This window comes from Pseudorasbora parva, chromosome 1, assembly GCF_024679245.1.
Source record: "Pseudorasbora parva isolate DD20220531a chromosome 1, ASM2467924v1, whole genome shotgun sequence".
Classification (NCBI taxonomy): domain Eukaryota; kingdom Metazoa; phylum Chordata; class Actinopteri; order Cypriniformes; family Gobionidae; genus Pseudorasbora; species Pseudorasbora parva.
Window position 1 is genome coordinate 26,029,065 of NC_090172.1, and position 144,179 is coordinate 26,173,243.

At 37.9% G+C, this 144,179-nt stretch overlaps 11 protein-coding genes across 15 annotated transcripts in view; 4 read left to right on the top strand and 7 right to left on the bottom strand.

Moving 5' to 3' along the window:
* Window positions 1-1,185: 1,185 nt before the first annotated feature.
* Window positions 1,186-9,736, bottom strand: rps4x (ribosomal protein S4 X-linked). The gene is made up of 7 exons (XM_067437381.1): window positions 9,686-9,736; window positions 9,141-9,218; window positions 8,666-8,846; window positions 2,356-2,453; window positions 2,078-2,249; window positions 1,828-1,985; window positions 1,186-1,339 (listed from the first exon to the last, which is right to left on the bottom strand). Exons 1-7 carry the CDS (start codon window positions 9,686-9,688, stop codon window positions 1,238-1,240), a joined length of 792 nt encoding a protein of 263 aa, XP_067293482.1. The 5' UTR covers window positions 9,689-9,736; the 3' UTR covers window positions 1,186-1,237.
* A 1,604-nt stretch (window positions 9,737-11,340) lies between these two features.
* On the bottom strand, window positions 11,341-12,908 carry cited1 (Cbp/p300-interacting transactivator, with Glu/Asp-rich carboxy-terminal domain, 1). Its single transcript, XM_067437385.1, has one exon. It carries the CDS (start codon window positions 12,906-12,908, stop codon window positions 12,477-12,479), a length of 432 nt encoding a protein of 143 aa, XP_067293486.1. The 3' UTR covers window positions 11,341-12,476.
* hdac8 (histone deacetylase 8) lies at window positions 12,810-59,419 on the bottom strand. Of its 2 annotated transcripts, none has more exons than XM_067437382.1 (11): window positions 59,217-59,419; window positions 58,837-58,889; window positions 58,606-58,736; window positions 53,677-53,818; window positions 53,331-53,443; window positions 52,519-52,596; window positions 50,887-50,995; window positions 50,596-50,768; window positions 49,024-49,118; window positions 27,653-27,758; window positions 12,810-12,948 (listed from the first exon to the last, which is right to left on the bottom strand). In XM_067437382.1, the coding sequence occupies exons 1-11, from the start codon at window positions 59,328-59,330 to the stop codon at window positions 12,905-12,907; spliced, it is 1,158 nt and encodes a 385-aa protein (XP_067293483.1). In that variant the 5' UTR covers window positions 59,331-59,419; the 3' UTR covers window positions 12,810-12,904. The 2 variants fall into 2 exon arrangements, with proteins under 2 accessions (XP_067293483.1, XP_067293484.1); XM_067437383.1 differs by lacking the exon at window positions 12,810-12,948 and adding an exon at window positions 16,932-17,708.
* A 151-nt stretch (window positions 59,420-59,570) lies between these two features.
* phka1a (phosphorylase kinase, alpha 1a (muscle)) lies at window positions 59,571-79,120 on the bottom strand. 3 transcript variants are annotated; one of them, XM_067437386.1, is made up of 34 exons: window positions 78,993-79,120; window positions 78,733-78,866; window positions 77,656-77,814; window positions 77,132-77,179; window positions 76,046-76,214; window positions 75,042-75,124; window positions 74,861-74,941; window positions 74,103-74,201; window positions 73,851-73,997; window positions 73,697-73,750; window positions 71,632-71,754; window positions 70,972-71,067; window positions 70,721-70,828; window positions 69,698-69,776; window positions 69,461-69,595; window positions 69,198-69,307; window positions 68,828-68,972; window positions 68,359-68,437; window positions 68,102-68,265; window positions 66,899-67,069; window positions 66,153-66,241; window positions 65,917-66,062; window positions 65,661-65,814; window positions 65,447-65,526; window positions 65,276-65,354; window positions 64,819-64,948; window positions 64,629-64,730; window positions 63,382-63,497; window positions 63,182-63,220; window positions 62,797-62,841; window positions 61,162-61,323; window positions 60,725-60,778; window positions 60,438-60,638; window positions 59,571-60,334 (listed from the first exon to the last, which is right to left on the bottom strand). In XM_067437386.1, the coding sequence occupies exons 2-34, from the start codon at window positions 78,808-78,810 to the stop codon at window positions 60,161-60,163; spliced, it is 3,699 nt and encodes a 1,232-aa protein (XP_067293487.1). In that variant the 5' UTR covers window positions 78,811-78,866; window positions 78,993-79,120; the 3' UTR covers window positions 59,571-60,160. The 3 variants fall into 3 exon arrangements, with proteins under 3 accessions (XP_067293487.1, XP_067293488.1, XP_067293489.1); XM_067437387.1 differs by having other exon boundaries at window positions 79,005-79,067; XM_067437388.1 differs by lacking the exon at window positions 63,182-63,220.
* A 1,344-nt stretch (window positions 79,121-80,464) lies between these two features.
* Window positions 80,465-83,087, bottom strand: leap2 (liver-expressed antimicrobial peptide 2). 2 transcript variants are annotated; one of them, XM_067449636.1, is made up of 3 exons: window positions 82,908-83,087; window positions 82,152-82,257; window positions 80,465-81,471 (listed from the first exon to the last, which is right to left on the bottom strand). In XM_067449636.1, exons 1-3 carry the CDS (start codon window positions 82,971-82,973, stop codon window positions 81,377-81,379), a joined length of 267 nt encoding a protein of 88 aa, XP_067305737.1. In that variant the 5' UTR covers window positions 82,974-83,087; the 3' UTR covers window positions 80,465-81,376. The 2 variants fall into 2 exon arrangements, with proteins under 2 accessions (XP_067305737.1, XP_067305733.1); XM_067449632.1 differs by having other exon boundaries at window positions 82,091-82,257.
* A 10,827-nt stretch (window positions 83,088-93,914) lies between these two features.
* bmp15 (bone morphogenetic protein 15) lies at window positions 93,915-96,858 on the bottom strand. Its single transcript, XM_067449646.1, has 2 exons — window positions 96,402-96,858; window positions 93,915-95,507 (listed from the first exon to the last, which is right to left on the bottom strand). Exons 1-2 carry the CDS (start codon window positions 96,745-96,747, stop codon window positions 94,699-94,701), a joined length of 1,155 nt encoding a protein of 384 aa, XP_067305747.1. The 5' UTR covers window positions 96,748-96,858; the 3' UTR covers window positions 93,915-94,698.
* Window positions 96,859-107,191: 10,333 nt separating this feature from the next.
* got2b (glutamic-oxaloacetic transaminase 2b, mitochondrial) lies at window positions 107,192-117,337 on the top strand. Its single transcript, XM_067437389.1, has 10 exons — window positions 107,192-107,362; window positions 109,195-109,351; window positions 110,059-110,187; window positions 110,307-110,366; window positions 110,566-110,727; window positions 111,652-111,756; window positions 113,468-113,618; window positions 116,354-116,519; window positions 116,620-116,770; window positions 116,896-117,337. Exons 1-10 carry the CDS (start codon window positions 107,274-107,276, stop codon window positions 117,016-117,018), a joined length of 1,293 nt encoding a protein of 430 aa, XP_067293490.1. The 5' UTR covers window positions 107,192-107,273; the 3' UTR covers window positions 117,019-117,337.
* An 887-nt stretch (window positions 117,338-118,224) lies between these two features.
* On the top strand, window positions 118,225-127,767 carry slc38a7 (solute carrier family 38 member 7). Its single transcript, XM_067437390.1, has 12 exons — window positions 118,225-118,373; window positions 120,456-120,886; window positions 121,610-121,663; window positions 122,369-122,513; window positions 122,596-122,743; window positions 122,917-123,015; window positions 123,095-123,152; window positions 124,538-124,652; window positions 124,758-124,905; window positions 124,993-125,192; window positions 125,282-125,333; window positions 126,697-127,767. The coding sequence occupies exons 2-12, from the start codon at window positions 120,623-120,625 to the stop codon at window positions 126,803-126,805; spliced, it is 1,392 nt and encodes a 463-aa protein (XP_067293491.1). The 5' UTR covers window positions 118,225-118,373; window positions 120,456-120,622; the 3' UTR covers window positions 126,806-127,767.
* Window positions 127,768-130,000: 2,233 nt separating this feature from the next.
* Window positions 130,001-138,207, top strand: si:ch211-122f10.4 (cathepsin A-like). The gene is made up of 11 exons (XM_067437392.1): window positions 130,001-130,337; window positions 130,431-130,542; window positions 130,796-130,933; window positions 131,010-131,171; window positions 131,334-131,425; window positions 131,543-131,627; window positions 131,938-132,078; window positions 132,178-132,314; window positions 132,405-132,567; window positions 132,640-132,729; window positions 133,292-138,207. Exons 1-11 carry the CDS (start codon window positions 130,147-130,149, stop codon window positions 133,373-133,375), a joined length of 1,395 nt encoding a protein of 464 aa, XP_067293493.1. The 5' UTR covers window positions 130,001-130,146; the 3' UTR covers window positions 133,376-138,207.
* LOC137069023 (cytochrome P450 2B4-like) lies at window positions 138,065-142,899 on the bottom strand. Its single transcript, XM_067437391.1, has 9 exons — window positions 142,659-142,899; window positions 142,406-142,568; window positions 142,135-142,287; window positions 141,816-141,976; window positions 141,264-141,437; window positions 141,023-141,161; window positions 139,965-140,152; window positions 139,602-139,743; window positions 138,065-138,916 (listed from the first exon to the last, which is right to left on the bottom strand). The coding sequence occupies exons 1-9, from the start codon at window positions 142,818-142,820 to the stop codon at window positions 138,708-138,710; spliced, it is 1,491 nt and encodes a 496-aa protein (XP_067293492.1). The 5' UTR covers window positions 142,821-142,899; the 3' UTR covers window positions 138,065-138,707.
* Window positions 142,900-144,098: 1,199 nt separating this feature from the next.
* tmem208 (transmembrane protein 208) overlaps window positions 144,099-144,179 on the top strand; it is a 2,567-nt gene continuing 2,486 nt past the window's right edge. Inside the window, exon 1 of the mRNA XM_067437400.1 lies at window positions 144,099-144,179. This exon is cut by the window's right edge and continues 120 nt beyond it. The gene's annotated coding sequence lies outside the window, so the exon portion shown is untranslated.

Consider the following 144,179-nt stretch of genomic DNA (forward strand, 5'->3'; position numbering starts at 1 on the left):
AGGCACATGCAAGTGCACATAATGAATGGAATGGCCTTGACACTAATGTGGATTTGTGTGCACCAAGCTTTGACATTCATCAGACTGGAGACTACCTCGCACACTTCCTGTTGTGTGAAGAAGCTCCACAACTGTGAATATTGGGACATGCCCCTAAGCATCAACACCTAATTATATTCTATAACCAAACTTTACAAAAAATAAATCTGTTAAAAGCAGAGGTGGGCAAAGTACATAACTATTACTTGAGTAAAAGTACTACTGGTCAAATATTACTCCGTTACAAGTGAAAGTTGAATAATTTTATTATTGTTGTATAAATGCACATGCCATCATGGTTTAAGCCAGTCAGTGATGCTCTATCTGACATACGACTAACTTAAACTAATTTAAAGCTCTTTACAAAGCTGCTGTCACTTTAAGGCCGAATGCACGGATCCAATACACTGATACACTTCTGATATTCTCCAAACTTTACCATTCTCTTTCTCCAAGACGTTTATATTTTTAATATTTTATAAGACATGCACCAAGTCTATGCCAACTAAACTAATCTTGATTTTTTTTTTTAAACTGAAACATACTTTCAAAGTAAGACTATGGGTGCACACACTTGTGCCTAAGAACCGTCTTCTTCCATTTTGCTATGAACTGATCAGAGTTCAAAAAAGTTAGGGAAATGTATATGACTATAAGAGTGATTCCTGATAGACTGTCTGAAACAACAACAGCAAAAAAGCTTTTAAAGAAAAAAATCATCCACCGACTTTAAGAGCTGCTACAGAATCGACTTTCGACCTAGATAGAAATGTAGTGGAGTAAAAAGTACGATATTTGTCTTTCAAATGTGGTGAAGTAAGTCTCCAGAAAACCGTCAGTTTCCAGAAAAAAATACTCCAGTAAAGTACATACTCAAAAAGTGTACTTAAGTAAAGTACTCAAGTAGATGTACTTAGTTACTGTCCACCTCTGGTTCAAAGAAGTTTCCACAGTACTGAAATGTCAGAGTATGTTAATGTTAACAGACAAAAAGTCTGGGAAAACTGGCAAAGGTTCCACAATTTTTTTTAACCAATGATATAAAACATTACATTTTGATTTTGAAATTTAAGACCCCACGGGGTACCTGATTAAAGAATATTCAATATGCACCTTATTTTTCAAAAACAACACAACACAAATCACTGTAGTTAATAACTTTTTATTTGAAACAAAGGTGTGTGCTAGTCCTGTTGACTTAGCTGCTGCTCTGTTTGGCAGCCAGTCTCTTGTCTCTCTCCTCAGCAATGGTCAGGCGGATACCCTTTCCACGAGGCAGGGAAATCCATGGCTTGTTGCCCTGATGACAGACTCAGTATTAGTACAAAGACAAACCTAATACTGCAAGATCAGTTTAAATCTGTAAAACTGGATTTAAAAAAAACAAACTCTTGGCCGAAAAAAAAAACTGGGGCTTATTAATTTCACATTTGGCATAAAACAGTATTTACATTTGCCAAAAATAGAAATGTGTATTAAAAACAAACAATCAAAGTCAAGCCGAGCAAGAAAATCCAGTACTTTCCATAAACAGTAACCATGCAATGCAATAAATTACTTTTAATGGATTAACGTAATCTTGTAACACTACTTTCTCTTCAAGTTTCAAGAAAAGTCTCTTCAAGTTTCAAGGACTCAAACTGTCCTTAACTTCATGACAAAACATCTTATGTAGATGTGCACAGAAACCTCCCAAAATCCCAAGTATTCCTTTTAAGCACATACAAAGCCTAATCAACAGCTGTTTAACAACTTAATCATTCAAAACTTTCTGAATCTTGTGCTTACCTTGCCGACTACAAAAATGTTGGAGAGCCTGGTGGCAAAGCTGTTCCCAGTGCTGTCTTTAACATGCACAACATCAAAAGAGCCAGGATGCTTCTCTCTGTTGGTGATCACACCAATACGCCCCAAGTTAGCACCTCCAGTCACCATGCACATGTTGCCTATTTACACAGGGGAAAAAGGAAAGTGATGGGTAACTCAAATACCAAAACACAGGGAGAAAGACATAATTTAACAAAGTCTTATCACCAACCTGTCTCAAACTTGATGAAATCTGTAATTTTGCCTGTGTCCAGGTCAATACGGACGGTGTCGTTGACCTTGATAAGAGGATCAGGGTAACGGATGGTGCGGGCATCATGGGTCACCAGGTGTGGGATTCCCTTTGTGCCAATGAGGATTTTCTTCACCTTGCACAATTTGTACTGTAACAAGAACAAGACAAACAGTATAGCTCAAAAGATCTGCAGTCTCAAATCAAATTGATGTGATCTTGACACATTTTTTCAATAAATTAAACATTAAGCTCACCTTGGCCTCCTCATTTGTGATGCGGTGAACTGTAAAGCGTCCCTTGACATCATAGATTAGCCTGAAGTTCTCGCCGGTCTTCTCAATGCTAACCACATCTGAAAACACGACAGCACAACACTAATCAGGCATGTGATTGGCTAAGGACAAAAAAGCAGGAAAATATACCATATTTTATAATATAGACCAACCCCACCCCCGCCGCGCCGAACAAACTGGTGGCGGATCAATACGGACAGTAAAGCAGGACCCATAACAACTTATTTGAACAAAAAAATACATTTTATTGTAATAACTTTTTTGTACAGTATGAAAAATAACTAATTATTTGGTGGATGCATTTTTACCCAATTTTAATAGCTAAATGTGCAACATGCACATTTTCATGTCAAAAGAAGGCCTCAATTTTTCTATGACTCTTTAGCCTTTGTAGAAATCTTTTTTAGAGCCTCTACACATTTCTTTTGGAATTTGCGCCTGGCATGATAAATTAATCTATAATGACGAAATGGGGGGTGCAATTCACATTTATTCCACAAGGTGGCGATGTCTGATACACAATGATGATGTGGCGTTTCACTCATAGTTACCTCTGACAGAAAACGAAACAATAATAATTATAATCTGCAAAACTTGAAATGACTCAGTGATTTACTGCAGAGAGCAAGTACTAAACACAATCATATGTTAGTGTCACTGTCTCTTGATGATGGATGTGGTCAAGAAGCTGTAAGTGAGCAAAATATTGATTTTGAAGACGTTGAAAATGAGTTGGAGAATATGCGTGAGATCGCGAATATGAGGCAGATGCTGGTAAACGAGCTCTGACGAGGAAATATGATGATGGTATTAAACATCTGCTCAAACTGAACCCTTCCAAGCTCCAAAAGGTAACGAAATACGTTTTATTTTATTCTTCTGTAGCTGTTACTCTAACATCAGGAGTTGTATATATTATCGCGACAGGTAGAGGTCTAACGTTATCCATGTTAAATATAGAACCGGGTCCCCAATATGTAAGAATGTTTGGCGAAACAGTCATGCATTTAAGGGTTAAGCTATGGAATGGCTTCAGATGACTTTGTCACCCAAACTGACGTGAAAAAAGCGGGGGGCGCCGAAAAGCGCGCTGTTTGCATATATAGCTAGTGCTAGCAAATACAAGTAGGCCTAATGTTAGCTGTCAAGTTAATGTTAAATGCAGCTTAAACATCCTGCCATAGTGGAAAATCAATCAAAATCGATCATCTAATCAATCGACAACAAAGTCAAATTAGTAACTTATAGGTTATATATAGACACAAGCAATAGTATACCCAGATCATCCGATCCGGTGATGTTCTTGTCACGATACAGTCCTTGTTGCCCATCCCGCGATCGTGGTTTCGACCCGGGTTACCATGGTGACGGCTGTGAGATGACGGTCAACCCACCAATCCCCCCCCACCCCCCCCCCCCCCCCCCCGCCATTTTTTTTTTTTACAGATCTGCATGATTTACGTAGGTCACATTTTCAGGTCGGAAAATCCGGAATTCCGGATTAATCCGGAAAAATCACATCCCTGACTAATATATGACCATCAGATTGTCACCTCAGCTTACGTTTTACAACATCTTGATAAACAACCTGCCGCATAACCTGAGCTGGAAAATCAGTCACAGCAGATTAATATCCTGTTGGCACTTACTAGGCAGTATGGGGACACAGTGGAAACGCTACGTGAAGGAGTGTGATATAACACTGAGGGATTAGTCACTCGATGTGACGTTCGTGGTTCAACCATCTGGTAAGCTTCAGCTCACATGCTCAATTGTGAGTGCCAGTAATGTGACTATTGTCTTGTTGTATAATTGAATGGAATAAAACTAGCAGCCACCTATAGGACTGATATATAATACCTAAAAAAAAAAAAATTGTTGTGTGACCCAATGAATCACATCACGTACACAATAACAACTGTGGCTGCATGATAAACCAGACATTTCCACATCATAAGGGAAAAAAAAATTAGATTGGGGTTCACAACGCTGGCCCTAAAGGGACATTTTCCAGTAGTTCACTTCCTACACTGATTAAACTCAACTACCTGCAACTTTCTAGTAATCAGCTTGTTCAGGGGTTTGAGATTAGGGATGGAGCTAAACTCTACAGGAAAGTAAGCCTCAAACCCCTGACTAATATATTTGGTTACACATCCTAAACACTGACTAACTTCAGTCCATCAGCAAAATACTGAGAACCACTAGAGCATGGGATCCTAGATGAAATTACGCAATCAGCAGCTTTTTGAAAGTTCAAAACAAACACTCAAGAGGTTCATGTAGAATCAGTATTAAGCTGCTTGGACAGTTGAGGGCTGGGAATATTAAGCATTACCAATTAAAGATCAGAATACAGAGTTTCATCATGCAAAATGTTATTTTTTATTTTTAGGTAATAAAAAGGTTTGCTGTTGAAAAAAAAAAAAAGATTTTAAACTATTTGAAGCAGTAAAATTCCATGGGAAAACTGCAGACTTGGCAACACTAGAATATATGCACCAGTTACACTTTGCATTCCAAATAACTGCAGCATTTCACCGGATTGGTACGGAAACATTCATAAAAACGTGTTGACTGAACCTAAAAGAGGGGGAAACAGCCAATTTGATGTTAATATTGAGTACCAGTGGATTCTTCATATCTCAAAAGTCTTTCGTTTTATTAGATTTATAAAAGGCAGATGCACAGACGCTCCTGTAAACTGAACGAAGCAGGTTATTGATCGGCTTGCTCTCACACACGCTCTTACTGGAAAAGTGCCCATAAAAGGAATTCCACCCATAGAAATAGTTACTTTTTACAATAGTAATGTTTCAGTTTAACAGGTTTTGCTTTCAATCAGTAGCAGGGTTTCTGCAGGTTCTGCATGATACATTTAACACTCTTTGGCTGTCAATCGTTCTCTGTTCAACATTTAAACAGCACAATTAACATTTTAAAATTTCACATTTAAAGAAATCTAGTATTTGACCATGTCTAAACATGTATTAATGTGAAACCTACAAATAAGTAAGCAGCTATGATCTACAACACTGAGCAAAAAGACTTATTTATTAAAGAGACAAAGACACCAGTGGGTAATGGCATTACAAACAAAATTATTTTTCCAGCCACAAAATGACTAATGTGCCTCTTTGCATTGGAATTATCAGTTTTACCTTAATTACTACACTAATTTTAATATAAATAATAAAAAATATTAATAGAAAAATTATTGCACAAATAGTATTTAGTGCCAAAAGAACCTCAAAATATTCAATAAATATTACTAAACTAAAATATAGAACACTTTATTGAAAAATAATTAAGGCGTAGTCACATTTGACCTTGATACCTCAGGGCTAAATACAAGAGTATAACAATGTTAACATGTTGCATCTCCGTTGATCTTCATAAAATGATACTGTAAATATGGTTGATGTAATCAATGCACACTATGCTGTACCGTTTACCAAAAATTGCTGCAAATACCTGTATAGTGAAGCTGTGGTCTGTTCAAATGTATTGACAGTGCTGGTTTGTTTAGAACAATTGAGAGCACCGTGATCACGTGCCACACTAAGTGCATCAAATGCTATTTTTTGTTTGAATTTTGTATTAAAACTTTTTTTTAAAGGAGACAAGTGAGACAACAGATGTGAGAGTTGGCAACCCTGACTTACGGTCGAATGCAACACACCGCATGTGTGCAAGAAATGGAAGGAGATCAGGGAAAGGAAATTCAGCTGAGCGAATACATTGCGTGTATTTTAAATAGTGTAAAAAAAAAAAAAAAATACGCAATATTGTGGTGGCTGGTGTTGATTCTGCGGCGCAGCACCACAGATTAGCCTGTGTGGGAAACACTGTAATGATACATTGCAGTGTGCATTGTTTTGATTTCAATGACTCAATCACTTCTGTAGCATATCAAAATGTTGTGAGAACTGACTGCTGCTGAAACGGTGTTTCACAAACCTGTAATATCACATGTCTCTTAGAAATGCCCTTTTGACAGTAGCTTGAGTTAGTTGCAGATGTTTTTTTTGTTGCTAAACTTAAATATACCTTTGTAAAGATTGTAACATCCTCTTATGAAAAAATGTAAAATATTTTAACTGTTTGAGCTTTATTAAAATTAGCCATTGGCCTTCCATAGTAGCATATATTTATATATGTAGACTGAAAAGCCGATCTGTCGTATCCATCATATTCGGTCGCCTATTAAAAAAAGTTGCATAATAGGACATTTAAAATAAGCATCTTTTCATTTTATATTTGTGCGCATCTACAATTCTTTACATGCATATATAAATAAAATAAGTTGTGTAATGATAAATAGATACATAATACAAATTATAAAAATTACTCTGCACTAAATATTCTCTCAATAATTACTTTTTGCTGCAGAATTATATAATTTAGTTTATTTTTTGTCATAGCTTATGGTTATATCTCTCTCTCTCGTGTGTATTTTGTGAATTTCAGTTAACAAATAAAAGTGACCATTAGTTCATACTGTATACGAATGAGATTATGGCGGCCTTTTTTGTGATTGGCCAGTCTGACCAGTGATTATTTCAGTTATTTACAGAGTTATAATAAATCAATATTTAAAGATCTTAACTAAGCTTATGGCAAAAAATATAACTTAAGGATTAACTTAATCAATTATTAAGAACTAAATTAATCATCATGCTCAAAGCCATTAAAACTAGCAATTGATTGGCATAACTGCCATTATTTTTTAGACAATGAATCGTCACCCTAATTTTATAATCGTGACAGCCCATCGTTTAACCAATTAAACGTTCTGTTTAGCGGTCACCCTACCCTAAGTGACTTACAAAAAACTGCCAACAGGCTCAGAAAAAAAACCCAGTTTAATTCAAAAGGAAAATTCATAACTAACTTTTAATTTAAGACTTAAATTTTACTTCTGCATCCCAAGTAATGTATATAGATTTATACATTATACTAGCCTAGAAATCTAGACGCACCCTAGCGGCAGCAAATCTAATCTGCCCGCGAGTGTCGTCTATTAACTCTCAATGCCCTGAGCTGTATTCCCCTAACTCTTGCCGGGCCAATCACATCGTGTATAGCATCGGTGGGCGGGGCCATAACGACAACGGCCGAGTTGCGTTTCCGTGCTTCTAGTAAACACAGAAACTGGGGAAGATGTGTTCAGAGTTTTGCTGACCGGATACGGCGAATTTTTAATCTATCAACAAGCTCTGTTTCACCTTCGTTGCTCTGGTTGGATATAGCGCTATCCTATCGCGTGCAGAGGGAGTCTGAAAGACAACCGTTTATCCCGCCCCTCGGATTGAGCCCTGTCTATGATGAGTTTCCAGACCAAACATCTTGATGTGGGTCTGGCTTGTCAGGCTAACAATATACTATTAAATAGGACAAATACTAAAGCCCGATTCAGAGGGAATAGATTAACATGGGGACGTCAGGGTAAAGTAATTTTACCTCAGGACGTCTGTAATATTAATGGCCAATTCACACGGGATAAGACATCTCAGTAAAACTAGCAGAAGTGGGAGGAGTAACTCGCTTTACGCACCTCCTTGACGTCATGTGCGTATGACGTTACCGTTATCACGTTAGCAAACACACAACCTGAGCGCCAGTCTGAACTCCGTCTCCAATATATATGTGTGTTTTAATAAACAGTTAGGTCCAGTCTAACGATTCTGATTGGATTATGTTGGTAATAGACACTTTCCTAGAGCTAAAATCTGCTGTGCCTCTAATAAGTGCTTTTAATCTTCTTTTTGCTTTAAATGATATGCGGAAAATACTGGACTTACTGGAATACTGGACAAAATACGCTTTTTTTTAACTTTTAAACAGGAAATGACGGAATTTTGCCATACATTTTTACAGCAGGTCTATTCGAATGGGATTAGTATTACCCGAGGTCATTTTTTCAGACCTTTTTAAAGAAGGTAAGTCTCGATAATCTTTACTGACATTGTCCGTAATCACATTTGGACGGGACTAAAAAAAATCACAGAGAACCTCTGGTAATAATTATTTTACCCCCATGTCCCCATGTTAAACTAATCCAGTCCGAATAGGGCTTAAGATAGATGTTCTCTTGCAAAGCAATGCAACATTCAATGACTTTGCGCTCAGATATAAGACCTTAAGATCTTAATGTATACGGGTGAATTAAAGACCTGACCTTTTTAAGACCTGAAGAAACCATGAGCAGGTTTATAGATGACCAATAAATTAACAGTTCAGTTAAGTAACCCGACAGTGCAGAACTCACCCATGAAGCCAGTGGGGTAGGTAACATCAGTGCGGACCTTGCCATCGATCTTGATGAACCTCTGCATGCAGATCTTCTTGACCTCATCTCCAGTCAGAGCGTACTTGAGACGGTTCCTCAGGAAGATGATGAGGGGCAGGCACTCCCTCAGTTTGTGAGGACCGGTGGAGGGACGAGGAGCCTATAGAAACCATACAAAATCATTCCACATCCATCTGATGATTTTGCAATATGTACAGTTTAACATTCCTTGTTTAGCACCATATGATTGACTATTGTGACCAGTAGCTAAAAACTTTGCATTAAACTTGTCATTCAAGACCCACGTGAATTCTTCTAAAAGACCCTAGTCTTCATCTGATTTTAAACAGTTGCTCTCAAAAGCGCTTCACATTTATCTATTATGTAAAATATAACAAACGCCAAACTACAAAGTAATAGTTACATCTTTATGAACGCAACTTAAATCACTTACAAATACTCCAGTGAGTTTGTCCAGCATCCAGTGTTTAGGAGCTGCGACACGCTTCAGATGCTTCTTCGGTCCTCGGGCCTGAAAAAGAACAGGAACAAATCAATCAGCAAACCAGTAACGTTACAAGTAAAGATGCATAGCACGGTCTCACTATGGACACCAACTCGGCCAGGCGAGGCCTTTAGATTGCTTCCTGCTACTCAACTACGTAAAGACTGTCATTAAAAAGGTGTAAGTTTAACTAAAATGTCCACTTCCAATTATTGAAGTAGTATTACAAAAAATGAGCCCGTTTAAAAACTCACATTTCACCCATAACGTGACATCGAATCCCCTCTACCGCTAAAGAGACCGCGGTTGAGCCAAGCATTTTCCGTTAACATTTTAAACATTACATTTGCTCTTTATCATGACAATGTATGTATTGTTCATCGGATACGGAGTAAAAGAGCACTATTTGGAACACAAATGGAAACCTTTGCCCTTTTAAAACGTGGATGATTGTGGATTATTTTGGAAGGGTCTCGTGAATGAAATGCACTCACCATGTTGGAGTCTGGGGAAAAGGACTAGCCACTTCCTGTCAGCGGAACATAAGCTGAACTACCGATGCCGAAGAAGGACAATCGAAGCTTCTTCTAGCTGTACGAGCGTGTGCCATCAAGCGGGGAAGTCTGGAATCACACACTAAACCCATCATTGGTAGGCTCATAGGGGTAGGCTACTGAGACGTGCATTCGTCTTTTTTGTTCTAATAATACTAAATATATTTAGCCTTCTTCGAAATTTGTATCGATGTATATTTATGTTTCTTCAAGCACGGGGCCTACTATTTTATTACTGTAATACGCACATGGGTAGCCTATGTATGTCTGTCAACATTTCTATATCCTATAGAATAGATATTGGATTTGAACAAATATGCTCAATTGGTAAATATGTTCCGTTCATAGTTACTATTCTAGAATCACAATATCACACGTGTAGCCTACATCTAGGTGAATTGTAACTAGTTTGACTACTTTGATCGCTGGTGATATGCATGACTTTCCTGTAAAAAAATAATAATAAAAAAAAACTATAGATAGATAGATAGATAGATAGATAGATAGATAGATAGATAGATAGATAGATAGATAGATAGATAGATAGATAGATAGATAGATAGATAGATAGATTATAAACACATAGGCTAGTGCTATGCATGACAAATTGGAAATTGCTTAGGAAACTACAGCTGTTTATTTATATTTATGTTTCGTAATATCCCTTCTTTGACTAACAAAAGTCCCCAAAATGATAACGCATCTGGAGTTAATAAACACTCAATTCATACTTGTATAATTATTATTAAAATTAATATTATACATCTAAAAAATAATTTTAGTTACATTATTATATACTTTGTTCTACTCATTAATCATAATCAAATAATCCTTTTTAATCATATTTTTTTATATCTAATGTATTTGACTAAATCATTTAATTATGATTCTGATTATTATTTTATTTTTTATTTTTAACAGTTTATTCATATTTCTTGATCTGAAACATTCTGTCTAGGGGGAGTAGGCAGAGTAAAGATTTATATCTTAATTCAATTAGATCAAGTTAATAAACAACTACTTGGAAATTCCAGGATGTGAATCAGAACCGCGGTGTTATTAGACGCAGATAAAGAGGCATCCACTGATCACTAAACAATGGCTTGAATACTTTAACCATTCTGTGGCCTCATTGATGTTTATATTTTACTTGCTATTGTACTTTTGCTTCATTAAGACTGCTCGTTAAATTACAATAATTCCTTGATTTAATGCATTTCTTAACTAGTGCTCCAGACACAAGTTAAAGATTATTAAATTCATCATGAAATGATCTGAAGATGTTTCTACATTTAGCTAAGGGTTGGTGTATTTATCGCGCTGGCCACTAGATGCCAGTACTAACCAGTTAGTCATCCTCACTGCCTAGCTCGGGAACTATAGCTCAGAGTCAGACCGGCTGCTCGGTTTTAAAAGAGTGATAATGTTTGTAGAGTTTAGCTTTGTTAAACAAGTTTTTCCACCTCAGTTGATATCGAGTTGCATTTAAATATCATATGTAATACTTAGCACTTCCTAAATCACTAAGCAGTGCAAGTTTTTTTGCTTGTTAAATGTGGAATTAAGTTTTTGTTGGAAAGAAAAAAAGACACGTGTTGTGCTTTGTTACTTTATTTTCTCACATTCAGGAAAAACAAAACAAAAACAGTAAATACACTTTTAAATAATAGGTAATAACTCTTATGTAGAAAAATAAATGGATGAAAGAAAAGTGCTAAACAAAAAATCTTTGATTAAGTTTCAGTAAGTCACAAATTTCAAAACCAGTAAAGTAAAATGACAAAAAATATCTGACAAAGCTATCTTCCAATGGGTAATCAAATGCATTTTAAGCATGCAAAATGTCTTAACATATTTGTGGATTTTGGAAATGGCCTGCATAGATCTACATTACAATTAACTTATTTTATTCATTCAGCCTACAATACAATACAAACAAAGAACAGAGCTGAATTTAGAGAGAAAAAAGTAGGCAATACTTTTTTTGGGATGAACATTGAGAAGTGCATGAACCAATCATCTCTAGACAAAAATATAAAAATAAGGCTATCAGACCATGCAGGCTGACTTGGTGGGGTAAACAGACACGTCTCATTAATATATTTAACCATGGAAAACCTTCGGCCAGGTCGAGTTCCTCTGTGACCAGCGAGGCTTACAATGACATGGCTTCTCTCGAGGGAATCTCGCAAACGAGGCAGGGGCTCAGCTGAGCGCACCAGTTTCACGTTCACCTTCCATTACACACATGTAATACCATGCCACGGTTTGTCTGGATAGGGTCGGACCAAGTTAGAACAATAGGCAGCAGGCAAAGTTAGCCTTTGTTCTCTACAAACCATATTCGCTGTATCTTTTCCTCCTCCAACCTCACACTGAGGTGACTTTTCAAATCCATTCCACATATCATGATGTGGGTTTTATAAGGGTGTGAATGAGCTTTGGAAATATAGACGTCCCTAAGGTAGCGTAAAACATCTTAAGTATGGCCGTTTTGGTATGCGTGCTTAGTCATCTGACTTTTGAACTCATCTGAGATTCTTCCTCCACAGAAGAGTCTCACAAAAGTCTAGAGAAAACCAACATCAGTCTGTCCTACAAAACCGTAAATAACAGCTCTCGACTTGTCTTGATTGTTCAAATCTGACCGTTTTTATAAGCGAATGTAATTGCCATTCATTTGATGCTTTGATTTTAAAGACCACAGGAGATTTGGAAGCACCCAAGAGGGTCAGCAGCCAGCCGGCACATCCGCGATGAAGTCAAACTCATTCTGACCTAGCCATAGCTCTGGAAGCTCATTGGCACGGTCCAAACCCAGCTCCACTACAAGCGACATCAGAACTTCCTCATCGACTGGATCAGAATCAATGATCCCAGGTGCCTGCGCCGCCCCAGGGGTGGCAATCTGTCCTGTGCCCAGCACGGTGGCTCCGTACCCTCGGCCAGGTCCGGTTGTAGCCACAGAGGACAGATTCTGATAGTGGCTGTTGAGTTTCTGGAGCTGCATGGAGGCTATGAGATGCTGGCCGGACTGCAGGCAGAAAGGCTGGGGCTTTCCCAACGCAGGGGAGCTGGGATGGAGAGCCGCGGAAGTGAACTGAGGGCTCGTCTTGCCTGAACCAGAGTAGTGCAGGAGGGAGAGAGAGTCACGGTCCTTCATGGTGGCACTAGAACACAGCAGGATCTTGAAAAGGAAACACCTAAAAGAAAAGATGACAACAACATGAAAGTCTCTTCACAGAATATCTTCTGTGTTCCACAGTAGAAAGAAAGTTATGCAGGTTTGGAATGAATGCTGGAATATATACAGATATCATACGCAAATGGTTCCAGAGAAAAACTGAATATCATACACTACACCAACGTTTCCCAAACGCGGATTCATTGGTTGATGAAACGCTAATAAAAGGTACTTAAAGTACAAAATTTATATCTAGGGTTCAGCTGACATACAAAATAAAAGTTTGGGAACCCCTGCACTGACTACGGGTCACAACCCAGACTTTCAAGTAATTCTGAATACAAACTCCAAATAATTTAAGTAATTCTCCATAAACGTGCACCTCGTCACCATGATAGATGACAATATGGGATCTAAAATCAACTCAATATTACACGTCTAACACTCAACTGGACAAATTCATAATCTGAAGATAAACAAAATCCAGCCTTATAATGATGATTTTTGGGTGAATTATGCCATTAACGGGAGATCGCAAGGCAAGAGTTTATCAATGGCTCAGAAGGGCAGTAAGTCATATGACTTTCCAAGACCATTTGTAGAGATGAGCCATTCATAATCTGCTCAGATGTGGGGTTAATTATGGAGTACGTGACAGAACCCTGTGACTCCATATCCTCATGCGTCTCACATGTGCTCTCGCACACACGGAGGACAAGTAATGAGGCACTTAATCATATGTGCTGCTCCACTCTCCTCAATCCCCACTTAAAGCCATTCTTTTGAGGGAAGGCATAATTGCTGAAAGCTGGCATGCAGCTGCAATGGACCTCCAGCAAGGAGCAACACACAGGCTCATCTCAGCACCCCTCTCAGACATTGACAGCTGTAGGGCATTCATCTCCAGATCTTTGTGTTTAGCTCATTGTATTCATTATTCATGTCCTGGAAGCAGTCACATACATCACGATGAAGCCTACAACTTAATTAGACCAAGACAAATGTAAAACCGAGCTTTGCGGTTATCTGAAAATTCTAACTTTAATATTTGACTGGTGAATTAGTCAGTACATCCTGTGAGAAAACATCAAAAGAGTTGATCTAATTACATTTACTAATACATCATTTTTTTAAGTGGTCATACAAATATAGCATAACCATTTTCCACAGCATCAATCATGTCACAATCTAGTGAACTACAGATAATTGCTCTTTTATCACTAGCCAATGGGATGTTGTGGGTTAGTGGTGTCAGTTAAACAGTCAATTATGACACAAACAAGATTAGAACTCTAGTTGGTTAAATTCACTCAAGTGATTTAAACAGACTGGATTACAAAACGCTGGATTATAGTGTTGTATCATAAAGATCAACATTAATGGATTTGGGAAATGATGGCTAGATAATATTATAAACAAAAATGATAAAAGCTAATTTTGTGCCAATGTGTCATTTAAACAACACTAAACATGGGATATAATCTAAAAGTTATTCAACATTGGCTGGAATGTGTGCAATTTGTAGAATTCAAATATACAAATAAATAACTACATTTCCTAATTTGCTGGTTTTAAAATAATAACTTACCTTTATAAAAGTAATTGTCAACCTGGGTTCTTGTTGCGAATCCAGTATTACGAAAGAAAAACTTTTATAATTTGAATAACGACTATACACGTAAAAAAATGGCGCTACAAAAAAATAAAGCTGTTGAAATAAATTACTGCTGTATTTGGCAAGACCAGCTGCGAAGTCGACTCTGGACGTGGAGTTAGAGAAATGTTTCCAGTCCTGCTGCAGGAGAGCACCCTCAATGAACTGTTACTGAATCAAAGGCATTAGCCTAAATACACACACTCGACGCTCTCAAGAGGGGTCTGAGTCCGCTCACAAACATGGGGTGGAGTTCCTGCGGAACCGGACTGAGAAAAAAACGACGAAGGCTCCAAATATAAACCGATTATTTACTATTACAGAATTTGAAGGATTCTATCATTATTTACTCACCCTCGTGTTGTTAGAAAGCGGTATTTTTCTTCTTTATGTCACTGTACCTGCACTATAAAAGTAGCCTATAAATAAAAGTAGCCTAATCCTTCTGAAGTCTTCTGCAGCAACATGTTAGAAGAAAATAGTGATTTAAAAAACAAAAACAAATTCAAATGTCAAAATATGCTTTAGGGGTTTCATGGAAAGATGATAATGTGTTTTATGTCACCCAAGTCCTCGAATTTATCGTTTAACGATACAAATTAATATGGGCGCCGGCTCCGTGTGCAAGAGTGGAATTTAATTATGTCCGTGTTTTCTATTCACCCCGCTAAAGTGCGCGGACAGGGCATGATGCTCACTCACTATCACACACACTGTTGCCATAATAGCTCACTTAATAATGATCATACACACATACCACAGGCAGTAATAATACATCATCGCTGAGGCAATTAACCCCGAGTCGTTCAGGTATTATAAACAAAACATAGAAATCTTTTCCTAAGTTGATAGACCTATGTCGATATTCTTTTGATAATTTCCCCAAACAAAAAACTGCTGGAACATCTAGGACTATAAATGAACGGGGAAAATGAGAACTTTCATTCTTTCTTTACACAAACTCAACAATATAAACCTGGTCCTACCACAAACGTAAAGCCTACGTCTAAAACTTGAGCTGACGAGAGGCAGCCAACGGCTGCTTTCTTTTCCGTTTTAACGGGTTTAAAGACCGCATCTGTCGTCATTCATGAAGACACTTCACATGTAGATTAGGAGGGAAGTGACGGGTAAAGGAGCAGGGATTTGCTCTATTCCTGTGGGAAACGTTATGCAAATGAATACAAACGGTTTTGACATGCCCTTTGTTTGGCACAACTCAAGAACTAATGTCATAAAAGGCCAATTTTGTAGAGTAATGGGTCACACTCCTCGAATACTTCATTTAGGTCCGGTAGGCCTACTGACACACACACACACACACACACACACACACACACACACACACACACACACACACACACACACAAAAACCCTGTACAAATCTGTTTGTGATTAATGGAGTGAATAGAAGAAAGGTTGAGCACGTCGACAGATGAACACTTTGCATAAAATTCGTTGGGATGTCAAACATACGGTAGATGAGCAGGTGGAACGTCAACCAGTCTAGGCACGCGACGATTAACAACAACCTGATAACCTTATTTCGGGCAGTTTATGGGTCAATGACTAAAAAGGTGCCAAAGATGTAAATATTGAGTGCATGAGACATTTTTCAAGGTTAGGTTATTGTTATAGTTTTTTGGATACTAATATTTTAAAAGAAATACATTTCCAATTTTAAGAACACATTTTATTAATTTTACTACAGAAATTGAATACATTCATACAAAATGTAATCCGGCCATTTTGTGTATGTATTGCATTTTAATGCATTTGAATAATCTAAAAATAAATGGATGAAATTAATATCATGCCATTGACAAAAATAGGCTACAGAACAAAACACAGCTGCATAGTATACAATATGCATATTTTAAACTATTAAAAATAATATGGCAGGGTATTAGGGTGTCACTTTTCACTACAAAAAAAGAAATATATTAAATTATTTGTGTAGGCTTTCAAAAGCAGTCTGCTTCAGAAAGTGCAGAGGAAAAATGAAAAGCGGGATCATGAAGTATTGAGTTGGCTGTTTGGTTCTACACACATTATGGTTTTAATAGGGTGAGCCATTGAAAATCAGTCCCATCTCTCCACTTAATTCTGTGAGTTTTACAGCACTCTTTTGGTAGCATGGATCCGTTTATTGGACTAAAATGCAATAAGCCCCATCTCTCAAAGCTAATAAAGGACTTAATGAATCACACTTGGTGTGCCATTCAGAGAAAACTAAACAATAAATCCATAAAGATCATACTGAAAAGAGCAGGACTTCCACATGTGGCAGCCCACACTGAAACACAAGGACAACTCACCGGAAGAAAAACATGAAGAAAAAAACCCCCACACAATTAATTTTTGGATTTTAATATACAACTGAAAAGCATTTATACAAAAATCAAAAGTTGACAGAAAACATTTTACATTTTGACTTGCTCATCAAACAAACAAAAAAAAATAAACATGGTAAAAAAAAGAAAAGCATGCCATAGGCAACATAAAACAATGAACCCAACATGACTTGGAATTTGGTCAGTCTGCCCATTAAATTCCACTTATCCAATCCATAACCGAACAAGATATTGCAATTACAATAAATCACAGGATGGGTTAGAATTGGGGGGTTGGGGGAGTAAAGATCTGAGTGACTTGAGTGAGAGTGATCCGAGTGAGAGAATGTGTCCATGCTGTCTGAACCAAAGTCAGACATTTTTTTGGGAAGACACCGTCATCAGAAATAAAATCATTTTAAAATGATCCCACATGGATAAAACAGGGGAATATGTATTTTTTTGGACATATTTGACATTTATTGTCATCCCACACTCACATCATGTTGCATTCACGCTTTGTTTTCGTCTGAAAATGGCTTTGGATTTTTGTTAAAAAAAATACACCCTTAAAACATTTGCCCCATATCCAACATTGACTAGAACCGTTCAAATGTGGCAACACTGGCCCATCGCTGCAATCAAAAAAAATGTTCCCTGGAAACATTCAAGTAATGTTTTCCAAGCTCCCTTCTGGCGATGGCTCCGACATACTGTCTTCATTAGAGGAGCAGGGCCTGATTTGGAAACATGAGCTGGGAGCCCACTCCTAAACTACATTCTTCAGATTCCCTGTAAACAAGCAGGGGAGGAGATAGAGACAAATAAAAAAAATGGGTCAAAATGAATTTCAGTGAACCTATTGAGAACTATTAATACAGTGATGAAGACATGTTGTGTAATGAAATCAAAAGATTTACAGATGAAATCAGTGTCAAGCCTAAATATCTAGATACTATACAAGAACCTAAAGGCCAAATGACACGAACCATAACAAAGAAAAGGTTGCCAATCAGGAAAAAAAGGATTTCCTATGACGTCCTATGAGGAAGCACAAGTTATTCAAATATTTCTAAACCTATATCAATTTACATGGATTTACAAACCACAATTTGCATTGGAATTGTGCCTTCCATTCACACAAAACACTATACAGTTGAGCTGAAACAGGATGTCCCTTTTTGTTCTCACCAGCTGGTGTTTTGATAACATTATGGCTGGCTAATAAATTTGAATTTAGGGCACTAAAGGAAATCCTGTTTAAAAAAAGAAATCAATTGGAATCCATACTTTACAAGACGAGACAAAATTTTTATTTAAAATCAAAAGTTAATAAAATCACATCCTTTATTTGAGCTGCATTAACGGCTATAGCAAAGAACAATTCAAGTAATGCTAATGGTCCATTCACACCAAGGACGATAATTATACAAATAAACTATAGCTCTAAAAATCATTCTCAATGTTATAGCAGAGTTCACAACATTAACGATAACGGCACAGAGAAACGAGATCATTGGAATCACTTTCTGAATGATTTTATCCAGCTGACAGATGATAAAATAATTGACAGTATAGGGCTGCAACAACTAGTCGGAAAAAAAAGATGATAATTGATAATAAAAATCATTGACAACGATTCTCATTATCGATTAGTCAGGTCTGCCCTCTGTGCACGGAACACTTCCACCAGTCGTGCCATCTAAAAATAGTGCAGTGGACATAGAGTGAGCTGCTGCGGGACCCAAGCTGCCCAAAACATGAGAATTCTTTATTTTAAGCTTCAAGCTAATGAATTAGTGGCTAACATCTCCAGTCACACACATGAAATATCTGCTGTTTGATGCTAAATTTAGGTTTAAAATTCAACATATAATTCACATAATTTATGATCGTAGTAAAGGGATAAAAGTGTGTAATTGAATGCAGGACGTTTCTTGCGTTCTTGCATTCATTCTTGCGTTTAGCCTATTTATAGGATAAAGAAATGACAACAGGTTATTTTGTCCATAATCAATGTGTGTGTTCCTGCAGAACATTCCTCTAATCTGGTAACAGTGAATTTGTGTTTTCTTTAATAGCATTTTATGTATGGATTTAAACTGTCCTTTTGTGTAGTAATGGTTTTGCACATAATGTATAGCACAGCACCACCCTTACGAAAATTAACCATTGTGTGTAATATAGTAAAAAAAAAAAAAAAAAAAAATAGTATTACCATTTGTATAACCACTCAAATATCATGGATTGAAGCAAAACTATGTTAATTTGTGGTTACCATGGAATAATAACCCTGTTTTATTTATGTATTATTATTAAAAAATATATTTGTTGCAAAACTAATATGGCTACATTTTGCAAGGGTAGATATATTCACTATGCATACACGTCTCAGGGCTCAGCCAGCTCCATAGTTCAGTAGTCAGGACACTGATTAGTGAGTCGGCCGTTTTAAGAGCTGTCTCCTTCCAGTGCACTGAAATATACGCTCCCTAAAAAGTCCCACAATGTACCACAAAACCCAGCATGCATCGATGGTCACTATGCTCCCTTAACGGAAGTTCTGAAATGTGAAACTCAAATCAAGTAAATCAACTCCGATAACGACGCGCGATATGTTTTTAAAAACAGAAACCAATATTTTATTATATTTTAGCATAAACATACAACGTTAGACAGGTAATGAACACAATCTAGCTAACATTTATAATTTATTTACAGCCGAAATGTAAAATATTTATTATAATGTACTGTCAGAAAAATATAAGTTCTGCTGTTTATAAATACCAGTAATGATGTTGTGCAATGAGGACGTCGTCACTTCACCGGAAATAGAGTCATCAATGTCTCAATGTGTAGTGAGCCAGCGTCTTTTAGTAACCTTACCAGTGGCCGAACTAGTGTACACGATATACTGATTCACGAGCTCGGGAACTGAATGAGACATACCCTATGTATGTTTTCATAGCACTCAGCTGACATGTTTGTTTGAAGGACATCATTGGGCAGGATGTGGAATAGTGTGTTTTGTCGGCAAAAAAGGGCTTTTTTTAAACCAGATTAATAGAAAAAAATAATCAATTATCAAAATAAGAGTTCCCTAATTGACAGACAATCCGAATCCAATCTGATGTAACAAGCTTGAGCATTTAAAGTGACAGACTACGCCTAGAAAAAACAGAACGATACTGGCGACTTGTTTGGATGCTTGTTATTGTCATAGCTATCGTTCTTGGTGTGAACAGGCAGTTTGTCATTAAATGTGGCTCAAAAGTGTTTCTTTATTTTGAAAGATTTGGAAGCCATATTTACAGACTTTTAAACACTTTTTAAGCACAACATGTTCCTTAGACTTTGAATGTTGTGGTTCCGAGGGAACTAATTATCCTCTGTTCTGATTTGAAATGAGCAAGCTTTTCCTATCCTAAATTTCAAGTGGTTTCACATTAAGGAAACCGTAAACGTTTATGAATCAATGTACATTCAGCATTTAGCAGCTGTCCGATGACTGCCTGTCTACATCTTTCTAGCCTACACGTGCATATCCTTTTCAAATATGGATTGCTTTCAGGGATGGAATCAACAAAAATGTCCAGTTTGTTTGTTGTTGGCTACAACGTGCACAAACAATGCAGTCTCTATTAACACCCAGTTTAAAATGATAAGGCCTTTAACCTGAGATGGATAAACTCTGCAGTATTTGTTCAGCAGAACCACTGAAAACATCCATGTATGGCATTTACTCATTTTTGCCCCTTTTTCTCTGAGCGTTTTATAACACAAGGCTGAGTGTCGTAAATGTTACCCAGATGTGCTTGGAAACTTCGGTAATGTGTAACAACTGCAAGCCTCTCTATTTATTACCTGCATTAATCAATCGCAGTTCTTCACAGAGAAAGGCTTGCGCATAATATCAGAACAGCGCATGTTTGGGAAGGTCAGACTTCAGGTAGCTCTCATCACACAGGTTGGCACTCGCTTACTTCTCATCTGTGCAATTTCCTGTCCCTCATATATACAATGCTTAGGTGACCTAAGACCGGAAAACAACCAGCGAGCACAACAGAAAATGCCTAATTAAACAGTTTAACTGATGTGAGCTCCTCATTTGAAAGCTGGGGAATATGGGGGTGTGCGAGCTTATTGAAAAACAATAGGGGAGTCTTTAGAAAACCCTGCACTTGCGGTGTAATTTAGTGCCTAATAAAATCTCATCACAAACAAGTACTTCCTCCAAATATAAACCCAACTGTTTTACTTCAATTGACCAATGTGCTCCACTGACCTGATTATCTACTTAACTGTTACCACAAAATAACTGGCATGCAAACAATGCCAACCTACTCCCATCCACTGGCCAAGTAGAACACCACATTTACCCGGCACATAGAAGCATCACTGAATTTTATTATATTTTAAAATGTAACTTATTAAGCTGAATTGTCAGCATCATTACCCAGTCTTCCGTGTCGCATAAAGCATAAATGTATGTGCTGCTTAAAAGTTTGGTGGAAACGTACACATTCTTTCAGGATTCTTTCTTGAATAGAAAGTTCAAGAAAGAACTTTCTATTCAAGCATTTAAAAAAAGAACAGCATTTAAAAAAAAATTGAACAACGTGAAGATATTTGTCGCTTTTAATTAATTTAATGCATCCTAGCTGAATTAAAGAATTAATTTCCTTCTAAAAAAAATCTGCGAACATTTGAACTCTTGCTGCGTAGATGCATCTCTTTGAGCTCATTTAATTGCAGGAATCTACTCTGGGTACCTTACATAAGATTTTCCACATGCAAGTAAAATAACAGACAGATAATTGCTCCTTCAAAATGCATTTTAAACTAAAAACACCCAAAAACAATTATATCCGAGTCTGAGACATAGTTAGAGGTTTTGCATAGCGTATTTCACATACCCCATGTAAATCCTGTTTCAACATGGCAGAAGAGTTGCCACTGAAAAGTCAAATATGTCTATATAAACACATTGGTTAACCTAAAGAAGCCATATAGAATCTAAGTAGAGGAGTTTGTCAGTTCTCATAAAACTGAGGATGTGATGTGTTGCGTGCAGCACAGGACACTTACGTAGCTCCATTAAGGTCATCTCAAAAGCTGACCTCAGTACAATATTTCGCTCTCGAATGACCCTCTGTAAGCAGATGATCTTAAAAGAAACTGATCTGGAATCTGTGCTCATGTGTGAGAGCTTGGCATAAGAGCGGTCTTAAGAGATGGGTGGAAACCCTAAAATGGAAGTTGAGCAGTCTGCGCCTTAAGCCCTTTTTAATTAGAGCTGCGGGACAGAGCAAACACATAGCACATGCTACACATACCGCATGGGCGCAGAAAATAAGCATGTTTGTCCCATACTGTTTAAGAAATAGACAGAACACCAATATTGCAAATATAAATAAACAATGCTAAAGTAAAGAAAGTACAAGTGATGCTTGCTTATGAATAAATATTTTAAAGGACTGAAATATGAATTACATTCTCCTGTGCCATAGCTATTAAAGGGTTAAAAAAGAACAGTATTTATATATTTTTTTACCCCTAATAGCAACTATGTCTAACAGCCTTCACCAAGCTATCACTTCCGATAAGTGAGGTCAATGTACACAATTTGATCAGGTGTAGAGATACACGCGAGAGATCACTTATGCCAGATCGTGTACATTGTACGTTGAGTACACTCAACAGAAGTGATCGCGTGGTGAAGGCTTTTGGACATAGTGGTGTATTAGAGGTAAAAAAAAAAAACAATAAAAAAGTTTGGTTTCTCTCAAACCGATCATTTTATGTCTTAAGACATCGATGTGTCATCACCAGCCGCAGTGTTTAAAATGGATTTGTATTAGCATTTTTTTTACTCTCATAGTTCTCATGCTCTCATGTGTTACCATTCACATGTATTATAAGACTGACAGACTGCAACGGTTAGAGTTAAAAATCATAATGTGTGTTCTACTGAAGAAACAAAGTCACCTGGATGCCCATATCACATTTTCATTTTTGGGTGAACTATTCCTTTAAATGCCTTTCATAATGTTTGGTCACATTAGTGACATTGTGGTGAAATTTCTGTTAGTCAACGCTGCAAATTCTGAAGACCAACTTTTATATCTGAAAAATCTGCAAGGGGATCTTTTTAGCCCTCATTGGAAACTCCCAATCACACACATTCCTAAATGTCTGGATATTGCCTATGAGCTTATAAAAGTGCATATAACCACACGAAAGGCCCAGGACAGGTATAGTTTATTGTCCGTGTTCTTATCCGAGTCATGCACAGTGGAGCATGTTGTAAGAAAGGGTTCCTGAAACTGTCCTGGAGGTCCACTGTCCTGCAGAGTTTAGCTCCAACCCTGATCAAACACACCTGAGCAAGTGAATTGAGGTATAGAGTGGTGCAGGTAGGACATTACTTTGTAGGCTAAAACACAGAAACGAGTTAGCATTTTAGTTCTTTCGGTTCCCTCGTCCCAAAGTCAATTTGTTTTTAATGTCATTTTGTTTAAATGTCTAAAATTAGGTCTGTGGCGAACATAAGCTCAAGACTTTCACATTCTATCTATGAAACGAAATACATCAGATTTACCCCACATGTGATTTTTTTAAGCTGTTACATGTCTTGGAAAAAGCAGTTGCTAACAAGTGGCTAAATGGGACTATAGAGGCGAACAAGAAAACTAAGTCCACGTTCACAGCACCATTATGCAGTCCATTTATAGCCTATTGAGTATTAGACCTCAACATTTATAAAAGCTGTGATAATTATCGTGATGGACAAAACATGTAAGTATCATAAACTTTTGTTGATCACAGAGCTTGTTTTTTGCAATAATCCAAAAGCCTAAGGGAAAACCTTATTGGGTTTTTCTCAAAGGAACCAGTGCTATGTCAAAGACAAAGTGACGTCATTCCTGCACCACTCTATTCAGGATCATTAGAAAATCATAGGCAGGTGAGTTAAACTCTACAGGACAGTGGCCCTCAAGGACAGAGATTTAGGAACCTTGTCTTAGGATAATCACACAGAATGCAGATGTGCTCTTCAAAAATGCATATTGTAGTGCAGTTATAGGCTATAGTATGTAAAAAAAATAAAAAAATAACTGCAGATCCGCAGTGCTGATGAATGGAAAATAAGACAGGGTCTTGAGCGCGAGAGAAGCAGTGCAATGGTCAGAAGTTCGTTCAGCGCATGTTTACACAAAAAATAATTAAAAGCAGCGGAGCTTACTGTAAACAGCTTCAAGAGAGCTTTACGTCTTAGCAGACCTCTTACATCAGTGCGTTCTGACCTTGTACAAGTAATCCTGTTTTTTGTCATACCAATAATGTAACTTTTCATACCGGAAAATGGACAGAACTGATTAGCTGGTATTTTTGAAAATGTCCCGTTCACACACAATCTCTAAATGGTAATTTACCAGTAAATACTGTATTTGTGAAAGGGTACTAAAGTGTAAAGCAACAAATGTCATTCTAACCATGCATAATTCTAATTAAGCTGAACTGAAGGTGTCGGAAATGAGGCTGTCAGTGTCAGACTGTACTGCTTCCACACACAATTAAGTGGTGACCTCTGAGGGACCTTTAGGTCAGCAGCAAAGATCTGACACCTTTTATCAAGAAGAGAAAAGTGGAGAAGACATTAACCAGAGCAGGGGCCGGAATGATAAGATCAATAAGATCAATAAGAAATGTTTAGTCATAGTTGAAGTTTAGGTGGAGCAGATGTGTCTAGGAGTACTGACACATGCTGTCTGTTTCTGCAACTTGCCTATGAGCAATAAAACCCATGGGTTGAACACAAGTAAAGGAAGGTTAAACAGGTCAACTTCATGCCATAAGGAGTGAGGTGATAAGAACACAAACCGTCACCCGTGTCTCTCATAAACACGCAAGGGACACTTCTTTAAAAGGATAGTTAGACCAAAAGGAACACTATCATTGTTTACCCATGAACACAAAAGACGATTGTCCACACTGTGAAAAACAGTGGGTCAAATGCAGTTTTGGACCTCTTTGGCTTTCACTGTATGGCCAAAAAAAGTTCTTCAAAATATCTTCTTTTTTCTTTTTGGGTGAACTGTTAACTTAACATATCACACACCACATCAGTGTTATTGTAAACAAAAACTATTCTCATTAATTGAAATATAGCTGAAATATAATGAAGTGATGTAGCATCATTAAAAACAAACAATAATCATTCACCTAACAATTAACAAAAGGTATGTTTATAAATGTATATTATAAGCGGTACAAAAAGTTTACCCCAAATTTAATTTATGTACTGCAGAAGAATAAACGACCTGAGGAGTTTTAGGGAATGATCCCTTTAAAATGTTAATATTTACATATCCTAACACAGACTTCAGCAATCCACCACTAGGCTGCCATAGATACAATCAGCTCTAACAGTTTTAATAAAAGTGACTGTAATATTTAAGTTGAGTTTGGATTAGTTTACAAATTTATTTAACAGGGACCATGCACAACACAAATGTTGTGTCAGAGTTAGCTAGCTAATTTGCATCTGGGGAGGATATCGTTATATAAAACTACAGCACTTCATCACGATCCAAAAAAAGACTCATAATTAAAAAAAAAGATTTATAATAATAATCATTTATAATAATCACATCAAAATATACATATATATAAAAAACTAAATTAGCCATATTTTGAGAGCAGTTTTAAAAATACTAAATTATGCACTCTCTAAGATGAACAGGCGCTGAATTCCTTCTTTCTGCAGCTCTAAATGTAAAAGCTGATTGTTTAAAGGCAGTTTTCTTAAATTTAGCTGAACAGTTGCCTATAACGAATGCCCTGGTTTCCCTAGAATTGTCCTCACAGAAAGCCACACACTGTTTAAGAGGTGGTGGTGCAAGATTATGAATTAATTTATACAAACACATATCTGCAAAAAAAACTGTTAAATGTAAATAGTTTATTTTTAATTATGGCACAATGATGATAACTGCTTAATTTCTTTTTTCTTAAACTTCCACAGCTTGTTTATAAAGAGTCTATAACGGTTTTAATGTTTGAGAACAGTTTGAGATCTGGTTGATGCTTATTAGTTCTTTTAATAGAAAAAAAAACGTTCCCACAGATTTATTCACATTAAGAGTAAGACAAGAGTGAGTTAACCAATCTGAGACTGTTCAGTTCAGCAGTAAGTCTTCAGCTTACTCAGCTTATATCAGCTTGTTCTTTTGTCTTAGCATATATAACTGTATTATCTGTGTACATCTGAAACTGGACCTCTGGACATTAATATATAGACTAAATAAAATCGCAGTCAAGAAAGAATGGGCATATTTTATTAATTATTGTACATTGTTTCCTTATTTAAATATGATTCCATCCATGTTGATTTGTGTATAACTTGTAATAGTAATATTGTATTACAAGTATATAGTAATATTGTACTATAAATAATTTTGATAAAAGTACATTATGATTAACAGTATTAAAAGCCTTAAGACCACTGAAAGCATACAAATAGTTCTATAATTGGTTACATCAGTAGGATCACCAGTAATAAAATGTAGAAGCTAATATTACTGCTGACTTCAAAGAATTTAGAAAATAACATTGTTTTATTGACAAATTAATCAGATGAGATTTTATTTGAAAGTTAAAGGAGCCGATTAGAAATTGAATCAACATCCATTAATCTATCTTTACTTTTGATTGGGTGACTGGATACTTTTTACAACCCTGCATAAATAATATGGAAATAACTCATCACACTTTGAGTAAAGTGAAGGACTGTGTGAGAAATAGGTTGGCTTCTCTAAATAACATTTCTTCTTATTCATAAACAATGCCAATGTGTTAAAACTCTGAACACTGCTTTTCCTTTTTCACTGCCAGATTTCTGCCCATTCACACAGATGTTTGAATGAGCTCAAGAGGAAAAAACTTTTTTTTGTTTTATTACATCCAAGGGGCATTTGAAATGTTTTCAACATAGCTTTGAAACATGTTTCGATTCTTAAGACTTTTGTCCCTGAAGGTGAAAAGGCAAGAGTTTACCGAAACCTCAAATAAACAAGTACACACACAGACACACAGACACACACACAGACAGACACACACACACACACACACACAAAAATACACTAAGTGATAACTTATATGAAGGACACAAAAACAAAACTTTGTGTGACCGAAGGGATTAACCAGACACTTAGTCAAGGACCATCTCATAAAAGTTTGGATAAGTGCATGTCTGGGGGCCCTGCACGTACATATGTGCAAATGTTTCTAGTTTAGCCTGTTCTCATTCTCATCCCAGCCTCTCTCTTGAGACTTCAGCTTCAAGTTCCAAAGAATGCTTTGCTTATTTGTTTACTGATGACTGGGAACATCAAACAGACATGTTTCTCTTTTCTACAGCTGAGGAGAGCCAGTCACAGGGGACAACTGTGGTTCGTTTAAAGGTCTCACTGGTCAGCTGGAGGGGGGTGGGACGCAAAGTTCTTGAGGAGGCTAGAGAGACAGCTGGATGAATGAACGAATGAATGAATGACACGCCATCATCAACAGTTTTCCAAATAAACAGACCATTACTTTGGATATTTAAAACAGCTTTGAAATGGACAAAAGTAATTCCATCTGTGGAAATGGTATTCGATTAAGTGTAGAGAAAGGGTGATATTCAGGTCCGGTGTTGCGTATGGTGTGGTTCTGGTTGTTGTCATGGCAATTACCTTTGATAGTGCTGATGACCCGCTCCAGATGCTGGCTCTCGTTGCGGTCGGGTCGGCAGCTCGGGCTGATCTCCAAGGAATAATCTGGGCCATATTCAGTGAAGTACTAGATTAGGGATGATTAAAAAAAAGTACTTAAAGCCAGCATGAAATCAAAACGAATGGAACATTGCAGTGTGTTATAAACATTTTAGCCAAGCAAATTGTTTTTTTTTAATTCATCTGTTTTTAAAGTCTTGAAAAAAGTCTTGCTGCGCCATGGATTTATTTAAAGGGATAGTTCTCCCAACAATGAAGATTCGCAAGGCACTCCAAACATAGACTGTAAAAAAAGCCTGAAGCCAACCGCTGCCATCTTGGCAGTGTCACAGCTCATCACTCCCAGATAACTGAAAATAGGCAAAGAGGCAGGATGTGGATGAAGCTGAGGTGCCTGGTTGCTGAAACAACGCCCGCCTAGCTCGACGACCGTTGTGGCAATCCACCTGTCACTCAAGGTCCATGCTCTTAATTATGCAGACCTTAAAGGCTTAATATAATTTAAACAGATGTATAGACAACACCATTATTTGTATCAGGCTGTAAACTGCTGTAAATGTGGGCATTTTAACAAGAGGGAGATACATATTCTAGCAGCCAGTCGATTCATTGCAGTTTAAGTCACTTCCGTTTCTGTGTTTCGGTTCCAAACCAATAAAACACAAAATAAGATATTTTGAATCCATACAATAAAAGTTGTTAGGGTCCAACGTTGTTTAGGACCACACTGACTTTCTTATCAACAAAAAAGTTGAAACATTTTTCAAAATGTCTTCTTTTTTGGGCAAACTATCCCCCTTTAATAAATTAACTATTAATTACAGAAATTCTGCCATCAATCAAAATGGCATTATGTGTACACTGCAAGCCAACATTTCTGAAGCTAGGAGAGAGATTTGTTAATCAGTTTCACTTGAACCATGACCGTTTAATGTGATCAAGGTTTGCTTCAACAAAACAAGTCCTGTTTTTGTGAGATTTTTCTCAGCTAGGAAGCAGCACATACTTGAGTAAATTTGGGAAGGTTTAGTCATAAATCCACTTTCTTCCAAACACACACACACACACACACACACACACACACACACACACACACACACACACACACAAACTCATTTCAGTCTATCAACAGTGTTCTAATGCTTTAGATCGAAAAGGCAAAAGCCAAAAGCAGTTAAAAGTTTCCCCTATCATGAATTGCATCTGAACTACAATTAGTGATGCATTATGATTTTGAAATGGAAACACTAGGGACTGGCCAAAAAGACAGTCAGGCATGTTGCCTTGCTCATTCGAAAAACACGGTCTGCATTGTGTTGGTGGTGTGTCTGGTGTTTAAACTGGATAGAGATCAGATTTGGTTGTATGTCTGTTACATGCATTAGCGCAACTCTGCTTTCAATTACTTCTCTTTTGTTTATCCGGCTTACCTCCGCTCCCAACTTGGTAGGGATTATACAACATATGCATATGTGAATGTGTTTTTTTACACATTTTTACACACACACTCAAGAAATGTGTAAATAGGATGTACAATACTTCGTGAATGTGCACACATAATTAGTCAAGAGAAGAAAAAAACAGAGTGCCAAAAAAGGGCTTTAGGCACATACGTCCAAAAATTGCTAAAAACCTCAAGCGAGCAGAATGTAAAAAAATATATACGGATAAGATGTTTTTCTTTCCAGAGTTGCATAACAAATAATTCATATAAGATTAAACAATTTGTTACATGCACTTCTACTAATGTAATCCTTTCGTTGTCTTGTCCTGTGAAAAAGAATATGTGGGCATTGGGCAAGACAAAAAGACAAATTAGGACATGCATTATTGAACACAAGTGCAATCCAAAGAAAAGACCAGAAATATCCCACCAAGTCTCTGAATTCAACTTTGTAGTTAAAGAGAAAATAACTGACGCGTAGAAGTGGGAATATGGAACGGAGACTTCTACAAAGAGAATGTTGATGAATTTTTGACCTTCAATGTTTATTTTCTCTAGGCATGAATAATTTATTCTTAATAGTTTTTTGTGGATGCTTATTTATTGACATTCACATGCATTTTTAACAATGTCTATTTATCAACACACACACACACACACACACACACATATATACATACTATATATATATATATATATATATATATATATATATATATATATATATATATATATATATATATATATATATACATTTATTTTTGTATGGCACTGTTTAATGGTATTGGAAATTTATATTGTAATAAAACACTTATATCGAGATTACAAGATCAATAAATGTACGAGAATTTTTACGGTTATGCTTTTGGATTTTTTATGTTTTGAATGTAGTATGCGTGTATTTTTGTGCAGTTGTAAAGTTTACGTATAATTGAATATTTCTATTAGAGGCCCAGTCAGTCATTGATGTATTATAATGTTTATGGTAATAAGCTTGTAAATGAACGCAGGTGGATGCTTAGAAGCACATACAGTAGAGATCAAAATTAGAGAACACACAATTTCCTAAATTTCAAGGTCACTGCTTAGTCCTTTTTGAAATTATCCTAACAGGAGCAGAAGGGCAGTTTTAAGCATATTACACAAGTTAAATATATTCTGAAGTACAGTATATACAACTTAAATAAGACAATTTAAAAACAACGCTGGTCAAAATTAGAGAACACTTTCAGATACCTTCAAGCTTTGGGTGTTAATCTGGCACTTGGTGCTAATTTCCGTAATAATTTGGCAAACCCTTTTTAACTTGAAGCAAACTTTCCAATTTTCACTGACTTTGCAAGATGGCAAGCCACTCTAAGGTGACTGAAACCCTACGACACCACGTTGTCCAGATAAAGGCCAAAGGGATGACCCTTTTAGCTATTGCAAAAGAAAGTTGGTAATTCCAAATCTGTAATTTCTAGAATATTGAAGCTTTACAAAGATGCTAATTCATTCAAGTACCCAAAAAAGTAGGCAAGACCAATTCAAGAGAGGACAGGACAATGCGGACACTTTCAATGGGGAATCGGTTCAACACTGCAGCTGGAATTACTCGCCAGTTCAGAGCTGAACACAGTAAGGATCTGTTTGCCATACAGTGTCTTGTTCAAACTGAATGCTCACTCTGCAGTGACCAAGCCTATCATCAGCAGAAAGAATCAAAAGGCTAGACTAACCTTTGCTGAGGAGCATGTTGTGTGAACAGAGGAGAACTGGTCCAAAGTTCATTTTAGTGATGAATGCAAGTTTAATTTATTTGTGTCTGATGGGAAACATTATGTTCGATTGGAAAGATTGAACTCAAAGTGCCCAAAGAAGTCACAGAAAGATGGAGGAGGAAGTGGCGTGGTTTTGGGGATGTTTCTGCAGCAGGACTTGGGCCTGTTATACAGCTAAATGGCAGAACTTCAGAACCTGTTTATCAGAACCTTCGTCGGCAACATGCGGTTCCTTCACTGCGAGCATCTCCCAATCAGCCCGCAATTTTTAAGCAAGTCAATGCCCCCGATCACACTGCAAAACGGGTAAAGCAGTTCCTTGAACGTGAGAACATTAAAATAATGAAATGGCCAGCCCAGAGTCTGATCTAAACCCCATTGAAAATCTATGTAAAATCATTGGCAACAAAGTTATGGCTAAGAAACCCTCTACAGTTACCCAACTGTGAAAGAGACTGGAAGAAGAGTGGACCAAGATCACACCGGAGCAGTGTGAGTATCTAGTGATGTCCTGTGGCCACAGATGTGCTGAGCTCCTTCTACAAATTTTTGACTCCTGTAAGCATCACATTTTAGTTGTAATGTTTTTTTTGTGCTGCATTGGTTATTGTTCTCTTGATCACAGTGTTTTTGACAAAATAAAGGTTTTTGTTGAAGTACCTTAGTATTTTATAAAACATGCTAGCAGAACAATGGTATACCTACAGTTAATCATCCTTCAAACTTCAAGCAATGAATATTAACAATATTTCTGGAAAAAAATCTAAGTTTCTAAATTCTTTTCTAATTTTGATCTCCACTGTAGCTCTAATGATGGGTTCAACCCAACTGCACATTGCAGTTCTTGCTCTTTTCCACTTTAGTCTATTTGTGGCCTCTGTATAATAAATTGATGTGAGCTTTTTGGCTTATATTATGATGTGTGTGGATCTTCATGCATAATTAGTTACAGTACTTTTTTTTAAGCATTCCCACACACAGGACACCACAGCATGCCACTTGTTTTCCCATGAACTCAACCTAATCTAAAACAGCAGTGTCCACATCTCTATTGCATTATTTGGTTTGGACACCACATTAAGATCACATTGGAACTCTTATTTAAAGGGTTAGCTCGCCCAAAATTGTGTCATCAATAATTCACCTTCATTTTGTTCCAAAGATAAGTCATAAGACTTTAGTTCATCTTTGAAAAACAAATGAAGATATTTATAATGAAACCTGTGAGATTTCTGTCCCTCCATTGAAATTCAATTCCACTCTGATGCTTCATCAAATGGTTTAATCCAAGGAAGCTAAAACATGCTTGACATTCAAGAACCAATAAGGTCTGTTCTCATGTTTCAAGCAAGTACATGTTGAGCTTCCGTTCACCATATTTGATGTGCTCTATGTATAAGCGTTGAGCAATGTCTATATGTGAATAAAAACCTAAGCGTCTCTTCCAAAGACGGTTAATTCATGGATTAGGTTTACAATGTCCATAAAATGTGCATTCAATGGAGGCACAGAAATTTCATCATCTGTGTTGTAAATCTGTGTTTTAAAGCTACAAAAAAGTCTTAAAGGCGCAGTGTGTAGTATTTATTAGGATCTATTGACAGAAATGCAATATAATATACATAACTATGTTTTCAGTGGTGTATAAAGACCTTACACAATGAACCGTTGTTTTTATTACCTTAGAATGAGCCATTTCTATCTCCATAAACCACAGGTCACATTACATTGAAAGCACCATTATAGCCGCGTTTCCACCGCAGGAACTTTACCCAGGAACCAGAAATTGAGGTGGTAGGCTACTCGGTGTGTTTTGACCGCAGGAACCTGGGTCTAAATGAAGTTCCGGGTAAATATTTCCCCCTCCAAACGGCCCTGCTCGTGAGGTAGTACCTTTTCAAAGTTCAGGAACTTTCGAGGGCGGGACTTGGGCGCTGAACATGCTGATTGGTTTAGCATTTTATTTCAACCGGCATTTTTAAAAGTCTTTTGCGAGGTTCATTCTGCATTCAGTAAATATCCGTCTTGCTCTCTGTCTGATGGCATGTGTTTGTCTCAGCCATCTCACGTTCAATGTCCATAGCTGATAATAATAGACATTGTCATTTTAAATCTAGCTTTACTTGTAAGCTTTCTGAATATGCTAGTGCTCTTTTCTGTCGTTGTTAATTACCGCTTTAGTAAACCTATACATAACCAGCAAAAGCAGCACAGCTTGAATCTCTTCCATACTCGTTATTCATTTTTTTACAGTCTTTTCTTCACCATGTAAACGACCTGACCGATTACTTTTAAGTGTGCGTCCTTACATGACATGACAGCGCGCGCCGCGCTCATGTTGATAAGAGAGGAAAGTTCATTTTTCTGAGAGGTAAACTTTTTATTTTGTAAGTTATGAAGATAATGTTGGAATAATGGCACAGCGTATATTGCCCCAGGCAGTTTTTACTGCGCCTGACAGAAGAATTATTTTTTTTCTGAGATGATTACACTTTACAACAAATAAATAGCTTATATAATACACTATTAGTCCTGGTGGCCGTTAAGAGTTGCTATGGCTACAGTTAACACATTCCAGCTGGTGGAGAAAACAGCGTTGACATTTTTGATGCGGCAGACAAACTGCATGTCACAAAACGATTGCTATTGAAAGTCATCACATGTAAACACCAGATCGGTTTAGATAACGTCTCATGTAAACAGTCCACTAAATCTTTCAATCTGAATGACAAAAAAAGTGTGCTTGTAAACGTGGATAGTATCGCGCAAACCTGATTACTGTCCGTCACTGACTTGGAGGAGCAGTTGCGCGCAGTCCGACATCCCCGGACTAATTTGCCTAATCTTCACAGAACTTTAGATCGCGGTGGAAACGCAGACAGTTGCAGGTCTGGGGGGAGAAAAGTTGCTGTAAAAAAAGTTCCTGGTAAAAATTGTTCCGGGTAATTTTGGTGGAAATGGGGCTTATGTTTCTACAGTAGCCCTAATACCCATTTTCCACCAAGGCAGTGCTGGTGCCAATTTGGAGCCAGAGACTAGTTACAAATCGGTTCTGTGTGTTTCCACACCAAAAGCACCAGCTCCGAGCCAGGAAAAGTGGTTCTTAAGTAGCACTAAAACATTGCTGGGCTAGAAGTGAGAACCGATTACGTCAGGCGCTGGGGGTGGGGTCAACAAGATGAACACAAACTTGAGATCCGCCATTTTTTAAATACAAATTACAGCGAACTGCATGAATGCGTTGTATTCGCTGTGTTTTCGCTGTGATTTGATGCCGATGATTTACGATGTCGTAAAGCCATGTGAATCAATAGTAATGCAACATTCGCCATTGTTGATGGACGGCTTGTTCGAGATGCATCGGCGCTGTACAGACCAACTGCCGTATGAAAACGAGTGCAGCAAGAGCATATGACTCCTTATGCTTTTGATTCACTCATGCGTTTATTTTCTATCATACGCAGGTCGGTCTACGCAGTGTTGATGCAATATAACATTCCTGGTTTGTGTGTGTGTTTGTTTCCTGCTCCCTCGCTAGCGTTGCTGAGAAAGATGAAACGTATACAGCATGGGCGTAGATTACGCGGGGGACGGGGGGGACGTGTCCCCCTCACTTTTAATAAAATGTATTTTCGTCCCCCGCACTTTTACTGGGTCTCACCGATCCTAGTCGACCCGCTCCGAGCGGGATTCGAACCGATGTTACTCTGTGTGGGGGCGGACAAGTTAACAGAGACGCTAACGACAGCCTTCTCTAAACTCGGTTGATAGCGCGCTTCTTGAGGTCAGGGGCAAGTGTATTTACATAGAAACCAATGTGAATACATCAAGATTTAAATTCAGAGACAAAAAATTATCTATGCATGACCTGTAATTTTTTCCGAATCTTAATATGAGGAGTGCGCTCTCACAGAAAGTCCAAAAGTGGGTTCGTAATACCCTGTCAAGCTGGAGCTGCAGCTGAAGGAGAACAATCGTTATGAGTGATGAAACGTGACGACGACAATCAGACGAGTGCGACAATATATGCTTTATGTGTGTTTTTTAAGTCATCTCAATGTAGCCTATTTATTGACAATAAAGTATCATGAATAATGCAGCTTTTTTTAATGTTTAGTATTCTGCTCACCACGGCTGCATTTATGTAATCGAAAATAGTTAAAACAGTAATATTTTGAACATTATTACAAATTAAAACCGCTTTTTTTCCCTATGTGAATATATAGTAATTTATTCCTGTGATCAAAGCTGAATTTATCATCATTACTCCAGTCTTCAGTGTCACATGATCCGTCACTAATCATTCTCAGATGAGGATTTCATAATCAAGAAACATTTATGATTATTATCTGTGTTGAAAACAGTTCCCAAAATGTTGTGGAAACCATGATAGCCTACATGTTATTTTTCAGGATTCTTTAATGAATAGAAAGTTCAATGGACAGCATTTATTTGCATTTATTAAATAAATTATCTAATTTGTAATATTAAAAATATCACTTGTGATCAATTTAATGCATGTCTGATCAATAAAAGTATTAATTTCTCTCTTTTAATTTTACCACAAATGTTTAGAAAATTAAGCATCACCATGGGCAGCACAACTGATAATAATCCTAAATGTGTGTTGATCATCAGATCCTCATATGGGAATGATTAGTGAAGGATCACTGAAGACTGGAGTAATGATGATAAATTCAGCTTTGATCACAGGAATAAATTACATTTTACTATATATTCACATAGAGAACAGATGAGTTACATCAGAATATATATATATATTTTTACATTGCATAAAATCTATGGAGTCTTAATGCAGAAGTGTTTGTAGTATATAAACCAATCATAAAATTGGCACACAAAAAAAGGAGAATAGGAGAATAATATTATAGATATTAATTATTGGTTATTGTTCAGCAGTGTATTTGATATCTTGCCCAATTAAAAGCAAGAGATGCGATAAATTATATTGGTCCAAAAAAAAAAAAAAAAAATGGTATTACGACATTTCTGTCCCCCTCACTTCTGAAAAGATGGCTACGCCCCTGGTATACAGTGACGCAAGACCTGGCTCTGTTGTGGCTCTCAGCATGTGGAAACGCAAACGGTTCTCAGATGGCTCCTCAGTCGAACCAACTACGAACTGGCACTAGCACTGGCTCTGAACTAGCACCCGGTTCATTCTGGTGGAAAACGGGTGTGTGTGTGTGGACAAACTGCTCTACAGAGCGCTAGCTACTAGGGATGTGCATTTCAAGCAAAAATAATATTCGATGATCGCTGGGAATTATTCGAATATTATTCGAAAATCGCACCCCTCCCCCGCATGCACGCAAACTGGCATAGGTATATCCTTAAATAAAAGCCTTTGGTCAATTAAACGCCGGATAGTGGCGTGGTCAGCACAAACAAATAAAGGCCGGGGGAAAATGTGTGTATAATCTCCTAAATGCTTTTCATTTAATGGGCACTCAAGTTCATCGTGTAGGCTACAGTATGGTTGTGCCGTGAAGGCTGACCAACATCACGCAATCATCCTGATGCCACGCCCGTTCTAGGGACCTCTGTGATTTAGAAATTACTCCCCCACATCTGAGTTTTGCGTGGCGCGCATTCGCACGGGATAAGCCTGTGATTTTACCATAGACTGTAAAAAAATATGGACGTAGCGTCCGTGACGTCACCCATAGGATTCCGATAAGCCATTCTGAAGCTTAAAGTAGAGACGAGCTGGGCATCGCCATCTTGCGAGCGAGTCATCGCGTGTCACTCCCGGATAACAGAAAATGGGCAAAAAGGCGGGATGTGCGCGCAGCTGAGGTGACGCAATGACTATAGACGGCAGATAAATGGCTATCCACCTGTAACCACGCCCTTGATTATGCAGAACTTTAAGGCTTTATATAACGTAAACGAATGAGTTATAAAAAAATTCACCCCCCTCACAGTTGTCATGAAGATCAAAATTAGACGTATAGGCAAAAAACACAATTTGTACCAGGCTGTAAACATGTTTTTTTCTGCTTTAAAATTGAGAATTTTAACATGGGGCTCAATGAGATTCTGCTCCCTTCTGGAGCCTGTCCCTAGAGGCCAGTTAAGAAATTGCAGTTTACATTACTTCCGTATTGGCTTCAAGAGAGATCGCGGGAGGTTGCCGCTTGGATTTTACTCGAATTTACTGACTTATCTCCCGGATATGATGTCAAGACTTCGTTATAGATATAGCTGTATGAAATCATTAAACAGGCATCGATTTCGTTTTGATTATTTTATAGTAATAAATAAACATAATTTCGTTTTTTATTTATTACGCAAAACTCAGATGTGGGGAATTAGCCTAATTTCAGAGGTCCCTAGATAATACTAATCCCGTGCGAATAGTGCTATAGCCTCTGCATTTAACTTAAAAAATATTTTATTTTGTACACAGAACAAACAAAATAGAATAGGCTTCAAAATAAACTATGTTGATGAAATATTGTAAATTGGTCATGAACTATAGGCTACACGAACGACCGTTAATAAAAATAGGCAAAATCAAAAATGAATAGGCCCTATCTCCGAGAAAAGTGCAACCTATTGGAAGCACGGGTGAGTAATTAGTTTGGTCAGAAAAATAACTAAATTATAGTTAAAAAAAACTTAGTTAAAAAAATTATGTAAAGCGACATATAAAGTGCATAAACTCTTCTTACGTGGAAGGAAGCTTTTTTCCCTCACGTGATAGCCTTTAGAAAGCGCGGAGTCATTAATTGGGTTAAAAAAATAACGAAATTATATATATTTTTTAATAGAAAATAATATTTATGTAAAGAGATATATTAAATTAAAAAGTGCTTAAAAGTACACTACTCTTAATGGAAGGAAGCTTTTTCTCTCACGTGCAACCTAAAGCACTGAGTAGGCTAATTAGTTGGGTTAGTAAAATAACGAAATTACAGTTTAAGGATAAAAAATATTTATGTAAAGAGATATAGTAAAATAAAAAGTGTTTAAAAGTGCACAACTATTCTCAAGTGGAAGGAACCTTTTTCCCTCATGCGCAAAATAGAAAGCGCAGATGCATCATTAGTTGGGTTGGAAAAATAACGAGATCAGTTTTTTTAAAGTAGACAATAATATTTATGTAAAGAGATGGCCTATATTAAAATAAAAAGTGCTTAAAAATAGGCTATACAACTCTTAAGTGGAAGAAGGCTTTTTTCCCCTCACGTGCAACCAGGCTGTAGAAAGCTGAGTCTGGTTCGGCTAAAATAACCTCACGTGCAACCTATATAAAAAATTAAGCGAGGAATAAGCATTTTACATTTTTCTCAATGCTTGTTACCGATTAGGCTACAGTAATTCTGACCGAAATTGCTTTGTCGACTTTCTAGCTTGGGTGATATGTTTGCATGTTTCGGAAAAAAAGAAAGAAAAAAAAAAATCAATGATAGATATCTGTCCACTGGAACGTTATCGCTTTTATTCGCTATTAATTTAAAACGGTTTAAAGGCTACATATATGAAGAAAGAGAGGGAGAGAGACCAATGGTGACTGTTTAATTCATTATATAGTTAACAATTAATTCACTGTAATGTGGATAAACGCGCGCTGTCCATGAATCTGTCGTCAGTGCCATTTTTTCACCTATCCCTAACTGACTGTGCAGCTCCCTTACGGTCATCAAAAAGTTTCTCCAGTCTGACAGTGATCGTCTTTCTAGACGGGACAGTAAACTCGGGTTCTACAAACTCCATCAGACTTCTAAAACCCTCTCCTTCTACAAAGCTGATCGGAAGCATATCTTTAACGATCATCTTCGTGATGAGGGCCGTTGTTTGCTCTGCCCATCTAGCATCCGACTTGGTTGATCGGATCATAAAACTAGCCACTGATTCCTGCTGACCTGTGGATGGACCGGATTTTGCTCTCAGATGACTGTGCATTGTAGTGGTTGACCTATGATAAGCAAGCATCGCATTGCAGAGTTTGCACTGCACTTCTTTTTCATTAATTTTATTATAAGAACTCCACACAGAACTCTTATTCGACATCGTGACTCTACGTAGTGTGCATGATGATGTATTATTTTTTTGTTGTGTGAAAATTGATTGACAGCTTTTACGTGCGGTTTTGACAGCGCGCGCCACCCGCTGGTTACATTAACACGTCACCACCGCATCAGCGGCAAACCTGGATTTTTTTTTAGACGACAATCGCACAGCCTATTCGATATTCTATAGTTAAATCAACTAATCGAATATTCGAAAATCGTGACTCATCCCTACTAGCTACTCTCTGCAGTCTCAGACGAGGACATCTTTGTCCTGTGTCGGCCACCGTAGCTTCTCTATGTGCTTCGAAAGGCAGGGGTGAACGGTGGGTGGTTGCAATTCACAACCTCGCCAATAGATGTCGCAAAGATTTTCACAGTGCACCTTTAAAGGGTTACTTCAGCGATAAGCATATGGCTTTGTATCAGTAGAAACCCTGGAGTATATTCAAATGATTGTGCTTCCCCCCCCTCATATCCTCCTGAGACAAGAGATTTATGCATTTTATTTCTGGAAAAATTCCTCCCATGGCGCAAATATCATCAATTTGCGCCATCAGAGAAATTGTTGGCCAGAGGCTAAAGACTACAGCCAGCAGAGGGATGCCATTTCCGCATGTTTTCAACTCGCGCGTGGGGGATGAGCGATCACACTAACAGCACTCATGTTTAAACAGTGCGCCAGCAGAGCAAAGTAAGTCTTTCAACTTCTTAAACTAATTCCTATAAAAGTTAAGCTTTCAAAGGCATGAACTGAAAATGCAGCAGACTGAACACACGCTGTGAATCTATGCCGCGATGTGGCAGAAATCGTGAACGTGTAAGCAGTAAAAAAAAACCGCATGAATTCCGATATCCTTAGATCAGATTCAGGCCTCACTCACATGTGGTAATAAATCCGATATGATTCGGATGCGTGCATTAGCGTCTGCCATGTAAGCGGTCAAATCGGATATTCCCCAGTAAATGCGAGCCGTACGTCATTGAAAAAAGGATGGAGGCGAATGACGTCAACTCAGGTGGACACAAAGGCTGCATTTACACTGTAGGTCTTGATGCACAATTTGGTGACTTTATCCGATTTTTTTGACGACTCGCTTACATCATCTTTTCAAAAGTGACCCGTATCCGATATTTGCATTTACACTGTACACTGGCAAAACAGCCCAAGACGTTCTTAACCGGAGAAAGGAAGTAAAACAGCGCGATATGCAATGGACGCAGACAAAATGATTGCACAATGTTTTGCTGTCTGCACTGTTCCACACATCTTTAAAGGTCGGCAAAACATTTCTCTCTTAAGGCGGAGAAAAAGAGGAGAGCCCTTGGCGGGGTTGCCAGGTTTTCACAACAAAACCTGCCCAATTGCAACTCAAAACTGTGTTAAAGTAGCCCAAGTCCGCATGAAAACCGCGGACTTGGCAACACTGGATCGCAGTTTGTATCCACCTGAGTTGATGTCATTCGCTTCCGTCCTTTTTTCAATGACGTATGACTCACATTTACTGGGGGATATCCGATTTGACCGCTTACATGGCAGACGCTAATGCACGCATCCGAATCAAATCGGATTTATTACCACATGTGAGTAAGCCCTGAATCCGATCTAAGGATATCGGAATTCATGCGTTTTTTTTACTGCTTACATGTTCACGACATATCCGATCTGTGCCACATGAGAGGGAAAAAAAAAATAAAAAATTCGGAATTGGGTCACTTGAACCATGCAGTATAAATGGGGCCAAACTGCGATCCAGTGTTGCCAAGTCTGCAGTTTCCATGCAGAATTAAGCTACTTTAACACAGTTGAGTTGCAATTAGGTGGGTTTTGTTGTGAAAACCTGGCAACCCCGTCAAGGGCTCTCCTCTTTTTCTCCGCCTTAAAGCCCGCTTCACACATGCAGTACGTGTGCGTGCGTGTTGCGGTGCGTGTTGCGGTGCGTGTTGCGGTGCGTGTTGCGTTGCGTGTGCGTTGCAGGAGCCCCACACCCTGTAGTGCTTTCACATATGCTGCGCTTGCAGTACGCAACTGATCCGCCGTTGCACACCACAAACACAGCATTTATTCATTATTTTTTATTTAAAATCCAAAAGTTTTTACAGAACATGCCTAGTCAGAATTCCAATTCTCTTTGTTTACTCTTTCATGGAAGTCAGGTTACGTAGTCTACATTTAAACAACATTTTATTAAATTCATTTATTCATAGTTATATACTTAACGGGCGTAAGAGAGAAATGTTTTGCCGACATTTAAAGATGTGTGGAACAGTGCAGACAGCAAAACATTGTGCAATCATTTTGTCTGCGTCCATTGCATATCGCGCTGTTTTACTTCCTTTCACCAGTTAAGAACGTCTTGGGCTGTTTTGCCAGTCTACAGTGTAAATGCAAATATCGGATACGGCTTGCTTTTGAAAAGATGATGTAAGCGGGTCGTCAAAAAAATCTGATATAGTCACCAAATCGGAATTGTGCATCAATACCTGCAGTGTAAATGCAGCCAAAGTGACTCCTGCAGCATTTTGGGCTGTGAGACTCCCTCAGCGGATAAATCACATATTGAACAGACATGTTCAGTTTTTAATTGTAGTGTCTGTTCTCTAACTGAACTGATTTTATGAAGATGATCGCGGTGGGAAAGTGATCAGTGATTCAGTAATCTAGTAGCGGTGGCTTTGCGAATAGCCTGGTAGGGCAGCGAAGCATTCTGGGAATTGTAGTCTTTCATCCCCATGAGAGAAAAATACATTTTTGTCAGTTTACATACAGATTCATCTTCCCAGCGCTGAAGTACTCCTTTAAGGGTTTGAAATTATATAAGGGTGAGTAATTGATGCCAGAATTTTTATTTTTGGGTGAACTGACGTCTTTTGTGTTTATATGCCACCAAAAATTAGACATAACAGAATAAGGTCAATAACTCCATCCTCAACAGAGCAGACTAAGAAGAAAAATTATTAAAAATAATGATACGCTCAGAGTCAAAATATAACCGGCACTTCATTGTCTCCCTAAATGGGTTCATTATAAAGGTGAGAATACGGTTCATCAACTGACATTTTGAACTTTGACCCCTTAACCATCAACACAACCCAACCTCCATTATGGACTTCCCCAAAGCTCACTTCCAGCATTTATTCCACTCCGGAATTCTGGGAGCCAGCTACTTCCCAGACGCAACAGCACAAAAAGGTCCCACCCACAAAAGGAGATATAGAGTCCACACTAATTGTTACTATTGTGGCATCACATGTTTTGTTCGAGATAGATGAGACATGAGACGTTAAGTAACAGCTGATTTTAAAGTATATTTTCTTGTTAAGTGTTAGAAAAACGTGAAAAAATACATTAAGTATTATGAAATCATGAACTTTGATCTCATGCACTGAACACAGGGCGTATTTTATTATCTTAAGTAAATAACATGGGTGGACATACAGCATCTGCACTGTCTGAAACGCTTCCCTTCTAGAGCAGTCCGTACGTGCAGGCGGTAATGAGCCGAGTCAGTGCTGACAGTCTGTCTGTCTCGCACTTTACAGTGAAGTACCAGACCTGGTTCAAAAGGGCAAAACTACAGACAATGCAAACATAACACAACTGGCACTCACAGCATCCTGTTGAACTCGACATGAAAAAAAACTGGCAGCCAACGAGAGCATGTGTACGTGCATCAAAAAAAGATTTCTGAAAGAACATTTCACAAATTCTAAAAGTAGTAACATCACAACTTGATATGCAAGAAAATAAACCAGCTGAACTGTGATGGCGAACTATCCTGCTGTGCATTATGGGTCCATACAAATCAATTTGCATGGGGAACTTGCTTGTATAAACCGGTTCCACATTCACACATCTTTACTTTTCTCAATTCACTCACAGCTCCTATAAAGGGTCTGCGCTGTCCGTCCCTGTTCTGTCCAATGGGGTCTTTACCCCCTCCTCAAGTTATTCAGACAGGACAGAAGACCTTACAATCCCTTTAGCATTGTTTGACTAGCGTAACCACAGCAGTCATCTTATGATTGTGCGTGTTTGCTGAGCTCAAAATTTAGCAGTACACCTGTGTATGAACTTGTAAACTCTTTGGATAAGCGTTTGAGATCATGGGTGAAGTCTTTCACTTACTCACTGGTATGTTGATGTTTGTCTTTAAGAGACACTGCTTGTACCACTGGGGGAAATGATGCAGATTGTCCATTTCTTGTAACCCCAGAGAGCGAGAGAGAGGAACAGACATATATCTGGCTGACTGACTGCAGGGGGGAAACAGAGCTCTGGGTGTTTGTTATTTCACTGGGCTGTGCTGAAAATAACTGGCCAGAAACAAGTGAAAAGAAGTTTTAAAAAAAGGGAGAGGATGTACAGATGTTGACTGGCCATGGAGCGGTGAGGGCTGTTTCCACCCGCAGGCCCTGACAGCACTCAAACAAAAACATAGCAAATTTCCTACCACTCACTGATAAGATTTGACCAGAACAAAGCCACAGGTTTTCGGTCTAGCCAAACTGGCCATCAACAAGGACTTTTTGTAGATTTAACCCTTTACTTTCCTGTTAAAGGGTTAGTTCACCATTTACTCACCCTCAAATGTACAAATTTCTTTCTTCTGCTAAACAAATAAGAAGATATTTTGAAGAATGTTGGTAACCAAACAGTTGATTGACCACATTGACTTCTGCAGTAGGAAAATAGTATAAAATAAAATAAAAATTGCTACAGACATTGTTTGAAATATCATCTTTTGTGTTCAGCAGAACAAAGAAATTCATACATTTGAGGGTGAGTAAATGATGACAGAATTTTCATTTTCGTGTACAAAAACAGATAGTCATAAAAATAGCTCACCGAAAAAAGAAAATTTGTCATCATTGACTCACCCCCATGTCATGTAAAATTGGATAACTTATTTTTTTTTTAAATCTGTGAAACAACTATTTTGTAGAATGTTGGGAACTGACTGTATGAATTTATTTTTCATACTGTCATATAGGTTTGGGAAAATATGACCATAAATAAAATAATTTAAATTTTTGAATGAACTACCCCTTTAACAGTTTATATAGTGTAGCTATTTTGATTTTGCCAGTAAAAGTAACATTGAGAAAGTCATTGGTTCACATCATTAAGTGTTAAAATACTTATATTACTGTTAAATATACAGAGACAATTATGAACTATTTAGTAATACAGTATTATTGTAATGGGCACATACAGTAAATGATTCTAGGTACAAATTGTTTAGACTTTTTGAACACACATTAGCTTCATTTGCATTAACTGGCTAAATGTATAACACTGCTTAAATGCTGCATAATGGGCCTGAATGTAAATGACTCTCGTGCTGCTCACAAAAAAAGAAATATCACGGTAACCCCAGAAAACAGTTTTTCTGCCCAACTTCCTGTTTCTGACACCCGTTTGACACATAGACGGAAGTCAAACCATATTTACATATTTCAAATAGCCACTTTTTTTGTGATGGAGCTTATCAAACAACCCTAAATACTAAAAGACTTAATATGCATTGAAATCTAGTCTAGAGCAAAATATGCCAGTCCATGAAAAGAGATCTAGATATTGGTTTAATTGTTTTTCTTTATAGTTCTTTTGCACTTTAATCTGTTTGAAACATTTTCTTTATACATTTTCTTATACATTTTTTCTTTAATCATTTTACACTTTATACATTGTGTATTGTATTTAAATGTTTACAGTGTTTTTGTTCTTTTAAAAAGACTATTAAACTTATAATTAAAAGGACAACACTGTTTGTTCAAGTTAATCTTAACCTGTATTTGTACTGTAATATAGTACCGTGATATATAATCAGATATATAATCAGCAATAATCGAGATGTGAAAGTTTTATATGCCTAGTTCTACCTCAATCAATGCAGTGAAATTAGGGCCAAATACGTGTTTGGCAATCCTCTCTGGAATTCTATTTGGTTTCATTAGTGGCACAAAAATTACACACTTCACCTTTACACAACAACTTCAATTACATACTTCCCCAGTGAGACAGCTTTAATTCCACAAGGTACAAATCTCAGTAACTTGTGTGTCATGATATATGGAGATCTAAAGGGTGAATAATTTACTATTTCTGTTGCTAACTTTCAATTCTATAAAAAAATCTTGTCTCCCATATCTAGAGATGCTGATCAACACAACATCTCAATAAATAGGTTTAAGTCTTGTGCTATGGTCCGGTCAAATTTATTAAGACGCAGAAGACCGTTTTGTTGGTGCAAATGGATGAAAAAAAAAGAAAATCTGGATTGACACCACTGTCATGGATTAAAAGGAGAAGATAGTGCCTATAATGCCAACAATAGAGGTTATTTAGACCAATATCAGGCCTGTCTTAGACCAAGCACCACACAAGCTTTTCCAATTCATCAGCTTCTTAAAGAGAAACAATTCAGGTCTAAATAAAAGGCCCTGCATTTTTTTCTGGGTCTCTCCCTTGTGAGAGGACTGTCTATATTAGCCTCACTTTTTCATCTCTCTGTGTCTGTGACAGGGCCTGAATGAGCTCGTTGTATGCTTCCACTCCAGTCTGTCTTCATTGTTTGCAGTCCTGGCAGGGCAGAACCCAGACTGAGCCGCCTCTGAGTCTCAGCAGCTGGACCGGCTCGAGGAGTGAGAGAGAGAGATAGCACAGGTACAAAGTGCTTCTTGTTCCACCTCTCCTTTCCCAGCTTCTTCTATGCTGCAATACTCTTCTATCTTTTTTTTTATCCCCCTATTGGTGGACGCTTCTCTCTCTTTTAACAGCCTTATCTCTCTCTCTCTCTCTCTCTCTCTCTCTCTCTCTCTCTCTCTCTCTGGACTCACACTACAGTTAAATAGTGTTTTGTTTGGCTGGGATGGACACACAATAATAGTACTGGTGAGGAGATGGGGGTTCCTCTCTCTAAGAGGGGAGGAGAGAGTTTCATGCTTTGAAAAGCCGATGGAAGGAACAATAACTGAAGAGAGTCTAAAAAGAAAGAGGACTGAGAAAGAGATGAGGAGAAGGGGGAGAAAGAGTGGTGGTACTAAAACTCTAAATGTGTTGGGGACCAGCAGATATGAGTTATTGGGGAGGGCTGGATTATATGGTCATCATATGCACATCTGGGACCAAATAAATAATTTCAACATTATAGAGAATAGAATAGAATAGAATAGAATAGAATAGAATAGAATAGAATAGAATAGAATAGAAACATAACATTATAACCACCTTTTTTCTAATATTGTGTTGGTCCCTCTTTTGCTGCCAAAACAGCCCTGACCTGCCATGGTATGGACAGTCCACAATCTTTTACCTTCTTGTGTAATTTGAGCAACAGTAGCTTGTCTGTTTGATCGGACCAAACTGGCCAGCCTTCGCTTCCCGCATGCATCAAGGACCCATCAATGAGCCATGACCCTGTCGCCGGTTCACCACTCTTCCTTACTTGGACCACTTTTGATAGATACTGACCACTGCAGACTGGGAACACCCCACAAGAGCTGCAGTTTTGGAGATGCTCTGACCCTCGTCGTCCAGCCATCAAAATTTGGCCCTTGTCAAACTTGCTCAAATCCTTATGCTTGCCAATTTTACCTGCTTCTAACACATCAACTTTCAGGACAAAATGTTCAATTGCTGTCTTATATAACCCAGGCTAACAGGTGTAAAAAGCACAATGGACGATAAGCAATATGAACAACACTGACAAACAGGTTTCAATGAATTCCAAATCACCCAAAGAATATGAAGTGCACTGACCAAAGTCACAAAGCATCTTAAAAAAAATCATATTATATACCACTAGGTTATTACTGTACATTTTTGCATGCACCAATCAATCAATCAAATGCAGTATATAAAAAAACATACACTTTAAAAGTTTAGGGTCAGTAAGACTTTTTTGAAGCTATAATGATGCTGAAAATTCAGCTTTACAAGAGTAAATTATATTTTAAAATGTATTAAAAAAGAAAACCGTTCCGGTACAGGTCCGGTACTGTATTCTTAAGCAAATAAATGCAGCCTTGTCAAGCATATAAGCTTCTGAAGGGTGAATGGTATAAGGTATAAGTGTAAGTGGTGCAAGTGGCGTTTACAGCTCAGAAGTGTATTGAGAGTTGCTAGACGACACTCGCGGGCGGATTAGATTTGCTGCCGCTAGGGTGCGTCTAGATTTCTAGGCTAGCACACTTGTGTTCTCATTTTTGAGGTGTTCTGAGTAAATGATTAAACTGATTTGTTCAGTTCAGTGTTGGACAGATCAGTTCTTATTACCATCGTTAAAATGATTTGGCTCAAATGAGTCATTCGGTCGTGAATCGGACATTAGCAGACCTGTTGTGTGTGAATCCCGACTGTTAGAACATTGCGGAAGATTTGCCACAGAGAAAACACTTAGTAACGGGATAAAATTTATTTGTTTCCCGTTTATTTAAAGTATGATATATGTCAGCTGTTTAGCTGGTCAGAGAAGATCAACGTTTTTTTGAGAGCTATTCACACCCACAGTAATTCAAGGAGAAAAAATTGTCCAAATGCGCAACGTTTGTCATGGATTCGGTCTTCCGAACTTTTGATTTTGATTAATATGTGAAATATAAAAGAGAAAGAGCTAAGAAGGTGCTTATTTTTAAGATAGCACGTGCAGGGTGGAGCTCTCTTCTCTTTATATGCCCTCAGTAGTGGTCTTGAGAAAAAATCCCGAGTCATCTTTGTCCGAGACTGAGACGAGACCCAGACCGATCTAGAGTACTACAACACTTACGCCGCATTCACACGGGGCGTAGGCGTTAACGCTTGACGGAGGGCGTGGCTGAAGCTGGGTGTTGACGCGATCGTCATAGTGACAACAGCCAATCACATTAACTTTTTTCTCAACACAAAAAAGCACCTTTTTATGACAGCTAGTCTGTGAGACGAAATGGATGCCGATTTGGTGTTAAAACTGGCTCAAAGCTGTTGGCTAGCGTCTGCTGTAGGATATTTGCATACGGCGATCTGATTGGATGACGCCTGCGCTGGCGCTTGAAAAGTTGAGAAATCTTCCAACTTCTGCCGCTTGGAACGCAAGTGAAGCGCCGCGACGGAACCCACAATTAAGTTCAGCAACGGATGACGTCACCCATTCAAAGTAAAAGGGAAGCGTTAATGCCTACGCCCCGTGTGAATGCAGCGTAAGTGTAACAGAGGCTAGCTAGTAGTTGCTGTGCAAGTAAACCTCACTCCTCTGACCTCAGGAGACGCTCTAGCGACTGACGCTAGAGGTTGCAGCCTTTAGCCTCCTTGTTAGAGCGTCCAACTTTCATGGGTTCGAGTCCCGCTTGGAGCGGGCTGTTCTAATATGAGGGGTTACAGTAGGTCACATGATAATGACAATATGGCGAATGCAATTTGAGCAGTTTACATTCATACTACACGCACTCATACTATATACTTTTTTTAGCTGTCATGAAGCAATTACTTATTCAAAATAAGTATACCTACTCAAGATTATGCGATTTCAGACGCAGTTCCTTACAATTATCTGCACTGCCTTATTTTGGCTGCTTACTCTGTAGAGAGGTCAAAGGTCAACATGATGCAGAAGGTCATATCTGCTAAAACAAGGGCATCTTTTATTGCGGTGACCATGAAAGCGCTCTCTATAAACATTAAAAGACCTTCTTTGTGAGGCGGAAGAAAAGAGATATCAAACTCTCTCAGACCAACCAGAAGGCCTTTCCATCCCTTCATCTCTCCTCATAAGCTCCTCAAAAAAGAATTGAAAAAGCTCTTAAAAAGACTCAGAATTGGGTACACACATTCTCTTTCTCTAAGGAAAGAGAAAGAGGAGAGAGGGGGCATAAATAGTCGAGGAAAGAAAAGCACAAGTCCCTCTCAGTCAACTGTTAGGGACAGAGTAGTATTGTTAAGACCCCTTCACTGGTGCAACCCCCCCTTCCATGAAACAAACCCGGTTATTGAGAGGTGCTTGGACATATTTGATTAGACCGGGTGACTCGGCAGGAATGGAAGAGGAAGAGGAGGAAAGAGTGGGGTTTTAGACAGCTGCTGAAAGAATAGAGGGAACAGGGTCTCACCTCATGGTCTGGGATCTCAGAAGACAGAGTCTGTCCTAGGACGGTCCCCGTTAGATAGGTCCAGCAGCGGGCAGTATTGGCAAGGTTATAGCCGCCTGAGAGAGGCAGATTCGTATACGCAGAGAGCGAAAGAGAGAGAGAAGCGGGATTGAAGTCAGCAAAAGGGCTTCATTGTACTAGTGTAATTACTACCTTTCATCTAGAGCTTGGCTAGGATGGTCTGCAGCTTAGAGCTCATTTCAAAATGGGCTAAAATCACAAAAGTTCACTTTCTTCTCTCAGCCCAACCCCCCCTGGCCGTAACAACACACTAATAAACTTTTTGGCTGAGTCAGAAAGCTGGCAACAAGGACAGAAGATGGAGTTTTCAGTGTTAAGACATAGAGGAAGAATAAACGGAGGCAACACTGGGTGCGTTTACATGCACACCAGTAAGCTGATAACTCCAAAAAAATCAGCTTATTGGAATAATCAGTTTTCCCCGTTTACATGCAAACCAGTAAACGGACACACAAGTAAACCTCGTTTACATGACTTTATTTATAAACCAGGTTATTCCTTGTAGTGACGTCAAAAATAATAACGTCCGTATATCTGACTGAGTTTTTCAAATGTTACGTCTTTTGTGATGTTAAATAAAGCGTTCGCCGTGTCAGTGGGACATTTACGGCTCATATTATCCCTTATGCAGCATTTTGACTGAACCTCTTCTAGGCCACTTCTGCTGCATGAGAAAGAACACCTCTTTACAATTTTCTGGGTCTTAAAAGAGTCTGCGTTTGTGATATATGTCCTTATTTCATTCAAAACGCTAGCTCGCTCTGTCTGGATGCATTTAAATCTGCTCTAAGTTTGCGTTTTTGTCACCTACCACACATGCGCACTTCAGTAAGCCGACAGAAAGCAGGTTAATGCGTTTACATGCAGCGCAAATTCGAGGTAAGAGGAAGAAAACTACCTGTTCCAACCGGTTTATGCTTACGCTGTTTATGACATTACTCCGATAAAAGAAAACGGGTTACCGCGTTTACATGACCATGTTCATTGTCGGCTTATTGGGCATTGTTGGCTTAAGAACGTGCATGTAAACGCACCCACTGCTGACACTGTCTGTCTATATACGTTTCAAGTGGGTTGGTTCACCCAAAAATGTTAGTTCTGTCATCATTTACTCACCCTCATGTCGTTAAAAACCCATAACATCTAAATACAAATGGAGATAATCTAATAATCTAATAAATAGACAATTTACCAGCCCAAATCCAATCCAAAATCCTCACAACCAAAATTTGCATGCTTCAGAAACTAAAAAAGGACATAGTCAAAGTAATCCTCCTAAATCGAGCAGTTAAACAGAATGAACTATTTTAATTTAGGCTCTTATTTGAAAAACCTTGCATAAGACTAAATTAAATCTGGTCATAATAATAAACCAACATGTCTCTTCAGAAGACATGGATGAAACTGCTTGATTCAAGGATTTGTGTTAAGAAGGGTAAGTAACTGATGACAGAATCTTCAATTTTTGATATTAAGAGCATAATACAATTCAATAAAAACACTGACACATACCTCCTCCTAGTAGCAGAGTGGGTAACTCCCAGCCCAGAATATAGTTTAGACACTTTCCAACTCCAACAGGAGTCATATTGAAGGAGCACATGGGGTCACCCGCCATTGTGTCCGCTCCTAGTTGCATCACAACTGCTTCAGGGTTAAATAGTGCTTTCACTTCCTGCATCACACTGAGAGAAAAACAAGAAAAAGAAATAATGCCGATTTTAAATGACACTGAACCACAGGGACAAACAAAAACATTGCAAGGAACTTGACTGGATGGCTGGTTATTGGATCTCTACAGACCTGGTGAAGGTCTGGCAGTACCGATCATCCCGTATGCCATCCTCAAAGGGGACGTTAACAGCATACCAGCGTCCTTTACCCAGCCCAGTGTCAGTTACATCACCTGTGCCTTTGAAATGATAATGATAGCTTAAGTTCTTTTTGGTCATTTATAATCATTGACAAAACTGATGTCTGGGCCAATATGAATTATCTACATCACACTTTACATAGCATTGACCTTTTAAAAGTTTGGGTCAATACGATTTTTTTACGATTATTAATTAATATTAGTTTTTTAAATTATTAATTTTATTCATAAAGGATGGATGTATTTGCTCAAATGTGACAGCAAAGACATATATAAAGTTAAGATATCAAATAAATACTTAAAATAATTGTTTTATTAAACTTTATATTCAGCAAAGAATTCTGAAAAAATGCTATCAATCTTTGCCATCAAAGGAATACATTACATTTTAAAATATATTCAAATAGACAAATTATTTTAATTAATTGTAATATTTTACAACATTACTGTTTTTACTGTATTTTTGCAGCATAAGAGACTTCTAGAACTGCAATAAGATACATCTTAACAACCATCAACTTTTGAACAGTAGTATAATTTCAGATGAAGCTATTGCAAGGATATTACAATCACATTTGCTTAATTTACTAGAATTCTTGTCACAAACTTTGTCACAAGGTAATTTCATGGTGTGCAGTTCATTGAAGTTTGTAAAACAGACGTTTTCTTAATCCAATTGTGTTGGGACTGCATGAACATATTTCACTGGTATTACCATACCGTCGCAGAAACAGGGGATTTCCAGTTCCCAGCATGCAATGCATGGAACTAGGAGAGATAATGTTGAAATGTTATTTTATATTTTTGAACAAATTGGGAGGAACTTAATGTTCTATTATGTTTAGGATTGGATTTTTGGCGGTTACCACAGCGGTGAAGAGTGGAGCATCTGCTAAACGTTAATGTACGGTATATGAATAATGTATAACATGTATGACTAAGCTTTACTCATAGAGCAATTACTGCGCAGATGCAAGTGCAGTGATGAGTCTTTTTCTCCTAGCAAAATAAAAGTATGGTAAAAAAAAAGTATGTGCACTTTTTCTAGCTAGTTAAGAGATTTAGTTGGGTTGTTTTGACAGTTAGTCTAATTTTATTGCGTTTTAGTCTATTCAGTCAGATTTCCACTACAAGGATCAAGAGCAGAGCTCTTAATTGATTTTAATGTTAAGAAAATCTATTCCAAGTGTGTCCACATATGAGTTATGTTCTGAATGTGTCATATTCGTGAAGATCAATTGCTAACTGCATGGCAAATACAAGCCAATAATAAATCAAGTAAATAATAATTCAATTATCTTAAAATATTTAAATATCTTGCCTTCATAGAACATTTGCTCAGTTACCTTTCCAAGTGCTATTGTTAAACTACTGAACTGGCTCTCAGAGTCTCCAAGAAGCCACAGAGCTGTAGTCTCTGTTATCAGCTGGGTAATCAGACTCTGGGCGCTGGAGTGGAGCCTGCAGCTTCAGCTCTGGCATGGCTTGAAACATGACTGTCAATTAAGGGAATTAAAAGACGTGCTGGTCTTCACTGAGGCATAGAGGCATGCAGAACTAACCTGGGAAGAAGCCAGGAGAGAACTTGTGCAGAGACACTGTCATGACTTTAGAGGTGAAGCTGAAAGCGTCCTCCACACCTGGAGATGAAACAATGCAAAAGTCTACTTAATGGAAAGGATATTAAATCATGTCAGAGGAAAAGCAGGAAACTGAGAACCGGTAATAGATAAATACAAACAAGGAATATGATCTACTACTATCTAAACATATGGGTCAATGACAAATTAAATATTCTAGAAATAAAGAACAGAACATATGGTGTAAAAAAAAGAAAAGAAAAACTTTTAAGAAAGGTCAAATTAGATAATATTTTTAGAGACTTGACCTTAACACACGATAATAAGGGTCCTTTCCATATCATTTCGTGTTGTGTTTTTTCCTGCATTGGCTGCAACACATGACTTTAAATGTATTAGTTTAACCTAAAAAATAAAATAATTTACCAGAATACCCAATAAGCTTCTTTTCAAAAATGACATTCCTTTAATACATTATTTTTTTCTTTGTGATACCAGGAGTGTTGCATCACCCCAACCCGCCAAAAAAAAACTTCAAAATGATGTGTAATTTAGAAGGGAAAAAGGAAGAAAAAAAACGCTCATTGTAGAAAAGTGGTATTTTTTAATATACTAATTTCCAAATTTCCAGTCATGTCATTGACCCATCTAATATTCACTCTTGGTGTTAATGTGGACTTGGAAGTCAGATATAAATCTAAAGCCAATTTGAGAATTATTTGTGGAAAACAAGGATGTTAAATGCTATTAACGACAACAGGTTGTTATGGTTATTGTTATGGAAGTGTTATTACCATCTCCATGGTGAAGGTCCACATCTACATAGAGAACTCTCTCATACTTCTCCCGCAGTTTGAGGATTCCAAGAACAGCGTCATTCACATAACAGAACCCAGATGCCTCATCCCTTATATAACAACACATATTCAATCAGCTGCTCCAGTGACCCACTGAACAATGTCCTACACATATATAAACATTCATCTATAATTAAATTTTTTTAAAGTTTCCACAAACAAATGTACATAATTTGAACTTGGTTTAAACAGTAAATGTGCTAAAGATGACACTGGCATCTCAATGATTGATGTAGAGGTGAAACACAAGTGGGTGGGCACAAGGCCTGTTGTGCTGTATTACTTCTTGGCATGATGCCATCCTCCGGCCCAGTTGATGGCCACATCACACTTTCCATCCAGCAGATTCTGGGCAGCAGTCAGAGTGGCTCCTCCAACAGCAGCCGCGTAATCAAAAATACCTTCCACCACCGGACAATCATAACCTGAAAAAAAAAAGAGCATCAAGAGTGGGGTTTGATAACACAGAGAGACAATGGGATGGGGTGTAAGAGGAAAGTGAGAGGAAAGATAGTCTGGGACAAAGAGGGAGGGTGAGAAAAAACAATAAACACTGAGCTACTTTAAAATAGATCCTTTGGCAAGAGCTTTGTTTCCCTCTCAAAAACAATAACACATTTCTCCATTGTCCATTTACATTACACATGGCCATGATCTAGTACAAAAATTAAACAATGATTTTAATAACTGGAAAGTCTGAGAAAGATTCAAGTATAATACTGCCCACTGCTGTAAGCAAGAGGACACTGCATGCACTAACACAAGGGACACTACTGGCTTGGTTGACTATATGGCTAAAAGCGTAAACTTTTGAGTGGTTTACACCAGGGGTTTTCAAACCATTCCTGGAGCCTCCCCAGCACTGCACATTTTGGATATCTCCCTTATTGGACACACCCAGCTCAGGTCATGGAGTACTAAACTAATCAGCTGATGAGTTAATACAGCTGTGTTAAATACGACACTCGTCCAACATATGCAGCCCACTAAGAAATGCATCTCAATAGATATGTTTACTTGCACTACTTTTCCAATCCGATTTCAGATTCTTAAAGGGATAGGCTTCTGTACAGTCCCTGACAAAAGTCTTGTCGCTTGTGTACAAATTGACCTAAAGTGCCTCTTATATATTAAATATATTTCTAATCAAGATTGTTTTACAAGAAATGGCTCATTTTAATCCCACCAGCTTTTGTGATAATGTTTCAGTGAAAAACTAAACTTTCAAAAAGTATTCTAATATTCACAGCTTGGTGAAGCCCATTGAGTCAATTTTTGCAAAGACATAAGTGTTGTCACCTTGTCATATGAGCTTCACCTGTGACTAATAATGGATCAATTAGGTCTCAAGTGTGTATAAAAAGAACCCCAGTACGCTAGACCTACACATCAACTGCAACTAGACCTCTGCAAACATGCCTAAGATTCACCCAGAGACTAAAGTTTTGATTATCAAGAGGCTGAAGACCAGATCCACTGCTGATGTGGCAGACACCTTCAATGTGTCTCAGCGTCAAGTACAGAGGATAAAAAAAAGATTTGAAGAGACTGGAGACGTTTTTGACAAGACCAGGTCAGGCAGACCCCGCAAGACAACTGCTCGAGAGGACCGTTTGTTGGCTCGAAAATCCAAGGCCAGCCCAATTTCTACTGCAGCAGAGCTCCACGAGACCTGGTCACCTGAAGTCCCTGTGTCAACCAGAACAGTTTGTCGGATTCTGTTTCGAAATGGCCTCCATGGTCGAATCAGTGCCCAGAAGCCAGCACTAAACAAAAGACAATTGAAAAACCGTGTGGCATTTGCCAAGGCCCACAGCCTGCTTAAAGGATGGACGCTGGAAAAGTGGCAGAAGGTGGATTTTTCAGATGAATCTTCTGTTGAATTACACCACAGTCGCCGCAAATATTGCAGGAGACCTACTGGAGCCAGAATGGATCCGAGATTCACCCAGAAAACAGTGAAGTTTGGTGGCGGAAAAATCATGGTCTGGGGTTACATCCAGTATGGGGGTGTGCGAGAGATCTGCAGGGTGGAAGGCAACATCAATAGTCTAAAATACCAAGAAATCTTAGCTACCTCTTATTCCCAACCATAAGAGAGGCCAAATTCTGCAGCAGGACGGTGCTCCATCGCATACTTCCATCTCCACATCAAAGTTCCTCAAGGCGAAGAAGATCCAGATGCTCCAGGATTGGCCAGCCCAGTCACAAGACATGAACATCATTGAGCATATGTGGGGTAGGATGAAAGAGGATGCATGGAAGACGAAACCAAAGAATATTGATGAACTCTGGGAGGCATGCAAGACTGCTTTCTTAGCTATTCCTGATGACTTCATCAATAAATGGTATGAATCCTTGCCAAACCGCATGGATGCAGTCCTTCACGCCGCATTCACACGGGGCGTAGGCGTTAACGCTTCCCATTTCCTTTGAATGGGTGACATCATCCGTTGCCGAACTGAATTGTGTGTTCCGTCGCGGCGCTTCACTCGCGTTGCAAGCGGCAGAAGTTGAAGAATTCTCAACTTTTCAAGCGCCAGCGCAGGCGTCATCCAATCAGATTGCAGTATGCAAATATCCTACAGCAGACGCTAGCCAATTGCGTTCATTACTGCTCCGTGAACCATCCAGACCATAGACCGTTAAAAATCCAGACGCAGCTCCTGGACCACTACGTGATATTCTTCCCGCTGTCGGCGCTTTTTCAGGATTTAATGTACTTAACAGCTTTGTGCACCTGTGCACTGCGCTGACAACAACTACACGGGCAATCGCACTCGCACATACAACCAAAAAAGGCGCTTTTTTGTGTTGTGTTTTGGTCCAAGCGGCAAGTTAATGTGATTGGCTGTTGTCACTATGACGATCGCGTCAGCACCCAGCTTCAGCCACGCCCTCCGTCAAGCATTAACGCCTACGCCCCGTGTGAATGCGGCGTCAAGCTCATGGAAGTCATACAAGATATTAAATTTGGATCTCACAGCACCACAGCTTAATTTGCTGACATATTTTTGTATTTGCTGTTAATTTGTTCAATTTCTGTATAGGCAACAAAACTTTTGTCTTGCCAAAATTTGACCTTTCTGTCTTGATTAAATGATAAATATTTTTTCTGTGAACATAATTTATTTCAGTGCATTAAACATCATTTGGGAGGGTTTTAGCTTTTCATATGAGCTATTTCTAACACCAATGAATTAATTAAAAGTAATATCAGGTATATCTAGAAAATAGATAAGCGACAAGACTTTTGTCAGGGACTGTATAGTAAAAGGCGCTGCACATGATGGATGGGTGTCTTATTTAACACAGCTGTATTAACTCATCAGCTGATTAGTTTAGTACTCCATGACCTGAGCTGGGTGTGTCTAATAAGGGAGACATCCAAAATGTGCAGTGCTGGGGAGGCTCCAGGAATGATTTGAAAACCCCTGGTTTACACCCAAGGAAACATAAGTGGGTGTTAGGTGGTCCACATAAGAATTTGAGATGAGAAATAAGATAAAAATTTAAGTGGTGTCTGATTAAACGTTAATGCAGTAAGAAAAATAAACAGAATATAAATTTGTAAGATAAACTTTCAGTAAATAACAAAATGCGGATATGGATGTAGACGTGCAAAACCGATTAATCGCTTAATCATTAAGACTCACCTGCTGCCACTTGCCACTTGATGTTTAAAGGGGGGGTGAAACACTCAGTTTCAGTCAATCTCATGTCAACCTTGAGTACCTATAGAGTAGTATTGCATCCTGCATATCTCCGAAGTCTTTCGTTTTATTATATTTGTAAAAGAAATATGGGCTGTACCGAGTCTTTCCGGAAAAAACCGAGCGCCTGGAGGCGTATCGTGTGGGCGGAGCTAAAGAATGACATATGCGCAAAGCGGTGACGTCCTCAAGCGTGGAGAAACCCATCGCTATCTCAGCTAATAGATATGATCCAGAATCTAATTCGGAGGCTGAAATAGAAACAGCAACAGCAGGACGTCCGTCTCTGTGGTATGTACTGTATTTAGAGGCCTGTCAACATGACATGATTCGGTTTATGGACTATTGTATGCGACCAAACCTTAGTAGCAAGCAAAACGCTTTTGCACGTCAGAGTAGTGTAACGTTATAAGTGACATAGAACAGCAATGAAGTCCTTTAGCGCATTTGAATGACGAAGCACGCGATCGTGTCGTTTACTGATGTTTACATACACGACGATAAGCACAGCACAGACATTTGAAGCAGTTTTACTTACCGGCTGCTTCCAAAGCAGGACCAAACCTTTATCGCTGGGACGGCTCCGTCAAAAACACACTTCTTGGTGTGTGGAGATCCACTTTGCGATACGACGTGGAATGTCAAAGTGGAGGAATGAAGTTGAGCACGGCGCGGACTATAACCGACATTAGTGTTCACGGATGACTGGATCTGCAGCTGAGAGCAGTTTACTGTTTACAGCGTGCATTTCCTCTCTCGCGCTAGTGACGCGCGCGCGCACCCTACCGGGAGAAGAGCCCGTACGGCCCATACAAGGACCTTCCGATCTATTAACGTCAAGTAGACCCATACTCGAAAAAAACTCTCCGAAACTTGTGAGAAACCGGAAGGAGTATTTTTGACACAGAAATACTCCATCAAACGTCCAACATTAGTTTTTGAAACTTTGACTATGTTTAGGATGGGAATCCAAGTCTTTAACAGTGTAAAAAGCTCAGTATGCATGAAACAGCATTTCACCCCCCCTTTAAACATACTTTTAAACATTTCTTATTTGTTTATTCAAAAATATAAATCTTATAACACTATTGATGCAGTTGTAATTGTTCAATGTAAATTATTTCATTTGATTGGTAACAGCCCAGTGTCTTATTTTAATTTAATGTATAGATCAGATTTATCACATGAACATGCTTAATGTCGAGTATAATTGTGTCTTTTCACATGAAAATATATAACTGCATTTATATTTTAGGAATGGGTTATCATATTTTGGGGTCTTTGGAATCATAAAGTTTGATTTTATATTTTTATGAAAAATCGGTTGATGATGAAGATGAAGCCAAAAGCTACAATTGCCAACATCAGATCTCACTAACACTCTTGTGGGAGCAAATTCCTACAGCCAGCTGGAAACTGCAAAAGGAGTCCATGTTGATTAAAAAAAATGATCCCTGATCATCTGATTTCAGGTATACTAAAACAAGTCTCAGTCTCACCCAGTCCAAAGTCAACAGACTGAGGGTCATCATTGTCCCCGTCCTGGCTGATCTTGTGCAGGTGCTGTAAGTAAGAGTCCGTGTGAAACACAGCCATCTCCTCAATTGAAGCCATGTGTGGCTTAACCACCCTAAAAACAAAACAAAACAGTTTTAACAACATGGATAACAGTTAGGATTATTTACTTATAAGAAAATACACATTTTTAATGAAAATGATGTAAATTGTACCTCATGTATTTCAATAAGCCATACGCCTCAATCAGTGAATGCACCATACTCGCCTGTGAGAGAAAGAAAAGACAGAATCAGGAATGAGCTTTTATATATTCCATGGTTCTAACTGATAAACACATTCATGTACGTTAACGTTACCATGGTATTAACATGCTATTGCTACCCCAAAATACTTCAAAGAATACCATGGAAACTAATACATCACGGAAGATGACCGAAACACGGTACTTTTTCGTTAGTATCCAAGTTAAACAAACACGATTCCAATTAAATTATTTATGTCTCTGTGTGTAATGCAGTGGAGTATGAAACATCCGTGTGTCTGAAGCCTGAAGTGTGTGTTGTTTGTGAATGAGTAGAGCATTTCATCTCACCCGGTTTGGCACTTTAGACAGGGAGTCGCATGTCTGGATGTATTCGGAACTGTAAACATACACCACACTGCGATTTCTGCTTTTATCATTATTACTGTCGCTTTTATCACTCATTTAAAATCAAACTATTAAAATCAAAGCTCCTCATAAACCGATACACAGACTTTCGATGAGCTCTGGCTGTTCTGACAATGAACGTTACATCAATAATCATCCGTTATTTCAAAATAAAAGTCCGAACCAGTTTTCATTTATTTATTTTTTATTTAATTTTTTTATTAAGGTGATGTTTGTCAATATTAACATTGTTTTGGCTTCTCTTCTGATAGGAAAAGGCAAAAACTCAAAAATGTCTGGATAGTTCAATAGGTAAAATAAGTTTATTTAAATTCCATTTTTATTTAGTTGTAACGTGTAAGCAAAATAAATACAAGTTCTTGTAATGGCTTCTGTAAGTATACTTTACTATTGACTCAACATATTTTATGCAGTACCAAGCTGGCAAATAAACACCAAAAAGAACAAAACTGAAAAATGCCAGTGGTTTCATGCATAATAGACACCATTTTACAAATGAGGCTGTGAGCAATACACTTACAGTCTTTATATGGTATGAGCTGTAAACATCCTAAATCACATGCATTGTCAAAATACACTACTTGTCTTATTTCATCAGATGAATAATATGCATTTTGTTTAATACAATGCACTGCCCTCTCTGGCTCATTTTCTTTCTTGTCAAAAATTAGTGGATTACCCTATCTGAGGTATCGATAACACCATCAAACTGTGAAATACCAAAGCATGTGGTCAACAAGTTTATTCAGTCTTGTTCAAAACAGAATTTACTTTGATAAACTCACACAAATATCTCAATAACTGCTCTAAAACAGTAGTCTCTTCAATATACAATAAAAACAATACTATTTAAAAATGTAACGGTATCACTGTACAGTACAGGCACCACTAGGCAGAAAGTCCTGGACGTAGGTAGCCACAGCTTTAGTGAGGTAAGTCATGGTACCAAAACGGCCACTGGGTGCAGTATCATACAGGAGCCGACAAATGCCTGTAGAGTGATCCTTTTCTAAAATACTGTCCTCTGCACCGAGATCCTTCTGCAGGAGAGGGAAACAGGAGATTTATTTAATATATGATGATATATAGTTGAAAACACAAACCATAATATATACCATAAAAACTGTAGTTCAATACCCATACCTGGTCCTTAAAGAACATGTCATTGGCAATGTGAACAATCTTCTCTATGTGGATGATGCTGCCAATGCTTTGTATGTCCACCTCAGCCAGCATTGTAAGTACCAGGATCCCTTCCACCAGCAGCTGCCTATATTCAGGCTGAGGGACGCGGTTCAGTACCCTTTCTACATGTACTGCAAACTTAATCTCACCTGGGGTCATCTGCAGAGAGGGAAGAGATATTGCAGTGGAGAAGTTACAAAAAGCTATTGGAGGAACATGTGAAATAATTTTTAATTGGCCCAAACCTCTCTTGTAGTAGAAGATGGGAGCACAAAACCTTCTATTGAAAGGCCATGACACTATAGGGAGAAAGAAAATTTTTGCATAAAAATATTTTGCCATCTATTATTTTTAACTAGAGCATGCAAGACCATTTGTAACTTGAATGTACAAGGCTTCCAATATCATCTGCTTCCAGCTATTTTAGCTGTACAAAACAGCTAATTATTATGATGCTTGATGTTGCATATGATATTTGTTTTATTAAATAAAGCATTGCCGTAATTATAAAAACACTTGATTTGTAGCGCAAATAGTTTTCACATTTACTGCACTTGTATTATTCTCCTAGGTCTTGTACAATCACAGAAAATAGCTTACTTCCACGTTGAAAAAGTATTTTTACAATGTATTTCATGTTATTAACATAACACTGATTTAATTTATAAATTAATCTTCCAACCTTCTGTAGAATCTTCCAGACTTTTTGATAGAAGCCTACAGGAACTCTGTTCAGAGCACCATCAAGCCGCCTTCTGCGCAGCCACTGGCCCTGCCGACTGTCCTGGGACACACCAACACTCACCGAGCTGTCAAACGTATCAATTGAAGGCATCCGGTACCTCTGTAAGTCACATTTTAGCACAGGTCAACAAAACTTATTGGTTAGTGGTATGACATACTTCACTAGAATGTTCACCTTTACAACAACAACAACAACAACAACAACAACAACATCAAGAGAGAAATCAACATCCGGCCACTAATAAAAACAGCTGTTGACAAAATAAATAAATTACGAGTAGGACCACCCTTTCCCTTCAGTACTGTAATTCATCTATATAAATGTCAAACAAGCATTGAAGTGTGTATTTGTTAAGTGCAACATTATTCAGGAAACTGTTGCTTCAAGACCAAGTTAAAGTCTACTTCACAAAATAAGGCATGAGACTTAATTCTGGTGTTTACAGACACCAATTTTTACTTGGTTTAATACCATTGTTAGAATCATTAGCATTCATGAATATAGGAAGATGATGTTAACAAGTTGAGCATCTAGTTTATTAAAAATGACAGAGATAGGGATGACATCTTTTTGTAGGCAACCCAGATCTTGCCATCAAACTGGTTCCCTTGACAAAAAGACAACAGGATTTTTCATTGGCTTTTAGATAAGGTCAAGACATCAAGACAATCTTCACAAATGTAAACACCTCCTAAGAATTTTGAAGCATAAAAACAATTAGCAAAAGTAAAATGCTATAAACAAACTACAGCACAGTTGCATGACTTAAAGGGGTAGTTCACCCAAAAATGAAATGTAAGTCATTAATGACTCACCCTAATATAGTTCCACAACCGTAAGACCTCCGTTCTTCTTCTGAACACAGTTTAAGATATTGAATGTATGTACGGTATACTGTTCATGTCCAGAAAGGGAATAAAAAGATAATCAAAGTAGTCCTTATGTGACCTCGGTTGGTTAGTTAGAATCTCTTAAAGCATCGAAAATACATTAATAACAAAAAAATAACAAAAAATAACAAAAACTACGACTTTATTCAGCATTGTCTTCTCTTCCGTGTTTGTTTTCAATCCGCAAACAAAGATTTGAATGGTTATGAATCAGCATATTGATTCATGGAAAGGGACAGTATACCGTACATTAATTCAAGGGAGGAACAGAAAGCTCTCGGTCTAAATATAACATATCTTAAACTGTGTTCCGAAGATGAACGGAGGTCTTATGGGTGTGAAACGACATCAGGGTAAGTAATTATTGACAGAATTTTCATTTTTGGGTGAACTAACCCTTTAAATGTAAACATCTGGAAACTCTTTCAATCTTTATTCAAAATATACAAATCTGTAAATTATCTTTGGCTCATATCCCAAAAAAGCATTCAAAAACCCCACTGACTTTGGATGGAAACAGAAGCGCAAAAATACCAACTCTTTTCTCGATTATAGGACTCATTCCTACAACACATTAAATTATTAAAGATTTTTTTAAGGCACAGACTATTTGCACTTTTTGTAAATCTTACTTGCCTAATCTGTGGAAAGTTAATATGGCTTTGAAGATTTAAGCACTTACCCCTGACTCCATGTGCTCAGTGTCGAACGATTGACCTGATAATGTCTACAAAGGGAAAAGACAGACATGGGGATGCACAGTTTTACAAACTTCCAACAGGCGAAACACATTTGAGCTTCCTTCAACAATTATGTACGCATTACCCATGGAATTAAACACCATGCCATGCACTTTCAGACCCCATGAAACATGAGGTACAATTCTATTTAGTGCGATATCCGGATTTAAATTTAAGATGTACAGTGGATTTCTTCCCGTAACATGAAATTCACAGATCATTAACCCACCAAATTGAGTAGATGATGTCAGTTTTTATCTTGAGTTGTTTAAACTAAATTTGAGATTAGACCAAATTACATGAGTCATAGCTCATTAGACACATCACCTTATTTTGGATAGACCATGACAATCGGTGCTCTTCCAGCTGAAAACATTTTAAACACTATTAAACATACAGAGACATGACATATATGGGAGCTATAATGTTTACAGAGTTGAATTTTTATTATTTTTCAATCTTACAATTGTTTTTTTGTAAAATCTGGCCTATGTATATATTTTGGTTTTGGATGTGCAGTCACCTACCATCTTCATGTCACTCTTCAGTTTGCTGATGCCTGCACGCTCACTCTTAGTGGCACCAACATTGCCGACCTCATGGATGGAGATGACAGGGGTGGCGCCAGACTCAACAGAACGCACTGAACAGCCAACATGCACTCAATCAGACAGCCAAACCAACCAAAGAATTTCCACTAGCAATGCTAAATGTTTTTTTTTAATTTTCCAATTATTGCTCAAAACTACAGAAAACAGTAATCTTCATAGGGGTTGAACGACTTCAGATTTTTTAAAGACAACATTTATGTGAATAAAGTTGAGTCGAGGTTGACTAGTCACTGATGACATCATTAATGAACAAATAAGCCTGAACCTCAAACTGAGATTTAAGATCTGATGCCTTGTGCACAGCTATGGCATATGACCCTGCATATTCTCACATAATTCAACTCATTTGTAATCACATATAGATTAAGTAGCACAATAAAGATTACATTTACATGAATGCATTAGTGAGAGAGCAGCTGCATGTGAATTTATTCACCTGGTAGCGTCTCTCTATTAATAGTGAAGCTGTGGGTTTTATTTACTAAGAAATATATGCTGGAACTTTCAGAAAAAACAATAGATTTCTGCGTTACTGAATGTTTCTGTGTGCTCGCAATCTACATATGACGTGGTGGACTTCAAAGATTTCTTATCCTGTTGCGGCCTCTATAGGCCATGACTAGCAACTAGTTGACATCAAGCTTAAAGGGATAGTTCATCCAAAAATGAAAATGATCCCATAATTTAATCACCCTCAAGCCATCATAGGTGTATATGACATTCTTCTTTTAGACAAATAAAATCAGAGTTACATTAAAAAATGTCCTGGCACTTCCAAGCTTTATAATGGCAGTGAATGGTAGCCCAAAATTTGAAAAACAAAAATCTGCATGAAATCCATTATAAAAATAATCTGCACAGCTCCGGGGGGTTAATAAAGCAATTCTGAAGAATTTTTAAAGAAAAATATCCATATTTAACATAATATCTAAATTCTAGCCGACTGCCGGCGCATCCGTATTCAACTTACAGAAAAATCATAACTGTTGCGACGATGACGCCGGACGTAGTGTAAGCATTTTGAACTCTGAGAGTGCAACACTTTGTTCGTAAATTGAACATGGAAAGCAGTCCCCCAGATATTTTTATTTTTGTGTGAACTATCCCTTTAAAGTATCATGGCAGAGCATTTAAGTCGACTAGAGCAACCCTTGGTCACTCACCACTTCTCTGAACACCAAATTCTTTGCCGCTCAGAATGTGGTGGAGGAGATTCTTCAACTCAGAGGGACTGAGTTTCATTAGACTCTCAGTGGCCTCCTCACCTACAATATACAAACATTATTTAAAAAAAAGCCTTATAAACATCCTCAAATATCCATTATAAAACATAATGAATGATAAAGTCAGTACCTGAGCAGTTTAGAGATTGGGCCAACTCAGTTGCCATAACCTGAATGATGAGGCCAATCCTCAGCCGAAACATCTCACTGAACAAACTGGGCTGCGTTCTGATGATCATTGCCAGGTACACCATGATCTCCTAACACATATATAAAACAATTAAAATGTTTTAAATAAACAAATAAATAAATGTGTTTGTGTGCGTGCGAGCACTCAGAATTTGATAAGTTTATTAAAAATGTTGGCTAATTTGATCATGTTTTCCATAACGAATATGAATTTAGCACTATCATCTCAATTAATTATGCTCAAATAGTTCCTACACAATCAACAGGAAATGGAAAAAAGTTATCTGTGCTCTTGGTTAAAGAATTTACATACACTAGTGTTTTAAAGTTTTTCAATTCTTACTGACGACACATTTTTTTGAACAGTAGTGGAAAATCAACATATGTTTGCATGTAACCTGTGTGAGGATGGCGATAGTGATGTTGTTCTCGCTGGCTTGATCAATAAGCAAGGCCAGTTGGTCAGGAGGCAAAGGCCTGCAGAGAAACATCCAGATTACACACACATGCTAACAAAACAGTTCAGTTTTTTTGTGTCATCTGAGCTGGGGATAACGATGAAAACTCACGCAGTAATAGTCTTCTCTCTGGGCTCTGGCGGTAAACCAACTGTCAAGTGCTTCTGATGGGCCAGCAAATCTGAGCAGGCCTACAAACATGACCCGTACATAATGTACAATATAATCTCATCCTGTGAAGTAAGAGTGCCGATCTAACAGAAAGAGTTGTGAGAAATGCAAATAGCCAGTGTAAGAGTTCATTTTACCACAAGCTTGCATTTACCCAGTCCAGTTCCTCCACTTTCTTGCGAAGCATGCCTGAAATCATACGGATGAGATCCCAGCATCGTAGTTCTCCTGCCTTCTCATAGAGCTCCACCAGCAAACTCTTGACAGTGGTTCCCGACCCATGCAGCTGAGTATCCCAATCCATTCCCCTGAGAAAACACACAACACATTAGATTCACTGCAAAAAATAACAACTCTATAGAAGTGCCCACACTGATTTAACACTGATTCAAATGTGGCAAGGGACTTGCTTGTCTTTGAAAAGGATGTAGAGGATGTCTGCCTGATCATGAAGGCTCTCAGTGTCTTTAAGCACTTGGACTAGACCACTGTAGTCAATGCCGCCTTGAGTGTCCCGAGGCAGGTTACACTCAGAGGACAGGTGCACATCTGGACTCTACAGAGTTATATTAAACATATTAAAGTGTTTTCGGTCATCTCAATCTTGCACTATTAAAAGATCCTTTGTGTGTCTGCATATACACACATGACTGGTCCGTTGTCCAGGGAAATCTTTTAGATTAAGCGCAGGCTGAGGGGAGCGGAAGAGCTTATTGGGAAGATACATGTGCACATCTGAAAAATGGGTCAAGGAACAAAAAAGGACAAGGCAAAATTAATGGAAAGGTACATAGACCAATGGTGTACTCTTTGCATTGTTAGACAAATGCCTGACTGATCTGCCTCCAAATAATTTTTTTTGTATTTTCAGTATGCCTCAACTGTTGCTTTTTCTCCCAAAAATGGCAATTCTGTCATCTTTAAATTTAAATGGCAATATTTTGAGTTTTTTTGTCCAAAGAGTGGAAGCCAATGGTAACCAAAAAATTAGATTTTTTTTGCTGACATTTGGAATTACATGAGGGCGAGTAAACCATGATAAAGTTTATATTTTTTGATGAACTAGTCCTTTAAATATAAAAAAGGTATCTCAAACTACTAGACTGTTGAAGCACTTTATGTGGCTGCCAGGCCATGTGAAACTACACACTTTAAGCTTTTAATGCTCGTAATATAATGTCATTCTACTCTTAATATCCACTGTCCTGTGGCCTTTGCTATTTTTGGCAAAGGCCACAAAAAATACTGCAATGATTTTCTAGAGGCACAAAGACCCAACTATTTTTGAGATTCATTGTTGACTATTTGATCTATTAATTGGTTGTTTTGCTCCCTAAAAACTACCCTTCAATATGTAAGAGTTCAGTTTGAGTTGATATTAGTATAACTCACTGTGGATTTGGAGCTCCTTGGCTTTGTTCACAAGAGACACTATCTCACGTGTCTTAGTGGCTGCAGCCTTGAAGCGACTCAGTCCTTTTGCCTCTGACTCAACCCTGAGTCCCCGCTGAGGTGTCGTTGCAGTCAACAGCTTGTCCAGGTATTGTGCTAGATCATCTGTATCTATAGTAAGAAAGGGTTAGATTAGAAAGAACGAGATATGAGAGAAAGAGAGGTTGTTGGGTTGGAGGTGGCAACGAGCAGCAAGACTGAAAACAGCACAAAAAAAAGTGCAATTCACAAAAATGCGTCTGTGACATACAGCCTGCAGTCTAAGGGTAAATGCATTCCTTGGAGAATCATCCAAGCTTGATAACCCAGAGTATTCTTTTTAAAATGCTTTAATCCCTAATCAATTGTCCATTTCATTACTTGCAGCAACTTGAATAAAATTCACAAGAAAATTATATTAAAAAAACGCAAGAATCTTCAACAACATGATGCAGATTTCACACAAGTGCTTCAGTGCAAATGATCAACAACAAATCACACATCTTGCAATGATGGTAGAGAAAAAAGGCTAAGATGCCAAAGTAAACCAGAAAAGTTAAATGTCAGAGATGTTTAAATGTTTTGTCCAGCAAATTCTATATTATAAGTACGGTTTAGTTCATTTGATCTACTTAAAATCCTTTACACAATCTCTCCCTAAAAATCTGACTCAACATCAAAATAAATAAAATGTAGAACTTTTATGCATAAATGCAGCCTAGGCATAAAATCAATGTATGAAGGAAGAGTATAATTATTTAAAAATAAAAAACTAATGCATTAGACCAGTGGTTCTCAAACCTGTCCTGGGGACCCCTCACCACTGCACATTTTGCATGTCTCCCTCATCAGACACCCAATTCAAATCTTAGAGTCTCTACTAATGAGCTGATGATTTGAATCAGGTGTGTTTGATGAGGGAGACATGCAAAATGTGTACTGGTTGGGGGTCCCCAGGACAGGTTTGAGAACCACTGCATTAGACAACACACAAAAAATAAGAGTAATAAGAGAAATAAGAGAAAACACACAGAAATAAGAGTTTACCAATGGGAGCAACTTCCAATCACAACCCTACATTAAAAATTTCAACTCACATTACTAACATCAGAATCTGACCATTTTAGAAATCACTGTCAAACAAAGACAATTCTTTCCCCTTACCATCACTGAAGTTCAGGTCATGCAAAGCACCTCTAAGGTAGCTGTCCTCAACATCATCATCTTCATCCCAGCACCTATTGGAGATTGTCTTACCACTATCGAGGAAGCTCAGATGAGCACAACAAGATGTGGTCAGAAACTCAGATAACTTGCCAGTCTGGATCCTAGCAAAATTAAGAGCAGCAAGTGAGTGAGCTGAGTCTGTCCTTGAATATGTATTATTGATTGCACATTTATTTACATCCTCGTTATCTGACCTTGCCCCTCCAAAATATCCATCCTGTAGCTTCTTAAGTGTGGCCAGCACAGCAGGGTCCAAGTCTGTGTGGTCAGGGTCTATGAAGTAACAAATAAAAAAAATAGGAAAATAAGGAACACAAACATCAAATTTAAAGGGATTGTTCAACCAAAAATAACAATTCTGTCATCATTTACTCACCCTCATTTTGTTCTAAACCTGTATGAGTTTCCTTAGAAGATATTTGGAAGAATGTTTGTAACCAAGCAAATAGAACAAGCATAGTATTTTTTTCCCTAATATGGTAGTGAATGGTTGTTCTGTCTGCTTGGTTACAAACAATCTTCCAAATATCTTCTATTGTGTACAGCAGAAGAAAGAAACTCATACAGGTTTGGAACAACATGAGGGTGAGTAAATGATGACAATTTTCATTTTTGGGTAAACTATCTCCAAAACTATACTATCCTATACTAGTTTACACTCACTAAGCATAGTCTGGGAAACAGGAAAGGTGACGGTAGGCCGGCCAGTCATCCTCCAGCGAGAAGAAAGGTAAGATAGGTCAGTGCGCAACATTTCCACAATCATCTTGTTGTCCAGGGCCAGATAGAACTGCTGATGATCTATGAACTACAGCAATGAGGCAAACCCCGAGATATGAATTAATGTGAAATCATGTAAAAAGATGAAAAACATTTGGTCTTTATGGTATATTTTAAAATCTGTGAACTTCTTCCTGTGGGTCACTTATGCCTCACCAACTTATTTTTATTTCACTTCTTCTGGGTGACAAGCAGTGGCTTTCTAAGTCACCATAAGGCTCAAACATGCCTAGTTCAGCATATTAGGAAAAACCTGAGGTGTGAAGCTAAAGATGGTGTTGCGGATGATGTACAGCTTGGAGGTTCCCAACACGCCAATCCTACGGTAAGGTCTGCCGGTCAGCCCCAGTCTCTCATTACGCCCTTGGAGAAAGGCAAACACACACACATGCACCCTAATTACATTAAATAAACATTTATGTCTACTAAAATATAGTCGACTGTCAAAAACAATGCCTTGTTTTGTATTTCTTCAAACTAGCATCAAGTGAGGCGTTATGGCGTACCACTTCCTACCTAGTCTGGCATAAATGTGGCTGAGAACTCGAGATGGCTGCACTCTGATGGGGTGGATGTCTGCCACTGTCTCCACATCAATCCCATTCCTCTGCAGGAGTGCCTTAATATCTTCATTCTCAGCAAGGATGGACACTTATCACAACAAAATGCAAACATCAGGGTGAATTTCAACCATGCAATGCATCACATGTGCCAATAAGAATCAAGTGCACCTGGTAAAAATGTTAAAGATACCTTGTACAACAACATCCGGTTTAGGGATGGTAGAGAACCTACGGTTTAAAGGGTCTATCTCTCCAGGAGCCAAAAAACCCTGAAACGGAAAGGAGAATTTAGAGTTGTTTGTCATACTTCCCAAAATATAACTTGTTACTAAAGGTCGCGCTAACTGAAGATTTTACGTCACTGACTGATTTTTTTTTAGAAGTGATTGGAAATTTCTGAAGACTGTCCGTGTCCATCATTTTGACAGATTACGCTGAGGGAGATTACACTATTGTAAATTATAACTGTAATTCCCACCCCTGTCCAGTTGGTGGCCACTTGTGCAGAAAGGGTGCATGCTGCGGGATTTTCTCCCAGACAAGAGTGTTTGCAGAATCGGAAAATTCCACATTCAGTGAGCCCTGCAAAATTCTGATCCTTCACTTCCCTGAGAGAAATGTACTGACTACAAAACTTTCCTTGAAGTGGAGCTGGTAATTCCAGTCTCCAGTGTGGCAGCCGAGCATGCGTTCAGCCTACAGAACAAAATAAAAACTGCCAAGAGAGGTAGTCTGTCCGAGGGAATGATATAAAATCTTCAGACTTTCAGTCTACCAGCATTTGATTGTGCACAGGCGAGCAGCCCATTTAAGTCTATGCAAACCAAGACAGATACAGACGTTAGTTCAGATAATTTATTATGTGTTTTGTTTACATTCTAATTGTATTAATATTGTATTGTAATATTGTTCATTAATATTGTTGTTGTTCAAAAAAAAAACATTCATCTGCATTGTGTGGTGTGGTGTTGAACACGAAGAGGGATCTGTTCTCTTCATAAATAAATTAATGTATAATCTCAATCTGTAAATTCATGATTCATTTTTTTTAAATGTGAATGGAAAAAAGCTATTAAATGTCTTCTAATCATTAAAATATTACAATTAAAATGACAGATAATACTATATCAATTTTTTCAATCAAAACGACGGAAAATGAGAAAGTCTAACTGCTTGGTGCAAGTATAACACATCACCTATTATAACCTCTCACCTCGGCCAAAAGGTTGCCCAGTACATAAAGGGACTGGCCCCACTTCAGAGGGCACTTTCCAAGTGGGATCCTCTCCACCGTGTGAGGATTAACATACTCTTCATCCACCTGAAATAATGGGAAAAAATTAAAGTATGAAAAACACATTTCATCTGAATTTTCACATGAATTCACGAATCACAATTCACATGAATCCAGTGATATTTCACAGATATTACGTTTTTTAAATTATTAATTGAATTGTGCCTTACCTTATCAGGAGGAACACTATAGAGCTCAGGCAGCAGCCTTATCCCATCTTTCTGTTTGATCATAATACCTTCCAGAGCTTCTCGATACTCCTGAACCTGAGAGGATAGAAATGTGGAAAAACAGCCTGCTTGCATCTGGAACACAAACTTGAGTATATCCTGTTTGACTTATTTTTAACCTCCAGAAAACCTCTCAAGCTTTGCCTTTGCTCCATTCGTTACAGTAGCTAGAAGACACATGACAGCTGGACAGAATCATAGCCTGAAATAAATAAATAACCCATTCCAGCCAATACTAGCATAACTAAGTAACTAAATGTAATTTATCCTTACTGCAACAGTATCCACACTATCTTTGCAACCACATTAGCATGTGTACTAGACCTCAACCCAGAGTCTTAGTATTTTTGTGATATCAGTATCTTTACAAATAAAAACATATGCAAAATATATCATGTAATAGGTAACATCTTAGAGTGTACTAGAAGAGAATAGACAAACAACTTAGTAGCTCTCAATGTTTTTTGTGCTAATAATATTTTAGCTCTTTTTTTTTAGCTAACCCTGTTAGAAATACCCTTAAATGCTCATCATTTTCATTCATATTTCTAGAATGAGACTAATAAAAAAAATCCTAATTCATAAAAATCATAATTTTACCTGCTCTGGACTGTTGGTAAAAATACCATCCAAGATTAGGTAGGTCCAAAAAAGCGGCCACTCGCATTCAATGTTTTCAAAAAGCTTTAGCTCAGCAGATTCATAGTACAGCCTGTTAGGGTCCTATAGGGAAAAAAAGGTTATGCATTTAAAAGGTATAATCAAGGGTATTTTCCCTTCATTTCTGACAAAACTACAAAGACAATTTTGCCAATGTTTTCATTGACCAACTTAATTTTATTTTGTGTGTATATATATATGTGTGTGTGTGTGTGTGTGTGTGTGTGTGTGTGTGTGTGTGTGTGTGTGTGTGTGTGTGTGTGTGTGTGTGTGTGTGTGTGTGTGTGTGACCAAGTAATGAATTATTGTTGTTTTCACATTTTAAAAAAATATATATATTCAGCTTTTTTCTATGATACAACAATTGTTTGATTTACATGAATGAAACAGCCAGCCTATATACTACGACCATACTGTACCGCTCAGATGTTTTATAATGTTACACATCAGATGTTTTTCAAAAACATTTTTTATGGCTGCAACCCACTCCAAAAAAGTTGGGACAGAGGCTTACTTACCACTGAGTGTGTCAGATTACTGTTCCTTTTAATTACATTTTTAATAATTTGGGAATTGACGATATTATTTGCTGCAGCTTTGCATGTGGACTCACTTGATAAAAGGCAGCTACTCAAGAGTCTGTGGTTTTCATTGTCTGATTCTCCTTTGCATGATGTGTCATACATATATTTTCAATAAGAGACAGATCTGCATGAGTACAGTGTCTATAAAACCACTCTGTTGTCTGCAATGTGCAGAATGAGGCCTGGCATTGTCTAACCATGGACTTCCCAGGAAAGATACCACCCTGATGGCAGTATTATGTCTCTGTACAATTTCAATATACACCTCCACCTCAATGGTACCTTCACACATATGCAAGTCACCCATGCCATGACACATGTTTGCTTTTGCACCTGTCGCTGATGAAAGTCTGGATGGTCCCTTTCATTTTTGAGATTCAGAACTCAACATCATTTTCTCCCCATCATCTCATCTGCCCAGAGCACACATTACCACTTTCTTTTGGAGCATCGGAGAAGAGCCCGGTTCCAGAGAACGTCTCTGCAAAGAAATTGATGTTGGGTTCCTCTTTGCAGCGATTCATTCCTTGAACCAGCGGCTGACAGCATTAATTGAACAGTTTTCCAAAGTACTCCTGCCTCGTGTGGCTATATTTAACAAAGTAGCATGATGGTTTCTCATGCAATGCCATCTGAGGGCTCAATTTGTCACACACATTCAACAAGTTTCCTGCCTTGCCCTACATAGACTAAGATTTCTCTGGATTCCCTCAATCTTGCATTTACCATATTATGTATGGTAGCTGGAAAAAGACCAAAAATTTAATCTTGCATTGAGAAATGTGATTTTTACATTTTTTGACAATTCTCTCATGAAATATGGGACAAAGTAGTGAGCCATAACCCATCTTTGCTTGCAAAGACTGAGCCTTTGGTGAATGCTCCTTTTATGTTATTACAATACACTCACAAATTAACAATTCACCTGCTAACTGTGGACTAATTGAAAACACTTTAACTTGAATATTCTGTAATATTTTCACTTTTATGTCCCAGGTTTTATGGAGTGTGTTGCAGTCATCAAACTGTACGTAAGAAATGTATTTCAATGAATCAAAAAATCTCCCTGATATGTCACTAGACATTAAGAAATCACATTCATTTCAATATATCATCAATCACGTTTATTTCAGTCCCTTTTTTAATATATCACTGACAACAGTAGTCCGGCCAGGATATTGTCATTTAAAAGTTCTTGTTGTAGCCCTCAACTGATGTTGATGTTGACATGTTGTGTTTTGGCCTGAAGCGCCACCCTCCACTCATCTACCACAATCTTACATACACTTCCTTTAACTAATTACAGATTTTTATTTTTATTTTTTACAAAATGTCCCAACTTTTCTGGAAATGGGGTTGTATGAACAGAAAACCTTCCAATAAGATGTAATCCGTGACTTGTCTGTGCTGGAGATACTGACCTCTTTAGGGGTTTTGTGGCCATCTCTAAGGAAACGACAGCAGCCATATCTTCCCTACAGACATAAGAAATGCAAGTAAAAGAAATAAATCACCCTAGTGTGAGAGAAAAACAGTTGTTAAACAAGTTCCTCATGTCGGAGATCAAGTTCTGACCTGGAGCTTGGAGATGATTTCCTCCTTAGTGATATTGACTAACTCCATGTCTTCCACAGCAAAGGCTGGATATGAAATGATGGACAGGAGCCCAGCATCCACCTCTTTAGATGTTGAAGCTCTGGGTAACAAGGAGCTCAGAATGGACTGAGAGGAATATGGGGTAATAGGGAGAATCTTTTTTTAATCAAGCATGCGGATGCTGAAAAATGCATTGGAAAATCCAAAGCACTACAATATCTATAGCCTCACCTGACAGTGCTGGATATCATCTGCTAAGGCATGAACCACCGAGTCAGGTCCCCCTTTGGCCCCAAATAAATTCAAGTCATCTAGGGCTTCAAGTGCTGCCTGCAGTAACAAAGGGTCCATTCAGGGGATGTTACTGTATTTTGTCCCAGCAAGAATCTCAACTCAGTAGTCAAAACAAAGCCTATATTTATTCACTGGGCATTGAAATTCAGACCACATATTAGGCATAGCCTTCTCTGCCATATATTACCTTCACTCTTATATTTAGTGGTAAGATCATTAAGGTTTCCACAGTTTAATTTTTACAATTTTCCGAATTTTTCGAATTGAAATGGATACATTTGTATTAAAATGAGGTGAAAGGCTAGTTCCCTGCCCTTAAAATGGTACTTTATTTTCTCTGACAGGGAACAACAAGAACCATTCTTCTCTGAGCAAAGTGTCGCAAGAGGAACAAACTGACACAAGCTTGCAGGGAAAGTTGGGAAGGAACATCAATACCAGAGAGGCCATGTTGAGGTTACATTGGTTCACGTTCATCAGAGACGTTAATAGGCAGTGTTCATGAGTACACAGTGTGAATCCCCTCCCCATGCCAGGCTGAGAGTTCTCAGCTGTTTAGAGAAGGACTGAGTGCATTTTGTGGAAGCAAATACGAGAGAGAGAGAGAGAGAGAGAGAGAGAGAGAGAGAGAGAGAGAGAGAGAGAGAGAGAAAGAGAAGGACAGTTTTTTGTTTATCTGGTTTCACCATACTCACTTTAGCCATCCCGATTGAGCTGGCATTGAGCTCAGGGATCCCCTGATTAGTTTTGTCTCCTCTCTCCCACATACCATAGTCCTGAAAAGTCATGGGAGAAAATGTAATTTACAGACATACAATGCCTCACAGCTGAAATATATACATATAAGGCCTGTATGATCAATACTGAGAGACTTACAGCCACTTTGTATGCAGCTTCAATGTAAAACAGCAGATTTTGGACCACATCCACCTCGTCCTGAGTGTAAACTATGTGCAGCCCTAAAAGTACACAAGACACAGTAAATGATATGTGGGAGAAGTTCTACTAATGCTGGGCTAAAGTAAACTGACAGCAGCCCATCAGATTCTTGGACTGCTCTCCTCACACTAGGGCTGCACAATATAACATTTTATCATCAATATCATGATGTGCACATCCAACCTTGATAGTCACACATTGCAGAATGTGTGATATAAAGTATAGGGATCGCAGTTGATCTGTGATCCGTACAGGCCACCCAAGTTCAGAACGTATGCGGATTAACTGCAGTTTAACCATCATAGAGTGAAAGTTTATCATTTGCAGGTGTTTCTAAGTGCTGTTAGTTTAAACATCAAGCACAAGAAGACTGGAACGTGTACCTTGTACCTCATACAACACTAGTTAGACATGTACTAAAGTCTAGGGACAGCAAAAATCATAATTGTTTATTTCCCTTTAATTTTGATTAATAGAACTGAAGAGATAGGTCACTCAAAAATTAAAATTATGTTTTCAATTGCCCCTCAATATGAACTACTTACAATGCTTCAATAAACTTTTTGAAGTGTGGAAGGAGAGAAATCTCGTACATTTCAGTAAAATATTTCAATGCATACTTAGATGATTAATTAAAGTGTTTAGTGTGTTTGGAACGAAATTAAGGTGAGTAAACAATGAAAGAATTGTAATATATAGTTTGAATTGTACTTATAACTATCCTTTTAACATCTAAATATTTTGTCTATGTAACAGTGTCATGTTATTGTTTCAAACATCCACGCTCAACCACTCAACCAATTATTTAATTTAATAACTGTGCAGCCATACTATAGCCTTAGCTGTAAAACATGGTCAAAAGGGAGGTTCTATTGGCTTGTGCATTTTAGTGGAAGAACTTATGTCACATTATGCGAGCTCTAAAGAATAACCTGGTGTACCTGAGGCAGTCATCTGAGCCAGGAAGAGAAGGTAGAGGGAGGTAGCATCGAGCTGGAGATGCCCCCATTCCCGGTCACCCACCACAGTAGCACAGGTCTGAATGTTATACTTGGCATGGAGACTGTCCATGGTGCTCTTACTGTATTTGAACTTCTCCACTTTGTCCAACTGTGCGAAGAGGACGAGAGAACACTTCAGACAAGTTCTGCAATGCACAATTAATCTTAACCCTAAAGTGGGGGCTTTAAAGATTGATAGATTGCATACTTATGTATGTGCATGCGCGCCGCTAGCAGCTGTGAACATAAAGCCCACAGAACTGTTGACTGCAGTTTATTTTGATAATGATCAGGCTGTGATGTCAAATAGACTCTACTGGCAGTGCTAGAACTGAAATATTATGCACGTGTGAGGCGCCGGCAAGATCACTTGAATGTTTTATCTCAGCAATGGAAATAATTTAATACACTGTTATTCATACTCAAACAGAAGAGTACATCATTCAAAACAATAAAGTGTATATTTTTTATTTGTGTACATTAAAAATGACTACAAAATGTCATGCCTGTGAAAAATAAAAAAAACAACAGGATTCGTTGTCTCTGTCTCCTTGAAGATCTTTCTGGCTCACATGCACAAAAATAGCAAAAACACAGTGAAAACTTGACGCACAGACTTACATGAGACTGAAAATACTGACTGAAAATTGACTGAAGTATATCTATCAAAAGAAACCTTTAAGTGCCAAGTTTTTTGTAGATTATTTGACATTAAATGCATTATATAGGCTATCACATTTACAACAGCCAAAATTACATTATTTCAATTTTTAGTGGTAAAAATAAATTCTAATTATTCGGGGGGGACTTGACCACCTTAATGTCTACGGCGTTTATAGCCCTGACAGAATGTCTAAAAGGGAACATTACAACAAATGAACTGTTTTCTATTATATAATATATGGTATATATGTATGTATAATATATTCCAGTGATTGCTGAATTTTCAGCAGCCCTTACTAGTCTTGAGTGTTAATAGTGGATAAAAGTGTCTGCCAAACACATAAATGTAATAGTTGTTGGTACCTGTCGCATGATGCATTGAAGAAGTGCCCTCATTAACTTTACCACACTCTGAAAGAAGAAAAACAGAGATCAGGACACACAGACTCTAAAAACAACACTTGGAACAAGATCAACGGTGACCTTTCGGCGCTTCGTTTAATGGCAAAGGCAAGAGTAACATGACACTTCTGAGCCCACTGCTAATGTACACATGGGGCATGAAAAGACAACTGACCTTTCTTTAAAAAAAAACCTGCAGAGATGTTAAATAGTACACTCTGCTGGTGAATATTTTGGGTATGGATTCTAATTTAATATCATTTGAATGAAGATAATTTAAAATTTGTAACAGTTGCTCAAATGACCACAGATTTTCCATCCATTCAAGCATACTGAGTTTGTTGTTTTTGTTAACCACTCTGGGTTCTCTGACATATCTGAACAAATGTTGTTACTAAACATAGATCTTAAAAAAGTTGTACTGGATTAATACAAAATGAATGAATAAATAATAACAAACAAACATATCCCGTCCCAATTTGTACCTGCTCAAGTTCATAGGCTTTAGCCTTGTCTTCATCACGGTCTGCATTTTTCCTGTAAGCCAAACTAAGAGCCCAGACAGACAGGATGCTGTAGACATTGTCCCTCACCCAGGCATCAGGCTGGTCTTTGCTTGCTGGTAACAGACCTGTCACTGGGTCCTACAAGTTACCAATACAGCTAGTTAAAATGCTACATGACAAATTTGATAACATTGCAATTGCACTCTATCTATCTAATCAATATGCAATAATTACCACATATATAATAAATACATCGCCTATGTAAAACTATATAGGCCTATTTTGTAATCTACGGTACTGTTCAAAGTTTGGGATCAGTAAGAAAAAATTAAGTAAAATGTAAGCCATGTATAATGTATTCTATTTATTTCTATTTCAAATAAATGCTGTTTTAGATTTTTATTCATCAAATAGTCCTGAAAAAAAGTATCAGTTTCCACAAAAAAATTAAGCAGCACAACTGATTTTTAAAAATTCACAGTAATACATTATTTTTTAAAATATATTAAAATAGAAAAAAGTTACGCAAAATGTTAATAATATTTCACATTATAAATATTTTTACCGTATTTTATTTTATTTATTTTAAACCTTGGTAAGCATAATGAACTTCTTTAAAAACAATACCAATCTTACTGACCCCACATTTTTGAACATTGTATATACACATTTTTGTATATACAATCATTTTTGCCCTCTGGAATTTATATTCATGGGTATTTTTCCTTTTAGGACGATATTATTTGTAAACATAGAAAATACACGTGTTATTTCTTTCAAATATTTAATCAGAATTTGAATTAAATAGTAAATAAATACTCTAGCAAAGATAAATAAATTAGTAATTAGCATGTATAATTCGATTTTGTCCCTTTCGGTGATTTTTGCATGTAGATTTTATTATTTATTTATACAAGTTTGCTTTTTTTAACACAACTGCAGTGCTTTTCTATAATACATAATGGATGCAGATCCATACAGATCCAAGAACTATATAGCAGATCGAAAATGTCTAATAGTCAACAGTTGTGAGATGTGTAGAAATGAAACACTCACTTGGTGACGCAGAATAGTCTGATGAACTATCCGCGCGTAGTTGTCAAGTTTAACTCCAGAATTGCTGCGACTCCTCATTTTAGTGCCTAGCAAGTTTGTGAAAAACCTATGCTTCAAGAACCGCTAACATCCTCCTGCAATAATAAACCAATATGGACATTAAGAAGAGGAGGCATGGTGCTTAGAGACGCTCGCGCTGCATGACCAAACTACAAAACGTAACGACAAAACTTGCGTAGATTCAATAAACATAAACAAACCTGATCACGTACGGGTAAAATCCGGAAGGAAAGTACATTACTCGTGCACACTCGCGAGTTGCACTCAGTGTTGGGAGGGTCTTCCGACTTTTCAAAATAACACCAGTGAGCAGTCAGCTTATATAATGTATACATTTATAGCTACACATTTTAAAACTTGACAGCCCATGAGCAAGTATAGAAAAGCTTCGAAAAAATGTCACGTCATCTCTTTATGACTTCATAAAATTTCAACAACAAAAAATCATTTTTAGAGAGATTTCGTAAAATATTAAATAATAGGCCTAAACAAACGAAAACTATTTTTTTGTTATAAGCCTACAGTAGGAACGAACAAAAATTGATGAATAGTATAGCCTTAAAGTATAGACCTAAACAAACAAAAATTGGCAAAAAATAAACCTACATATTGCAATTTAAAACTGACCTGGTCAGTATTGTGTGGCCTAAATTGCATAAACACTTAGACAATGCTCTGTTATTTCCTTTTGCACAAATTACCAAAGGCACATGGTGATTTTATACAGAACTGTCTCGCTCGTGTCCACTAAGTGGCAGTATAGTCCCACCCTCTCAAGTTAAGTCAATCACCATAAAATGTACTTGAAGGAATAGTTTGTTTCCTCACATCTCATCTCTTGTCCTCTGAATTTCAAGAAAAATTATCTGTGTGTGTTGGGGCACACATAATAATTTGTAATTTGTGGCCACATAATTTCCCCATTGTTTATCATATATCCCAGCTAGTGTTGTTACTATTTGTAGGCTGTATATATTCATACTTAACATCTACCTTATTACTGAAAAGTTATATCTGTTGGGACTTATAAGATAGTTGCCCTGAGTGTATGGATCATATATATTGTTTAGCACTTAAAGCCCTCTGACAGCCAGGAGGAATGACAAAGATCACTAAAGTAATGTACTTATCAATGTAATTTCCAGAGGTCGTTGTCACTCAGAATGTGTGTGGTGTGTGTGTGTGTCAAGGTGCTGCTTATCATTCTCACAGCTCTACCACCATAGCCTACTACCACCATGTGACTTCTGATATTCTCCTGATATATCTGTCTGGCAGCAAAATTGTCCATAATAAAATGTTGTCAAAATTGTCATTTGAAAATGAGCAACACTGATTTATATGTCTCGAATAGTCTCCAATCTGCACTGCACATGCTTGGCTAACCTTTTTAAAGTCTTTGTCTGCCATATCAGCCAAATGGCTGCTGTGTGCTACATGGGTCCCTGTTCTCAGTTCAGAAACCCTGATCACACCACTGAGGCTTGCATGACAAATATGTACCAATAAATATGTCTAGCTATTCAGGCCAATTCACAAAATTAAATGCACATTGCACATTACATGTTTTTACTGGAAATGCTACTGAGAATTAAGATGTCAAACTGCAGTGATCTGATCTGTGCAACTGTGAAGGCAATAAATGGATTTTGAGGCACATAATTTTCTCGGAACACATTTTTATTTACGAAACCCAAAGTTCACTCATATGAGACATGCACATATAGAGTTACAGTACAGTAAATATAACAAAGTTTATATAGTTATATAGTCAGATACATAAAAATGGAGCTTTAGATGAACTGTTGGGTCATAAAAAATAAAAAGAGAAAAAAATAAATAAGTAATCCAGTATTGAAATTGTGCTTGGAAATCATGAGATGAGGTGGAGACATTTGTGACAACATAAATAGTGACAGGTAAATGAGTCTTAAATTAAATATTACAAACGTTAGCACAGATTAAGGCACAGGATGGAGGCAAATGGTTCATAACATCCAGACACAATCAATAATGGCAACCTTTGCACTTTTCTCTGTCCCTTTTTCTCTAGACTAACTTTGGTTCAACGACTTTTCGGTTGAGCTAAGGCACTCCACGGGTTACGTTTGCCTTCACTTGCATATATAGCTTTCAAGTAACATGATCTAATACTACAGACCAGTTTCCATGTTTAGACTGAGCTTAGTCCTGAGATGAGCTTTATTGGCGAGGGCCATACTCTACTCCAAGTATACATCCAGGACACGGATTGGACTTAATCTGGTTCAGGGAAACTGGCCCAAAATGACATTCTTCATATTATATCAGTCCATCAAAAATTTAATTTGAATACCACTAATAATGCTTCTAGTATATATAGCAATACATATGTGCATGTAGGTTATGAGGTTTAGGTTGACTTTTCTTTGCACTCTGAAAAAACGTTATGTAAATTATGATAAGCCCAATCATCAGAACATTACCTATTGCCTCCTTTGTGTCTTTAGAGGAGTCAGTCCTAGCCTTGACTATATGTGTCTAACTGATGATTAACTGCATTGCACATTCGGTTGTCCCTGTTGCTCACATAATCAAGCTCTTGTCATGCGTGATGGTGTAAAAATGTCAGATCAGAGAGCAAAGGCGGAGTCTTCATTTTAGGAGTTAATTGGTTGGCTGTAGGAACAGTGGCCTCTCCTGGGGATAAAACACACAGATTATGAATCAGTGAATTAGTTCTCACATTTCTTATTTAAAAGTCTCAAAGTACTGCCATCAAAAACTTGAAATGTCTGAAGTCGTTATGAAATGGAAGTTCCCTGTTGAAAAAAACAGCATATGCTGCTTATGTTTTGAAGCATGGCAGCTGGTTTGAGCTGGTTTAAGCAGGTCAAGTGTACTTGAAGGAAACTAGCTCCATGCTCAGGACCTACATAAACCAGCTGCCATGCTTCAAAACATACCTTACAAGCATTGTTTTGTTTTTCCAACAGAGCTGTCTTTTCTTCCCTATTGTGATGTAAATCCAAGTGAAACTGCTTTTTGAACTGGAAAAATTGGAATTGTTTGGATGGTTTTGGTTTGCAGTGCTCTCATGTGAGTGACAGGTTGTCCTGCCCTCATGCCAGTAAACACGTCATCAGAGAAGAAATTTTGGTGCAAGTAGGAAGGGGAAGTTATTTTGTTTAAAAATTATGAGGCCACGTATATTCAAATAAAAAAGTCCACGGATAGATAATTTACACCACAATATTCCATAAAAAAATACAATTGTCAATTTGAATGTAAGGTTAATTTAAGTGATTACTGCATTTACCTGCATATCCCTGTCGAGCACTCATAATTGTTCTGGCAGTAGGCACCGTGAGGTTTAGTACCCATGATCCTCCATAATGGTGTCATACGAGCTGTTCTCTTCAGTGACCTTTGAACTTCCTGCACAGAAGAGGGTGTGTCCGACTGTGGCAGAGGACTGCAGCTCACCTGAAACACAATGTGTCAGTAGAGGGTTACCCTTTTTTTTTAAGGTGTCATTGTTAAAGTGTAATTATATATTCCTGTATGGATTAATAATAATTAACTACATGTATTACTATAGGTTTATAGTAGGATTAGGGTTTGGTTGAGGGTTAGTTGCATGTAATTATGCATTATTTACTGTTATTCCTATGGTAAGTAGTCTACATGTAACATATCTAACCAGAAAACTGTAAAATAGTGCACATTTAATATCAAATAGATCAAATTGTACAATCCTTTCTGCATGGTTTATGAAGCCTATTTATGTAGTTATATTTCATGAATTTGACTATTAGTTTGATAATGCCATTTTAATTTAACAGTAAAACCTAAATGAATATACATAAGTGAAGCTAAAACAAACCAGCACTGTAGCTCCTTTAAAATGATTTCACTTTTTTAGCAATGATATTAAAAATGAGACAATAATATAAAAGCATATAAACTGTTATTTTACTATTATTTTTTTTTTAAAGGGATTCCACTTAAATAAAAATTGAACACACTAACATAAATATCATTAAACTGAGATGGTGTGTCAATAATTTAGAGAGCCATGAATCGTTTTATTATGTAAATATTAAAAATGAGGGGGGGAAATGAATCATAATTACCTGCTGGACAATCACCAAAAACACCAGGCACCAGGCAAGAGCCCCTCTGAGACTGTGATCCTGCATGTTGAGTGAATAGTTTCAGTTGCTGTAACAGTGAAACTGACGACAGAGGCGATGTCTTATATACCCTCCGGTCAGCATAAGAGAGACCGATTGCCTCTCCCTCATTCCTCTCACTTTCTCTCTCTCTATATATCTCTGTCTGTCCCTCTGCTTTTTCATTACCAGATGTGGCACATGTTTGCTTAATGTTTGTGACTGAGATAATCTGTCCTCTGGGACGCTGGGAGAAAACGCAGCCAAAGTTGAGAGAAGCAAGGGATAAGAAAGAACGAGAGGAATGAATGATAGGAACAAAAATCAGCCATATTTTAGACATGTGCTTGTCAGCATTTTACAGTTCAATTATGTAAACCTGCAGTTTCACCACAGTTTGTTGAACTCAACAATTTAGACAGCTATGCTATGCAATCCAGCAGTTAAAAAACCGGATAAGATGATTTATATCAGATTCTAAGGCTTCTGAATCAACATTTCCCGTTGAGTTTCTACTTTTGACATAGTTCTTCTGTCTCCCTTTTATCATATACGTATGCACAGGGACCTTGAAAAGGAACAATGGGTGATTAGAGGGTCTTCTGCATTTTAATAAATAAAAAATAGACAAAAAACAAAGAGGGGGAAAAAATGGTGAACAAGTCCAGGCAAAGATGGCAGCGGGTCAGACATGAGCTGGGCCTCTGATCCAGCTCATCACAAAGGTTCCACTCTGACTCATGGTGTTTACTGGATATGATGCTTATCATCTTGGGAATGTCAGCTCACGTAAATAATACCCAGTACTATTTCAAAAGCTGGTGACCTTGTTTTAAACATTTCTAGCATGCTCGCTGTATTGGTCAGAGTATTATGATAGAGCTCAAGGTGAAGCTTATCTGCAAGTTTCTTCTCGAGTCAGAGGCAAACATGATTTGTTCAGATCAATGTAGCATTAAATCTATACAGGTTAAGTGCTTACTGAGGTCAAGACCAGCATACTGCTCACTTGACACGTTAAGAAATGGCCTTTCTTTTTTATGCTTGTGTGTTTTTTTTAAAGAAATTAACACAAGCAAGGACATATTCAACTGATCACATTACAGTAAAGACATTTAGAATGTTACAAAAGTGTTCTATTTTAAATGTTCTTTCTATTCACCAAAGAATCCTGCTAAAATAAGTATCATGTAAAATATTCAAAAAAAAAATTAAGCAGTGCATTTTTCACCATAATTAATAAGCTTGAGCAGCAAATCAGCATATTAGAATGATTTTTGTAGGATCATGTGACACTAAAGAGTGGAGAAATTATGCTGTTACATACAGCTTTGCCATCACAGGAATAACTTACATTTTAAAATAAAAAGCAGTTATTTTAAATTTGTATAATATTTTACAGCATTTTAATTAATTAACCAATAGCTGTTTGATCAAATAAATGCTGCATTGAGTATGAGAGAATACTTTCAAAAACATAAAAGTCTCACCAATCCCAAATTTTGAACAGTAGTGTGTTTTTAATCAAAATATGAAAAAAATTGAAAATTACTTTTTATTTACACATTCAGAGATGGTTAAGACATTACTTGCAGTGTTGGGGAAGTTACTTTAAAAAGTAATCCATTACAATATTCCATTACAATTATACGTTACTTATTGGGTTACATGTTTACTTTTTATGGAAAGCAATTAATTATATTACTTTTTCATTATATTCTCACATGGGCTGGGCCTGTTAGTCAGGCAACAACAAAATGTCAATTTTGAAATCAAAACGTAAAGGCCCTTTCACACCAAAAGTGAAATTAATGAATAAGCCTCATCCTGAAAGAAATTCAAATTCACAGCAAAGAAAAAAAAAAAAAACGTTCTGAATTGAAGAAGAATAGGACCCAAAAGAATTATAAAAAAAAAAATTAAACACAAATGTAACGTGTATCTAAAATCATTTTTGCTTGTAAGTAGGTTGAAGGGGATCATCGAAGGTCAGCAGCAAAGATACTGATTAATAAAGTGAGATTAAGGACATTTGTGTAATTTTATATGTAATTACTGCAGGCTTGCATAATATTCTGAGATTGCATTCCACTGGTTTTATTAATGTTGATTAATACAGAATCTGTTTTGTCTTTTTCTTTTATCTTTTTTTTTTTTTTTTTTTGCAAGTGAGATTAGTAAATGCCTTCTCAAATTTATTCTAAAATTATTCTACAATAAGCATCATGTTCCCACACAGCCCACACCACACCTCTGCACTTTCTGAAAAAGTAGATTTTATAAGATTTTTTGTTTAAAAGTTAGTTACTTGAAAAAGTAATCTGATTACATTTCTCAACTTACTTGCTACCCCTAATACTGATTACTAGTCAAAGGACACAAAGTGTGCGATTTAAGCCACTAAAAAATATGTTGCAGTATTTTAAATGTAAATCTAACTTGATAAAAATTGCCTTTAGCAATTTAGCAGGGTTGAATAATCAGCCTTAAATGAGGTGAACAAAAACACTAACCATGTGTTTCCAAAGTTCAGGGGGCTTTTGTGTGCAATTCTACCAGGAAATCTGTATCCAACGCCATCTGTCCAGACATGACTCCTCTGAGATGTCACTGTTTCTTATGAATACTGACAAAATATGTTTGCATAGATTTAGTAGTTTGAAGTGAAATCGCTTCAATTTGATAAACAAACCTTGAAGGTTTTTGGAGATAATGATTTGTACTGAACAACATATTATGGAATAATAGAACTTTAATTTTATAATTTGAAACCGATAATAAACTAAATTCCTTCCACCAGTAACCTAAAGAAGAACTAGTGTATATGTCCTTTCTCTTGACAATCTCTCTATATGAATCAAATGATGACAATTCATCAGGGTGTTCCCTCTGTGTTCCAGGGTCAAGGACAGCAATCGCTGTCCCCATTTGGCATGTTTATCAGTTTTGGCACAGTTCCCGCTGGGAACTAAAACAATTATTATTTGCCAAAGAGGAGAAAAGGGTCTTAGTAGATTCATTCAGTTTCATTCCATAGAACATTGTCTACCTGCACTTGAAAAAACATCTCTGTGTAGAGAGGAGCCTTAATTGTGACGTGTATTTCAGTTCAAACTTCTCTGTTCCTCTATGACAAAATGAGGTTAATTGGGGGTTGAGAATCTTTGCTAATGTTCTTCCTAAATTATAACATCATGCTTTTATAAGTATGACATTTAACTTTTCTGCTTAATCTGGCCTAGCGCTGTCCACTTCTCGGAAGGAGGTGTCTAATCAACATGTAAAATAACCCACAGTTTGGTGTTTTTCCATGATTTTAAGAAGCGGATTAATCTTAAACCGAACATACAGTCAAACCAAACATTCAGACACCAGCGGCTCCAGGACACTATTTATAATTGAGGATAGCAAAATAAAATAAACTGTTACTGTCACCATTCTGTTAGGTTTGTTCATGGACTTTCAGTTTGCTTTCATGTCATGTTTCTTTGTTCAGTTTCCCTCCACTGGTCTGTCTCCCTGGTTACAGTCATTATAAGTTAATTTAGTTTAGCTGTGTCTATTTAATCATCACATTAGTGTTCACTATTTAAGTTTCCTTCTCCTGCACTCCTTGTCCGGACACCATTTTGTTGAGTTGCGTTATTTGCCTGTATTTAAAATTAAACTAGATTCGGGAACTGTATTAACCTGTCTTCGTCTTCCTGCTTGCAAAGACTGATGACAGATGACCGGACCTCCAAAATGGATTATGCAGCAAGATTTAGCCATGATACATGATTTGTTGAGTTTTTCTTCTTGCCATCACTAGCCCCTATGATGACGAGACCCTGAATTCACTGTTCTGGATTGGTCAAATTACTTTCACCCTATTGACCTCCCAGACACCACCGGTCTGAACTGGAAAGAAGCAGGACAACTCCAGACCCAGAGCCTGTTCCACCACCAGCGGTTGCGGAAAAGTCACGTGAGCCCAATGCACCACCCGCTGCGAGTAAGCCAGAGCCCACCCAGGTATCTGAATCATCATCTATATTGAGACAACTGTAACTCATCAGTCTGTCAGTATTGCCACTGTGTTTGATTGCTTCACCAGCACCACAGAGCTCTACTGGAAGGTTGCAGCCCTGCGCTGTCTCTGGGAATGCCCTTTCAGGACGTCGAGCCGGAGGTCATGCAACCACCCGCAACGCCTGTCCAGGAGGATCCTGCAGCTCCGCTTCAGTCTCAGATCTGTTTGATCCATTCCAGCCCTTCAACTTGTCGGCTTTGTCTTGGCTCCTCCCTCCTTCAGCTCCGCCAGAGACCCTCAGCCTAGTTGCTCTTCCTCCTCGTCCCATCGGCTCCCCCTTGGTCAGTCATCACACCACTTCCACCATGGTCTTACGGGCCATCTGCTGCGTTCCATCCCTCCACCCCTTCGACTGCATCAGGTTCCTCCTTCCCGTTGGATCCTGCACCAGCAACATCGCTCCACTCCCTCAACCCCTCGATCTGTGCCCCCAGATCAACCAGCCAAGCCAGGAACATCTCAACTCCTTGCTCTATCTCTGTCGTGGGATGCCTCTGATGCCATTAGTGCCGGCAGGGTCTCGTCATCTCATCATCCCATGCTCTCACCGTCCTGCCATCACTATCCCTTCGCCACATCCTGTCACCATCCTTTCTCCTCGGCCTTGTTGCATTGTTTCGCCATCTCTTCTTTGTCCCCCTCCAGAACCCCCTCTGTCCCTCCCTATATGTCACCATGTTACAGCATTGCGTTTTTTCGGAGGAGACATTATGTCACCATAATTTAATTTTGTTCATGGACTTTCAGTTTGTTTTCACATGTTCCTTTGTTCAGTTTTCTGCCACTTGTCTGTTAGTGTTCACTATTTAAATTGTGCCTTTTCCTGCACTCCTTGGCTACATTTGAAAACCTAGGCAGCTGACTTGATGCCTCGCTGCCTTATCAGACAAGGTCTCTGACTGCAGGCAGCGTTTCTATATGATGGCACCTCACAAAACTAATCTCAGACAGACTTCTAAGCCAGTGTACCAGTTTGATGAACTACAGCAAAATAGAGAGAGTTTTTGTGAGAACTAAACACATATTTAACTATCACATTAGTAATTTCTCACTAGAAATGACATCAGAAGTGGAATTTTTTTGTTAAAAACATTTACGCAGAAACTGACCAGCAAACTCAACTTTTGGTCACCATCTTTTTTTCCAGCTCAACTGTCATAGAATGGAAAGCACAGGATTGTGATATCAGCAAAGACAGCGAAGGATACATGTATGCTGCCTTCATAAACTGATCAGATGAAGGTCTCTCAGCAGACAGGAAGTGAAGCTAACATTAGATTCGGACTTGCCTTGATGTCTTCCTACCTTGAAATATGTCTTCCGAAGGCAGCATTTTGCAGGATTTGGATGCAGCCCTTGTCCAGTCACCATTATGATAAGTTATGCTATTGCTGTTACAATTCGTGGTGTTGATCAAACTCACGAAGGCGAAGGCGAAGGAGAACTTGGAACAGGAATCTTTAATAGCAATAACTCAAGAAACACTCAAAAACACCACATTACAGGACCGTCGACTGACAAACACTGAGGGGAAACAGAGAACTAAATACACAGGGGCAAATGAGGTTATTGACAAGACACAGGTGATGGGTATAACTAATTAGACAGACTGGGGAGAAACTGGGTCACAGGGGACTAAACTCAAAACACAAAGAACACATGAGACAGGGCATACATGTAACATTACGCCCACTCAAAAAAGGCGCGTCCTTGCGCCGTAAGCATAACATCAGAGGAGGGTGAGAGGGCGGAGCAGGGGGCACAGAGGCTGGGAGCGGAGACGGGGAAACCTCAGTGCTGGACAGAGCTGGTGGCCAGAAGATACTCTGCGTGTCCACACATCATGTGGATGGCCCAGAGGGGCGGAAGAGCAGCAGCGAAGGAAGCACTGAGGAGTGGACCAATTGAGGAGGTGGGAGAGGGAGGCTGGGTGGGAATTCTTGAACCTCAGGAGACTCTGGGGACGCTGGAGACTTGGAGAACACTGGAGATACAAGGGGGAACAGGGAAAACCTCACCAAAAAAGTCAATTAAATCCACTCCACAAACCATCCTCAGTTCTGCCGTGTGAAAGCTATCGACTTCCTGCAGCTCATCCACCGTGGAGGTGTTGTGGATTGGGAGTGGGGCTTTCCTCCCAGCCCTCGAACTCCACAATAACTCCCTCAGCGACGTACGGCGTTGCCAGCTCACGCACCTGGTCAGACCTTTGTTGGTAGTCCGAGGTACCCTCTGTCCTTGTCCTTGGTACGGGCTCGTCATCCGCGGTGGCCGGTCCCCACAGTCTACGTTGGGCTCGTGCAACTTCTCCGTTGCGTCACTCGCTGGTGGTGGTTGGCTGGTCTTTGGCAGTGGTAGAGTGAGGCTGGTAATGCTGTCCCTCTCAGCGGGGCTGATGGTCAATGGCCAGTGGTTATTTACCAGCACCCACTCCACGACTGCGGCGAAGTCTTCCTTTGGACTGCCCACTGGAATGCTTGCCTTCGACCGCTCGCTCAGGCCGGCGTAGTAGAACACACTGAGCGAGTGGTCCGGGAAACGGGACAGGTACGCGAGCTGGAGAAAGTCCCGGGTGTGTGATAACCTGGACAACAGGAAGGGCCATGGGAAAACAGGGAAACAAAAAAAAAACAAATGAAAAACGCTGCGCAAAAAAACTGTTTTGGTCCATCGATCTGTTACAATTCGTGGTGTTGATGAAACTCACGAAGGTGAAGGAGAACTTGGAACAGGAATCTTTAATAGCAATAACTCAGGAAACACTCAAAAACACCACATTAAGCTTGGAACATATTCTGCAAGAACAAAGAAATTTGTTAGTTTTCTCGAGGTGACAGTACATTCAGGCAGTACATTCCATATTTCACGAGAAAAGCAGGTGCTGATCGTCTGCGTTTCTCCGGATTAACCACACCTACTTTAAATGTCTGATGGACTCTGTCACTTAGTTACGAGCATCCCATCAATTTAACTGCCCTGTCAATCATCGTCAAATTCGTCACAGTTCAAATCCTCCACATTCAGTTTAATCTCCCGCTGTATCGGAGAGAAATGTAATAGAACGTTGAACTGTGGGTCTTTAATGCACTTTAACGAACTTTGTGGGTCTTTAATGCAGAGACTCTCCTCATTTGTTTGCAGTTGAAACGATGCATTTAAAAGTTAATGGCCAAACGTGTCATTACAAAAGTTCACAATGCTGCTGCACGTGAAATATAATGTGGACAACACTGAATAAATATATTTTCGTCAGGTTAAATATTGATAGTTGGTCACTCAAACCCCTTTATCTAAACTTCTTAACCGTCAGACTCGCACATCCGTCATGTTTGTAGTTTTTAACGCTTTTTACCCGCGTTTGTAGTTCTATTCGAATCCTCGTCCAACTCGCAATGGGTTGTGGGCAATATCAGCCGTTAGAGTGCACATCGATCAATACTTCGAATTCGGACTGGAAATATTAAACCATCCGGGTATCTTTGGAATACTCTTTTCAACATACTACGAATTGGGACATACTAATTCTATTTTCGAATACTATTTACTATGGATAGTATGCGAAGTAGACGCAGGGTGGGTCACTTAACTCAAAACACAAAGAACACATGAGACAGGGCATACATTTACAATTGCCTGTCATTGGAGTAATTATATTTTAACCAAGGGGGTAATCTAGCGCTCGGAAAGCGTTCCACCCCTAGGGGCTGCCATTGCTAACCAAGCCATCACCTGCTGTTAGCATCCCATTGACTCCCATTCATTTTTGAGTCACTTTGACAGTGAATAACTTTACATCTGAGACGTTTAAAGACTCCATTTGTCCATTGTTTATTTCTAAAGAAACACGACAATGCATAAAAGGCTCTGTTACCTTGTATCTTACACTATCGCCCCGTAGAAGCTGTTTTTGTAAAAATAGGCTAACTATTGCGTCATAACCAACAGTAAAAGTTGTCGCACAGTTGAGAAATTACCGTATAGACCTGAGGAGATGCTCGCAGGCAATCTTTTACTGTCTATGAGACAGTCGGGGGGACGTGGAGACATAAAGTCTGATAAAGTCAAGGGGGAAGAATGGGGAGAAGCCCATAGTGAGCCAAAAGCAACGGGAGAAAATATTTAAACAACGTGATTCAGCTTTCCCTTTTCACAACTACTAGAAGACCTACATCTCAGACAGGAGGCTCACGTCACATCTACGTCGACAAGCTCAGTCTGAGCCTGCGCAGTTCGCTCAGCCATCAGGAAGTGAGTGCTCCTATACTGACATCACTTAACGCCGTAGAAGGCAATGGGATCGCTCAGTCCATTTCTTTTACTGTCTATGATTTTAACTATGTTTGGGAACTGTATTAACCTGTCTTCCTGCCTGCACACACCCGTGACGGTGACATATCATACCTAAAAATTCTTCATACACTACAAGTAAAATTGATATAAATTTGTGACCAAAAGTATTCAGACACTTTGACCTGACCATGTTTTGCTTAAGTGTTTTTTCTTTAATTGCAAATTAGGCATTGCTTGGTAATTGGCTGACCTAAATTGGTATTATCTAATTTTGAGTTTTGAATAACTTGACATACACTGTAAAAAAAAAAAAAATGTAGGTCTCCAATTGAAAACTTTCTAGTGACTGATCACATCTAAATTTTTCAGTTGGCTATTGAATTTAAATTTTAAATCAATTTAGAAAATTTAGATGTGATCAGTCACTAGAAAATGTTCAGAGATGTTGGAGACCTACATTTTTTATTTTTTTTACAGTGTAAAGCAAAATTTAGAAGTATGCACGCTGAGAGTTGAGGTTCACTTTGTGGCAAAAAAGGAACTGATTGAAATGCTTTTACATTTGTCCTTGTCTAGTCATTGAATACTTAGGATTAAGCTTTGTACTATGTCTGTTTTTACATTCACTGCATGCTAAAATAAATTTTTATACAAATTTGTTTATATTCTTTATGTCTATTTGTGCCAAAAACTATGTTTGTTTGTCTAAGGACTACAGATTCAAGTTCATATAATAGAAAGAATAATAAAGTGCAGTTTTAGGAAACTCCAAATGTTCTATCATTTTAGATCTACATAAAATGCAAAAACATTCACTAAGAGCAATAACTTAAGGCCTAAAACTGAAAATAAAACAAAGGCTATAGTAGACTTATATACAAAATTATGCTTTTGTAACTATCTTCTATGTTCTTATTGCTCTGTGCTGGAAATGTAAATGTTTTGTTGTAAGACATATGGTTTCCTTCATATCTCATTTCAGATCCCAGACCTTCCACTACAGTATTTGTACAATAATCCATATTTCTGATCAAACTGATTAAAAAGTTGTTATAGATGTTTAGCAATGTTGTACGTGCTGTATTTCACATGGTGGGATAGTTCACCCAAACATGAGTAATGTGTTTGGGTTACTATTGACTTCCATTATACAGACCTAAAATTATATATGCATTCTAGTCTAAGCAGCAAAATCATTTGGGTTTTGGTATGGCATAAGGGTCAGTAAATTATAAAATAATTTAAATTTCTGGGTGAACTATCCCTTTAAAGGGAAGAAAGGGTTGCTACATAAAAACATGGAGTAGCCTACACTTTTCTTGTGGTTGGTTGCTGATGTAAATTGGGCTGGTGGCTTTACCTGCTCAAGTTTTTCACAGCACAACCTTTTCCGTTATAGGTTTCATGTCTTTGAGAAGCTTTGCTACCACTGCGCATATTCCTTTATCTCATGAAGACCTTTGGACAGAGCTGGTCGAACTGGTCCTCTGAAATGTCGATTGATTTATGTGGTTGTGATCAGTTCTACCATTGAGACACTGTGTGGAGCTGTGGAGCTTATGCATTTAGTTCTTAAGTCTTTATCTGAGCTTTCTGTCTCACTCATTCTTCAGCCATTTTCACCAATGTTCACTGTGGTCGTAGCGTTTCCTCCAGGTTAGCTTTTCTGATTTAATATTTGCTAAGGTAGGCCTACATGCTTTAGTTATATAGCCTACTGTTGGTCTAGCTATGCTTGTTCTGTGAACGATCACCTTGTTCAACTTCTCAATCACAGAGTATATCTAAATTATTCAAAGTCTAAACAGTTTTGTAGTATACAGTATATATAGGGCCTACAGTACAATATGATTCAGCTGGTGTGACTGTTGTATTTATCAATTGTTGTCTAATGCCATTATATCACTGTAAAAGCCATAAGTCCTTAGGTTGCTTATAAGTGGGCTTTTCGTCACATACATGTATTAAAAAATAAATTAAAAGATAACTTTTTTTAGTTGTTGAATTTATGCAGCCTTGTTGAGCATAATTATTTTCAAAAACATTAAAACAAATCTTACTGACCCCAAACAATACTCTATTGCCCGGTTTCACAGGCACGGCTTAAGCTAGTCCCAGGCTAAAATGAATGTTTGAGCTGTTTTAACTAAAAGCAACTGGCCATGACAAACTATGTTAATCAAAATGTTAAATAGAGCAAATGTTTGCTATATCCCTCAATCTTTTACATTTCTGTTTTTCTGGAACACAATCTTACAGACTTTACATTTCCCTGTTAGCAGGAAGATACCATATTCTGAGCATTAATACATTGTGTAAATACTGACCAGGATTTTCAAAACATTCTTCTTCCATATCTTCTGACATTGCATAGAGGCACAACACTTGCATAAGGTTCTAAATGAACTTTCACCCACGTTTTACTCAAGACAGCACTATAACATTAAAGAAGCCAGTTCAGACCAGCATTTCTGCAGTCTCCATTTACAAGAGCTGAGAAACACAGCTGGGAAAGAGCGTCTCCTATTGACCAAATCTAGACATAATAGAAGTACCACAAAAAAAAAAAAAAAAAAAAACACCAGAGATTGAAATGACCACACAACAAGCATATTTATAAGTTTGCTTTCCTTTTTTTGGGTTACAAAAATAACTATTTTATTTCAACATATTTCATCATAACATTAAAACATTTAGGTGCATGGGCTTTAATTTCTCCTCTTAAGAAATACATCTATGAAAGTCTATTTTATACACTTGCTGCATGTTTTCTCTGTGCAAAATTAGCATCTGCTATTTTCACCATTTGCTTTTAAATGTCATACCCTTTGTCAAAGATGGGCAGAAAGAAGACACAAATGCAGCAGAAACAAGCGAAACAGCAACAACTCTATGGCCTAAGTCAACAGACAGGGCTCTTTCCTGCTTCGTTATTTTTTTTTCCATTCTCCATTTTTCTTTTTTCAGTACAGTGTCTTCAATAAAGTGCCAAAATTCTCCTACTTCATCCACCCTCCATAAATACATTACATTACAAAAGACATCACATTAATACACACTAAACATGAACAAAGAACATACATAGAGTAAACAGAAAAAATATCACATGAGTGTCGCTCATTCAACAATCCGAATCCAGTTATTCATACCTAGATCCCCTAAAAGTCTGTACTGCGAGAGGTGAGACTGAATTGATCACTCTCCACAATTCAAGTCTAACATAAACCTCGCTGTAAGAATATTTTTAGTAATGCACAATAAATGGCAACAGGCAAATCAAACCCATTATAACCAGTCCTTTCGGTTGAATTCTTCAATTGTGCTGGTTTAAATTCAAATTGTCCTTTAGCACCATTCAGTTATTTTCCTGATCTGACCTCAATCCTAAAGTCATCTGCAGGTGCAGGAATCTGCAATCATATCTTCGTATTCTTTATAAACTATGTTTCCATTCTTCTCCATCATCAGCACGCTGATAGGTTTGTATTTATAAGGAACACAAGAGGGCATCGGAATATCTGCCACACCAAGCTCACTGATGAAAGTCTGCATGATTGCGTGGTTGGGCGAATTGTAGCCATAAGGCAGGATACGAGGGCAGTCTCCCATACAGTAATGGGGGTTGTACTTGTGGGGTGCAATGATCCAGTGGTCCCATCCCAAATCTTTGAAGGACACCTGGTAGGAATGAAGCTTGCACTGGTTTTTGGCCACACTGTTCGACCCTTGCTTGTAGTTGGGGATGTCAGAGACGATGCTCCCGAGCTCCCGAGACCGGCGTGTCCTGGGGCGGGCGAGGGGGGTTAAGTTCTTCCCCCATTCCACAGGCTGCTTGTTCTCTTCCAAGAAGAGCAGCAAAACAGGAGCTTGAACATGGTGTTGAGGTGGGAAGCATTTTCGGCGTGTTATGGACCTGGCATGCTTTGGTTTAGTGCATCGATAATGGGCTAAGAGGGATACCTGGCCATCTTTTGACTCGGACACATGGTTTGTGACATCCGATTCAGTCCACAGGCTTCGAGGACCCATAGTGACATGGTCACCTTCAGGAAGATCTTGAAGAGACGTGACCCTTGCCTCACAAATAAAAGGATGACAGAATGACACAGGAGACCGCAGGTGCATAAAAGACGCCTTCACTAGTTTGTCCAATAAGAGGTTTTTCAGTTCATATTTCACTGTGTAGTTATAATGAAGGTCTGGTCCAGTAGGTTTTACAGGTAGGAGAGAGAAAATGAAAACAAACATTTAGACAATAGGCCTAAAATTCAAAAATTCACATCTAGTTTTAATACAATATAAAAATAATATAAAGAGGTTGGGGATTCACAACGATGCCATATAAGAACCATTTTTGGGCTCCCCCAAAAAACAAGTCAAATTCCAATTTCCAAAATGAGGATCACAATGATGCAATAAAAATAATTTTGGTTAATCTAAGAACCTTTCATTTGTAATTAAAAAAAATATATTATTATGAAGAAAACCTAAAGAACCCTTTTTCCACTGTAAAGAACCTTTTGTGGAATGGAAAGTTTCTATGGATGATATTCATAGAGGACAATAGATAACTTTTTATTTTTAAGAGTGTAGAGTGATAATAATCTTTAAAAAAAATACTATAAAGAAAAATGCAATGGAAAGGTTCCATTAATGATAAATGTTCTTCATGGAACAATAGATAACAATTTTATTTTTAAAGGGATAGCCTAGTTCACCCAACAGTTCTGTCATTGGAATTTAAGACTGTGTGCAACCAAACAGTTAACGGACCCCACTGATTTCCATTTTCCCTATGGAAGTAAATGTGATTCATCAACTGTTTAGTTCCCAGTGTTCTTCGAAATATCTTTTTTTTTTTTTTTGTATTCACCAGGAAAATAAAATAAATAAATCATACAAGTTTGGAACAACTTGAGGGTAAGTAGCTAATAATGATAATTAGCATTTTTGGGTGAACTTTTCCTTTAAGGTGTGTAAACAAAGAAAAAAAAAAAAAAAATCACCTTTTCTTTAGCAGTCATATAAAAGTCATAATGTGCTGTAGATGTACTGGATGTTAATGATTAAAATGAAGAGCGCTTTAGGCCTACCACTTGAGGTTGGGAGAAAGTGCTTTTCAGTGGTGGATGCTTTGACCAGCCTTATAGTGTTGGACCCAAAAAACTTGTGCCGCTTTGGTCGTCCATCTGCATCCGTCGCTATCCTGTATAGACTTAACATGAGTCGCATACCTTCACCTTCAGTTTGGCTTTCTAGGAGAGGTTTAAAATGAGAGTTGCTCTGTTTTGGATGTCGATTTCGGCGAACTTCTCTACTGGCGACGCCAAAATGTGACGGAGAGGCCATGTTTCCGACCACGCGCGTAGATATGTGCAACACAAACAAACACGACAGTACGCAGAGTCTCAGACAGTTGTGACTGCTGGTAGCCTTCATGTTCAGCCCCTCGTACGGACGAGTGCCACCTGGAAGGCTACCATCGTCTAAGACAATCAGCGGGCGGAATTCAACCTAAACATCACCTGACGATGACAACCTTTTTGCTGCCGCTAATCGTGTGACGTCATGCTCAATTACCTTTCAAACGTCAAGTTTCTTGTCATTTTACATTCATGAATGTAAATTTTCACAAAAACACTCCCTACTTCTTTATTTTCAGGAAAGATTTTGATATGTATGTAAATTCGTTAAGAAACTCTAATAATTCTATTGCATGGTGTACACTATGGTGGTATGGTGTATGGTGTAAGCATAGCCTTGCTTTTGGAGTTTTGTCTGTAACCCTCATTGTTCTTTTGTCCTTTGTAATTGTAATTGTTGTTCTTCTTTTGCATAATAATAAAAATAAAATAAAATAAAATAAAGTTTCTTGTCATTATTCATGCGAACCCACCGTTTCCAAAATGTTGAAGATGCATTATCACATGCTAAATTTATATCTAAATATAATTCCAAAGTAAATGCACATTGTTCTAAAAGCAGCATATTATTCCATCTAGCTAACTTTCTAATGGTTTCAGCCATGTAATTACATAATTTAGTTTCTAAAAAAATAAATAAGCTAGCCTATATGTGTAAGTCTATGTGGGCTATTTTAATGAACCCATCGGGCAATAGCCTATGTCGATACGACAACATACTACGTAAGATTAGGCTACTTGCACTTGATCATGGCCGAATTATTATCTGACTATCATTTAATGAGCTTAAATTTTTATAGTTCTATTTATCTCTTGGCTTTATGGTCTGCTCAAGACCTATTGGCTGTATTAAACTGAATTGTATTTATTAAAACAATTACAAATGTTTTAATAAATTATATTTATTAGTTGTCATATACAAATGCAATTATACACGTGTTAAACATACAAATTATATAATTATTATGTATTATTATGTGTGTGTACAACACAAGTAGTCTACCCTGATAACCGATGGTTTTTAAGAGCGGCTGGTAAATGACCTTAGTCATAAAGGCTTCCTCCATGCTAGAGTCAAAGTCGCATGCCACCTACAGAATGAACACCTGTTATCCACACCGCGCGAGCGTGCGCGCACACACACACACACACACACACAAAGTTATGTCATTTGAAAATGTAATAATTAAAATAATAATACATTTTATTTGTAATGCACTTTATATTAAACAAAATCTCAAAGTTCTACATAATTAAAACAATCAACAACAATAAATAAATAAGTAAAACAAATAAATTAATAAGACTGAAAAAATAAGAAGTAACAAATCAATCAAAAGCTCTGCTAAAAAGGTGGGTTTTAAGACCACGCTTAAAAGCATCTACAGTCTGTGGGGTCCGCAGGTGGTCAGGGAGAGCATTCACAAACTGGGGGCTGCAGAGCAGTAGGCCCAATCTCCCATAGTACAAAGTTTGGTCTTGAGATTTTTCAGAAGATTTGTTGAAACAGAGTGGAGGTTACATGTGTATGTTTGTGTGGTGAGGAGTTCCTTGAGGTAGGTGGGTGTGTCACCATGGATGCACTGGTGGGTAAAGTAAAGAGAGAGATTTATACTCAATCCTGAACGACACAGGAAGCCAGTGGAGTGATTTAAGAATGGGGGTAATATGGTCGTATTTGCATACCCTCATGAGGATCCTAGCAGCACTGTTCTGAATACACTGCAGTCTCTGGAGATTTTTCCTAGGGATGCCGATAAGGAGCGCATTGCAGTAGTCCAGCCTGGAGGAGACAAAAGCATGAACAAGCTTCTCATGTTTCTAAAGTGGAAGAAGGAGGTCTTACACAGATGTTTGATGTGAGCTTCAAAAGTAAGCTGTGATTCCATTCTGACTCCCAGATTGGTGACTGAAGTGGAAAGTGGAATAACCTGATCAGAGAAAGCAATGCTGGTGATAACGGATTTCCATACCTGAAGTAGAGTGCTGACTAGGATAGCTTCAGTCTTGGAGCTGTTTAGCTGCAGAAAGGTTTTCTTCATCCACGCCCTTATCTCATCCAGGCAAGTGATCAAAGTGGATGGTGTGAGGTCAGCAGAGATGGATGAGTCCTAAGGTAAAGTTGAGTGTCAAGGGGGCCAAGGGGGAGCATGTAGGGTGAGGGATGAACAGGGTGGGGCCGAGCACTGAGCCTTGAGGGATACTGCAGGTGACATTGTGTGACAGGGATGTAGCTTCTCCCAATGCAGCATATTCAGTTCACCCAGTGAGATAAGAAGAAAACCATTTGTGGACTGAGTCAGAGAGACCGATGGTGGAATGTAAACGGTGAAGGGATGGGGAACCAGCATCAGCTGTCAATAGATCGTTTGTGACCCTGACCAAAGCTGTTTCTGTGCTGTATTCTGAGTGAAAACAAGACTAAAATTTCTCATATAGATTGTTTTGCTCCAAATGGACCTGAAGCTGTGCAGCAACAACTTTTTCCAGCACCTTAGAGAGGTATGGGAGGTTGGACATGGGCCTGTAGTTGTCAATAACATCTGGGTCTAAAGTGGGTTTTTTAAGAAGTGGTCTGATGATAGCAGTTTTTAGAGATTAAGGAACAAGGAACAAGCCTGGAGGGTATTATTAATGATCTTGGTTATAAAGGGACTTAAGACACAGAGGTTAGATTTTACCAAGGCTGTGGGAAAAGGATCCATGGCACAGGTGGATGGTTTAGTTATTCTGATGATGTCCTGTACCTTGCACTGTGTGATGATAGAGAAGCAGCAGAGCTGTTGGAAGGTCCCTGGCTGTGGATCAACAGCCCCCCTTTCACGCCCACCCTTTCACAATCGCCGGCATTCGGATCACCTGGGCATCATGTCCAGAGCCTGAGACATATAAGCACACCACTCACTAGCACTCTTCGTCTGGTCTTCGTCTGGACTTCTTCATCGTCTATATTGATGATATCCTCATCTACTCGCGTAACCTGAGGGAGCACGAAGAGCATGTACTGCAAGTCCTCCAGAAGCTCCGGGCCCATCACCTGTATCTCAAGTTGGAGAAGTGTGAGTTCCATACCGCCTCAGTCCAGTTTCTTGGGTACATCATTGACAACCACAGATGGACCAGAATAAGGTGGACACCATTCTACACTGGTCATTACCCAGCACCATCAAAGAGCTGCAACGTTTCCTGGGATTCGCCAACTTTTACCGACGCTTCATCCATAACTACAGTCTGCTCAGTTCCCCGCTTACCTCTATGTTGAGAAACCGGCCCAAGTCTCTGTCCTGGAATCCATCCGCCAAGAAAGCCTTCCAGGAATTGAAGCTCGCCTTCCAAATTGCTCCGATCCTGGTTCACCCCCATCCTCATCGTCAGTTCATCGTGGAGGTGGATACCTCCTCTACCGGGGTTGGAGCGGTGTTGTCTCAGTGGCAGGGGGAACCCTCACGGCTCCATCCATGTGCCTTCTTCTCAAAGAAGCTAACCCCAGTGGAGCAAAATTATGACATTGGGAATCGGGAACTCCTAGCCATTAAACTTGCCTTGGAGTAGTGGAGGCATTAGGGACTTTAAGCAACAGCCACTGAAGGAACTGCAACAGCGTTCTGGCGTTCTATTGCGTATGCGCGACTTTAACTGCTACTTCGTGACGTTCTACTGTAACCATCTACTATGGGAGAACAGCTGATTTGCCGTAGTCATTAATACGTGACAGATTAGATAAGTAAATATAGTTATGTGGCATTTTAATTGTATCTGTTTATAATTTAATGCCAAAAGCAACCATTTCCTTGCTTTTTAAATTACATGTTTCTTTATATTTGGTCAAATTATGTTAAATGAACCATTAAATGAACCATTACGCCGTCTCTTTATTGTTGCTTAGTGATTTTTGCGTTCTTTGGCTACGGCAGTCAAACGTTTACTTCCGGTCGCTGTTGCCGTTCCATCAGTGGCTGTTGCTTAAAGTCCGTACTGGCTGGAGGGAGCGAAACACCCCTTTGAGGTCATCGCTGATTATCGCAACCTCGAATATCTGAGAGAGGCCAAACGACTCAACCATCGCCAAGCCCGTTGGGCATTATTCTTCACCCTCTTTAACTTCAAGGTAACGTATCTTCCTGGAGACTTACACAACAGGGCGGATGCCTTGTCTCGGTTGTATCAAGCAGATCCTGACCCTGAGAACCCTGAAACCATCCTTCCTCCAGCCATGCTCGTCAGTCCCATCCAATGGCCGATCCATCAACAAATCCAACAAGAGAACACCCAAAACCCTGCTCCACCGGGAGGTCCAGAGGTGCGCCAGTATGTACCGCCAAACCATTGCCTTTTTCTCTTGGACTTAGCACACTCTTTACGGGGCTCTGGACACCCAGGCAGGAGAAGGACCCTCTCGCTCCTCCGTCAGTGCTACTGGTGGCCCTCCATGCCTCGGGACATCTCCCGGTACGTCAAGGGATGCTCAGTCTGCGCCATTGCTGATACTCCTAGGAGACTGCCTGAGGGTAAGCTGGTGCCTCTGCCCATTCCGGAATGCCCCTGGACTCACATTGGGGTGGATTTCATGACGGATCTTCCTCCTTCTCAAGGGTTTACCTGTGTCTTAGTGGTCGTAGACCGCTTTTCGAAGTCTTGTAAACGTATTCCCCTCAAGGGATTTCCGACCACGCTAGAAGCCACGGAGGCACTCTTCCAACACGTCTTCCGTCATTTTGGGCTCCTGGAAGACATAGTTTCCAACTGAGGACCCCAATTCATATCCCGCGTCTGGTCAGCCTTCTTTCATCCCCTAGGAGTATCCGTCAGCCTATCCTCCGGGTACCATCCTCAGACCAATGGCCAGACTATATGCAAGATTCAGGAAATTGGGAGATTCCTGAGGGTGTACTGCCACTGGAACCAGGAGGGTTGGAGCCAATACCTACCCTGGGCCGAATATGCTCAGAACTCTGGCAGTCCACCACAGGGCTCACCCCATTCCAGTGTGTTCTAGGATATCAACCGCTTCTCTTTCCTTGGTCGGGTGAGCCCTCGGAGATCCCAGCGGTGGATCATTGGTTCCGACAAAGCAAGAGGGTCTGGGACTCCGCTCACATGCAACTTCAGCAGGCAGTCCGGAAGCACAAGGCACATGCTGATGTCAGCAGATGACCCACACCGATATACCAACCTGGCCAGAAGGTCTGGTTATCCACCTGGGACATCTGTCTCCGGCTCCCCATTACTTAGGACCATTCACCATAGAGAGGCAGCTGAATGAAGTGACCTACCGGCTCAACCTTCCTGCACAGTATTGTTTTGCACCATCATTCCACGTTTCCCTTCTCAGACCCTTCACTGAACCCTTGTCTCCTCCTTCCACAGATCCTGGGGATGATGTCGTACCTCCTCCTCCTGTCATCGATGTAGACCCCAAAGTCTACCGGGTGAGAGCTATCCTTGACTCGCGGCTGGGGTCACAGCTGGAATACAGAGGAATGGACTGGGAGGAATACAGTCCCGAGGAGCGGTGCTGGATCAACAAGAACAACATCCTTGACCCCAACCTTCTGACACAGTTCCACCAGGACCACCCTGAACGACCCGCTCCTCTAGGCCGTGGAAGACCCCGTCGCCGTCAACCATCACAGTCATCAGGAGCCGCCCATGGAGGAGGGGGTACTGTCACAACCGCACTTCTTGCACCATCGGACACAGACACATATACCACGCCCACCCGCTCACAATCACTGCCATTCTGATCACCTGGGCATCATCACCAGAGCCTGAGACATATAAGCACACCACTCACGAGCACTCTTCTCATCTGGTCTTGCACCGATCACCATCCTGTGACTACCATCTACATACCTGTTGTGTGTCCATTACCTCTGTTAATAAACTGTTTCACGTTACACTTACCTCTGTGTCTGACACACCCTAATGTTGTTTCACACCCGTAAGACCTCCGCTCATCTTCGGAACACAGTTTAAGATATTTAATATTTAGTCCGACGTATGCACACTTTACTGTCCATGTCCAGAAAAGGAATAAAAACATCATCAAAGAAGTCCATATGTGACATCAGTTAGTTAGTTAGAATCTCTTGAAGCATCAAAAATACATTTTGGTCCAAAAATAACAAAAATTACGACTTTATTCAGCATTGTCTTCTCTTCCGCGTTTGTTTTCAAACCTCAAATAAAGAATCAAACGGTAATGAATCAGCGGGTTGATTCATGATTTGGATCGTGTGTCAAACTGCTGAAATCACGTGCAATGTGGCTTGGCGATCCGAATCATGAATCAATCTGCTGATTCATTTTCAATTTTCAATTCAATTTAATTTTTGGGTGAACTAACCCTTTAAGGCCTGAAGAATAAACCAAACTTATTTTGACATGTATGTTAAAGATTTCAAATTCAGATTTCAGCACTTTTCAAATCTGCAATTACAAAGTTCAAACAATTGTTGTATTTAAATAATTGTTATTGCTCGCCTTTTGTGTGATAATGTTCGAGTTTAGAAATTATTTATTTGATATTTATCACATGAATGCAAGCATTAAAGAAATTATAATATAATGTTTAGCTGGGATTTGATTAGCTGAATGCTGTTACAAACCTGCAGAAGAAATAATCCAACCTTGTCACCTATAGGCTATTAAACTATTGTACATTACCTTGTGCTTTTTGAATGGTTGCTTCCATTGATCCATCGCTGACTCCCACACATACTCGGTTTTCTTCTGAGATCTTCTGCCAGGAGCATCATGTCAATCTGCTGCTGTCTAATCAGGTGGTTTGCCTTTGTCTGGCATCTCAGCTGAGACCTGTCCACTATGGGTGACCCTACCAGAACTTGTGAAGTACCAGTGGCGTAGTTCTCAGCATCACTGATGCACACAAGCCCTCACAGCACGTCAAGCTGCAAACCTTGTGAGGGACCCTAACCTACCCTAACTTAAGTTAAAAGCAACCGCCAAACCGCATATCAACCAGCTACTCAAAACTTTCTAACAACCACATAGCAATGCATGAAAAACCACAAATAAGAGTCCAGCAACAGCATACAACAGGTTAACAACCGCATATGAAACCTTAGCAAACACGCCAACGCACAAGAAACCACCAAAATCATTCTGACAACCAAGAAGTGCTAAAAAAAACACTAAGACCAACCTAGGAAATGCATATCAATGCACTGACAACCACAGAAATCATCCTACCTCACAACAATGTGGAAAACACTGCAAGTACACATGTACTTACTCAATAACAATATTTACATACAAAGGTCCTGCTGTGTTGTACATGGGCTTCATGTGACACTGTGATGACTCAATGTCTTGGCTTCTTTCTTTGAGGTTCCTCGGGCAGGGGCTCTTCACTGATGTCCACATGGATTTGTGGAGCGAAGCTTCTTCTGCTGGGTGTGGAGAAGCTTTCAGTGAACAGGACGCGTCCATCGGGCTGCTCTGTCTCCACTAGTGAAGGGCATTTGAGGGTCTCCCACAGCTCCTGCTTGATCGTCAAGCCCAGCCCAAGGCTGTAGGGACGGTGCCGACCAGAGCGTGTCTTCATCATGGGCTCCACCACAGAACGGTAAATGTCCTGGTAGCCCTGCACGCTGCAGCCTTGGATGGAGGCAGGCTCTTCCTGCTGACACACGTCCACTGAAGAGGCTGAGGCCGCTGGACGAACATCAGGAAGAATGGCTGCGTTCTTCAGGTAGCGCTCTTCCAAACCGGTGGGTCTTTGAGCTTCCGCAGATATGCAGCTGTAAGTGTGATCCAACCTGATGGCAGCTGTCAGATGCAAAAGCTCACTGGGATCTGGAATAGAAGAGACACCCTCCACCAAGAATCCCCTCAGGTGTGTGGGAAGGCCCCTGGTTCTTCTTGGGCGACGCTGCTCCATGATGAGGAAATCAAGAATTACTTTCCAAATGGGCCAAATTTTACGAAACTTGGCAAATTGTAGAGTTGTGAAGATCAGCTTCAAGGCTTCTGGGTCAGTTGTGTTGATTTCAAATATCAACTCAGATATTAAATATCAACAAAAGCTGCTGGACTGACATGGAATGTTGAAGCTCATTTAAATGTAAACAACATCACCGCTGATATCAGCAGCTGTAAATCAGTTAGAGCTCTATGTTACATGACTTGTGCTTCTTTATTACCATAATCATCTTCATGTCAAGTTATATTCCTTGATCTCTGTCTATTAAGGCCAATATTAATTGTTAGGAATTTGCTTCATGAATGAATCTGTATTGAATTACTCTTTTAAATAATTATTTTCCTTACTCATATATTTTGGTCTCTGAAGTCTCTTCCATTTGAAGTGCTCAACTACTTTGGTGGCTTTTCCTGCTTCCGCAGACTGACTATACACACCGTATGCTTTGGAGTGTGGCTTGTGTGAAGAACCATTACTGTGGTTGTGAACCTACCAAATTTTGGTATGGAGTCTGAATTAAGTCTCAATTAAGTAGCTCGTCTCAGTGAATTTTCTATGGCTGCCTTACATGATTCACAGGCATTCAATTTCATATATTCATCCAATTTATTTTCATATATTTTGATGTCACACAACTGAATTATAATACTGCACTAACTTTTGACAAACTTTTAGCAATAGCACACAATAGCATCTAAGCACTGAATGCTCCTTCAAAGCAGTTATAATGCTTCACTGAGTCTTTTCCACAATGAGAACCCACTGTAGCATTTAATTTAATTTAATTTAATTTAAATAGTTCTAATAATTACAGCATAATTGAACATTAAACATTACATTCAAGTCTCCACTTTTTTCTCATCTTGATTTAAATACATAAAATAACACATTATAGGCTACAAAATAACAAAATTTACTCTCTCTTGATTTAGCTGTTTGCAAAGTATGCTGGGAACTAGCCCCACCCAGTTAAGGCAATACGAATCACTCATGTACTCTCAATACAAACGAATTAAGTAAACTTAAATTTTACATAGGCCTATTTAAGTGGATTTAACAAAATCAAATTAAGTTAGCCCAAAATGTATAGCTATTGTGTTGCTTTAGCTCATTTTAATTAAGCTATTTGAACAAGCAACATTTTTTTCAGTGGGAAGTTTCACTGAAAATTTTAATAAGTGGCAATTTTAATTTTTTAATAAGTGGCAATTAATAAGTGTCAATTAATAAGTGGCAATTAATAAGTGGCAATTATTCCACTCAAAAAAAAAAAAAAGAAATGTAGAAAAACTACATTTAACCGAGGGATTTCAATCTAATCTAATATATGTGTAGCCCCAACTCATAAAAGACTAATGCACTGAAATGTAATCGGGTTGGTCAAATTTAATTTAATCAAATATAGCCTACCATTTAAATGAAATGGATATTTACTAAGTGTTTTTTTAATGTTTGTCCAACACAAACTAATTTGAAAATAAATTATTAGAAATCCTTCCGTTTTGTTCCCCCCATAGGCTAGAGATAAAAGTCAAAAATAGTTTGAAATGTTTTCACTTAAAAGTCATCAAATATAGAAAATTCATCTCAATATTAGAAAAAAAAATGATCCAACATAGCTGTCAAAAATAAAAAATAAATAAATAACAAGTTTGTTGAGATATATTCAGACCTTTGAAAATATATCTAACCAAATAAACTACATTTTGCTTACATTTATAGCAGTGGCAAATACAAATAGGCCTACAGTTAATTTATATAATTGGATACAAGTGATTCATCTTAAGGAGGCAATAAATAGGCTACAAGAAGAGCTAAAAATACAAAGATTCAAACATTGTTCATAAGAGTAAAAGCTAGAAAGGATTTAATAGTAAAAGCATAGAGTTTTTAGCTGTCTTTTATTATTGTGGTGGATGGTGTAACTATGCTGAATTGTCTGAGTGGCTGGGAATAATGCTGCATTCACGCGTGCTCTCGGAATTATCGTATTTACGAGTTTCCTTGGTAAAAATTGCACATTTCAAAATTTGAAAGCGATGAGCTTGTAATCACGACATCAGAAGTGGGAATTATCAAATTTCCGATAGCACGTGAAGGCGGCACAAGTTCTGTCTTTGCTTGAGTTGCAGGTGATGTTGTTCCATCCCAGCCGGCACAATTTGATTAAAATTAGGTCAGTTGTTGTTTCAACGGTGAAACAACGTTGATAGGCCTACAACGTTGAATGCTAAACGGTTGCAAAAATTAATAAAGTGCCACATAAACATTAAACTCCTTGTCATCTGCAACACACATTTAGAACATTATATTTGATGTTACCCAAATGCGTTTAAATACTTGTAATATTGAGATGAACTTTACTGTGCTTGTGGATGTTGATCAGTTTTTAAAAAAAATAATAACGATGGTTTATCATGAAATTTCTTTAGAAATATTCTGTAATAATCTAATCAATGTATTCATCATCCACCTCTAGATGGAGCTGTCACTCGATTCTTTTCTTTATGAACGCGCACTCTTGCACGCTAACAACCACGCGCACGTACGTCCCCCTTACCACTGCTACTATCTTAACCGAAACAGCAGCAGCAGCAATGGCAATGGCTCTTCTTAAAACGACCAAGCTCATATTCTCTGTTGGGAGTTCGACGCCGTCGTTGGCTGCCCTACCCATTCGAGCCAGGTAAGGAACTTTCTTTTTCTGTAACATCTGAAGGGAATTCATTATGCTGAATTTGCCTACTTTAATTTGAAGTTTTATGTCGGGATGGAAAAATTACAGTTTTTTTTGTCCAATGAAATAATATAAATTGAGTATTCATTCAACTCACTCCATCAGATTTGTGCTCACGATCACGCGCGCACATAACGTTAGTCACATCCGTTCACATTGAGTTCATGCAGTGAAATGATACACTGCAGCTTACGATATTAGACCATGTGGGTGTTGCCAGATATCTGTATTGTAGGCTTATTGTATTATCATCATATTCAAGCCCAAGCCATCAAATTCATTTTTAGCTACTAATAGATAAGATTCAGCGCATATCTAACGTTAACGTTACTAAAAGACTCCTTCAGCATCCTTCTGACCTTCATTTCGAAAAGCAAAAATTTGAACATTGTTTTGTAGATTCATTTTTGGTAAGCGCTTTCCGTCACTCATTACTGAGCTTATGGATACTGGTAAATACTTTTTGTATCTTGTGTTAAGGATAAATGACTACAATTCTTATAAGCGAAATGGCGTGCATAACTCTTTTTGATCTCACCAGGAGACCGTACGTACAGGTTTCCTGTGCGCTTATTGGGTAGAACAAGCAGGTTTAGCTTCCTGATTGGCCCAGTTGTTTCCGGGTTCTTCCGTCAAGAAATCATGGTAGTCTGTGTCCTTTTGCACTTGGAGGGCAAAGCAAAACTGATGATGAACGAAGATCATTAACCCTTTTTTAGTACAATATAATGTTTTTCCTTAAAGGGACACAGCCACTTATGCCACACAAACAGGCTTATGTTCACGTATTTGATAGTTAACACAAAAGAGCTGTAGAGTCATGAGGCCTACTATCAGTTTTTACACTGGTATTACATTTGTTATTGCCCAATATAAATTGAACTTTCGTGCAATTTTGTGTTATCTTTAAAAGCTCCCTAGTAATGTCAGATCCCAATTAATAGTGTTGTATAAAAACACACACAGACTTAATAACAACTTCGACACACTAGCTATTCAGTAGGAGTTTTTGCAACTTGACTCCAGGGCTGGCCTTTGACTCCTCCGGACTGTGCATGTCCTCAATTGCACACTTTACTGCACATACAAAGATAGCAGAGCTTACTGATGCTATAATACATGGCATTAATAATTTTTATTGTTACTTAGCAGCAAGTTAGTGAATTTACTGGAATATAATTATGCAGAAACTTCTGCTTTGTAATGTAACCATTATTGCAAGGCAATAATGGGGTGGGGCTGGGGTCAGGGCCTTATCCACTTCAGTGCCCTAACTCCCCTGTGTAGGGCATGTGACTGTATTAAATGTCATATCACGATAATCTCTGAAGCTTTTATCACGGTATTTAGTTAAGTGACCAAACTTAAGTGTTGTCCTCCTAATAAGTTTAATAACTTTTTGTTCTTATAACAAAATGCAATAAAACAATGCACCAAAAAATGTGTAATGGCCACAATAACATTACCGTGCATGTTCATTATTGTCTATCCTTTTTTGTCACTTAGACTTGATGTCTAATTGATGTCTTTTTTCAGTTAAACAAATATATATATTATTTGTTGGAGAATTTACTTCATTATGGCTGGTTAGGTCAGGTTTGCATATTGTTTCAGATTTGGAGTAGATTCGCTGGGTAAGTGGTATATTATCGACATGCATTTTGATAGCCACACCTAAGGCTGAATAGTTATTCAATAGCATTATTTTTGGTTGGAAATTGAACATGATCTATTTTCTCATATATTTTTTTATGTTATGTTATGCTATGTTTTTATTTTAGCTCATGGTGGACTGAGGTGCAGATGGGACCACCTGATCCCATCCTGGGGGTGACGGAGGCCTTCAAACGTGACTCAAACTCTAAGAAAATGAATCTGGGTGTGGGGGCATACAGGGACGACAATGGCAAGCCATTTGTTCTCAACTGTGTCCGCAAGGTATGCACCTTTTCTGTGCCATCACATGCCTGAGAGTGTAGGGGAGAGATTAAATCAGGGGCCTATACCATGAAGCCGGTTTAGCTGGCTAGCCAGATTTGTTTAAGCTTAGTTTTGTGCCAATCCTGGGTCTTGGGTACCATTAAAGTGGTTTTGCTTTTAGCTGTGTTCATCGCCATAGTAACTTATGCTTCATGGCTAACCTGCTCTAGGGTGGGTTATGTTCTGGATAAGAGATCTCAAACTGAAATTGGAAATCAGCTGTTAGCAAAGAGACACACTTCTGATGCAATAAAAATACTTTGTTAAGCTACCATTATAGTACAGCCCCCTGGTGTTATCTTTGATACAGAGTAAAATTGTTTATAAAAGTTTTGTCAGTAATTGACCAAGAGTTTTCAAGGGTGCAGATGTTTTTGCATTAGTGTCAGTCTGCGCCACTGGTATTGGCAAAATGTAGGGGGTGGTGTGTGCGTTAACATGTGCATTTGGTTTTCTGTATTTCTGCAAAGTCACCCTGAACTCATTGATTTCAGGGGCTGTCTCTGTTTAAGCTGTATCTACCAATTACATTCATGAGCCTCAGCTATGTAACTGCAAAGTCATTCTGACATTTTGTGAACATTCTTGTTTTTAAATGAATTTAGTGAGTACTAATTATTAGTACTACTTATTTTAGTTATTTTAATTAAGCATTTTTTGTTTAGGCAGAGGGTCTGATTGCCTCTAAGATGCTGGATAAAGAATATCTGCCCATTGGGGGTCTGGGTGATTTTAATAAGGCTTGTGCTGAGCTTGCACTGGGGCCGGACAGTGAGGTTCTCAAAAGCAAGAGGGTGAGTATGCCTCTCTAGTTCCTATTTTGTCTTTCATTCTTGTTTTTTCTTTTACATCTTGGATCATTTTATTTACCATGTTATTTTGCAAAACACAATCTGTTTTTCTTCCCTTTTAGAGCATCACTGTCCAGACAATCTCAGGCACTGGTTCTTTGAGAGTTGGAGCCAACTTCCTGGTGTGTAATTGATTCGTTCTCTTAATCCCTTCAGCCAAATGTTCTGCGCGTGTTTATTACCTTGATGTTAAGGACATTTTTCTAGCATCAAAGCCAGATGGCTATCAGTAGAATTATGTATCTTAGAAAGAGCTCTTATATGTCGTATGACAGTTTGTTTATAGTGTATTGCACTTCTTTCTTTACTTTTTTCTGTTAGTCACGGTTCCACTCAGCAGCAAAAGATGTATACTTGCCGAAACCATCCTGGGGAAATCACACCCCTATTTTCCGTGACGCTGGTATGCAGCTGAAAGCATACCGTTACTACGATCCTGCTACCTGCGGCTTTGACTTCAGTGGAGCGCTTGATGACATCTCGGTGAGCCAACACTGCACCATACACTTCCCCATACAGTCTGACAAGGCTATCATTACTACAGGAAACCCTTCAAACGTTTTGGGTCAGTAAGAATTTTTTGTATTCAGCGAGGACTATTTAATTTGAGTTTTGGCAACTTGCGATCCATCATACAGCACTCCATATACAGCATCTGCTAAAGTATTTAAATCGCTAAAAAAATCAGGACACTCTAAAATCTTAGTGTGAACTTAAAGTGCCTTAATGTACTAAAATAGTGATATTACATGTTCAAATTAAGTATATACCCTATTGATAAGCCCATGAACACAACTTCAATTTCTACGGAAAAACGCTTGATGAGAAACTGTTTTGCTTTTATATTCTGGGTTCATCTTCTTGCCTGTATGTAGTATGTTGTCTTTTAATATCACTGCCTTACTAGTGATATTAATACTTAGTACAAACTTGGTAAAAATAACTGGCAGGCAATGGAGGATGGCTTTTTTTGCGCTCCAAGTAGGCATTCTTATAAAGGTGTAACGTCACATGAAAACTATGAATTAAGCAACACGACTGTTTTAAAATGTGATAAGAAATGTTACTTGAGCACCAAATCATCATATTAGAATAATTTCTAAAGTATCATGTGACACTGAAGGCTTTGCCATCACAGGAATAAATTGCATATTCAAATATGCACAAAAACGGAAAGGGAAAAAAAGCATTTTTTTTTTACTGTATATTTGATAAAATAAATGCATCATGTTTTTCTTTTAAAAAAACTCTGACTCAACCTTTGAATGGTTGTATATATTTAGGGAGAATCTGTCAGCCTCTGTTTTTCACATAATTTTGGTTAAAGCCCCACTGATAGGATTAGGCTACTAAACTGAATCTATGCACTGAATTTTAGTTTTTTTTTTTTTTCTTCTCTACCTACAGCAAATTCCAGAGCACAGCGTAATCATGCTCCATGCTTGTGCTCATAACCCCACTGGTGTCGACCCCCGACCAGAGCAGTGGAAGGAGCTCTCGGCCGTTATTAAGGTTACACGCATTTTTTGTTTTTGTTTTTAACCTTCTTACCTTCCTTTTTTCTTTACAGAGGTATTCCTTCAAAGACACAGCAAAACATAATGTTTTTTTTTAATCCGGTTTGAATAAGACATTATAGACTGTTGTCTTTAAGGGTTAGTTCCCCCAAAGATGAAAACGTTATGTTTATCTGCTTACCCCCAGTGCAAGATTTTTAACTCCAACTGTTACTGTGTGCCAGTCATAGGTGGACAAAGTACACAACTCTATTACTTGAGGAAAAGTACTACTGGTCAAATATTACTCTGTTACAAGTGAAAGTTGTAAAAACAGATTTTTACTCAAGTAAAAGTACAGAAGTATTTGTTTTCAAAAGTACTTAAGTATAAAAGTAAATGTCCTTTTTTTATGCCAATGCATTATTTTATTATTGTTGTATAAATGCACACTGTCATCATGGTTTAAGCCATTCAGTGATGCTCCATCCGACATACTAGCATCTCTTTAAAAAGCTGCTGTCACTTTAAGGCCGAATGCACGGATCCAATACACTGATACACTTCTGATATTCTCCCAACTTTACCATTCTCTTTCTCCAAGACGTTTATATTTGTAATATTTTATAAGACATGAACCAAGTGTATGCCAACTAAACTAATCTTGATTTTAGTTTTTTTGTTTTTTGCAAACTTAAACATACTTTAAAAGTATGGCTATGGGTGCACACACTTGTGCCTAAGAACCGTCTTCTTCCATTTTGCTATGAACTGATCAGTGTTCATAGCAAAAATGTATATTTTACATATACATTTTTGTATTTTTGAAAAAGTTGGGAAAATGTTTATGACCCTATAAGAGTGATTCCTGATAGACTGTCTGCAACAACAACACCAAAAAACCTTTTAAAGAAGGAAAAAAATCATCCTCCGACTTTCAGAGCTGCTACAGAAACGACTTTCGACCTAGATAGAAATGTAGTGGAGTAAAAAGTATGATATTTGTCTTTCAAATGTAGTGAAGTAAAAGTCATAAGTTTCCAGAAATTTTTTTACTCAAGTAAGGTACAGATACTCAAAAAGTGTACTTAAGTACAGTACTCAAGTACTCAGTTACTGTCCACCTCTGGTGCCTGTCATAATGCATGTGAATGGGTTAGAACTCTATGAGAGTTAAAAAAAAAAAAAAAAAAAAACATGCTTAGACAACATGCACAAAGAGCCCTGTGGCTCATAACGGCACATTGATATCTTAAGACATAAAATGATCAGTTTGTATTGACCTTACCAGAAGTGACGTGCATCTATCCAGTATGTGTATTTTTGACCTTACCGGAAGTGAAGCCAGTTCCAGGCTTTGTATTTGAGGTAAATAAAAATATATATATATATATATAAATACGTCTAGATTTCTCACACAAACTGATCATTTTGTGTCTTAAGATATCAATGGGTAGTGATGAGCCACAGGGCTCTTTGTGCATGTTGTCTAAGCATGTTTTTTTTGCTCTCATAGAACGTTACCCATTCACATGATTATATGACTGGCAAAAAGCAACGGTTGGAGTTAAAAATCTTCATTTGTGTTCTACTGAAGAAATAAAGACACCTACATGTATGCACTGGGGGTAAGCAAATAAATGTCAAATTTTCATTTTTGGGTGAACTAACCCTTAAAGTTGGACATTGCTTCACTGTCTTGTTGTCCACTGTATTTTTCTCTACAGAAGAGGAAACTTCTGGTGTTCTTTGACATGGCTTACCAGGGCTTTGCTAGTGGAGATATTGATCGAGATGCCTGGGCTGTAAGATACTTTATTGAGCAGGGCCACAACGTCCTCCTGTCTCAGTCCTTTGCTAAGAACATGGGTCTCTATGGTGAGTATATTCTGTGTGTCAGAGGCTTTTCTTCTTTACCCCTATATACAGCTCAGATTGGGTCTTGATGTATGTGTGTTTTTCAGTTCATATGACAAATCTATGTCTGTAATCTTTGATCATCTGACCTAAGAAGTATCTGATTGGCCTTTTATTCTAAATTTGTGAAATTTAAGTAATATTAAAAATTAGGTGTCTCTCTCTCCCTCCCTCTCAAATTAAACATGTATTTAAATAAAACATTATCCACACACGGTACTTGACACTGAACTATTAAAGCTACACTGTGATATTTTCCCCCATCTAGCGGTGAAAAGGTATATGACCATCCAGTGAATAATAGTTTCTGTTCCTCTCAATACTGATTTCAATTTAACTCCTACGGTGGCCAATTTAGTCCAAGATTAACATGGCAATCCCCCTTTTCACATTCGACACGGCCATCGAGTGTTAAAACGTGAAAGGCGAAGCTTGAATTTATGGATATGTCCCTCTTTGGCTAATGTACTTTCAAGATGGAGGAGCAACATGGCGACCGGCATTCGAACCCCTCACCCATATGTATTTTCAATGGCATATTAACGAGAATACTTTATTACTTGAAAGAAGTAAATATACATTAATGAGTGTATATATATATATATATATATATATATACATATATATATATAATTTTTTTTGTTTGTTTTTTTTTGTTGTTGAAAAAACTAAGTGTTTTTAGCTAAGAATAAACTAAAAAAGTTTAACCGTGTCGCTTTAATATAATATGAGTGTAATTAATATCAAATATGCAGAATGTATCGGTCAATAAAGTTTAGCACAATGTATCCCTTTGATAGTTAACACAAAGCTAGCGAGAAACAGCCTGTTCTAATAGCAGAGCAAAATCATCTAATAATAATAATTTATTACATTTATATAGCGCTTTTCTAGGCACTCAAAGCGCTTTACATATAGAAGGGGGGAAAACACCACCAATGTGCAGCATCCACCTGGATAATGCGACGACAGCCATATTGCACCAGAATGCCCACCACACACACCAGCTTATTGGTGGAGAGGCGACTGAGTGATGTAGCCAATCAGTGTATGGGGATTATTAGGAGGCCATGATGGACAGAGGGCAATGGGCAAATTTAGCCAGGATGCTAGGGTTACACCCCTACTCTTTTTACTAAGGATATCCTGGGATTTTTAATGACCACAGGGTCAGGACCTCGGTTTAACGTCTCATCCGAAAGACGGTGCTTGTTAGAGTATAGTGTCCCCATCACTACACTGGGGTGTTAGGACCCACACAGACCACAGGGTGAGCAACCCCTGCTTGCCTCACTAACACCTCTACCAGCAGCTACCTGGTTTTCCCAGTTGGTCTCCCATCCAGATACTGACCAGGCTCAACCCAGTTTAGCTTCAGTGGGAAACCAGTCTTGGGCTACAGGGGGATATGGCTGCTGATATCACCCTGTGAAAAATCTAATGACCATTTAGGCCAGACAATAACACTTAATGGCCTGGTTTCACAGACAGAACTTGAATTAAACCAGGAATTATTTATTCCATAAAAATTATTTTTATGGAAACTTTAACATTCCCGCTCAGAATTATTTGATGGATAGTGTTGTGGACATTCTTCTCAATACCTACTGACTGCACCGCTGACAATTACAATACTAAAGTACCTTCTGAATAATTCTTATCCTGAATAGAATATAATAATAATATAAAATACAACAAATACCATAGACGTAAATAAGCACACAGGTCTTTAGGCTCTATACACTCTCACCGCCCTTCTCAGGTATACACTGGTCCAACACAGGATCATTAATACTAAGTAACTAAGCATTACAGCCTCGCCTTGATTGCAGGTCTATAGTCTTCCAGCACTATCACAGTCCCTGCTGTGGTACTCTGACAGTCCCTATGTTCTCTGTGCAGCATATACCAGACATGACTCCCAAGGTGCTCTATGCAGGAATAGAATATTCACAGCCGGGGGCACACTGGTCATAACAACCAAGAGAGACTCCAGGGGTCCGTTCTTTGTACCTCGCTTAATTCATCTGAGATGATTTGACCTTCTTTGGCTAATTTGGTTCTTCAAACTAATTTGTGGATTGGATCAAAATATTTGGATTAAAGGAATAGTATAGGAATAAAAATTATGCCATCATTTACTAAAGTTGTTCGAAACCTGTATGAGTTTCTTTGTTCTGCTGAACACAAATATATTTTGAAGAATGTGGGTAAACAAACAGTGGGGGAAAAAATACTATGGAAATCAATGAGGTCCATTATTTGTTCAGTTACAAACATTCTTCAAAATATTTTCTTTTGTGTTCAGCAGAACAAAGAAACTCATACAGGTTTGGAACGAGTTGAGGATGAGTAAATGATTACAGAATAAGTGTGCTCGTGAGTCTTCGCTGTGCTTTGTTCTGGTGATTGGTTTGCAGTGATCTAAGCTAATCATATGACTGTTGGTTCTACTGTGTTAAGCACTTTTTGGGTAAATCTAGATGGTCTTTGACCTGAGCATCCTTAGTCGGCATTTTTCTGTATATTTCATGTGGAAAATACCATTTTTACCCCTTCTGAGGCCATTATTAAATATATTTCTATCACAAGAGTTAAAAACAACAGCACTGATTTGAAATGGAAAGCTTTTGTAACATTATACATGTCTTCAATTGGTTAAACTACACAATCATAATGGCACGTTTGTATTGTAGGTGAGCGGGTTGGAGGGTTTACAGTGGTGTGCGCAGATGCTGAGGAGGCTAAAAGGGTGGAGTCTCAGCTGAAAATCCTGATTCGCCCCATTTACTCTAACCCACCCATGAATGGAGCACGCATCGCTTCCACAATCCTCACAACACCAGAGCTACGGTCTATATGGTGAGACATGCTTGCATACTCCCTACAAAGAGGAACATAATGTTTTTTTTTTTTGTTTTTTTTTTTTTATATATATAAACACATAAATGTATCCCTATAGGCTGGGGGAGGTGAAGGATATGGCCGACCGTATCATTAAAATGAGAGAAATGCTGGTGACTAATCTGCAAAAGGAGGGCTCCACTCATAACTGGCAACACGTGACTGACCAAATCGGCATGTTCTGCTTCACTGGACTCAAACCTGAGCAGGTACAACCCTTTACATACTTAAGAACTAGCATATTTTTAACTAAATGTAGTGTGTTTAACTAAATGTTTATTATATAGTTGTATTTTGCTATAAGATCTAATAGTCGGAGACTATTGTATTTCAGGTGGAACGTCTGACAAAGGAGTTTTCTGTTTACATGACTAAAGATGGCCGTATCAGTGTTGCCGGTGTGACCTCTGGAAATGTGGGGTACCTGGCACATGCCATTCATCAGGTCACTAAGTAGACCAAAATGATTCTGAGACAGGAGACTTGTTTACTGGTCCCATTTCTGTTAGTCCACCCCAATATTCCTCTTTTGGACTCCGATCTCGGCTTCACTTCATTTGGCTGTTTTTCTAGGTCAACATGGATCCTGAACATGTCATCAAAGTGTCTAACAGTAACCTATAAATCATCTCACAGGTTATTGTGTGGTTGTGTTACTAATAAGCACATTTGAGAACATTTTTCATCCTGTTCAATTCTGTATGAACTTTATTTATTGTGTGAGTGAAGTAAAATGAACAACAACAATAATAATAAAGGCTATTGTGTCCATTTAATTGTTTTCTGTGATTTTCATCATTGACAGAATAGGACAGTCAAGGACAGCCAGAATAGGACAATCAAGGACAGAATAAAGTTATTTGCATTAACCACATATAGACAGTAAAACCTGTATATCAGATCAGTATCAATGTAGAAAAATCTGAATTCAGTTACTAATCTGTTCAAATTTAAATTCATTACAGAAATTACATTAAATTACAGATCATCCCTTATGAATATAAATCATGGTTTTATTATAGTAAAACAGTAGTAACCATGTGTGGGTGTTTTTGTGGCTAATTTGTTACCATTTATCTAACTACAGTTTTACCACAAATGCCATGGTTAAACGGTAAAAAAAATGTATTTTGTAAGCTGATAAATGCAGGTTGCCCATAAATGTTTGTTTGATCTTTATTATTATTATTTGATCACTAGTTTACAGATTAATGGTCAACATGCAGTTCACACTACAATTTGTGTTAAAACTTAGATAAGTATCCTGATTTTATTTCAAATCTTTACAGATAAAATAAGCAGATAGGGGCTTTGCATACATTAAACATGCACTTATATCACTGTTGATAGAAAAATAAATTTGTCAGAAAATATTTACTATAAACATCTTACTGTAACAAGATTTTTTTTAAATGTCTTCCCAAAAAGGTTGGGGGCATATTCATCCTCAACATTAAGTCAACAAGTCACCGTTATATAGTATATAGCGCTTTATAACTTATAGTAAATAACAATACATATTGTCTCGAATCAGATTCACAGCTAGTGAACACGAAGGCCCAAACAGTATCTTTATCAGGGGACAGCTTTTTTTAAAATTAAGTTTGACGAGGTAAAATCGATTATTAACAATGGAATCGACTACATTACCCATAATGCGCTGAATGCGTCATGTGACATTTTCTGTGTCAGCACAACCGATTTCAGGAGACAGAGCAACCTAATCTCTATTTTAGTTCCTCGCTGGAAAACATCTCATCTAACGTATGCTCTTCATCACGGAGCGGGATTAGCGAAGAACATACACGAGAGGTGGGACATCTGTTTCATCACATCATCTTTATACCTGGAGAGTTTATTAGCTAAACACATTCAGTGTATTGTGAGTCGCGTGAGTGTTTGGGTGTCATTGAATGTTTTGTGCCTTTCTAATTTGTTTTTGCCCTCTGATTTGTAGTTAACGTGGAGCTAATTTAGTGTAATGTTATGATTAAATGAAGTCGTGTCTATTAAGAGTATAGTGTTTGTTTGATCGATGTCAGTTGCCTTGTCTCGGCCTGATGTTTTGATTGAATCTAATAGTCAATGATAATGATGGTTAAGGATAATCACATTGCAGTGTGTGGTAATGTCGCTGCTATAATATCAAACAACACCACTGTCTTTTCTTTGTCCTCGGACATTTAGGTCAGACATTTCATGAAATAATCCAAAATCGATATGCTATATCAGCTGTTAAATATAGGCATTCTTTTTCTTGTGGACAGCATGTTTCATTTCCTCATCGCTTGTCTGAGATTTCCTCTTACTGATCAGCTGAGAAATACAATTACCGAATGTCTCGTGACTCCCAGACTTGTCCCCTAAACTAAAGTGCAAACCAGTGTGTCATCAAAACTACCATGTGGACTGGTGATCTTTGCGAATGGTTCTCGAGTAAGCAAAATATCTGTCAGACAGGACAGATCTGTCAGTCAAAAGCAACACTAACGTTACAATTTAAAAAGACTGGGGAAAAGCAAGAATACATTCAATTTCTCAAGTCACAGTAAAGACATTTATAATGGAACTATTTCTATTTCAAATAAATGCTGTACTTTCTAATTTAAAAAAATTTTTTCTTGAGAAGCAAATCGGCATATAATGATTTCAACTGATTTTTAAATGATTGGTTAGATCTAGTTTGTAGTTTCTAAATTACACTCGATGGAGAAGATAATATGACATTAAGAGCAAAAGCATACATTTTGAAAAAACATGGGCACCTCTAAAATCAAATAATATGAAATCAAATAAAGGAATGCACTATTTTATTTATTTACTTATTAATTATTTATTATTATTATATTATTATTATTATATAATACACATACATATAGTATACACATATGTGTATATATGTATAGTTTTTTTCATATGTAAAAGTGTCTAATTATATACTTATTGGTTATTGTTAATCATGTTTTTTTATGTGTTGGTGGGGAGTGTTATCACAAAAGGGGGGGGGGGGGGAATGTCTTTCAAGGAAATGTCCATTTGTATTGTGGGATTACAAATTTATAAATTGTTATATCAAGGTTCCAAATGTAATAGTATACAAACAGTTTATGTACATAATGTTTTACAGTTTTGAGGTACAGAGTGACTACATTCTAACGAGATCAAGCTAATCAGTCTTTATGCACTTCCTGATCATTTAGCATAACAAGTTCAGAGCACAGTTGTGCTTTAGTTTCTGATAATGTGCAATAGTGTCAGAGTGATTAGTTTGTCGCTGATAATGTTAAGGTATAAGCAGCAATGTCAGAGTGATTTGATTTGCATCTATGCATTGATGGGCGCTGTTATGATGATAGGATTAGGACTGGTGACTCTGAAATGGTGTGTCCCTTTTACCTACATAACATTTGCATTCCTTTGTTTAGATTGTCTTCTCCTCTACTGATCACACTAAAATGTGGATAAATTACAACGTATACTGTTTAGAATTAGACTTGGACGACTGCAGCCACGACGGCACGTGTTTCTCAATAAAGAGTAACGCCTGCCCGAAAGATATACTCAAGTTCTCCTGGTCTTCATTTCTGAGTTTCCAACAGTATAATTGTGTTAAATGTGTTAGAATTGTAAGACATGATAAAATATATGTGACTGAAGACTGGCGTAAAGACTGCTGAAAATCATCTTGTTCATCCCAGAAAATAAATAACATTTTAAAATACATTAAAATAGAAAACAGTTATTTTAAATTGTAATATTATATCAGACTTTTGATCAGCTGAGAAATCGATTTCTGTCCTCTGACTCCCAGACTTATGTATTTTTATGATGCTCATAAACTGTTTAGTCAATTTTTAAAAACTACCATGTGATTTTCTCCCTCTTTGCTCACAGATGAAATCGAACACAATACACAACTCTCTGTGACTGCATGGAATGTGGAGGACCTTTTCCCCTCAATGGTGGCGTCTCTGACTGACAGCACAAGTGTGTTTTCCTCTGCTTTTACCCTATGGTGTCCTTGTAAGTTTATCTGAGGGTGTGTGAGAAAAGCAAGCGTCATGTCAAGGGCAGACAGGGCGATTAACAGTGAAGTGGGTGATTGGGGCTACAGTGAGGATGCTGGTGAAAGGGCATGGCTGCTGCAGAGTCCCAGCGTGGACTCCATCCAACTGCCTAACCAATCAGACAACAGAAGAGGAGGGACATCTACCCTTGGGGCTGTTTTTATTGTGGTGAATGCTGCTCTGGGAGCTGGACTTCTGAATTTTCCTGCTGCTTTCAACATGGCTGGAGGCGTCACAGCCGGAGTGACCCTTCAAATGGTAAGATAGATTTATGGGCTATTGTAAATAAAACATGAAACCATAAAGTGTTCACTTAAAGGGTTAGTTCACCCAAAAATCATATTTATGTCATTAATGACTCACCCAAATGTTCCACACCCATAAGACCTCCGTTCATCTAAGGAACACAGTTTAAGATATTTTGTATTTAGTCCGAGAGTGTTTCTGTTCCTTCGATAAAAGTGTATGCACACTATACTGTCCATGTCCAGAAAGGTAATAATCAAAGGAAAACATAATCAAAGTTGTCCATATGTGACATCAGTGGGTTAATTAGAATCTCTTGAAGCATCGAAAATACATTTCGGTCCAAAAATAACAAAAACTTATTCAGTTATTCTCTTCTACGTTTTTTTTAAACCTCATTCAAACGGTCATGAATCAGCGTATTAATTCATGATTCGGATCAGGTGTCAAACTGCCAAACTGCTGAAATCATGTGACATTGGCGATCCGAATCATGAATCATGGATGGAAAACAACACTTTCACTGAAGGAACAGAAAAGCTCTCGGACTAAATATAAAATATCTTAAACTGTGTTCCGAAGATGAACGGAGGTCTTAAGGGTGTGGAACGACGTTAGGGTGAGTCATTAATGACATCCATTTCATTTTGAGTGAACTAACCCTTTAAAGTAGAGCTCTCTGTCCTTTTGAAATTAAATGTTGTGAAATTCAAAGTTTGCCTTGTTCTTTTGCAGTGCATGATGGTCTTCATCATCACTGGGCTGGTGATCTTGGCTTATTGTTCTCAGGTAAGCAAATATCTGTATCTGACACATCAAGAGGAAATGACCTTCTGTGTAGATTCTTTTAAAGAAAATTATACTTTTATTCAGCAAAGATGCATTACATTGATTAAAAGTGACAGTAAAGACATTTATAATGTCACTAAAGATTTCAAATAAATGCCGTTCTTTTGAACTTTCTATTCATTAAAGAATCTGGAAGTAAAAAAATCATAAATTCCAAAAAATATTAAACAGGACAATAATTTTCAAAATAGATAATGATGAGAAATGTTTCAACAAGTAAACATATTAGAATGATTTCTGATGGATCATGTGACACTGAAGACTGGAGCAATGATGCAAAAATATTGAGCTTTGCCATCACAGGAATATATTGCACTTTAAAATTCTGTATATTAAAATAAAATAAAGTTATTTTATTTGTAATAATATTTTACTGTTTTTGATTAAATAAATACATTTGATTAAAAAAAAAACATTGAAAAAATCTTACCAACCCCAAACTTTTTATGGGTAGTGTATTTGAGTTTTCTAAATAAAGGGCACAATGTGTTTCTGTTCAATTAATTCATCAATTAATTAATTACACAAATCATGAAATTCACAAAACACTGACAATGGGGCACGGTAGAATTACTGAAAAAGGCTGAGATCCACTGGGTAACACTATGCTAACACCCCATACTTCTATTTTTCTTTATTTTTTAGGTGAGCAATGAAACAACATATCAGGAGGTGATTCGTGCTGTGTGTGGGAAGGTTCTCGGTGTCATATGTGAGCTGGCCATTGCTGTTTACACCTTTGGCACCTGCATAGCCTTCCTTATTATTATTGGAGATCAGTTGGACAAGTGTAAGTATGTTCACATATAAACGGATATGTCAAAATAGTCTGAATAGTGTTGTCTGATGATTTTCTATCTTTCTTGCTGCAGTGATTGGTGCAATAAATCATGAGTCGGATGAGACGATGATTGTTTCGCAATGGTACACAGATCGTAAGTTCACCATCACTTTGACCTCAGTGCTGATCATTCTGCCTCTGTCCATACCCAAAGAGATTGGCTTCCAGAAGTATGCCAGGTAGAAACATCTTTTTTCGTGTTGCCTAACTGTGTGGTTTTGTTTTATGCAGTGTTATATCACAACTGAACTATGATGATTCCAAATTTTCTAATTCCACTTGATTATTTAAAATGTCCCTCAGTGTTTCCTTGTTAAATCATTCATGCTTATTTGTACCGATTAATCTGTAGCACCCTGAGTGTTATCGGCACCTGGTATGTGACAATCATCGTCATCATCAAATACATCTGGCCTGACAAAGAAGTTTCTCCAGGAATCATCCCAATCAGGTCAGAAGTACATTTTTGTATAGTATAGTACAGAAGAAATTGCGATCAATATTATAATTATAATGTTGGTGTCTTTCAGCCCTGCATCCTGGACCGACGTGTTCAATGCCATGCCTACAATCTGCTTTGGTTTTCAGGTATCTAAGTAGACTTTACTATTAAAAAAAAATATTCATTTTTTTTCTTTCATTTTTTGAAAAGTCTCTTGCTCACAATGGCTGTGTTTATTTAATAAAAAATGCAGCAAAACCAGTAATATGAAATATTATTAAAATTTAAAATGACTTAATTCGAGTGATGGCAAGGCTGAATTTTCAGCATCATTACTCCAGTCTTTAGTGTCACATGGTCCTTCAGAAATCATTATATTATGCTGATATGGTGGTCAAGAAGCATATAATATTAAGTCTTAATAAAAACAGGTGTGCTATTTCTTCAAAGCAGCACTTGGTAACTTTTGCTCTCGGGGTCCCGCTACAGTTGGGAAAAAATAACGTCCTCTACTACTGTCGTAAGCTCTGTCATCCTACAACAGGGGATGCCATCGCGCGTGCATTTGTTGACATGACAACCCTGATAGCCCTGAACTAGTGATGCGCGGGTCGTCTCATAATCCGCGGAATATGTCTATTTAATGGTCGCGGGTGTGGGGCGGGTTGTAAAAATATATACAGTAGTGTGGGCGGGCCAAATAACTTCATGAAAGCGGCCCGCGGGTTGGTGCAGCACTAACAGTTAACGTTAACCTGCATATGAACTCCTCCGCAGTGTTCAGGTGTTCTTCGGCGTCGCGTGTGAAATGTCTTCATCCCAGGTACAGTCAGTGGCATTTGCTTCAGCATGTCATATGAATATAATTTCATGGGTTTTATTTTTTTCAAACGCCAAATAATCACGATGCTCACATTTACAAGCCAGCGTCATTATAGTAGTCTATTGGTTACCGTTTTACAGAATCTATATGATACTTCAGTTCAATGTTTGAGTGGTAGCTCACCGTAACAAGCATGTCAGCATCGGTCGGGCACGCCTCCTTCAGCTCACGCCGACGAGCAAACGCTGGTCACATGTTGATCCTCGTCCTGTCTTTAATCCCATCACTTTTTCATTTCCTCTTATTGCTTTCCTCCAACAAAACCTTTTCTTTTTTATTTGTCTGTGCTGCTTCGGACATGACTATATTATCCGACGAACAAAGTAGGGCTCGCACGTCCAAATTTAAGGAAGTGTGGGTGTTGGTGTAAGTGACGTAAAGCAGTCGAATTTTGTAGTCCTTTTTGTTCTCGGGTTAGTTTAAAAGTTTAAAAGTACGATTAAAAATTATACAGACCCCGTCAAGCTATGGCAGACGTGTCATTCAACCTATTGTAAGTCGATGTATCATCACACGAGTCCATATTATGAAGGTTGAAAAGTTACCTAGTGCTGCTTTAAAAAAAAATGTCTGAATTAATTCTACTTTTGAAATCTTGCAACTCATCATTTTCTCCACACTCTTTTTTTTTTCTTCTTCTTTCCTTAGTGTCATGTCAGCAGCGTTCCTGTTTTCAACAGCATGAAGAAGCCAGAAATCCGGCCTTGGTGGGCAGTTGTTACAGTCAGCATGATCATCTGCCTCTTTGTGTATACAGGCACAGGTGTGTGAAAGTGAATTTTCAGGAATATTCTAATGATAAAGCAGGCAGATCAAGAGATCTAATATGAACTGGTTGTATAAGCTTTGGGCTTGTTCATTTCCACAGGCGTCTGTGGCTTCCTGTCATTCGGCTCAAGCGTGAGCCAGGATGTATTAATGTCATATCCATCTAATGATGTTGCGGTGGCCATTGCTCGAGCCTTCATCATCATCTGTGTTGTTACCTCATATCCAATTCTGCACTTTTGTGGAAGGTAACAGGCTTTCATGGTCAATAGATGTCTGTCAATGAAAGATGCATATAGTCAATCTAAAAGGATGTGCATTTGTGTGTGATTTAGGGCAGTTCTGGAAGGTTTGTGGCTGCGTTTTAAAGGAGAGGAGGTGGAGACAGATGTGGCTAAGGAACAGAGACGGAGGATACTGCAGACACTCGTCTGGTTTTTTCTCACACTAATTCTTGCTCTCTTCATTCCTGATATTGGACGAGTCATTTCACTAATTGGTGGTTTGGCTGCGTGCTTCATTTTTGTTTTTCCAGGTATTAAAATTACAATGTTCTTTGGCTTGCATCTCATAATTTTCTTTCCAAATAGTGACCATATTCATTCTTCTAATGTTTGTCTATAGGGTTGTGTTTGATTCAGGCAAAGCTTTCAGAGCATGATGTCAGATCAGCCAGGTAAATTAATTTATTACTTCTTAAATGAAAAATAATCTGTCTTTAATTACTCACCCTCCTGTTGTTCCAATCCCTCCCTATATGACTTCTGTTCATTTTAGAAAAAGAAAGGAAGAGATTTTTATAGGTGCAGTGTGTGAATTTTAGCGGCATCTAGTGGAGAGGTTGTGAATTGCAATCATCAAACGCTCACCCCTCCCTTTCGAATCGGATAGAGAAGTTACGGGGGCCAACACAGGACAAAGATGTCATCATCTGAGACCGCAGAGTGACTAGCACTCTGTAGAGCAGTTTGTTGGTTTAGGGCTACTGTAGAGACATGGTGGTGCAAAACGGTAATTTCAATGTCTGCGGTGTATGGAGATAGAAATGGTTCATTCTAAGGTAATAAAAACAACGGTACATTACATTATGGTCTTTATACACCACTGAAAACAGTTATGTATATTATATTGCGTTTCTGTCAATAGATCCTTATAAATACTACACACTGCACCTTTAATGAACCCTGAGGGATTTCTGTAACTCAAAATGAACGACTATTTCTCTAAATGTTTGTAAAGAGATTGTAAAAGTAATCCATTTAAACTACACACACACTAGTCTCGCATAGCCAGATCTTCAGACATGACGGCAGAAGTTCTGGGCTCTATCGCAGCTTTCATTGACGAAGGACTGCCCAAAAGGTCATCTGACTGACATGTAAAGCAACCATTCACAGTTTGTATTGTTCCGTGTCATGTTTAGGGGCATAAAAATATAACATTGATGTCCCTACAAACCCTTACAAACTTGACATACTTCACAATCTTTATGCTTTTAGTTGATCCTAATAAGCTCTCATTGTCACAGTTGTAAACACAACAGCGTTCTTTTTTTTCAAGAGTGGGTTTCACGGAAGATCAAACATACTTCCCTTCTTGCTTGCTTGACTTTGAGCTTATTTTTACCATATTTGATGTGCTATCAATGTTTATATGTGAATAAATGCCTAAATTAGATATGTTTGTCATATAAATCGATTTGTCTTTTTAGAAGACTTGAATTAAACTGCTCGATTTATATAGATTAGTGTTTCAATCTACAAACTTTTTGAAGTATCAATGTTTTGGTGAAAGGGGCTTTCAATGGAGGGACAGAAATCTCTCAGGTTTTATTAAAAATGTCTTAATTTGTGTTTAAAATATGAACAAAAGGTATTATTGTCTTAATAATTGGTGTAATATTGGCATCAATATGAGGGTGAGTAAATGATGAGAGTATTATCATCTTTAGGAGAACTAACCCTTTAAACAATATTCAGCAATGCCTAAAGATTTGTGTATCAAATGATAAAACTGATAACCTTATTATTTCTCTCTAGTTGGAATGCAATGGTGGCTTATGGAGTTGTCATGGTTACGATTGGCACATTTATCTTCGGCCAGACCACCGCGAATGCTATCTACAAAGATATCATTAACAGCCCATAGGGAAGTTTGTTGTGACCTCATGAATATTGGGATTTGAACAGTTAAAACATGGGAATGAAGACTGTCTAAATCATGTGTACCACTGACCTCTATTAAATCTTCAGAGGACTGTTTAAAATGTCTCATATTGTAAAGCATGCAGTCCTGCAGAAATCTGTACCTCTTGATGTAGTGGATCAACCACCAGCATGCAACATCAACCTCTCTGCTCTGGCTGTTTGTGAATGGAGGACCCCTATAAAGGACGCTATACTTCTCTATTCTGAATGGATGTGGACATTTGTGTTAAATCCTACGATTTTAGATCTTCCAAATATTTTCTATTTCTTTTGAAATGTAAATTTTTGCTCTTTCCCTTTTTATTGTATATATTTTTTAAGAAACTGATTTGTATGAAGGCCTTACATACTTGACATTGCAAATATGGCCAGTGTTCGTAATGTTTACCCTTAAAATCGTATTGCAAACTTTGTTTTGCTTGATGACTTGCACTGCCAAACACGTAACTCTATAGTTCTATAAGATCTGGGCAGACTAATACACTTTAGACTGAAAGTGACAATTATTTAAGATGAAAGATTTTGATGCATTGTTGTTGTTTTAGCTAGATTTTCTAAATGTGTTTTTCATTAAGTAGTTGTTTTGGCCAGGGATACAACAATCTCTGGTTTTATGAGTTCACTGATACTTGAATGAGGGTTTTAGGAGGCAATCATTGGTACTGAACATTGGCATTTCACTTGTATATTCCTTTGATCCATTCTCTAAACATTTAATTGCTCGAGTCACATTAGTGTGCTGGTTTTGCACCACATGGTCCAGTTGACAATTGTGTCTGCATTGGGAAAATTATGATGTCATATCTCATGGATTTAATCAGAAACACTACCATGCATGTTTTCCACAATCATTTATTATACGTTTACGGTTTCCATGCAATCACTAAAGGGATTTCCACGTTATACTGCTGTTGTGCTCTCTCTTTTTTCTTTTTTTTTCAACTGCAAGATGCTGTTAAATTCTTATGCATTTGATACATTTAAATACACAGACAATGTAAATGGTTGCCGAAATAATGAAGGCTTGGTTTAAATTAGTCCAAAGTTTATACTATAGTTACTCAAAGTACATCTAAAGGCTTATTCGTGGAATTTGGGGCAGAAAATTGTGATTTTTCTTTTCAAGTTTCTTCTGCAACACATTAAGATGAAATATTAGATGTATTATGTTTTGAATGATAGACTTTGTGGTCAAAAGGACCAACTACAGAGTATATCCAAGAGACTTATTTTGTTTGTTTCTATACATCTTTGCTGACCATGCTTGGTCAGTTTGGATTGCTGAATTATAAATCTTGTTAAACTTCATGACATTCCGTTAAAAAAAGAAGTTAAAAGAACTATGTAAGATATGTATTTCAATTAATCATAAAATGGCCCTAGTATGTCACTAGACATTAAGAAATCATGTTAATTTCAAACACTTAATATATCACTGACAACAGTAGTAGGGCCAGGATAGCCCTTGACTGATGTTGATGTTGACATGTGTTTTGGCCTGAAGCTCCACCCTCCACTTATCGACCAATCACATAGTCAGTGGTGTTTCTGCATCCGGGTTGCCAGCTCTGCTCTAGTTACCACTACAAATGTCCCTGCTGGATCCTGCAGCCTATCTGGCAACATCAAGCCAGGGGGGAGGGGGAAAGGGGATGCACCGCTCTACAGTCATTTGAAAGTGATTGCAGTACCAGTTTTGGCCACAATCTTACATACACTTAGCCTAGAAGTCTAGACGCACCCTAGCGGCAGCTAATTTAATCTGTTTGCGAGTGTCGTCTAGCAACTCTCAATGCCCTTCTGAGCTGTATTCGCCTAACTCTTGCCGGGCCAATCACATCGTGTATAGAGTCGGTGGGCGGGGCCATAATGACGACGGCCGAGTTGTTTGCATGCTTCTAGTAAACACAGAAACTGGTGAACGGCGGTCTTTCGAATCAGCTTTGACCGCGACTCTGGAAGACTTGGAGTTAAACTTTTCTCAGAGAAAAGTACAAAGAACGGCACTGAAGTTATTCTTAAAAAGGGAAGATGTGTTCCGAGTTTAGCCGACCGGATACGGCGAATGTTTAATCTATCAACAAGCTCTGTTTCACCTTCGTTGCTCTGGTTGGTGTAGCGCTATCCTATCGCGTGCAGAGGGAGTTTGAAAGACAACCGTTTATCCCGCCCTTCGGATTGAGCCCTGTCAATGTCTGGCTTGTCAGGCTAACATTCACTTCCTTTAAGCTTAAAGATTTGCTTCTGGCAAAATCCGTACTGCACTTTATTGATAGATAATAACATTGAAAATGCATAGAATTGAAAAGTATATTTAACTAAAATAAGGAAAAAATATTACAGATATATAGTAACATATATTTTGAACATTTCAAGTTTGACTTTAATTAAAAATAATTAGCCTTAATGAAAAAAGATATGGAGATTGCATCATACGCTGATACCTGTCCATTTCCCATAGCATTTAGTTTGTTGTTTTGGAGAACCGCAATGATGATACATCAGTCGATGTTTTATTTAAATTCTATTTCAACTCTAATCTTGAAATTTAGCAAAAATGTTTGCAAATTGTGTGGAATATTTAAATATGTTAAGAAAATTTTTAATAAATAAATGTAGCCTACTTAATAAAATGTTTATTATCATATCTGATTTCTTTGATAATTATTCACATAAATTGTTGAGAAAAACTCAAAAATTCAAGAAGGCGTTTCACTTGTAAACGTCACACTAGGGCAACTTCAGTTTAATGGCGACTTTGTGACTAGTCTTCTGTGTTTTGCAGGTGTCACATGCATTTAAAATAATAGCTCTGGGTTAAAAACATATGCACTGTATTGACACTCGACTCAAGCATGTGTTTAATAAAATGTATTATTTTATTAATAAAATTTATAACATTTATCTGTCTCTTACATGTATTTGTCTCCCTTACTAATAATCCAGCTGATCCAGAAAAGATGTAGGCCTAATTTATTTGCTAAAATGGTTGATAAATCTGATAATCGAGAGGGGGGGGGGAGGAGAGAGAGAGAGAGAGAGAGAGAGAGAGAGAGAGAGAGAGAGAGAGAGAGAGAGAGAGAGAGAGAGAGAGAGAGAGAGAGAGAGAGAGCGAGCGCTAGGCGGAAGTTCTCCGAGTCTAGGCGACATTTGTCAGTATCGGTCAGTATCACCTGACGACTGTAAAAGTCATATGACCGTCAGAGGAAAGGAAACCTTTTTTTTACAGTCTATAAAGGAAACTCAAACCCCACAGCAGGGTCGCAGGAGTGCTCGAGCTCCATGTCCATCATACTGTGTAAAATGTTTTCTCTTCGAGTTTTCTTCTGTCTTTTGTCCATTTCTGTGCATGTCGTGAGCGGAATGTATGATCCAGATCAAGTGCTGGATCTGCCGGGCATGGCTTTTAAACCCAGTTACCGTCAGTGGTCAGGATATCTGAAGGCCAGTTCTGGGAAGTTTTTGCATTATTGGTGAGTTTCACTAGGCTTTTGTCTGAGCGTGAATGTGAAGCATGTTTTGTTCAGGCGAATGAAAATTTCCGCGTGTGTGTGTGTGTGTGTTAGGTTTGTGACGTCTCAGAGGGACCCGCTCAAAGATCCAGTCGTGCTGTGGCTTAATGGAGGTCCTGGCTGCAGTTCTTTGGATGGGTTTCTATCAGAGAATGGACCCTTTCATGTAAGTTGTTAACTACTTCCGTTCTTTTTTTATTATTATTGAGAGCTGATTTAATTTCAAAGGACTTAAGAACTACAAAGCTGTAAAGTTTAATAGGGGGAAAAACATTTATGTAATCTCTTCCATTAAGGTTTAAATTGCTTTCCCATAAAAAACAAAACCATAAACATTGTTTTTCTTCTGTGTGCCTGTATATATATATATATATATATATATATATATATATATATATATATATATATATTGTCCTTAGGTTAATGATAATGGAGCCACCCTTTATGAGAATGAATTCAGCTGGAATAAAATTGCCAATGTTCTGTATCTTGAGTCGCCTGCAGGAGTGGGTTACTCCTACTCAGATGACCAAAAATATCAAACCAATGATGATGAGGTAAGTATGTAAACAATCAAAGACAGTAATAGCCTATAAAGACTTCTGAAAGCCTGAATAGGTACCTTTTCTTTAGGTGGCAGATAACAACTACCTGGCTTTGCAAAGCTTTTTCACCAAGTTCCCAAATTTCACCCAGAATGAGTTTTTCATTTTTGGCGAGAGTTATGGAGGCATCTATGCACCCACACTCAGTTTGAGAGTTGCCACCGGAGGACAGCTTAAAGTGAACTTTAAGGTAAGTTTATATATGTATATCTTTTTTATTTTTATATATTTTATTAAAAAAAAAAATTTTTATGTGCTAATTTTTGAAGGCAATTTTTATTTAAAATCTTAACTTTGTCTGTTGAAAGGTTTATTATTTATTTATCTTTTCTTCTTTTTGGTTTCTTTGCAGGGCTTTGCTGTTGGAAATGGCCTTAGTAGTTTTGCACTAAATGATCAATCACTGATCTACTTTGGTAACTATCACGGCCTGTTTGGAGAACAGTAAGCTAAATCAATTACTCCTACATTATTTGTGGCCACTCGTGTATATTTATATTACAGTACTGACAATGAATATTTTGATAAATTTGTTTTTTTTCTATGCTATTCTGCTTGTAGGTTGTGGAAAGACCTGAATGACAACTGCTGTCAAAATGGCGTCTGTAACTTCTACAATAATTCTAAAGAGTCCTGCTCTGATGTGGTAACATGAATACTTCCACATGCTCGCTGCTTATTGAACAAACCTGCAAATGGTTAAAGTCACCATGAAATCAAAGTGTACAATTGTTGTTTTTAATGGAAAATTGCAGTATATGAAGTTGTTTTTCGATGTGAGGGTGGGACAACCCATCACTCACATGAGATCACAGCTATAGCAAACCACAATAATTCCAGATGAACAAAATCAAGTCTGCTTTTTTTCTTGTTCAAGAAGGTGTTTCACTTGTATGTCACACTAGGGCAACTTCAGTTTAATGGCGACTTTGTGACTAGTCTTCTGTGTTTTGCAGGTGTCACATGCATTTCAAATAATCTATAGTTCTGGGTTAAATACATATGCACTGTATCTTGACTGTGCTGGTGGTGTCACATCTCAGAGAGCCATGAAGCACCTTTTCAGAAATTTCAGGAAACATTGGGAAGCTAATAAGGTGAGGCTGGTTTTCTCTACTCATGCAGACTTAACAAAATCTACTTTAATAAACTAGAAAGTACAAAAAGGTGAATTGTGCTCCCGATTGTTGGTTCAGTTAGTAGGAAGTACGCAGAGTGTTCAGGGAGTTCCTCCATGCATCAATAGTACTGCTCAGATGAACTGGCTTAACCGAGGAGATGTAAGAAAGGCGCTGCACATCCCTGATGTCCTACCACCATGGGACATCTGCAGGTAAACTAAAGCCTGTCCTTGCTTATGGTTTCAGTGTGTGGTGTATGAGATCATGTGTGCGTACAGTGTTCTTCCTTTTTTTTAATGCAGTGATGTTGTGGGAAGCCAGTATCACACCATTTACGAAACTGTGAAGGGTGTCTATGAGAAGCTGCTGGCTTTGGGTCTGAGAGCTTTGGTCTATAATGGAGATACCGATATGGCGTGTAACTTCCTTGGTGACCAGTGGTTTGTTGAGCAGCTTGGACTCAAGGTAAGTTATATGAGATGTTCAGAAGAATTTATAGCACTTTCTAGGTTTAATGTTGGGTTTTTCTTCTTGGAGGCAAGCACACAGTACCAGCCCTGGATTCATGATAAGCAGATTGCTGGATTCTACCAACAATTTGGCAACATCACTTTCCTTACAGTCAAGGTAAGCTTCAGGCATGTTGGTCCATGCAGCCTGTGTTGGAATACTTTACTTCCAGCTTAAATAAGATCCAACCTCTGTTTGTAATCTTTATATAAATGTATATGACTGGCTCTAATATGTTGGACATTCAGCCTAAACTGTAAAAGCTCCAAACTGTTATTGTAATAAATACCTAAATAAAATAATGTACATTTTATACATTTTCTTATTAGAAATAAATGTCATAGGCTCCAATTTAATGCAAGTTTTTTTTGTTTCCTTTTTTGGAAAGAAATTAATACTTTTTCAGAAAGAATGCATTACATAAATTGATCAACTGACATTATAGACCATTATAATGTCACACAAGATTTCTGTTTCAAATGCATTTAGTTTTTTTCCAAATTTCTATTCATTAAAAAATACAGGAAAAAAATTTATTACTGTTTTCACAAAAATATTAAGAGGCACAAGTTTTCAACATCGATCATTTTTCAACATTGATAACATCTTAAAAAAGCTGATGAATGAAAAATTATCATTTTTATCAAAGCTGTTTTGACATACAACTCTGCTCTTCCAGGGTGCAGGTCACATGGTTCCTCAGTGGGCTCCTGGTCCATCTCTGCAAATGCTACAGAGTTTCCTGTTCAATAAGCCTTACTGAACTTCCTCCAGACCATGCCCTGTCTTAAAGAACCAAATCTGATTTTTTTTTTTTTTTAAATCCTTAACTTTGGAAATTTGACATGAAGCTGTAAGACTGTAAGTTTTCTCAGGGACTATTGGGTGTATGTGAATTTGCATATAATGTTTGGAATCTTTTTTTGAGCTTTTTTCATTGAACATGGGAGGTGATTCTCACAGTGTTATTTCTAAATAACTTGCACTTTTAAAAAAATCACTTTTATAGATACACACTAAAAAAAATCTTTTTTTTTTTTAAAGTTCACTCTCAATAAAACATTTTAATAAAACATTGTTTACATTTTGTGAATAGCTCAGTATTTCTGAATTACATCATAAATCAATTTGTGGGATGTGTTTGATACTCGTGAACGATATACATATATTTTGTGTATAAAAAGGCAGCTAGCCTATCTACTATAGTAAGATTTAATCCTTTAAAATCTAAATCACACTTATGATTAGGCTGTTATTCATAAAATCGCTCCGCTGGCTAAAAGCTATGGAGGACCAAATGAATGAAATAATTCAACAAATAAAGAATTCAATAAAACAACCATTTAAATGTACCAGTTTATTCTGAAATAATTAATGTAATAAATAATTAATTTAATCAAATATGAATTAAATAAATAAATGTATCTATTTACTTTGTAAAATTACATGAAAACACAACATTAATTGTTTAATATATTTCACAATTACCTCTTCCATACACACTATTGTTGTTTAGAAATATAAATTTTTTCATTATTAAATGTGCTTTTTCAAAAAGTCATAATAATTGTATTATAATTTAATAATATCATAATTTCATAATAATATGCTGCATTTACGAATGACGCCAATTTGACAAATCATGCATTTCCAAAGCACGATTTTCCCAAAGATTTTTTTTATAATAATAGAGGACATTTTACAAATGCCAATCAACAGGCTTGGCGCTGATTGGATAATCCTTTCAGATTGATTACTTTTTTCTGTCTGGGTCTGGCAAGGGGAAATTGGGGAATTGTTTGGAAATGGTAGGAATAATATGATCAAAATAAAACCTAGAAATCTAGACGCACCCTAGCGGCAGCAAATCTAATCTGTGTCGTCTAGTGTCGTCTAGCAACTCTCAATACACTTCTGAGCTGTAAAAACCAAACTCTGGTCGGGCCAATCACATTGTGTATAGAGTCGGTGGGCGGGGCTTAACATAATGACGGCCAAGTTGCACTTGTGCTTCTAGTAAACACAGAAATTGGCGAACGGCGGTCTTTCGAATCAGCTTTGACCGCGACTCTGGAAGACTTGGCGTTAAGCTTTTCTCTGAGAGAAGAACAAAGAACGGCACTGAAGTCATTCTTAAGAAGGGAAGATGTGTTCTGAGTTTTGCCGTCCGGATACGCCAAAAGTTTAATCTACCTCTGGTTGGTTGTAGAGCTATCCAATTGCGTGCACGCCGTGCAGAGGAAGTTTGAAAGACAACTGTTTATCCCGCCCCCCGGATTGAGCCCTGTCAATGGTGAGTTTCCAGACCAAACATCTTGATGTGGGTCTGGCTGGTCAGGCTAGCGTTCCAATTCAGTCCATTGCAAATGTTCTGCCAGTAGTGGGCACTCACGCAATGACGCACAACTATGGAAGCCTATAAGTAGCAATATTCAATTTGCAATGCAATATGCAAAATGACAATGGAATATGTAAAATGGTAATGCATTCATGTGTGCAACATTTGGAGCAAAATGATCATTCAAATTGAATAATATAATTTATATTAGCTATTTCCTACACCAGTTTTAAAGGTCCCGTTCTTCGCGATTCCATCTTTCAAACTTTAGTTAGTGTGTAATGTTGCTGTTAGAGCATAAATAATACCTGTAAAATTATACAGCTCAAAGTTCAATGCTAAGCGAGATATTTTATTTAACAGAAGTTCCCTTTCAAAGCCTACAGCGAACGGCCGGTTTGGAAGTGCAGGGATAGAACCGTTTGTTGACTAACCCTCCGCCCACAAGAACATGCAAAAAAAGGGGCGTGGTCTTGTTGCTCTCTCACGTGGAGAAGAGCGCGCATTCAGCGCTTGCATCTCCCCAGGCGGGACCTTTCCGGGCAAAGTGCGCTAAGCTGCTGTCCAATCACAGCGCGGGAAGCGCTGGCCCAATCAGAACTCGTTAAGTGTTTCTGAAGGAGGGACTTCATAGAACAAGGAAATCATCGGGCTGAAGCCGTTTTTAGGACAGAGGAAACAGCGCTGTACAGATAAGTAAATTGTGTGAAAAATACTGCGTTTTTTTTTACATGCGAAACATGAACTCATGTTATATTGTACACTGTAAACACAACCAAAGCTTCGAAAACACGCGAAGCATGGGACCTTTAACATATTATTTAAAACATATATTTTAATGCTTTATAAGTTGTGAAAATGTACTAAAGAAATTAATAAATATGTTTAACATGCTCAAGCAAAAATTGTAGCAAAATAATAATTACAATGCAGTGGTGGAATGTAACGAAGTACAAATACTTTGTTACTTTACTTAAGTACATTTTTCACGTATCTGTACTTTACTTAAGTAGAATCAATAGTGCATACTTTTTACTTTTACTTCATTACATTTTGCAGCAAATATTTTACTTTCTACTCCACTACATTTATACAACGTTTCGTTTCAGTTTCAGGGCTTGAGATTAAGGTTTGTTCGGATAATTAATGGATAATAATAGGCTAATGTATGAACTGACGGTTGTGCTGTTGACAATTGCGCAGCCTCTCGAGGAGAAATGGAAACAAACCAAGGGCGCTCGTACAGAGAAACTCAGTAACATACTGCAGTAAATATTCAAAATGAGAAGGTTTTTATATTTTATAACGTATAATACAGTTAAAAAACTTCACATGACACGACCAATAGTGCTGTTTTCCTGAATACCATCACCATTAAAATTAGTCACTTACATTTTATATGCAATATAAACTGCTTTTGTTCTATTACAGCAGTGAAAATATTTCCAAGATCAGATCATATTTCCACATCAGAACCACAACGCATCTCACAGCAATAGTGTGTTAATTAATGATTCAGCGTTTGAATGAATCAGTTGAATCAAAGATTCAATGACCTGTTCGTAAACGGCTGCCTCATTCATGAACGAATCAGCCGTTTGAACGAACCGACTCAATGACTCACCCTGCCCCCACCTACTGGTAGTTTAGTTTAGTTATGTTTAAACATTTGTTCCAACGTTTCTTATTGTATTAAATATATAGTTAAAACAATCTCATAACATTAATGCAGTTGTAATTTGTCATTGTAAATTATTTAATTTAACAACCATATAGCGTTATTCTAATTTAATTTATTGATCAAATTTAAGAATATAAAAGGAAAGCTAAAGCATATCCTATATTTAAGATTAGTCCTCATAAATGTAGGTTTAAATACGTCAAAGCTGATGAAAATGTTACTTCTGAATATTGATATTTAACTCTGCAGATCGCCCTGATATTGTGAGTCAGAATGTAAACTGGGCAACAGATGATACGCACAATTAGCCTACATTAACCCAAAACTTACTTAATTAAAACGCCACCGCCCATACTGTTTTCCTCTTTTTAATTACTAGAATATAGACAATAAAAGAATAAATTGTTATACAAGTACTTTTACTTTTAATACTAAAAGTACATTTAAAATCAAGTACTTTTTTACTTTTAATTAAGTAGGATTGTTGTTGTAGTATGCCTACTTTTACTTAAGTAAATATGGCTCTGGTTATTTGTACTTTTACTTAAGTACTGAGATTCAGTACTTCCTCCACCACTGTTAAAATGTTATTTTTCTTAATTGCATTTACACTCGCAGTTAAGATACTTGCAATGGATATTTTCTTATCAAAATTGAATATTGCTACTCATAGGCTTCCATACACATCCGAGTGACCAAGACAGAGTGAAGTTATAGCGAGTGAATGGCAGAGTAAAAAACCCAAAACGAACTGGAACGCAGCATAATTCACAGCCACTTCCACCCTGGTTGTTTGTTAAACCTAAATGAGTGTATGGACATTATGTAGTATGGAACAGAACTGATTGGATGGTTTCGCGTGTGCTGGATATGCCATAACCTGATACAAATGTACGGTCGATAGGGGGCGACACATACCACTTTTACTTAGTCGTATTCTCCCCCAAGGCACTGAAGGCAGACGAAGAAGAATAAAGCCAGACGAAGAAGAATAAAGCCAGTTGTCTTTTGCACGTGCTTGGCAGAACTTGGTACACGTGTAGCAATGGAGGAAGTTTATAATCAGGTAACGTAACGAATTTGTTATTGTCGGTTAGGTAAAGGGCTGTTCTACAAATCTGTACTGAGTGTATCGATACTGCTATCTAATTCTGTTGTTAAAAGACACCGTATTTAAGCTTCCGTGTCTGTGTGACCGTTGGAGCTACGCTGCGGTGCAACATTAGCTCTCTTTCTCTATAGTTTGGGCATTATCGTACTGCTGGTTCTGCCCTTGTAAAAAGAGAAACAAAATAATGTATATTCTAAATATGAGTCTGAGATATAAGATTATATTGTTTAAATGTCCAACAGCTTTTCACTAATGTGGTGTTTCTTTTCTTTTCATGCTAGCATCTGGAAGGACAATTCAATGTACAAGAGGAAGCGTGTCGTGGATGTTTTGTAATACATTATATATATTTATTTATTTCAAAATAAATCTTAGTTCCAACACTTTGTTTGGCAGCACACTCTAGTTATAATTGGGGTATTTTAAATGATATTTTAAAGGCAAAATAAAAAGTAATGAAATGGCTACCACTGTTGTCATGATTGCAGTGGTTGAGAAGAATTGCTAAGATGAATGCAATAAAGCTGCTCATTATTGTGATTTAAAGGTTCACCATTAACACATTTAATGCATCTTAAAAGACTGGCTATAGTTGCCACGAGCTACAGTCTAACTAGTTTTCACTGGAAGTGATTTTTGTATGTTGATTAAACCATTAAAATTAATTTTCTTTGCTGTAGGCATTAGGTAAATGAGCAAATAGAATAAAACTGCAGAGTTTAACATCTTAGGACAAAGGTATTTTTCATAAATGTCAGTGCAAGTTGTCTTTTGCTTTATATGTTGTAATTTCATTCATAGTTTAGTAACTTAAAATATTTATTAGATTAAAGTCTTGTGTGTTAAAATTTGACTGAAAAGCTAATAGTTTAAAGGCTGGTGCCATTATAATAGTTTACCCTGTATAGTGTAATTTTGTGACAACCACTTTTGAGGCATGTTTTCACTGAAGGGCAGCAACACGGTCAATAAACAGTTTCACATGTCTCCCCAGGTGTACGTAGTTGTACAATCATACGGTAAGGTTTCACTGACTGTGTTCCACCATATATATATTTGAAGTCCGGCTCTCCTGCATCCTTTGGCCAGATCAGACGGAATCGTCGCAGCACTGTGACCAGGATGAGGAAGAGCTCCATGCGAGCTAGATTTTCTCCTAAACACACACGAGACCCTAGGAAATAGAAAAGTGAATGTACAAAAGACAAACAAAATTTGTTCACATTTTACCACACAAATGTGCTTCCTATTGAATCATACTAATGATCCTGTAATTAAACAGTTTAGGGACTTGCACCTATCTAGATCAGGGGTTTTCAAACGGGTCCCTGGAAAAGTCAACCAAACATTCTGTTTTTTAATTTCTAAATGTCCTCCTTTCTTGCCATAGCTTATACTTTCCAGATTTGTATGTTTCCTTTTAGATGTTTTCGGTTAGTTTTTCTCACTATAGTCCCCTTTATCTTACTCACTGGGGTTCTTACCGCAGGACATAAGCTGCTTACATACATTTGTTGTGAAAACATTTGTAATTGAAAATGGTGATATTTATACATCCAACTTTTAATATAGCAAATTTAAGTTTGGAAACTGTGATGTATTTATGATGTAAAAATTGCTATTTACGTAACAGAAAAATCCATCTACTGGTGTAAAATTGTATAGCAGTAGATGGATTTTAGGAAGGGCTTTTCAGTAGATGGATTTTACGTCATTTAAAAAATCATACTTGGAGGTCCTTGGTATCATAAAGTTTAAAAACCGCTGATCTAGATTACAGGTTGAATTACTGATAAATAAGCTAAATCAGTCTCATGATTAAAAGACCTTATTACAGTAGTTAAACATGCATAACATACCTGCAGAGAAAGGTATGAATGCATCAGGCTTCACAAATTCCCCCTTTTCATTCAAGAAGTTTTGAGGGTTGAATTCATGTGGAAACTTCCACTGATTTTCCTCTCTGAGAGCAGATGACAGATAGGGGATGATAATTGTCCCCTGAAAGAGCAGATGTTTTTAACATGATTAGCAAACCTTCCTTGTGGGAGTGAAGATGCTGTTTAGGAGTTGCAATAATAATGGTTTGGGGGATGCATTGGTTTGATAAGATTAAATAACAGTTGTTCTAATTTAATCTTTCTTTTATGTCAGTTTTGTGTACCATAGTAACTAACTGCAACGCTGAGGTAAAAAAAACATTTGCATATAGTAAATGCCACCTTTGGGATGCTGTAGCCTTGGAGTTGAGTATCGGTTCTGGCGGTGTGAAACACACTTAGAGGAACAATGTCACCAATACGCTGACCCTCATGAATCACTGCTTGAACGAAAGGCATGCCGTTTCTGTCCTCATATGTGACATGCTCACGAGCACCAAGGACTTCATCAATCTCCCGCTGACATTGCTCTGAAGATGTATAAACAGACATAAGTATATGTAAAGCAAAATATAAGTACATTTTGAAAAACTACGAATGCTACAAAAAGTTATCATAAACATTTCATTTATTTTTTTTAAAAAATGCATTATATCATTCCAGAATCTTATTTTACTGCATATTCATTAATCTGTAAGAGAAATCTGTAACCTTGCCACACTGTAAAAAAAATACTTAAAAAATAAGTTACCTGATTGCCTTAAAATTTTGAGTTCATTGAAATTAAAAATTTGAGTTAATACAATGAACGAGATTCGACAGCCTTTATTCAAATAATATTAAAAGATTTTGTAACCATATTGGGTAATTGTGTTTTATTTGTGATGACGCAGTGAAACATGCGAAATTGTGCTGTGTTCATGATTTCTCAATTTTTTTATGTGGTTCAGATGCAATAATATTTTGAGTTTCTATTTATTAAACCAATTTCCTTCATTATATCAATTCAAATTTTTAATTTCAATAAACTAAAACTTTTAAGGCAACCAGGTTACTTACGTTTTTAAGTTAAGCCAACAAAAAAATGTACAGTGCAGGAAACATCTTGCTTTTTCATTTTTAGAAACAAAAATTAGCAATAAAACACACAGGTTGGATTTTTATGTTTTATGGGGACATATTCTAGACATAATTATTTTAAAACTGTCGTCATATGTCACAAAAACACCATCTCCCCCCCCCCCCCCCACACACACACACACACACCTATCATTCTGGAAAAATGTATCATATTTCTGACCTGGATAAAAGATAAATTGCCTAGCGATAATTTACATTGGCATGCAAATGTTTTTAGCATAAACACTCTAAATTAGACACATCTTAACTACATTCTTTACCCTGTATATGAGTGTGTGTCATCAAATAGAGTGTTAAAGTTCGGAGTGTGTTAGAGGTCGTGTCAGTTCCAGCCATAAACAGGTCAAACAGCAAAGTGGCCATTTGTGAGTTATCAAAAGTGGTCCGTTGATCTGCTCTCTGAAAATAAAATGATTAAAGAATATTAAACTCATAAACAGCTGATCAATTGAATAATAATACAAAAAATACATAACACAGAAACACTCGTGAGTAACTCACCTTCTCCATCTCCTCCAAGTAACAGTCAATCACATCTCTGGGCTGCCCAGTAACATGTGACTTCCTGTGCTCATCCACAACTTTAAGAATGTGTTTTTTGATTGTCTCAAAATAGTGTAAAGCTTTCCAGAATGGCAGTGGGAAAATCCTCAACACTGGGGCTATTTCATAGAGCTGCAATTCAAAATAAAAGCCTTTTTATTTTATAGAAAACTGTCAAGTCACCTTTATTCATATGGCTCTACAATACACTGTTTTAAAGCAGCTTTACAGTGATAAACAGGGAAATAATTAATTAAAATCTGTGAAATTAAATGTAAATATAAATGTGTATGTGGTTCCACTTGTGTACAATTTATGCACTATGTCCAAAATATTTTAATGGTGGCTATTGTATTGTAAGTGTAAATAACAAAAGAGTATAATTAGCAGCTTGAGGTAATATGCCTACTCAAGATTAAAATATTGGATCAATAGTGGGCAGTTGGCTCAAAACAAGGTTGGCTCTTTGCATGTAAATAGATACTGCCTTTATTTTCTCATTGCACTTACCATTGCCCATGGTCCAATGGCAATCTTAGCAAGTTTTTCCATAATTGTGATTAATGTCTGGAAATATTCATCCTGATAATTGAAACGTGACCCAAAAATGATTGAGGCAATGATGTTTGAAGCAGCTTGGTGGTACAGATGTTGAGGGTCAATTGACTTTCCTGGTAGAGTTGTAGACACATAAAGACAAGAAATGTTTTCCCTTCATGAATTTGGGTCTTAAACAATTTTATATTGAAACATAGGACACTGAACATGTGATTAAATGTGTTGTATTAATATAAATATTGAAGGTGTCAGACGGGGAGAATGTATATACCAGCAGTTTCCTCCAGTTGTGCACAGACATATTTGACCTCCTCCAGAATCCTCTGCTCCATACTTCTCTTTCCAAGGCCAAAATTTCTCAATGTGGTCAGAGTAAAGCGTCGGTGTTCCCGCCAGCTGTCTCCATAATCTGCCATGATCACCCCTAAACACAAAATTATCAGGGAACCCATAAGCCCAGCAGTGCAATACACTTGTCTGTGTTATGCGAGTAGTATGTTTTGCTGCTAGAGTACTCTAATATTTTGTGTATGCTGGATTACCTTTGCTCCTTGTTAAATGACTGATCATCATGTTCTCTGGTCTGCCAGCAAACTCCACCGCTCGTGTGATCAGAGCCTCCCTGATCATTTTCTGCCCTGTCAACACCACTGCTGGCTGCCTACCAATGTACAGCGCGTAGATTGATCCATAGCGCTGAGCAAACTGCACAAAAACATTTTAAACATTAGCTAGTTTGATTTAGTATTTTTAATGCAGCAGTCTCCAATGTGTGTTCCAGACTGATGTGCTTACCTTGTCAAAGTCCTTTAATGGGTTTATGCGGTCAAATTGTAGCAAATTACCAAAAAAGGGAACAGGAGTGGGTCCAGGGGGGAAGTTTTTAGGTCGCCCAATTCTGAACTGCAAGAACAAAAGAAAGGCTCCGAGACACAACAGAACAAGTGCGGTCAACATGCTTACTGATCTACTGGCCGGCCCGTCCGAAATCTGCTATTGAATCTAGACAGAACTGATACGCATGCACACAAAACTACCTATTTAAACTCTGCTGAACTCTTTAAACTTGGTTGAACTGGAGTCAGGAAACACAGACTATATAGGTGAAAAGTCTATTAACTTTACCACCAGAGGTCAATGTCACTATGTATGTACTCTTGATAAAGTTGTTCCTGAAGGTCCATTATGTATTAATATGCTCTATAACATTGTTTACGTGTAGGATCTTTCAAGATAACCATCAATGGCTGCAAGTTTATGCAGCATTAACAAGTTTTTTATTATATTTTGATAGGCAAAATAGTCTAGTGACCAAACCCAAGTTGTATTTTCAACTTGGTGTACTTTCTTAAAATAATTGAAGTAAAAACACTATTGTTTTAGTGTTATTGCAGGTTGTGCATAAAATTTATGATCACATGTGCTCTTTAAAGGGCACAACAGAGCTTAAACAGAAAAAAAGTTTTTTTTTTTTTTTTTTGTAGTAGCCTACTAAAAATTAAATGATTTATCTTTTCTATTTTGATCCAGCAACTCAGTGTGGCCTACTTCATTGGGGCACATCCTTAATCCCAATGGGATAAGCCCATGTTTAGTTTTTAACATCAGGTACTATGAAAACAAAATTAACTGACAAATTTCAGAGCAAGCATATTTCCCAAATAATCACAGTCCATGTGGGCCCAGCTTCATCATTCACAATATAAAAAAAAGCTTGGACTCATTGTATCCTACAGCAACGGTACTTTTTACCCCAAACATTTACTTTGTAGCTTGAAAATCTTTTCATTAAATCATATCATGTCTTTCGTCTCAAGATATTTGCAACCAATTCAAGAATCCTCATTATTGTTAAGCTACACAGTAGCCTATTTGATCAACTATTACCTCAAAACAACCTTTATACATTGTAACCTCTTGGATCAAGGTTTTTTGTTTTGTTTCTTTCTTTGTTTGTTTTTTAAAGTGACAAAGAAATGTTAGTAGAAGATTTGTGTGTTGTTAAATAAACTAATAGGTCATTGTACCCAAAAATGAATGTACCAAAGTTGGAGGATAACAATAAAATAAAAACCATTTTAAGGTCTAATCGTCCCGGTTGCTGTGAATTATTGATACGATTGTAAAGTGCCTTAAACTTGTTTTTGTAGTAACGTTAGTAACTTAGTCCTGTAACTTCAGTGTAACTTACATACATAACACAAGGTGGCGTCAAGGAGTTGGCATGTTTATTGGGTCTATGACGCATTTTCCACGCGCCGGAAACACGCTCGCGAACGCTGATGTGTTATTTTGCAGTATATGGTAGTTGTTTAG

Coding starts and splice junctions, on each gene's coding strand:
- rps4x (XM_067437381.1), bottom strand. Junction 8,847..9,140: donor ACAAACTCACTGGAGTATTT/GTAAGTGATTTA, acceptor TGGTTTCTATAG/GCTCCTCGTCCCTCCACCGG. Junction 1,340..1,827: donor ACATTTTTGTAGTCGGCAAG/GTAAGCACAAGA, acceptor GTCTGTCATCAG/GGCAACAAGCCATGGATTTC.
- cited1 (XM_067437385.1), bottom strand. CDS start 12,908: ATGAAGGACCGTGACTCTCTCTCCCTCCTGCACTACTCTGGTTCAGGC.
- hdac8 (XM_067437382.1), bottom strand. CDS start 59,330: ATGAGTGATAAAAGCGACAGTAATAATGATAAAAGCAGAAATCGCAGT. Junction 50,769..50,886: donor TACTGCCAGACCTTCACCAG/GTCTGTAGAGAT, acceptor TTTTTCTCTCAG/TGTGATGCAGGAAGTGAAAG. Junction 27,759..49,023: donor CTGAGATCCCAGACCATGAG/GTGAGACCCTGT, acceptor TCCCTAATCTAG/TACTTCACTGAATATGGCCC.
- phka1a (XM_067437386.1), bottom strand. CDS start 78,810: ATGAGGAGTCGCAGCAATTCTGGAGTTAAACTTGACAACTACGCGCGG. Junction 64,949..65,275: donor CTATCGCCATCCTCACACAG/GTTACATGCAAA, acceptor TATATGTGTTAG/GAGATCATGGTGTACCTGGC. Junction 60,779..61,161: donor TCTGGAAGATTCTACAGAAG/GTTGGAAGATTA, acceptor TTCTCCCTATAG/TGTCATGGCCTTTCAATAGA.
- leap2 (XM_067449632.1), bottom strand. CDS start 82,973: ATGCAGGATCACAGTCTCAGAGGGGCTCTTGCCTGGTGCCTGGTGTTT. Junction 82,258..82,907: donor TTTTGGTGATTGTCCAGCAG/GTAATTATGATT, acceptor ATTGTGTTTCAG/GTGAGCTGCAGTCCTCTGCC. Junction 81,472..82,090: donor TGCTCGACAGGGATATGCAG/GTAAATGCAGTA, acceptor TTTTATCCCCAG/GAGAGGCCACTGTTCCTACA.
- bmp15 (XM_067449646.1), bottom strand. CDS start 96,747: ATGAAGGCTACCAGCAGTCACAACTGTCTGAGACTCTGCGTACTGTCG. Junction 95,508..96,401: donor CTTTCTCCCAACCTCAAGTG/GTAGGCCTAAAG, acceptor CTACTGGACCAG/ACCTTCATTATAACTACACA.
- got2b (XM_067437389.1), top strand. CDS start 107,274: ATGGCAATGGCTCTTCTTAAAACGACCAAGCTCATATTCTCTGTTGGG. Junction 110,188..110,306: donor AGGTTCTCAAAAGCAAGAGG/GTGAGTATGCCT, acceptor CTTCCCTTTTAG/AGCATCACTGTCCAGACAAT. Junction 110,728..111,651: donor GAGCGCTTGATGACATCTCG/GTGAGCCAACAC, acceptor CTCTACCTACAG/CAAATTCCAGAGCACAGCGT.
- slc38a7 (XM_067437390.1), top strand. CDS start 120,623: ATGTCAAGGGCAGACAGGGCGATTAACAGTGAAGTGGGTGATTGGGGC. Junction 124,653..124,757: donor CTTTGTGTATACAGGCACAG/GTGTGTGAAAGT, acceptor TCATTTCCACAG/GCGTCTGTGGCTTCCTGTCA. Junction 124,906..124,992: donor ATTCTGCACTTTTGTGGAAG/GTAACAGGCTTT, acceptor TGTGTGATTTAG/GGCAGTTCTGGAAGGTTTGT.
- si:ch211-122f10.4 (XM_067437392.1), top strand. CDS start 130,147: ATGTCCATCATACTGTGTAAAATGTTTTCTCTTCGAGTTTTCTTCTGT. Junction 131,172..131,333: donor AGCTTAAAGTGAACTTTAAG/GTAAGTTTATAT, acceptor GTTTCTTTGCAG/GGCTTTGCTGTTGGAAATGG. Junction 132,568..132,639: donor TTGAGCAGCTTGGACTCAAG/GTAAGTTATATG, acceptor TTCTTCTTGGAG/GCAAGCACACAGTACCAGCC.
- LOC137069023 (XM_067437391.1), bottom strand. CDS start 142,820: ATGTTGACCGCACTTGTTCTGTTGTGTCTCGGAGCCTTTCTTTTGTTC. Junction 142,569..142,658: donor CATTAAAGGACTTTGACAAG/GTAAGCACATCA, acceptor GTTTTTGTGCAG/TTTGCTCAGCGCTATGGATC. Junction 140,153..141,022: donor GACACACACTCATATACAGG/GTAAAGAATGTA, acceptor ATACATCTTCAG/AGCAATGTCAGCGGGAGATT.